This window comes from Canis lupus, chromosome 19, assembly GCF_011100685.1.
Source record: "Canis lupus familiaris isolate Mischka breed German Shepherd chromosome 19, alternate assembly UU_Cfam_GSD_1.0, whole genome shotgun sequence".
NCBI lineage: Eukaryota > Metazoa > Chordata > Mammalia > Carnivora > Canidae > Canis > Canis lupus.
In genome coordinates, this window is record NC_049240.1 from 19,001,183 (window position 1) to 19,107,142 (window position 105,960).

At 38.0% G+C, this 105,960-nt stretch overlaps 1 protein-coding gene and 1 long non-coding RNA gene across 8 annotated transcripts; one reads left to right on the top strand and one right to left on the bottom strand.

Annotated features, from left to right (window-relative positions):
- Positions 1–4,977: 4,977 nt before the first annotated feature.
- Positions 4,978–9,869, bottom strand: LOC102155243. The gene is made up of 3 exons (XR_005373769.1): positions 9,613–9,869; positions 7,347–7,478; positions 4,978–5,381 (listed from the first exon to the last, which is right to left on the bottom strand). It is a non-coding gene; the product is annotated as an uncharacterized LOC102155243 (long non-coding RNA).
- Positions 9,870–32,614: 22,745 nt separating this feature from the next.
- TRPC3 (transient receptor potential cation channel subfamily C member 3) lies at positions 32,615–97,544 on the top strand. 7 transcript variants are annotated; one of them, XM_038564748.1, is made up of 13 exons: positions 32,615–32,841; positions 50,430–51,201; positions 57,521–57,709; positions 65,747–65,911; positions 68,647–68,863; positions 70,808–71,041; positions 73,142–73,406; positions 76,215–76,410; positions 78,449–78,658; positions 80,405–80,452; positions 82,668–82,751; positions 93,764–93,839; positions 96,681–97,544. In XM_038564748.1, the coding sequence occupies exons 1-13, from the start codon at positions 32,615–32,617 to the stop codon at positions 96,821–96,823; spliced, it is 2,826 nt and encodes a 941-aa protein (XP_038420676.1). In that variant the 3' UTR covers positions 96,824–97,544. The 7 variants fall into 7 exon arrangements, with proteins under 7 accessions (XP_038420676.1, XP_038420677.1, XP_038420678.1 ...); XM_038564749.1 differs by having other exon boundaries at positions 93,767–93,839; XM_038564750.1 differs by lacking the exon at positions 80,405–80,452.
- Positions 97,545–105,960: the final 8,416 nt, after the last annotated feature.

Sequence of the window (105,960 nt, forward strand, 5' to 3'; positions counted from 1 at the left end):
ATCTACCAAAACAGTTCTAAAAGAGGTGGTCACTATTTGCGGGAGCTCATATACCAATAGGATACAAGTCTAGAGCTGCTGGCTGCCACTTTTCTCATGACTTGGTCAGGGTCTTGAAACTGAAGCTAGCTCAGGGGCAAGCATTGCTGAGAGGGTGGAGACAGACAGATTTCTAACAGCTGCTTTTGAGCACTTGGGTTCCAGTGAGCTGGAACTCTCTCCCTTACTTTCAATTATGAAGAAAACACATTCCCTTTTCGGTTTAATCCAGTTTCACCCAATCACTTTTAATCCAAAGAAATTTGGCTAATACATATCATTGCCACCACCACACATTATAAATGTGTAAGTATTTACAGCCACTTTTCAGGAAGAGATTTGTTTTCAAGGAAATTTCTCTTGCTAGCTTTCCAAATGTTTAATACCTACTTTGAAAAGTAAGAGACAGAAAGTGCAACCTGCTCTTGCAAATGTGCCCTCTGACATGCTAAGCCTAGTCAGTCCCAGTAGAATCAGCTAATCAGAACTGTGCAAGACCTGGTCCTCAGTTGCCAGGAGGGAAGGGGTAGTTTGCCTTCACAACTCACGGAAATAGGGCAGTAGAAATTGACGAGGCCTTAGGTAGATGGCATAGATCAACTGAAAAGGTGACTAAGCCCCAAATATTCAGCTAAGACGCAAGGCAGAAATGTCCTCAAGCAATAGAAAAGATGAAAAGGACAGGAATTTTTAAATCAGATTATGAAAACATATATGCATATATATCTAGATGAGGTAGTCACTCATCTGGAAAACTTCTTAGAAAACATCTTGGAAAACTTCAAGTTACTCCGCATAGGATTTTTCACATAGCCCTGAATTTCAGCTGCTCTGGAATTCTACTGACCTTATTACTTTTATTTTATTTTCTTATCTTATTAGTTAGAAATAAGGATAGTTATAAAAAGGTATTATTGTGGTTGTTAATCATCATTGGCACAAAGTCTGTTTTCTGGAAATTAAGCCCATTAGTTACAGAGACTTTTTGAGGAACAAAGATATTTGTAAATTATACCCATTATGTTAATATAACCAAACCCTCAAAAGTCAGTATTTGAAATGTATAGTGAGTCTTAAATTTAGGAAGCAAACCATCTTAGCACATACTTATTGAAACCCCTCATTCTTTTCTCTTTTTTTAAATAGATAAATTCCTCATTAGAAATTTACAGTCCACCATTTCTTCATTCTACTGCTCTGCTTCTGGCCAGCCTGATCCACCACTAGACCATAAAGGAGAATTAAGAAAGTACCACTAACCCTGTCTTCCCAGCCTCACACCTTTCATCTGTAAGCCCTTGGAACTCACCTTCTCGAGGGTTTGAAACCTGGCTTTACTTAAATGACTATAGTCTGATCCCCTTTCCCCTACTACCTTCCCTATACACACAGTCCTTTTTCTGCTTTGAGGAGAAAATTCTGCCCCTAAACTTTAGTGCTAAAGAACCTGCCTCAGACAATACAAAAAGCAGGGTGAAGTGAGTCAGGAAGTGTCTGGAGGCTCTTCTAAGTTTCTATAGAACTTCATCTCTTCTTACTCCTCCCTGTCACTCTATGCTAAAATAATTCATCTCAGATTTTTAAATAAAGACCCCTTAGACATGACCATTAATTAATTTACAAAAATAAAACATGCACACAAATGTGGGGGAGAAATATTTGTCCAAAGCTGAGTATACTATACAAATTTGTATTAACACTGAGATTTCTCTTTGTAAAGGTCTGTGTGTTCTGTAAGCAGAAAGAATATAAAATTTTTGTGTTAAGTTTAACCCTCTATGCTAACTGAAAAAAAAAACCCTAAATATTGCCTATTGGAAAGCTTCTAAAGAAAGCTAGAGGAGAAGGTCTTGAGTGGGGGTTCCTGGTGTCTCTGCAGAAGAAGTCAAGGCCAGTTCTCCCCACAGATAGTAGAGCAGAGATGACTGTGTATGAGCCAGATGATGAGCAGCATTTTTAAAGACAAACTCCGTATCCTGTCTAATATGATCCATGTCCTTCTGAGATTTAGAATTGAAAGAAGACAGAGATGACAGCGAAGTTTTCAGCTACCTAATTATAAACCAAATGGCATTTCCATCCACAAAGAGGCCCTCACATAATCAAACATATTTATAGTCCATTCTTGCCCTTTCACTGGCATGGAATAGAGTGGATAATGCAGTGGCTTTATCAAAAGTTTGTAATGTAAGAAGTTACATGCTGAACACCCTCAAACTCCTATAAATGGAGTATGGCTCCCTGGAAGAAAAGAGTCCCTAGAGTTAGGATAAATAGTGAAAAATCAAGATGTTCGACAAATGAGTACATATGTAAATTTTAAAGGATACTTGAACTAAGATTTGAAAAGAGACTTTGTTTGCCCATACAACACTTTGGTGTATATCCAAGTGATTTTGGCAATTAAATTGTAAAATTTGGTCTTATTATTCTTTCATTTTTCTTGAGTGAAGAGTTTTTAATGTACTATTTTTTAAAAAAGAATTTGCTATAAAATAGGCTTTTGATTATTTGTTCACAAAAAGTGATCTATTTTTAATTTGTGAGTTAATGGGATTGAGTCAAGGCTGATGTTTTTATAGTAAAAAACCTGAATAAACTCATTGACTCATTTACAATGACAGTGTTCAATTAATAGTGTTTAATTAATTAAACACAAAAATGTGGGGTTTACATTCTAAGGGAGGAGAAACAACAACAATAAATAATACATAATAATAATAATAATACATAATACATAATACATAAATACATAAATAAGACAATTTTTGAGAATGATTTATTCCCTAAAGGGAATAAATAAAATAATATGAAAATAAATACTAATAGTAGTTACCATTTACTGAATTCTCACCATGTGCTGGCATACTGCATTCTTTATATATAACTCTGTAATGTAAGTGCTATTATTATCCTCATTTTGCAGACAAGGAAATTAAGGCACATGGAGGTTAAATAACTTGTCCAAAGTCACACAGCTACAATATAACAGAGTGAGGAATTGAAGAGATTTCTTGTGTAATGGTGGGCTATGCTATTTGAAGCAGTTTTCTTGCTAGAAATAACCAAAAAACTTAAAAGAAACATCCTCTTAAAATCATCAAAGAAACAAGACAGTTTTTTTAAAAGGCTCAAGTGAAGAGAAAATGAGAATTTTGGAAAGCAAGTGGGCACAGAAAAGAAGTGGGCATAGAAATGCTTTTGCCTTGAAGGATTTCCCAATGTGAGTGATTAAATCAGAAACTTTATTTTGATGGCCTTATTGGATAAGAAAGATGATATGAAGTGGAGAATCCAGTAGAAGACTCTCTTTTGCATAAACTGGGAGCCCTCTCCCAAAAGGCTGCACATTCAGGATAAGCAAACCAGAGAAAAATTAAAGCCTGTGATTTAATTACTATCTTAATATACAAACTTGGTTTAAGGTGCAAGTACCCCAGAAGCTTAGTAGAAGTAAACAAAAGTTCTCTCTCAGGGTTAGTACTGTCATCTGTGGACCTTAAATTGTTTCCATGAATGATTTTCACATACAATGTCCAACACACAAAGAAAACCAGAAATAGGAGGAAATTAGACTTGATTAAGATCCAGCAGAAACAACAAGGCTTCAGAGGCAACAATAAAAGAACTATGCTGACTTTGTTGAAATAAATAAAAGATAAGCTTTAATTCATCTGCAAGAAATAGAAAACTATAAAAACTGGCAAAGTAGACTTGGAAAAGAAAAACCCACAGATCTTCTAGAAATAAAAGTGTGATAAAAAGTTGAAAAATCAGTGAATGAGTTTGACATTAGATTCAGCTGAAAAGGTGAATAAAGCATTAATTAATTGGAATACAGGTCAGAAGAAATTATCCAGAGTATTGCATGTTATATAGAGAAACAAAGGGGAGGAAAATACAGGGGAAAATGAAGATAATGAAAGGATAGAGTGAGAATGCCATGTGTCATTTATGGTCACCTGAGTAAGAAAAGGGACAAAGATGAGAAGACAGGGCACAAAACAGTATCATGTAAGAGATTTTGGAAGAATTGGGAATATTTAACATTTATGACTCAATTTTATTCCACAAACATTTGTTGAACATATCTTTGATGCCAGGGATGGTTATAGTCACTGGAGATACAAAATATACAGGACTGGTTTCCAGTCTCAAAATGTTCATAGTTTCATTACAGTGTAAATAAGAGTAGAAGATTAGGAGTAAAGAGGATAAGTGTCTTACAGTAATTTAAGGTTTATTATGAGAAAGAAGAAATGGATATAACATCTGGGTAAGTATCAGGATCTATGAATAAAACAGTTAACTTATCCCCTAAGATGTAATGGACTACTTTGTATATTAGTTATCTGTCATCTGAGCCTTTTAAACATAAGGTGGACAGGCATTTTGAGAAGATTGACATTAGACTATAAGTTTGAGGGGCACCTGGGTGGCTCATTTAGTTGAGTGTCCCACTCTAGATTTCAGCTCAGGCCATGATCTCAGGGTTATGGAATTGAGCTCCTTATTGGGCTCTGTACTCAGTGTGGAATGTGCTTGTCCTTCTATCACTGCTCCTCCTACAGCTTGCACTCTGTCTTAAATGAATGAATAAATAAAATATTTAAAAGAAAAAGAATGTGAGGTTGAACTGTGTGATTTTAAAGATTTTTAAATTTGTATTTTTATTTATTTGAAAGGGTGAGCAAGAGTGAGAGAGAGCATGCATGACCAAGGGAAGGAACAGAGGGAGAGGAAGAAGCAGGCTCCCTGCTTCTCCAATATGGGGCTCAATTCTGGGACTCCAGGATCATGACCTGAGCTGAAGACTAAACTGACTGAGCCACCCAGGTACCCCAGAACTGTGTGATTTTTAAAAGGTCCTTCTCACCCTAAGAAACTATTACTCAAAATGAATTAGTTTTCTATTACTGGTTAATATATTACCACAAGTTTAGAGGCCTAAAGCAATATACATTTATTATCTTATAGTTTCCCTAAGTCAGAGATCCAGGCATGATTTAGCAGGGTTCTTTGCTTCTGAGTCTCTTACAAGACTGCAAGTAAGGATGGCCAGGGCTGAGGTCTTATCTGAAGACTTGACTGGGGAAGGAGCTGTTGTTGGCAGAGCTTCAGTTTTTCAAAGGCTCTTGGAGTGCTGTTGGCCATAGGTCACTCTCATTTCCTTGGTGGGCTTCTCCAACACAGCAATTTGCTTCATCAAAGTGTATCAGGAAGAGAATAGGTTTCTCTATCTCACTCTCATGTAACTTAATCATAGACATGACATCCATCATATTCTACTAGTCAGAAACATGTCACAGAAGCTGCTCTCATTGAAGATGGAGAGATTATTTCTAGACATGAAATGAAGGAGGTTTAGTATCAGAAAATCAATTAAGATAATCCACCATATTATCTTAATTCAAGGGAGAAAAACTTCCAATCCATGATCATCTCTACATACAGCAAAACAACAAAACAAAACAAAACAAAAACATTTGATAAAATTCAGCATTCACTACTGAGTAAAAAGACTTAGTAAAATAGGAATAAAAAATATACTTCTCTAATAATTTTTTAAAAGTGTTAGAACAACAGTAGCTAGTATGGCAAATTAATCACTCAATGATCCAAAGTAATAGCCTCCCTGTGTTCATGCCTTTTTAATGTGAATTTGCATCTCCTCCCATCAAGAGGTAAAGTCTGTTTCCCATATCTTGAATCTGAGCTGGTCTTGTGACTTGCTTAGGCTAATAGAAAGCCAAAGAATTAAACATGTGCCAGATTTAAGCCTAGGCCTCAAGAACGCTTTCATGCTTCCACTTTCTCTCTTGGATCTTTGCCTTCACCCTGAACACAAACCCTGGCTAGCCTGCTGGAGAATGAGAAATCACATGGAGGAAAGCCAAGAGTTGCTAGCCAAGTCCTGGAAGCAGAGGTACTCGTCATCAGATGGGTGCAGGCAGACATGTAAAGGGGTGCAGGTGATACCAGCCTGAATTGCCTACTTGATGTGCAGTATCATGAACTAAGTGAGTGGTTGTTTGACACCATTAAATTTCGAGGTCATTTGTTATGCAACGATAGCTAATTGATATAGCTAGCAAGTCCATAAAAATCCTCAGCTAATTTCCTTTGTTTTGGAAATGATAGCTTCTGGCTACATACATTATCCTTTCCACTCAAAAGAATGGAAGAAAAGAAGAGAGGGAGGGAGAAGAAGGGAATTCAGGTTATATCCAATTCTGTAAATTTGTGAATGATGACAAAGGGAACAAGTCATGAAAGGATTATTCTATATAGATAAGAGCTTTTAGTATTGATTTTTATGTGAGACTCGGGATACTAATACTTTGCTACTCTTCTAATAATAAAGTTATTTCTAAGAACATCTTGATGCATTTAAAGAGTAAGTGGCTTGAAAGAATTTTAGCTAGTTTATGCCTTTTTTCCTAACTCATATCTTAAAATTTAGATTAATGATAATTAGCCAGGCTTTATATTCATTTTTTGCTTTTGCCAAGATGCTTACTATAAGCTACAACATTTTAAATCACAGTGGAGACATTAAATTTCCAGAATCATATTACCTTCATCTTTTGGTTCAAAATTCATCTACCTCCCACATGTTCTTATGGCAGTTGAGCATTTTTCTCCCTTTTTGTGCAATTAAAATAAAATCCTTAAATTTCTGTTTCCTTTTGGAAAACTCCCAGCAAATGATGGCATTGTAGGATGATTTGGGGCACACTATCTCATTACTTCTTAATGCTTTTCATTTTTATTGCATGTTGCTAATTGCTCTGCATTAAGTACTACTTTTCCTTTCCTGGTGCTATGCATGATTTGCTATAAAGTACAATATAACTCAGATATTCAAGATTGCCCTTTGAGGATTAGCTAGTCATTCTAACTATCATGTGCTATAAAAATCGGACCTCTAGTTTAGATGACACAAAGCAATATAAATCTGGGAGAAGAGTCTGTCTGTTAAACAGCCAAAATCATGATTGAGTAGTCAATGTGAGTTCTAGCTTCTTCCAATGAAGTGATGGGCCTTGAGGATCCTTTGTAAGTCCCCATGATATTCTTGAATCCAACATAATTGAAGGGGATGAGTAATTTAAAATCTGTTTAGAATCTCCAGAATGGCCATTTAGTCCCAACTAAAAAACATTAAAATAGAGAAATAAATGAATGAATAAACTTAGTCCCGACTCCTGAGTCTAATATTAAATGAGTGAACTGAATAGCTTTTAGGAGTAAATGCCTTCCCCTCTTTATTTTTCTCTCTGAAGATCTATTTATTTTTCAATCACCTGAGCATGAAACAGTCTCCCGGCACTGTAGCTTTAAAATTGCATCACTGCTGAGAATTTTTCCCATCGTAGGTCTTCTCTGTTTGCTACAACCTCTTCCTGATATTTATTTTATAGATTTTTATGGAGCAACTAATATGATCATGACAATAGAGAGATTAAAAGTTTATGGTTTTGCCTCAGGAAGAGAAGACATTTAAGTAATTGTCTTAAGAACACTCCTTTGAAAGATATGGTTACTTCTATTATCATCAAGAAAGCTTTTTGGCATCTGTTCCTTAAGAAGCACACCCACAGTTCCTCCTCTTTACTAATAAAGAGAATTATGTTTTGGAGTCAATTTCCAAGCTGGGTTTTCCTACTTAGAAATGAATGCACTCTAGCCAATAAATCAAATTCTGAAAAACTGTAAAAAAATACTTTCTCAATTTCTTGGCTCTGACTCAGTTCTGGTAGGTTCTGATAGTGAGCTGGGAGCACAGAGAAGGTGCAAAGAGCTCCAAACACTCTTCTCTTCCCATTACCATCATTGGAATGCACAATTTGGCTTGGTCAAAAGCAGTGCTACTGTTAACCCCATGAGATAAAGAAGTCTGTTTCAGGCAAATCCTTTTCACATGTACCGCTTCCCCACTTTGTTTTTTGTTTGTTTCATTTTGCTACAAATAGACTCCTAAAATAGCCTGAAAATTGGGAATCATTTCACTAGCAAGACGATTATGTGGAAAATGTAACATAGTGTGAAAAAATTATGAAGCTTTGGGACCAGGTTGTATGACAATGATCCAGTTCCTCTTAATCATGCCATCCTCACGCCCAATCAAATTCCTGTCAAACTCTCCTTTCTAAGTTTTTTTTATTTCTTTACAGTCTGTCACCATGACCCTGATTTACCTCCTTTCTTCTGTTCTATGGCTTTTGGCTTTAATTTGAGCTTCCTATTTCCTGTCTTTCCTGATTCCAGTACATTTTAATTTTAATCATTTGGAAGCCAACTTCAATCTTATCACTGATGTTTAAAATTCTTTCGTTGTTCTCCATCACCCCAGGAAAGTTGAACTGATTTACTCCTTCATTCCTATATCTGCTCTTCCCTTACTGCCCTTATGCCTCTGCACTTGTAGTTCTCTTTAACTGAAACACCCTCCCCATCACTTCAAGTATAAATACCATCTTTCCTTCACAGGTCAGATCAGATGCTGCCTTATTGACAAAGCCTCCCTGATAATCTCCATAGAAACATAGCTAATCTATCCCTCCTCCCTAGCTCTGGTGGAAGAAAGAACTATTTTCCCTTTAATTTTCAGTTCAAATCACTCTGAAGTGCTATCTTGGAGAATGTCCTTCCCATTGGAGAGTCCTCTCTCCATGGTAACTCCAATTGCCCCAGATGTGCTTTCTCAGTCCCAGTGGACAATATTAATTATTCTTATCTTGTGGAGTGGGGAGGGGGAACCGGAAAATCTGCTCCATCAGCCAAGGGGCCTATCCTTATACCACACTTCATGTTCATTACTTGAGGATCTTTGTCATCTTGGACATGTACTAACACCAAGTCTGGCACAAAGCTGTCCTTCAAAGCTGGCACAATCCCTGTCCTCCAAAGAAATTCCTTTGGAGGTCACCTAAGATTACAATACTGTTGTTCTGACCATCACATCCTTCATAGGAAGGGGAAAAGGAAAAGCCTCTTTACTTGTAGGCACAAGCAGCTGCCTTCATCCCCCACCACTCAGAATGTTACTATTCTGAGGTTACATCTTTCAAGTCTACAACAATGTTCCAACAAAGCCTTTGCCCAATGTACTGTGGCCAGTGCCAGAATAGCTCATTTGCAAGAGATTTCAATCTCGGCCCCATGCCATAATTGCAGCCCTTTATCCCATGTCACTCCATCCCTTGCTGCCTGACTCGTATCTCATTCCCAAGGCTGAGGCTTCACGTAGCCCTCCATTCAGTTCAATGCCTTCAAGGCATCCAAGTACTTAGAAGCAGATATATTGGTTAAAATGCCTTTGATTTTAAGTATTAAAGCAAATAAACAAAAATGAACCAACAAGAAAAAAAATCTCAAACTGAATCTCAAATAATGAGATTCGCTGAGTGGCATAACTGTAAACTTTGAGGTAGGATAGGTTTGAAGACAATTTAATCCAATAGACAGCCCCTTTTCCTTGTGATTCTTGGCCCTGTCTTCCTCTTAGTATTGACTTCATCCTCATGGATGGTGATGGGATAGCCTTAGAGGTCTGAGCCTCACACTCACACATGTCAAGATCCAGAAAAAGAGTTAAGAGGATCACTTCTGCAAGCATTCCTGGGCCCTGAGACTGGGCAAAACACTTTCCAGGAGCCCCAGCAAACCTCCCTTCAGGTCTCACTGGTCAATTTAAGGACTCCATTCCTCAGCCAGTCACTGGTAAGGGGGAGTAATATTACCAATCAGGTTTACCCCATCATGAATTATATGGGTTGCACAGGTGGAGGGGGCACTCAAAAATGTGGGCTCCGTTAGGAATGACAGGAAAGAATGCTGAGCAGGCATCCACTAGAAGAGAATTTCACACGTGTCATAATAGCTGCCTTCTTTCTGAACTGGTGATATGGAAAACATCTCATATACATTGATTAAAATCTTAGATACTGCTATATTACTCAGTTTTTTTTCTTTTTTTCTCTTTTTTTTCTTTTTTTTCTCAGTTTATTTAAAAAAAACGCTTTTAAGAATCTTACAAACATAATGTGGAGTGAAAGAAGACAGATACAAAAGAAAATATATTCTATATGATTCCATTTATATAAAGTTCAAAAATAGGGAAGACTATTGTGTTATAAATAAGAGGGATAATGACTAGAAAGGGCATGAAGAGGCTGCTGGAGTAATGTTCTGCTTCTTGATTTATGCTAGTTATAGCATGGGTTTAATTTGTGAAATTCATCTAGCTGTACATATATGTTTATGTAGTTTTGGAGTATATATCCTACTTCAATTAAGAAGTTAAAGATAAAAAATAAAAGAATGTGAAGTGTTGCGTAAGGTATTATAGATACTATATATATACAGTCTACTCAATAGATTCAGGGACTTTATAGCTGGGGAGAGGGTTCACATAAGTCAGTAATCCATTACTATTATACTGTTAGGATATTTTCTATAATATGGGAGATCAAATCCAAAGTTGGGAAAGGCTTCACAGAAAGGATGACTGTAAGTCATACATAACACAAGGCATAATCATGAATTTACCTGGTGGAGGCTGAAGGGGTCTTTAGTACACAGAGATAACAGACTGCCTAAGAGTAGGTTGCTATGTCTGGATCTAAGTGTTTAAGAAAGGCACACATTGAGGCTAGAGAGGTCAACAGGGGCCTTTTAGGTTATATGAAAGAGGAAGACCTCATCCTGAGGGCAAAGGAAAGTCATAGAAGAAGATGGGCACAATCCATCCTTAGCAAAGAACACATTCTACTTGTGTGTCTAAGAGATTGGAAATAACATCCTTGAAGAGGTTGATAGGCATCAGGGTTTGGCTGAGAGGAATTAGGGGAAAGCAAACTGGCCTGCAAGATGGATAATCTAAATTCTTATACTCACTTTCCTGACAACCTTGATCTGTATCCACAGACCAAGTGGAACAAAGTAGGGGAAGAACACTATTGGATAGTCCCACTACTTAGGCACTAGGGTAGGACGGGCCTATTTATTTTATCTTGGTTAATAATCTCATTTATTATATGTCCATGCCATAGCTGTTCTTAGCCTCATATTATAGAAGATGGAATTGAGCCTCAGAAGGGCACTAGTGGCAGAGGTGAGATTCAAACCCAGGACTTCCGGGGCCCTTGGTGCAGCTCTTCCTGCAGTATGCCATGGAAGAGCCACAAGTCTCATCTCCCTGGGGCCTTACTTCCCCATTTGTAGGGTGAAGGATTTGCCTTTGGTTATTTCCAAGGTCCTTTCTAGTTCCTTCCAATATTTCATGCTATAATTAGTATGCAAATCCTTAACCCAGAGGTTAAATTAAAAAGTATGTTTTAACACACTTCATTTGCAAATTCTTGGTTGTATTTTTATTATTTTTTGTCATAGATAAATAGAGGATGGGCTTTCAGACATTTCTTTATCTGAAAGCCTAAATTTTACAGAAAATACAATACTACTTTAATAGTAATTAGATATCTGGAGGCTTTGAAGAAAATATTTATTTATTTATTTTGGAGAGAGAGAGAGAGAGAGCACATACAAAAGCGTGTGAGTTGCGGGGTGGGGAAGAGGGAGAAGAAGACAAGGCGACTCCCACTGAGTATGGAGCTCCACCAAGGGGCTTGAACCTATAACCCTGAGATCATGACCTGAGCTAAAATCAAGAGTTGGACATTTAACTGACTGAGCTACCCACAAGTCCCAGAAATCTGAAGGCTTTTTAAAGCCAGGCCTCTATATGTTAAAAAGCAATAATATGATTAATTGCTGTAAAATATCAGTAGAAAAAAATCACCTCCATTTGACAGAACAATGACTTCTTATAAATACTTAAGGACGGTGTGTTGTAATTTTTTGGTCATTAAGTCCCTATTAATTACTCATTGTTTCCTAATTCCTATGAACCTCACAAATTCATTCCATAATGATTTGTCTTAATGCAAAATAAAATGCCACTGCTAATATTACCTAGTATACTAGTGTCCAGTGTATTTGGTATCTTGGGCAACTTAGCCATTTAATGACTTAGATTTTTTTTTTTTTTTTGCCATTGCTGACACCAAATGAATACTCTATGATGGCAAAACCAAGAGGCTCCATGTAATCTTACCTTTTTCTCTCTAGTAAAGGAATTAACATTGCAACCTAGTGCCTCAATATTTATACTCTTGTGTTTGATACACAGTAAAATGTTAATAGTGATGCCCATAAGAAGGAAGTGGTTCTGTGGGAAAAGGAGGATGAAAAGGAAGTATCACTTTTCCTCATTAAACTTTGATATTGTTAGAATAACTTTTTTGGTTAAAATCTTTCCATATATTACATGTATAATTTTTATTTCATTTCTTTTTTATTATTTCATTTTATTTTTCATCAAAATAAACATATTCTTTAATCCCCTTCACCTATTTTACCAGCAAAAGTGGTTCTAAAAGGGGAGTTTATAGCAATATAAGCCTAATTTAAGAAGAAAGAAAAATCTCAAATACATGTATAATTTTCAAAAATAAAAAATACCAGTTACCTAGCTTTCAGAATTCTTTTTTTTAAAGATTTATTTATTTTTAGAGAGAGAGAGAGTATGTGCATGAGCACACAAGCAGGGGATGGGGCAGAGAGAGAGGGAAAGAATCTCCAGAAGACTCCTTGCTGAGTCTAGGACCCAGGCCCTGAGATCATGACATGAGCCAAAACCTAGAGTCCATGCTTAAATAAATGAGCCACCCAGGCACCCCTAACTTTTAAAATTTTTAAGAATTGGACATCTGGGTGGTTCAGTGGTTGAGCGTCTGCCTTCTGTTCAGGGCATGACCCTGGCATCCTGGGATCGAGTCCCGCTTTGGGCTTCCTGCTGGGAGCCTGCTTCTCCCTCTCCCTCTCCCTCTGCCTATGTCTCTGCCTCTTTCTGAGTCTCTCATGAATAAATAAATAAAAATTAAAAAAATAAAATTCTTAAGAATTAAATCATTTTGAACAACTGTGCAGCCTGCTAATGACCATATCTAGCAGAATCTTAAAAATACATGTTTTACTGCCATTATTTACAATAGTGGTGTTTTATGTTGAGAACACTATTTTCAAAAAAGCGTTTAATACTATTGACAGAAAGGATATGACAAAGAAACAGTTCTATTGAATATTCTCTGTAAGTGTGAAGGGTAAATGATATAAACAAAGTTTCACATCTAAAGGCAAGAAAATCTCTGAGTAATAATAGCAGTGCCCAAGAGCAATGAATCCCTAACAGGGGTGAAATGGGGGTTGGGCAACGAACACTGGAATGTTCACTCCCACAATTAGATTTAATTCTCAAAAGATTTCTTGAGTGGCCACATTATTCACTTAGAGACACACAGATGAATAAGATACAGATTTTTAATGACAAATTGTCAGGGTGATATCTACCTAAGGCACCCCGGAACTACTACTGCAGTAATGTTATTGGTGTTCAAGGGAAGGAATAATTAATTCTGCCCTGGGAGAGGCAAGGGCTGGTGGTGATTTTCAGAGCAGGTGACTATACTGGGCTTAAAGGAGAGAGAGAATTTCTCTGGACAAAAAGAAAGTAGGCAAGTTCATTTCTTGGGAATATAGGAGGATGAGCGTGAGGAACATAGGGGAAGGGAAAGAAAAAGAAAATAAGATGAAAATTGAGAGGGAGGCAAACTATAAGAGATGCTAGACTCTAGCATACAAACTGAGGGTTGCTGGACAGGAGGTTGGTAAGGGGATGGGGTAACTGGGTGATGGGCATTAAGGAGGGCATTTAATGGAATGAGCACTGGATGTTACATGCAACTGATGAAACACTAAACTCCACCTCTGAAACTTTTTTTTTTAAAGCATGTGTTTTAAAAGAATTGCTCAGCTGACAAGAAATCAAGAGAAATAGCCTAAAGCCACTTTATTCAGGTGCTTGGGAGGATGATTAAGGAGAGAGAGAAGTACAGGGGTGGCCAGCCTAGAATGTGAGCATTACTCACACTGTCCTCACATGTGAAATGCGGGTGTCGGGCAAGGAGATCTTGAGGATCCCAGCACTAATAATTCTGTCTGACAGCAGAGTGTTTTTTCTTCCAAGCCTTTCAATACACGCTACTGCTCTGAGCTCTGTAAACAGGCAGGACCCTTCGAAAGGCCATAGACATTGCCTTTTTCTACTCTGGAAATTTAGAGCCTGAGAAATTATTCAGGAGTTTTTAATTTTCAGGTAAAACTATAACATCAAGAATATTCAGCTGGGGGATCCCTGGGTGGCGCAGCGGTTTGGCGCCTGCCTTTGGCCCAGGGCGCGATCCTGGAGACCCGAGATCGAATCCCACGTCGGGCTCCTGGTGCATGGAGCCTGCTTCTCCCTCTGACTGTGCCTCTGCCTCTCTCTCTCTCTCTCTGTGACTATCATAAGTAAAAAAAAAAAAAGAATATTCAGCTGGCCAAATGCATCAAAGAAAAAGCCACTCCCATTTCCCTTTTTAAAATCCTAGATTTACCTCGTATAAAGTGAACCATGTAAACAGTGACTCCAGGAGGAAAAAAGTCACTTACCCAGGAGAGTGTTTAACTTTATTCCATCCCATCAATCATTTTATTAGCAGAATTTCTGGCTTTAGGTACAGAAAATACTATTTTGGAAAGAAATAAATATTAATATATTCAATAAACATCATTTATGAAAATGATGTATTTATCTAAAGGAGCAATTTGTATGTTTTAATAGGCTTATGTAAGAGTGAGTGCAATGTTAGGAAGTCATCCTTTAATAAAGACTTTTATTCAGAGAAACAACTTCCTGGTATTATGGGAAACTACACAAAATACATTGTTTGAATAAAGCATTCATTTGATTATGCTTATTTTATTTCAAATAAATTATTTTTAGCTTTTTAAAAAAGATTTTATTTATTCATTCATGGGAGAGAGAGAGACAGAGAGACAGAGAGACAGAGGGAGAAGTAGGGCTCCATACAGGGAGACCGATGTGGGACCTATCTCAGGACTCCAGGATCACGCCCTGGGCTGAAGGCAGGCGCCAAACCACTGAGCCACCCAAGGATCCCCTATTTTTAGCTTTTAAATGAGCTGTTGGAAAGTTCTGTCTCAATAAAGAGGCTACTATTGTTTTTCTTTGGGTTACCATATTTGCTTTGTCCCCAGAGAAGAGAATTTATAAACTTTTGTGTTTGCAAAATCAATGAGAAAAGAAATACTCTTTGGCAGTAGCTATGGAAATCTAATTTCAAATGTGTGTGTAATTTATTGGAAGAAAATAGGAAGGGAGGGAGAAGAAATCAATAAAATATTAGAATTTCATTAGATAAATATAATTCACACATGCAATGAGGACATATTTATCCTTGCATCTTTCCCATTTATCAGACATGAAAAAATGTTATTAAAACTCTGTTATCACTTTTATTATACCACCGTTTAAATTTATAGTATGCTAAAGTTCCCTCTGAGGTAAAATACACAACCTCATACAGAGTTTTTAAAATTATTCTGGAAGGAAATCTGTGTATAATGTAAGAGAAGAATATGATTCAGTAATTATTTGTCTTACCCCATAGATAACATTCAGGAAAATTCAAACCATTATTTCCATTATTGTAACTAAGGATACTATTTTTTTTTGTTCTAAGTAATGTATTTCTTTACAGTGGCATTAACTTCTCTGAATGACGATAATTCACTCCTAGTCTTTCCCATGGGAAGAATTACCAAACTTAGATAAACAATGAGGGAGGAAAACAACCCAGGTTATGGTCCTTATTTGAAATACATTTAATTAAGTATTTCAAATAATACATTTAATTAAGTACCTCAGTTCAACTCTATTTTGCCACTCCACTGATTATCTTGCAGCACTGTGCTTTGTTACTTATACACTTCTAAATACCTGTCAAGAAATAACTGTTGACTAAACGACTGGTTAATGTGTTCTCCCTTTTGCAGCTGAGAAAATATGTCAAAAACTCCCAGAGTAAAAACATAGGACTTATTTTCCCCCATCTTTAAACCCACTTCAAGAAATAGGAAAGAAAGATTTACATGCTTTATCTAAATTGTAATCTCAGACAAAGGGTGGGGTGTGTACTGTATGCTGTAAGGTTCCTATGTGTTACTTAATGGCTTGCAGACAAGAAACTAGGAGATTCCAGAATCGTGCTCTACTGAACACCACTAGAATTGAACTCAGTAACAGGATTATACACAAATGAGAGGTCCACAGCGAAACACAACTAGCTTTCTGTATAAGTAGGAAAGAAACACATGTATGTTGGTTAGATTTCTCGTGTATCAGATTAAATATGGGAATGTTAAGCAGAGAAATTATTCTCGCCATTGTGATAACTGTCAATATAATTAATTATATGTGCTTATCACCTTATTTCTGGTGAAACATTATGTATATTTTTAAAGATTCTATTTATTTATTCATGACAGACACAGAGAGGCAGAGACATAGGCAGAGGAAGAAGGCTCCCTCTGGGGAGCCTGATGCAAAACTTGATCCCGGGACCCTGGGATCACATCCTGAGCCAAAGGCAGACGCTCAACCGCTGAGCCACCCAGGGGTCCCAAAACATTTTACATTTTTATATGCAATTCTAAAACATGGCTGGAAGTTCCTTGACTGCAGGAAAAATTGTCTTTTTAAAGTATCATCCTACAGTGTTTTACACTAGTGATGTTCAATAAATATTGGCTGATTTAGAAAATGAAAGTAAGCAAAGATCAAATTTAATTTTAGCAATTTGTTTTTAAACTTTTTTCTTTTTTTAAAAAAATATTTATTTATTTATGATAGACATAGAGAGAGAGAGGCAGAGACACAGGAGGAGGGAGAAGCAGGCTCCATGCAGGGAGCCTGACGTGGGACTCGATCCCGGGATTCCAGGATCACGCCCTGGGCCAAAGGCAGGCGCTAAACCGCTGAGCCCCCCAGGGATCCCCTAAACTTTTTTTCTATTTACAAAGGTAACACATGATTAGTGCTGAAAATGTGATAAACACAGAAATGCTGAAGGAAAAATCCAAAAGTCATCACAAATCCTAAACACCTTTCCCCACTTGCCTTTTGCTCTCCGAAATAGGTGAAAATTCTTATGGTCTTTTTACCATGTTGGTTTGTAGAAAAAAATGATATAAAGCTATATAAAAAGTTCAGTTTTTATTTTATGTAGATCATGAACTTTTGCCCATGTCAACAAATATTTTTCCACAACATGACCTTTGGGCCAGTATAGTATTCTATTGCATGGGAGCACCATAATTACTTTTTCAAAATTCTATTGTTTCTATTTTTTCCATTATAAATTGTGGAATACTGTGAATATTCATGTTCATATTATATCAAATGCACATAGCAATTAATAATTACTCAAATAATTGAGCTCCAATAAGGGAGGATGTTTAAAAAGAGACAAAGAATGGAGTTAAATGGGTTTATACAATCATGTAGTACATATTTTACATTTTCATATAGAAAAATTACTAATCTTTGGGGGCCTAGGTGGCTCAGGTGGTTAAGTGTCTGACTCTCGGTTTTGGCTGAGGTCATGATCTCAGGGTCATGGGATGGAGCCTCAAGAAGGGCTCTGCACTCAGCAGGGAGTCTGTTTGAAATTCTCTTCCTCTCCTAATGTCCCTCTCGTCTACTCTTTCTCTCTCTCTAAAGTAAACAAATAAATATTTTTTAAAAATTACTAATTTCTTGAGTTCTGAAATGTGACCAAGAAATAAGATACTAAGATTTTACAGGAAAAAAAAATATGCCTTGATAAAGAGATTAATTTCTTTTTTAAAAATAAAATGATTATAGATAATTAAAGCCTTAAATTATTTAAAATAGAGCAAACAAAAGGCTTAGCATTTGTTTTCTACATCATTTATCTTATCTCAGTGAGTTGCTAATATATATATATATATATATATAAATTCTTGCTAATTCAGGAAAGTTTAAAGAGAAGTACATTCCAGATAAATTATATAAATGCTCAATACATTGATACATAAGCATTGATCAATTCAATCTTGACTTGTGTCACATGCAAAAATCTCTATGACTTCTACAAGACTCTAAAATACTAGACTATTATTACTTACTTAATTACAAAGTATGAGAATGGGATGATCTGTCATAGGCCAACATCATTTTTCTATAATTCTATCACCAACACAGATGATGAAATAACTCAAAAACTATCTCAGAATATGTCATTTAAACAATTAGTTCATGAACTATTTATTTCTACTCTTTTCAAGCCACCCTCATAGTTGATGACCTTCTCTCCCCCTTAACCTAAAATCTTCTATGGGAGATAAAACATCAGACTGTTAATAAAAAAAAAAAAAAAGACTTTGGGGGAAAAGATTATTCCTTAGGTTAGCAGTGTCTTATCCAACTTGATTCCTTGCACCCAAAGTAGCTTTATATCTTAAGTATGGGCCAACAAGTGAAAGAGTAATAAAGGAAAGTTTTTTTTTTTAATAAAGGAAAGTTTTAAGAGAAAAAGAAACAAAATGGATTTAAGACATGACATGGATCAGAGAGATTCACAAAGAATCTAGAACTTCAGCTCTAAAGAATTCAGAATATTCTCAGAATTAAAATTTTTATTCTAGCCCTGTAAATGCATGTAGTTATAGCCTAATAAGAACATAAAGATGATCAAGATTTAGAGAGAATTCTATTTAGATAAATACATTTAAGAAGTGCCTAGGTCCACATCATCACCATCACTTCCTTCCCTCACTACCATATTTACCAGTTCACATCATTACCTATAACAAAAGAAGGTTCTGGGAAAAAATCAAATTCTCCAAGCATTTATTAAGCACTGGGTTGCTTGAACTCAAGAATGAATAAACATAGTCCTCATCCTCAAGAGTAACATCCTGAAGGGAAAACAATTTGTAAAAACAGTAGTTGTCCATAAATAACACATTCTGAAATGTATATTTTTGTCATGTTAAAGAGTTAATCTATATTGTTACCCTTTCTCCAAACAAGAAGTGACTCTTCACATGTTTCTACTTGCCTCCATTTCCCACTGCTCACCATGTTGTGATGATCAGATAGTATTAAGTGCTTTCTTGATAGTTTGGTCTTGATTTAATGTAAGGTCAGGCAGGAGGACTGCATGTTTTCCTCCAGGCACATTCCCCTGTACCAGCAGAGGCATGGCACAACAGAGTTAGTTCTGCCAGGTGAAAATGGGGAAGGAAGAGAGGGCAAGGGCATTGAGATCATTACACAGGGAATGGTAATACTGATGATCCTAAAATCTAAGTTGGGTAAGAGGGCATGTGGAATAAAGAAAAGGGTAAGATTGATGGACGGGATATTCTGAAAAGATTGGAGTATTGCTGGAATTGTGCAACTGGAGGAAGTCAACTGCCTCTATAGGAGGTGGTAAGATCAGAGAATGAGGAGTATGAGATGGAAATGCCAGAGAGATTTTAGGCACTGGTTATGACAATTTCTAGGGTGTGATCACGGAGTTCATGACTGAGGTAGAGGGCAGGACAAGATAGAGGAAAGGAGTTCAAGAAACTTGAGAGGCTAGGGTGTTGGAGATACCATCTGCATATATTGAATCTTCAGGATTAATATAGGAAAAGTGCTGGAGAGAGTAACAGTGAGTCAGGAGCTAAAATCATAGAGAAATTAGGAGTGACTCAGGCATAGGTTCATGATCCCATCCATAAGAGTTAGTTGTAAATATCATTTGATGACATTAGATTCAAGCTGGGGGTCAGGGGAGAGAATGGTCTACGCAGGAAAAAAAAAGAAGGAGCAAACACATCTGCCCTGATTTTATCCACACTGATTCTACGTCTATAAATACAAAGCGTGTAGTAGAAGAAAGAGCCCCGACTTGAGAAGACTGTAGGGGAAGAAGCATCCCCAGAAGACAGCCAGGTTCTCTTTAAAGCAAGAAGGTGAAGGAAACTCTCAGAAAAGAGGTTGAAGATGTAGCAGATTGTGCTGACCATGGTTCATGAGTTCCAGAAGGCACAATGGAAGACATTCAGGAGTTTGATGAATGATGTGTGGGAGGTGTGATCAGAAGTAGAAATGTGCAAAGGTGATGGGAAAGGAGGGTTCCCTGGAGTCTAGAGTTTCTCATGGTGAGTGACATAAACGTGTAGCTAAAAGACATAATGAAGACAGTCCCAGTAGACTCAAGGCAGACAATGTAGTTCTCGGTAAGCTGTAACTGCTGTGGGTCATAGAAAGAAGATGCCCAGAATATTCAGAGCTCCTTCGTGTCCTCAGCAGTTACAGATAAGGAGGCAAAGAAGAGCTCTCTCAGAGGCTTCTTGACAGCTGTTGATGAGGGTGCATGACCAGGGAGATATATCTTATTTAATGCTAGATTCACTGCTGCTCAGGACTGCTGATGGGAATTGAAACAACTACATTCTCCTTATAGGGTAATTTCTTAGTATCTAAAGACACAGAAAGTGTTTATATATTTTGACTCAAAAATTTTAGGAATTTTCCTCACATGCTCTCATGTGATAATCCAATTAGAAGCAAATTAAATGATGAATGGTTAAATATAGTATATCCATATTATAAAATAGGGTAGATAGGTTGTTAAACAAAAATTAAAAATTGCAGAATAGTAACTACACTGTAATTTCATTTGTATCTTTTAGAAAGCAACATAGAAACCTCTATTGGATTGCAAATGTAGCAACTACTTCAAAGAATTTACTATGTGGAGGGTACTGTTGTAGGTGTTTTATGGATTAACTTCCTTACTCAGTTATGTACTACTACTATTATTGCTATTTTATGGATAAGGAAACTGAGACCCAGCAAAGATAAGGAATTTGCCCCAAACTCCCAAAATATTAAGGACTAGAGCTTGAATTTTGGCCCAAACACCCTGACTCCAGAGTCTGTGCTTTTAAATACATTAAACTGCCTATTAGTTATATAAATATAAAGAAAAAAATCCTGAAACAATATGCCCCAAACTCTTAACCGAAGTTACTTTTGAGGAGAACAGGATTGATGGAGGTAGAAAGTGAAAATAATTGTTAGTTCTTACTTTGACTACTTCAGGTTTTCATAAACTTTTAACTACTGAAATATGTTCACCTGTAGAGTATGTTAGGTTTTTTCTTTTTTTTTTTCACTCACTTAAAAAAAAAAAAGTTGCTATACAATTCCAGTCTGCACCAGGGTTATACACGGTACAGTGGTGGCATTATTTAAAAGGGTAAAAGTATAGTGATCAACTTGCCTCAAGGAAGGAAACTTCAAGGGGGAGATTTTTGAGTCTTTTTCTTTCTTTTTTTTTTTTTTTAAGGATTTTATTTATTTGAGAGAGAGAGCATGAGAGATAGCACAAGCAGGAGGGAGGGGCAGAGGGAGAAGCAGATTCCCTGTTGAGCAGGGATCCTGATGTGAGACTCAATTCCAGGACCCTGGGATCAGGACCTGAGCCAAAAGCAGACACTTAACTGACTAAGCCACCTAGGCACCCAGAGATTTTTGAGTCTTTTTTTTTTTTTCTAGATTTTTGAGTCTTAAAGGATGAAGAGTTTGCCAGGAAGATGTTTAGGAAAGGATGTATAGTTGGTACTCTATAACTGTTTTTAATGAATGTGTTCTAGGCAGAGTGACATATATACAAAGTCTCAAAGGAAAGGTAGTAGGAGATAAGGTTGGAAGGATATAGGCAAGGGCCATATCACCAGAGGTCTTATGTGTTAAGTAAAGGACATTATCTGGCAGCAGTGAGAAGACTTTGAAGGGTTTTAGTGGTAGATATCTCACTGTTCTATGTATTTGAGTTTTAACAGGTTTCTAGCACATCATCCTACAGATGCTTAGTCCATACTAAATAAAGGGAAATGACAGAAAAAATAGCTGCTGCTGGTGGTGATTTGAGATCTTGGGATTTTGATCATGACCATCTCATATAATACCAATCTTGTATTTTCTGTATTTAAGATCATTTCACTCATGGCTACATTAATATCATGGGAGTTTTAGCTGCCTTAGGCACTCGTGATTTTTTTTCTATTTTTGTACTCAATTTTGTATTTTGCATTTTATATAAAAGTATCTTCTGAAATGGATCTAAACACCTGAATAAGATCTTCTCATATATTCTCACTAAAAGTCATTGTAATTAAAGTTTTTTTTCCCCTTAACAGTTCTAATCCTCATTATGAGCCTTTATTTTTCCTCCTGAAATCAATTCATTTGTGGATATTGGGCTTTTGCCAAATTATCTATCAAGGTGTCTTTGTTGATATTTTAATATATTTGGCTATGGTACACACAATATTTCTAAGCATGGATAAGCTGAATATTTAAAAATAAGTATTATTGGTGGCATAGATCCCTCAATGCATTTTTGGTAAAAATCCACCTGTGATTCGCTAAGCTGATTTTACATGAAAATTGAAGCCATTTATGGTTTGGGAGCCTGCCATGCTTTTCTGATGTGTGAGAAGCTTCTTTCTCCTTTTGGGATTTCAGCATTTTAAGCTGCTAGCTAAACAGTTGAGTAGGGGAAAAAATTCTCATACAACAAATAAAACATTCTAAAGAAATAGTTCCTTTTGGTTGTTCAATAGCCAATACTAATGTAAAACTTTTATGAGAGATACTTTTATGTACAGAAGTGTTTGATACAGATATTAGCCTGGGCTTTGCAGCAAGCATCACCCTCACAGGATGCTAAAAAAGTCCCCTGGACAAAGCTCCCTTTCCAGCATAAATCACATTTATGCCAAGACTTAAAGCTTCCACTTTCATATTATATTTTAGACAGTTCTGCTTTGTAGTGAAGCATAAATCTATTATATGCAAAAGTCTATAACTTGTTTTGTTTTGGAATAACAAGAATGCAAATCCTTATTAATTGCTCTCCATTCCCATTTCCAACTCATAATGATAACAGAAGTTCTGACTGGGTTATATCCAAGGCTTGAATTTAAAAAGCACAAACTTTCAATGAAGACTCAACTGTTTACTGAATTTGACTTGTATATATCCAGTTGGACTTTTCCAGTCCTTGTAAATATGTGGCATTGGACATCAAAGCTTCCCAGGAACCCTCATAGATATCACTTATTGTCCTCCTTTGAATACTTCTCACTAAGAAATATAACAATCTTCTTTACAAGGGCACTTACTTATAGACTTAAATATGACTCATTGATTAAGATGTAAGCCACATCAGGGGTGCCTGGGTGGCTTAGCCAGTTAGGGATCCAATTCTTGATCTCAGCTCAGATCTTGATCTCAGAGTTGTGAGCTCAAGTTCCACATTGGGCTCCATGTTGGGTATGGAGCCTACTTTAAAAAAAAAAAAAAAGAAGAAGAAAAGAAAAAAAAAGATGCAATCCACATCATTAATTTTTCCCCCTGCCTCTACAGTCTCTTCTAAGAAAGGATTTATTGTATTACAAAACAATCTGTAGAGGTAGGTGAATCACATTTTAAAAAAAACTATTTACGTGATAAAGATATCAATGGATATGTATGAACATTTAGCCAGGTCAATGCAGAAGGATTCAAGCATTACAAGGTGATCGATCATACCAGATGTCCTTTAAGATATGTTTCAAATCCATATGGTTCACAATTTTCTAGGCAATGTAATCCCCCCCCTTTGCTTTATCCCTAAAATCCTTAAAGATGTAATGATTATAATGCCATATCAAAAGTACTAATGCTTTATATTTGTGTGAATATCTTGTAATTTTAATTTTTAATCAAAATTTTCATTAAAATGAGAACACTGAGCATCCTCATGTATGTGAATTTCATTTTCAAGATAATTTATTCCAGATGAATATATGGAGAAGCAGAAAACTTTGCCTTTTCTCCTATTTCTCTTTCCTTTTATTTTCCCTTAATACTTTTGCCTAAGGTTAAGAGACACAAGATAGAGGAATTATATTGGAAGATTAGGGATACAAAGCTGAGGGGTGGGAAGGGAATGGCTCACAGCAGTGGCAAAACATTGTCCTTTATATATTCAAAGTGTCTAAGCAGGGCTCACTTTCCCCTTCTTAAATCCACACCTGCTCAGATTTGAAGTGTCAGCAAATCAGGTCTCCTTTCACCTATTGGTGATGAGTAGTAGATCCTTGTGCTTTCAAATACAACAAAGGACAGTAAACTGATAATATGGATACTAACAGCCTTATCCTAAGTCTACTACTGAATAATGCAGACCTTAGGATGGGATTGCATTTGCAACCTCTATGAGATGTCTGTGTATCATAGAATAAATTTGACATAGAAGGGTTATGTGAGCAGGAAAAGGAAAGAGAATTACACTTTAGTGCATATTTTTAATTTGTCCTAAGAATTCACCCTGCATAGGAATAATATAAGTAAGAAACGAATTAGCTCATTTCACTAAAGGTAAAAAATACTATGACTGGCAAGACTGAATTTCTCTATTTTTTCAAACTCCCTTTCTGACAGGTGACTTACAAGGCACATTTCTTTCAGTTTTCCATTTGTAAGTAATCAGTATGTCTTTCTTCCCTCAAGGAAGGACAAATATAACTTTGAGGAACATGTCTCTAAATAGGTTTTAGAAGGAGGTGGGCAAGGATCATAGGGATTAGGATGGAGCAGAGATGTTCTTATCCTTGCCAAAAATAGAAGTTACACAGATTTTATTTCTGTATGTATACACAGAGATGGATGAAATGAAAGGTAAGCATGTACCCCCATTTTTCCCAGATTCTAAACACAGTAGCACTCAGAGCCTTGAGGGATAGTGCTGGCATCAAACCACTCCTCAGATTGTCAATACAAAGCCATCAACATATTGAAGTCTATATCTTATTAAGTAGAGAGCATTGATTTTTCTCTGGTACTAGATTCACATAAAAATCATATTAGCAAATATGTAAAAGAATGGGCATTGAAAAATCAATTAATAATGCATTTAGTCCCATAGAAAAGTTATTACCATCCCTTGAAGAACCTAATTTACTCTTGGATTGTGGTGAGCATAACACAACATATAGACTTGCTGAATCACTGTGTTGTGCACCTGAAACTAATGTAACATAGTGTGTCAGCTATATTTCTATTGAAAAGAAAAAAAAAAAAAAAAGAACGTAATTTACTCTTGGCGATCTCTGCTGGGGTGGGGGCAGTTGTGAATTTTTCATCTGTAGATGTAACAATTGTCAAGAATTCTGAAACATCTGAGATTTTACACTGTTTGCAAGCTAGCCAGTTGACACAGTTTCATGGATGGTGGTAGAAGGCACAAAACTCCCGGACCCGAGACAAAGGATAGCAATAACAGGAGTCAGAGTGCTAGTTCCCTGAGTCCCAATTCCCACAGAGTGAAATGAAGAGCACTAGATGATCTCTGTACAGGCAGTAGGGTACATTATAAGAGAGGAACCCCAAGCTTAGGTAACTGTATCTGCCCCAGAGGGAACATTCTCCTTGTTATACTGGACAGGAAACAGAATTGTTCTTTGCTCCATAGAAGGATCCTATCTCTGTCTTCCAAGGCTGTTTTCAATACAAACACCCTTGAAAAGATATTCCAGAACAAAAGCACCTATTGCCTCTGCTTGCAAGATGTATAAACATGTGAGGCACTCATGGAGCATTGAATAATAATAAATTTCTGTCCCTATTTTCTCAAGCTTTCTCATACATAAAGTTCCTAGCTCTGCCCCTTGGCCCATTTTCCTTTCTTTTTTTTCCAATTGAGTCTTTCTTGACAATACTACGGTCACATGCTGATGAGGAGAGGGATGGGGGCAAATGTAAATCAGCTGGGTATTATAATTTTAGTAGTGGGAAGATGAAAGATGGAAGTCAAAAACTCTGTAGGAAGGTTATCCCAGAGCAGGCTTGCTATTTGGCAGCTCTCAACCATCTCCCCCATCCTCCCCCAAAGCATCTTCCTTTCATTTCACTTTAAAACTTCAAACACAACTAAATGGATAATCACTGCGGTTTTGAAAAATGTAAATCTCTTGGAGCATTAAGGACTCGGGTTTTTTTTAACCTTTTTTTTTTTTTTTTTTTAAGATGTTGTTTATTTATGAGAGACACAGGCAGAAGGAGAAGCAGGCTTCATGCAGGGAGTCTGATGTGGGACTCGATCCTGGGTCTCCAGGATCAGGCCCTGGGCTGAAGGCGGCTCTAAACCTCAACTGCTGAGTCACCCAGGCGTCCTGACTCGGGTGTTACATACATGAGCGTGAATTTGTGTAAGACACTTGTCCTTCAAAAGCTAGCTGGGAGGGATGCATGGGTGGCTCAGAGGTTGAGGATGGCTCAGCGGTTGAGCCTCTGCCGTTAGCTCAGGATGTGATCCTGAAGTCCCGGGATTGAGTCCCACATCCGGCTCCCTGAAGGGAGCCTGCCTCTCCCTCTGCCTGTGTCTCTGCCTCTCTCTCTGTCTCTCATGAATAAATAAATAAAATCTTAAAAAAAAAAAAAAAAAAAAAAAAAAAAAAAAAAAAAAACCTAGCTGGGATTGGTTGCTCCAAAGAATAACAATTTTGACTGGTAGGAGATAAAAAAGGGTAATTGTGAATTTTGGAGCAGTTTTGGGGTATAGCAGGCCAGAGAAATTACATTGTGGGAGGATTAAAACAATATGAAGTCACAGAGTCCATAGTGCAGGGAAGCTGGACACTATATGGTGGGAAAACATGTGAAATGAACGTGGACAGAGGGAAGGACTCCGGAGATGCCAAAGAAAAATTGCACCCCTTCTGATTTTACTTGAAGTTGGCACTGTGCCCAAAACAGAGGAAGAACATTCTCTTCCTTCTTTTCCTAACTTCTGGACCTTCATTCCATAAATATTTATTGAATGTCTGCTGTTGCAACTGCCACTGCTACTATTACTAGTTACCATTTATTGAACAGTTGCTATGCTTCCCGTTTTAACATCATACTGGTGTGAGAAGGTCAAATAAGACATTATAGTCCCGTGTAGGAGACAGACAAGTAAGCCAACAGTTATACAATTTAGTAAATGCATCTAAATCAGACAAGGTAGGTCCTTGCTTTAGGACCCAGACTTCACATTTCCATCAGTAGTTCTAAAGTCCACAATAGTGAATTAATAATAGCTAATTCTTACATAGCACCTATTATGTGCCAGGCAAAGTTTTAAGGACAATTAACAGTGAGCATTTTTATAACAGCCCTAGGAAATAGGTACTATGTTTATATCTTACAGATTATATATCTCTATACCCCAGTATCACAGAATTGGGAAGCAGCCAAGGTGGGGTTTGATTCCAGGCCTCTGGCTCAGTGTAGCGGGGTATACTGACGATGAAGGAAGTTTAAGCTAACTAGTCATTTGTGAGCTGCCCAGGGAATATAACCATCACTTACAACTTATTTCTGTGATAAAGTACATTTTTACTTCCAAACTTGTGACTCATGCAGACATTCTCAAGTGAGTATTTTAAGGTAGAAAAGTCCCAGAAACTTCTTGGGGTTAGAAGAGATCTGTGAGCATTAGTGACCTATGGTTAATAGGACACTGTAAATTTGGTGCAAAAGGCATTGAAGTATTAACTGCCACACTGTAAGTTCAAGGATCTTCGTTTTTTAGGTTCAATTATTCTTAGGCAGCAGTTCCCACCTAACTAGTTTATGCTGCTAAGAAAGTTAATGACTTAAGGTTACTTTAAAAAGCAAAGAATCAAAAGAATGAGAAGACAAGACATAGACTGGGGGAAAATATTTACAAAAAACACTTCCTATTAAGGAGTATTATTCAAAATACATAAAGTCTTAAAATTCAACAATAAGAAAACAAACAGATTAAAAATAGGCCAAAGATCTTAACAGACACCTCACCAAAGAAGATATACAGATGGCAAGGAAGCATATGAAAAGGTGCTCAACACCATATGTCATTAGGGAGATGCAAACTGAAACGATGAAATACCACTGAAATACCATGCCTTTGGAATGGCCAAAATCCAGCACACCGACAACACTAAATGCTGGGGAGGATGTGGAGTAATAGGAATTCTCATTCATGCAGGTGGGCATGCAAAGTAATAGAGGCATTTTGGAAGACAGCGTTTAGACCTTTCTTAGAAAAGTAAACATACTTTGATCATATGATCCAGCAATCATGCTCCTTGGTATCTACCAAAGGAGTTGAAAATGTATGTCCACACAAAAACCTGGCCATGGATGTTTATTACAGCTTTATTTGTAGTTGCCCAAACTTAGAAACAACCAAGAGTTCCTTTAGTAGGTGAGTAGACAAAGAAACTGTGGTACATCCAGACAATGGAATATTATTCAGTGCTAAAAAGAAATGAGCTCTCAAGCTATTAAAGGACAGGAAGGAAACCAAAATGCATCTTACTAAGTGAAAGAAGACAATCTTGGGATCCCTGGGTGGCGCAGCGCTTTGGCGCCTGCCTTTGGCCCAGGGCGCGATCCTGGAGACCCGGAATCGAATCCCACGTCAGGCTCCCAGTGCATGGGGCCTGCTTCTCCCTCTGCCTGTGTCTCTGCGCCTCTCTCTCTGTGACTATCATAAATAAATAAAAATTAAAAAAAAAAAGAAGACAATCTTGAAGAGGCTACATACTGTATGATTCCAATTCTATGAAATTCTGGAAAAGTCAAAACTATAGAGACAATAAAAAGATCCATGGTTGCCAAAAGTCAGGAGGGAGGAGAGATGAACAGGCAAAGCACAGTAGATTTTTAGGGCAGTGAAACTATTCCATAAGGTGGATACATGTCATTTTAAAGTTACCGAAACTCACAGAATGTACAACTCCAAAAGTGAACTCTAATGAAAACTATAGACTCTGGGTGATAATGATGTGTCAATGTAGCTTCATCAATTTTAACAAATGTGCTGCTTTGGTATGAATATCGATAATGGGGGAGGCTATGCATATATTCATATATGCAGAGGGTATATGGGAAATCTCTGTATCTTCTAAGCAATTGTTCTGCAAACCTAAACCTGCTCTAAAAAATAAAATCTATTTTTTAAAAAAGCAAAGCAAAATTCATTTATAAGAGAACTTCTACTCCTAAGGAGGAAAAAAACATGTGCACTATTTGGAACATTATTCCTGTTCCCATGCTTTTGCTCCCTTGAGAAAATTGCTAACCTTCACCCTGGGGTGCAAGAATTGCTGCTCAATAGTGTCTTCTTATTCGGTGTGTTACAGACAGCCCTGGAGAAAGGGAGAGAGAAGGAGAGGGAGAGAAAGAGGCAGAGAAGGAGAACAGGAACTTTCCACAGTATGTAAAATAGATTTTCAAGAAGACACAGAATTTTCTTAGAGATTTAGGAGGAAATCTGGAGACTATCTTCTGCTATAAGGTTAAAAAATCACTTTTATTTTATTTGGACTTATCATACAAGTTATGCTTTTCTTATTTCTCAGTGGTCATCTCTTCTTGAAAATAATCTTCCTCAGCAGTTGGATTTTCTGAATATTGAATAATGTTTTTTCTCCCAAAGGAGTAATGGATTTTGAATGTGTGTTAGGCAAACACTCTTTTCATGAATACACAGCTAACAACATGTATGAAATGATAGATCTTCTTTCACAAAAGAAGGAAATAAGATCAAGGTGGCTTCTGCCAGGCAAGGCCATATTTCTTCTCTCTTCAAGAAGCTACTTTCTTTCTGATTTCCTCTCCTCTAGGTTTTCATCAATCTCAGGGGCATACTTCTTAATAAAAATGTTAGCCGACCTGGGAAGAGCAGTTCCCTCAGACCAGGAGAGTTAATTTGTGTTATGAGTTGAACTGTGCCACCCCTTCCCCTAACAAATTTATGTGTTGAAGTCATACTCTTCAATACTTCAGGATGTCTATTCAAAGTTAGAGTCTTTAAAGAGGTAATTAAGTTAAAAATGAGGTCATTAGAGTGGGCCCTAACCCAAATGACTGATATCCTTATAAGAGATTAGGACACAGACACAGAAGGAAGACCACGTGAAGACCCAGGAGAAGGCAATCGTCTACAATCTGCCAACATCTTGATCTCAGACTTCTAGATCTCAGAATTGTCAGAAGATAAATTTCTGTTTTTCATCCAGTCTGTGATACTTTGTTACGGCAGCCCTAGCAAAACTAATATAGTATGGCCCTGGTGACTCCAGCATTCCCAAAGTGCTTCTATCCAGAGCCTAATGAGAGCAGTTCATGAGCTTGTTAACACAATTATAAAGAAGCTGTAGAAAATAATAAATCAATAAACAAATAAATAAATAAGCTGTAGACTTCAAAAATTAATTCAACAAACATTTTTTGAGCTGCTCCAACACATTGTGTACTGAGCTAAGGTGGCAAAAGTGGCAAAGTCAAAAAGACAAGCCCCTAAGTGGCTCAAAGTAAATAAGACCCCAAACCATCCCGAGGAATTCAGTCTAAAGAGGACACAGGCACAGAAAGAGTTAATTTCAATATAATGTGACCAGTGGTAAGATTACTTTATGCACAGGGTGCCATAGGTATGGATCAAGGGCTCTGAGGACTTTACTGAGATTCGGTAAGGGTATTAGATTGAAAACCACATCTAAATCTAAGTCTTAAAAAAAAAATAAATTTAAGTCTTTAGGAAAAAGTGTAAGTGTGCCAGGTAGACAAGAGAAGAGGGACATTTCAGTGACAGGAATACCAGAGACAAAGGCAGGGAAGTGGGAAAGTGTCTAGAATGTCAGGTGATGAGTGAGAAGTTCAGGGTAATTGGAGTCAGGATGTGTATGAGGGAGGATGGGAGGAGAGAGTGTGAAGAAATAGGGTCAGACCACTAAGGGCTGGGCATGCCAAATTTGGATCTTAACCTGAAAGCAGTGGAAAGCCACTAGAGATTTTTATAGAGAAAAGTCACGATCAGACTTGCTCTGAGCATGGTCTGTCTGATAGCGTGGAAAATAAAATGGTACGGGGAGAGGGAGGTAGGATGCATTAAAACAGAGAGCAGGGACGTTGATGGGAGCCTGAAGTGAGGCAGCAGTATTGGGGTGCAGAGAGCAGTCTTGCTTTAGAGATATTTCGGGGGTGGAATTGAAGGGGTCTAGAAACTTATACTGTGAAGATTTTAACACTTCTACTTCTGCATGTGCTAATACAGAAAAGATGCTTCCAACTGTAAAACACTGGACAGTATTTACTTGATTTTCTGTGTCAGATGCACAAATAAATATCCTTGTTTCCTTAAACATACAGATTTGTTATCAACTTAATAAAACTCAGTATTTTAATTACTTTTTAAGAATTACATTCAAAAGAGCTACATTTCCTTACTTGTGTTTTATTTAATTTCGGGAAGAAGTGCTCCTGGGGGGGAAAAACAGTATAATTGGATGCAATTTAAAAAAAATGAGTATCTTATTTTACCTCACCATAGCATGTCTGGTATTTCTGTGACGCTTCCAAGTTGGACTTGATTGAAACCTGCATATTTGAGGCAATAGAAAGCCTCGGAAAATATACTCCCCTCGGTCTGATCTGAGTTTTCTCACCAGCTGCCTCCCGCGACTAGTTTAGTCTTTCTAGGCCCCAGTTTCTCCTTTCTAAAACGAGGGAGAAATTCTTTGATCCTTTTAAGACTCCTTTGGCTAAAGTTCCCTGAGTCTTTTCTCCCAGAAGAAATGCGGTTTTTGACTTTTAAAATGAATTGCTTTCGTTTTATTAATTATTACTGAAGTGTTAAAGAGGAGACTTTACATTTTGCTGGAAAATATTTCTTGGAACTGTACATAAATCTTGTCAGATGGTTTTGAGATTTATTTAAAAAAAAAAAAAAAGCACCACGCACGTTCAGACATCCCCGTTGTTGGGGTCCAAAGCACTCCAGGAAATGTACCTAAAGCTCTGTAGGTTCAGCTACGTCTTAGAAGTGGCACCAGGGACAAGGGATGCTTGTGGAAACAAACGTGGAGTCCAATTGGGTAAATACGACTGCAGAAGAATGAACAGGCCGGACCAGTCTTGCCTTTTCCCTTCCTTAAGAAACTTGCATGTGTAAGTGGGAAAGGGCTCTAGGTCCTCGCGCGGAGAGATGGGGACCGCGGAGCAGGCTGCTCTCTGCCTACCTGCGGCACGCGGGTCTGACGAGGACGGCCGCGTCCCTTCCCCCCCCGCCCCCCCCGTCCCCCCCGCCCCCCCGTCCTTCCCGCCGAGTGAGGGTAGAGTCCTAGCGAGAGCTGCTGTCGGAGGCGGGAGCCGGCCCCGAGGAGGCTCCGCAGCCAACGCCGCCGCCGCCGCCGCCGCCGCCGCCGGGAGAGCGTCTCCCCGCAGCAGCGCCCCCTCGGCCTCGGCCCGGCGCCCTCCTCGCAGCCACAGCCGCGGCCGCAGCTCCCACGGTTTCATGGTGGGCGGCGGCGGCGGCGGCGGCGGCTCGGCTCCGGCTCGCGCCTCCAGCTGTCGGGCGTCGGGCCGCGCCGCCCTCTCCGCCCGCCTTCCCGCCCGGGGCCGCCGGGGGCTGCCGGAGCGGCGGGCGGCGGGGAAGGGGCGCCGCGGGCTGCGGCGGCGGCGGCGGGCGGGCGGCATCTCCGCGCTCGGACCGCGGCGGGCGCGATGTCCACCAAGGGCAGGAAGTGCAAGGAGCAGGCGAGGGTGACCTTCCCCGCGCCGGAGGAGGAGGAGGAGGAGGAGGAGGAGGAAGGCGAGGACGGAGGCTCGGAGCCGCAGCGCCGCCGGCGGGGCTGGAGGGGCGTCAACGGGGGGCTGGAGCCGCGCTCGGCGCCCTCGCAGCGCGAACCGCACGGCTGCCGCCCGCCGCCCTTCTCGCCCGGGCTGGACCCGTGAGTACCCGGGAGGGCGCCGCGGGGCGGGGGCCAGGATGGCGCGCTCCCGGCCGCCCCGCGACGGGCCGCGGACGCCGCGGCGCAGGGCCTGGCGGTTCCGTTCGGGGCGGCTCGGGGACGCGGGGCTCCGCTGGGCTCCGCTGGGCTCCGCTGTGCGGAGGGACCCGGCGGCCCCCGAGGGCGTGGCTGGGGCTCCGTCCCCGCGGCAGCGCACGCCCCAGCCCCCGCGGAGCCGTCCTGCCCCAGCCGCGCGCTGCTGCCCCCTGGGCTGGGACCCCTCGGCGGGGGACCCCCGAGCTCCCCGAGGAAGTCCAGGAATGCGGGGCTGCGCGTGGACCCAGGCGCGCGCTCAAACTCGGGGCGCCCTCCTCCCCCGCTGCCCCGCCTGGGAACGGGCGTCCCCCCCGCGCGCCCCCCACCCGAGGCCGGGGCAGGGGAGTGGGGAGCCCGGAGGGAAGGTGTGCGGCCGGGCTGTGGGCCGTGGGCCGTGGGCCGTGGGCCGTGGGCTGTGGGTGCAGGTTTGCCCCGCCGCCCCGTTTCTCGACGGTCCGTTCACAGTTGGGAGCAAACTGCAGCCGAGTCCCCAGGGGAGAGGGGGCGCCGGGCAGCCGCGGGAACCGTCCAGGGGCGCCTTCGGCTGTAGTTCCCAGGCGGCAGGAGCTGTTTTCTTTTTAAAGGAAGGTGGAGGTCGGCACCGTAGTGCGTGAGAGAGAGCGACTTTCCTCAATCCCCAGGTCTTGGGGACAGCCTTAGCAGCTACGAGATACAGAGAGGAGTGAAAGAGAGTGCTTAGTTGTGGACGGAGCGTGCTGTTTTTCTTGTCACATACCTTGGGCGTGCCACGGGGTGTACTGTCTTTTTTAGGAAAAAGCGCACAGACCTAGGTAGAGAGCTGGGGTCAGATGTGGCGGGCGGCTCTAACCGTCTGGGCGGGGTACGGGACCGAGGTTAGGCAGCGCCCCCTGCTGCCCTAGAGCGGCCACAGCCCTGGGCCCAGGCCTCTGGGGCGACCTCCAGAGGGCCCTAACCTCGCCTCGCTCTGCGGGCGCAGGGGCACGCCTGGCCCTTCCAGATTTGCTTGTAACAAAACAGAAATCAGCGGCTGAGTAGACCGCCTAGGGAAGGGTTCTGACTTAAAATGAGCGACGCATCCCGATGCGGTTCAATTATTGCCGAAGATTAGCCTGGAGTGGAAATGGCCCAGGAAATGGAAGGAAGGTATATCCTTAGGGATTAAAGCACTGCCAGCTCGCTTTCCAGCCTCCCTAAGATTTTTAAGACACTGTCTGTTTTTCCTTTTGCCAATTTGGTTTTTATAACCCAGCTCAATTTCTTGATTATTTGATTTTTTTTTGCATTTATCTTAAACCCACACTAAATGGGACACCACAGCAGTCTTCTCTGAGAAAGCAGGGTGGAGCAGAGAAAACTCACTTTGCCTTTTGGAGTTTGAGAGCAATGACACAAGATACTGAGGCAGATTCTATTGTAGACGTGTCTACCTGCTAATAGAACTTTTTTTTTCTATTTTCTGACTTAACATAATTCAACAAGTAAATGTCCTACCGTATTTACTTTGTAAAGCCGTTGAGAAGACCCAGTCCATTTTAAGGAGACAAACATTAATAAATGTTTCTTTGGGAATTAGGGCAGTAAGCTCTCCATGTTTGAGTCCTGTCATGTGCTGACGGTGGGCACTAGTTTGATATCTGTAGCAAAAATCAGCTTTTTTTCCCCCCACCTTCAAGAATATGGCCACAGTTAAACAGCTCTGAAAGTGAACACAACAACCCGAAGATGCAACCGGAGAAGGATAACCAGTCTCTGAAAGCCCCAGGGTCATTTTGGTAGGCAGAATAGAAGAGCTGAATTTAAAATTCAGCCAGGATGCTGAAGATAGAATCCCACTCTTACCAAAAAGATTCCTCAGGGTAATCCTGTTGCTCATTTCATTGCGCCATGCTCCAGTATTCCATTTGGGAATTTTAAACAGACTGACTTAGGAGAAAGAATGTCATCTGCTATATAACTAACAAGACTTTTAAAAAATACCCTTTGATGGAACTCTTGATTCAACCATTAATCCAAACCAAGACTTTCTTTATCCAATTGTTTGCAAACCTAGGACCAAGTAGTCTGTCATTGGCAAGAGTACCCCATTCTCGAAGTTCTTAGTTATTAAATATATCTGATGAAACTCCAAAAAGGCATCTGAAGGCAGTCCTCATGAGTTTGGATTCAAAGACATTTTTAAGCATTTACATGTGCCAAGTTGGTATAGCAAGCCCCAAAGATGAGTATGACAACTTTTCTGCACTCAAGGAGTTTAAAATCTCATGAGGGAGAGGTGGAAATGAAACTGGGCATGAGCTATTATGCTATAAATTAGAGTAAAATAAGTACCATAAAAACATACAAGAATGGAGCTATGAAGGATCCAGTGTAAGGGAGCGACAAACTATGTAAGGTCATGGAGAAATCAAGGAAAACTTTATGGCCCTAGACGATAGAATAGGATACAGAAACAGAGTGGGAAATTAATTGAAGCCCTTCCACCAAAATGCTAGGCATGTCTGGGGAGTATTAATTGAGTTCAGTTGGAGCATAGAGTATGTGTAGGAGAGCAATGAGATTTAGCTGGTTGCATTGGTTTGGGGCATTAATACGGAGAATCTTGCCAGAAGGAGGCAATAGGGAGCCACAGAAGGAGGCAATACAGAGCAGCAGCAATTTGATCAACACCAGTCTGAGAGCAGGATAGATTGAAGTGGCAATTGAGAGAATGAATAAATAAATTAGGGGCCTATGTAGCTATTCAGGCTGAGATTAGGATCTGTAATAGTGTTGTACTGACCGGGATAGAAAGGGGAGAGGTTGGAAGACACAATACACAGATAGGATCTATGGGAACATAAAACTAACTGCTCATGAGGGATTTAAAGAGAAAGCAGGGGATCCCTGGGTGGCGCAGCGGTTTAGCGCCTGCCTTTGGCCCAGGGCGCGATCCTGGAGACCCGGGATCGAATCCCACATCAGGCTCTGGGTGCATGGAGCCTGCTTCTCCCTCTGCCTGTGTCTCTGCCTCTCTCTCTCTCTCTGTGACTATCATAAAAAATAAATAAATAAATAAATAAATAAATAAATAAATAAATAGAAAGCAGGGTCAGAGATGATGTGGGGATTTTGACCTAGATAACTAAGCTCATTGATGTCATTGTTTAAAAGGAAAGGACAAAGAGGAGAGTTTGATTTTTCAGATAATATAATCTGATAATCAAACCCAAAATCAGATAATTCTGATTAGAGGTATCAAGCGGGAAGATGGAAATTCGAGTTTAAAGCTTGGGAGAATTTGAGAGTCTCCTGGCTGATGGGGCTAGTTGCTGAGTCATATGAGTATATGACAGTACCCAAAGAAAGAGTGTAAAGAGAAACAAAAGTGCTATAGACTCCCTTTTCCGAGGAATTTTTGTTGTTGTTTAGAGGGTAGAGAGAGCATAGCAATCAAAGGATACAGAGAAAGATGACGGAGCAGGTGGGCAACAAGGCTGCCTAGAAAGAACAGTTTCAAGAAAAGAGAAGAATTGACTCACATTTGGCAAATACTTGATAAATCAAGAGAGAAACTTATGAGTCTCCCTTTAGAAAGGAGAATCAATCCTTGTATGTAATAACATACGTGCACATAATCATTAGATTTCTCAGCAGTGTTATCTTTAAAAGAGAAAGACTTGTAGAAAAGATTCTGTTTAGTTTTTCTTCAGAGGAAGTACTGCCAGAAATGTGTCATAACAAAAGCAGTAATTTATGTTTATATAATATTTCATGCTAGAACTGGGAAGGGATCCCCTATTCTTAGCGCCTGCCCTCTCTTAGGCCTGGTATCTCCACAACCAGAGCAGAGCATCTCTATTTCTATTTCTCTGGAGATTTAATATCCTATCTTTCTTATAGGGGTAAGGGTATCAGTCAGTGGGATAGAGATCTAGGGAAAGAGTTCCTACCTACTCTTTGCACAAACTTTCAGCCAATTCCCCCGTTTTGGGCTCTTCATCTCTACTTTCTGGGATTTCTTTTGCCTTCAATTTCTGGGCATATTCTGGCATTGAGCAGGGTGGATCAACTTGCTTCTTGTTATGGGCACTCTGGCACTCTGGTTGGACCTTCCCTATCTCCACTAAATCATTTACCTTTCTTCCAACTCCTTTTCATATGTTGTGTAGTTACAGATTACAAATGTCTTCTGGTTTCATAGAAGATGAAATTTGTATTATTTTTCTTTCTTTTACTTGCTGTATGGGGAGAAGTAATTTTGGAAAGGAGAAAGGATAAGAGAAGCCTTATTCCATCATCTTAAAACCAAATATCCCTACAATTGTGTTTCAGGTGTTTATTTAAGCCCCAATGAATTATTATTATTAACAGGTCCATATATTATTAACCGGCCAAGATTGCAGAAGGAAGATCTTGATCATGACTAATCTTATGGGGCAAATAGAGTAGATAGTAATCTATATGGTGTGATAGAAGGGTCATTTGAACTCCCCCACCTAAAGTCATCCTAGTATCACACTTCCTAAATCTAACTAATATAGAATATTTTGGAAAAAAAATAGAATGTTTGAGTTGTAAAGGATTTCATCTAGTCTAGTTTTTTCTTTTACAAATCGATAAACTGAAGCTGAAGTTTGACTTCTAATTCACAGCAGCCCTAGGTCATCTGAAATCTCTAGGCTCTTAGGGCTATGCTGTTCACACCGTGGCCTCCTTTGGGTTCAGCTTTTCTCTATTCCTCAAAGAAATTTAAAAATGTGTTTACTCCTGGGAGGAACAGCACAGGACACTACTAATTAGTATTAATTCACTTATGAGGTCCAATTAATTCATCATTTCAATTTGACTGCTGATGGCTGATCAACTTGAGAAAGTTTGTAAGCTAAGTGGGAGGACTGAGAATGGAAACGGAAAGGAGAAAAGAATATCTCAAAACATAACTGACCCCCTGCCAAATATCATTTATGGTTTTCTCTTTTCTTCATATCAAAGTGGTGATACGATCGTGGAGCAGGACTGGGACATCATCTGATGATACAGTTAGAATTTTAGGGATTTTTCATCACTGGCCTGGGATAGCAAACGTCTCTCTCCCCCACTCCCTCTCCCCTCCCTTCCTCCCTTTCCTTCCTTCTCCCCTCTTCTTCCTCTCAATATTCTTAACCATCAAGCTTTGCCTTTGCCTACAATGTTCCATAAACCTCCTTACCCCCAGTTGAGAGTAAGCAATAAAACACCATGGGAAATGTAACAGGAGGAAGATACCCGTCTTTACTGGGCTCCTAGGCTCTTGACAGGAAGGAATACTTTAAACTTCCTAGCTCAGGATTGAGATTGTCCCCTCAGGGAGCATGCTTAAGTAACAGTGACTGGCCGCTGAGCAGTCTTCTGAGGAGGGAAGCTCTTATCTTGCCTAGAAGTCTTCCTTCTCAACATTGCCCTCAGCCCCACACAGTATAAGTCTGGCAGGGTTGCTAGATTAGTGGCCAGTGTAGGGTGAGCATGTAGGAGTCTGGCCCTAGATAGAGTATCTGGAGTTGTGAGCAGTGGGGTGACTAACTTCACACTTGTGGGTAAGGGGCTCAGCAGTGACTGTATGAGAATAATCAGGATTGTTACAATGTTTTGTCTTTAATTCAGCATCTAGGTCAGGGATGTTTGTCTATAGTTACCCAGTCCAAGGAATCCCCTTTTAGAAAGAAAACTTCTCTCTTTGCACTATTCAAATAATAGGTGACAGTATGGATTTGGTCTTAGACCTTTTAAAACATGAGATTTAAATATCCACAAGTATATGACCTGCTAAGGAAAGGGCATGACAATGCTAATATTCTACACCAGTTTTGCATTTCTAAATATATTTTGTCAAGTAGTACCGATGCATATGGATTCTCTGTTGAAAAGTAGGTTGCAGAGTGATGAGACAGGAGCAAGCATCTAAAAACTTCAGACTTTTGACCTAGGATATGGGTGATAGTGATAGAAAACCAGATCCCTTTGCTTCTAATAATATTAAACAAGTTTATATGTATAATATAAAATATTAACATATATAATAGCATCTAATATACTTAAATAGCCAAATATGAATTTCTCTTAGGTCATAGCAGTTTTTGATTGAGTTCATTTTATTTCATTTGACTTCTGATTTCATTGTCACTTATTGTTCTTGAAATAATAAACATTCATTTTAGAAAGTATTGTGAGTTTATTTTTGAAGATAAGCTTCATTATTAGAACTTATTAATTCTAAGATTTACTCGATGTTATCCTGACAAATGTAATTTTAATATTAAAATCAAGAAATGTGGAATGCATCAGATAATTTTTGTGGTGTAACTAAGCATTAAATGTGATTAAGGAAAAACCTGCTTTGAAAGAAGAAAAATTGTTTATATTACTTGAACTTCTGATTATTAATTTATATTATTCATGACTTTTTTTAATAGGATTATTCTAATTCCCCTCCACCACTACTTCCACACATTATCAAATGTGACCAAAAGTTTTCTTTATTTTTTATTTTATTTTTTAAGATTTTATTTATTTGTGAGAGAGTGTGTGAGTGAGAGAGAGCACAAGCAGGGGGAAAGGGTAGAGGGAGAGGGAGGAGCAGATGCCCTGCTTAGGAGAGAGCCCATGATGTGGGACTCTATTCCAGGAGCCTGGGATCATGACCTGTGTTGAAGGCAGACGCTTAACTAACTGAACCACCGAGGGACCCCCAAAAGTTTTCTTTAATCGGGAGGGGAAAATTGTCTGTTCCCTGGGTCTTCAGTCTTACGGTTTAAGCACTCATGGGTCTGTTCACTCATGGCTCCAACAGACAGATATTCATCAGTGGTGTACTAAAAGCCAGTATTTAGACATAAAGGGAGGTGGTCTCTTCTATTAAGGATGTTATAGTATCATTGAAGAGCTGGGCATGAAAGCGGACCATTAAAAAGGAATGAATGCAGCAGTTTAACAGAGTTGTATGCAAAATACAGTTCCTGGAAGCAGAAACATCTAAGTTCTAGAAGGTACATGTGTTTAAGAAGTATTATTAAGTCATGCAGGCAATGATTAGGGGTCTTCACCTCTGCTCCCAATGGAGGAAGGAACACATCATTAGGTGACCTTTTTACTTTTCTGATTTTGGCTGCTGAGGGGTCTGGCAAAGAGCTTTCACGAGAGGGATGACAGGGAAAGTGATGAAGAGAGAAACTGGAGCTTTCCTCCTTAAATATACAACAGCCTCTTTTCTCTGACTTGGCGATTAGGATATATACCCAAATTAGCATTGTCTAATAGATTTATTAAACTCATACCTAGAGGATTCTGAATATAGCACAGGCCAACAGAAACTGTCAGGAAATTAATTACTGTGGAGACCCAGATATCTCTCCAGACTTGCAAGTGCTGGAGTCTCTACCTATTACTTTTTTTTTTGGGGGGGGGGGGGGAGGCGCAGATGAAAATCTTTAGGAATGAAAGCTGTGCTTTCCTGTTTCTTTTTTCCTTTTAAAGATTTTATGTATTTATTCATGAATGACACACAGAGAGAGGCAGAGACACAGGCAGAGGGAGAAGCAGGCTCCCCCCCCTGGGAGCCTGATGCAGGACTCAATCCCTGGACCCCAGGATCATGACCTGAGCCAAAAGCAGATGCTCAACCACTGAGCCACCCAGGTGTCCCATGCTTTCCTGTTTCTTAAATGGAGCTCCTTATCTTGTTGGTTTGGTTGCTACTGTGACAACACATTATTGAGCTGCTCATGGTGTCCATAGATGTGGGCTCAGCAGTAGATGGTGTGGTACATGGGACTCCCCATAGTCCTGTACCATGTACATCAAACAGTTGGACAGATTGGGCTGCCTTCCTCTAGCCTTGCATACTGGTGCCCTTAGGGGCTACTGAAGTTCAGAGTGTCCCCCACTTCTCTTCTTCCCCTCTACAAATAAATGTGTTAAGAGATTTTTCAAAACATGTGTCTTTAATGACTCCATTGAAGCTGTTTGTGAGCACACTCACATGTAAGCCGCATCGTATAGATGTTGGGTGTTTCCAGAGGCAGCCACATTGACTGACAGCTGCCTGCTTGCCAGGGAGACTATGAGGCTTGTCTATTTTTTGACTTTTCATCTCTGACTTGCTTGTCCTTTTGTCAGTGCCTGCTGCTTCCCACCCCTATCATCACTTCCAATTATCACCACCCTCGACACTGTAACATGGCTGTTACTCTCTAATGCTCCCCTCTTCCACCCCTCCTCTGTGCTTTGCTCACTATTCATCTTCTGTGGCTCCTTCTGCTCTTCTCGCCCTTCACAGAATGACACTCTGGATCCTGGCCGGTTGGCACATTCACCTTTCTTCAGTGGGGGCGAACTGCTTCGTCAAAACAACTTGAGTGTTATTCTCATGGCTTTGGCTCACATTGATGGTGTTATTACTCTGTTTGCCAACTTGCTAGATGGATAGAGTAGTTGGCTAATTCTTCATTTCAATAAAGGATTTGACTTCTTTAATAATGTTCTTTTGTTGCTGAGTGTGAAAGAGATTGTGATTCAATCTGAAGAGCAATTTTTGTGGGTTTTTTTTTTTGAAGCTGTTTTTTATAGAACCCAAATGTTCCAAAACATAAGCTAAGCATACATTTTAATAACACTATTTTGATTTGCAACCTTTATTCATTGTTTTCTTATTCCCTGGCGATAGCATCGTAGAGTAGAGAGAGCATAGGAGAGACCTCTGAGCTCTCTTCTTCTAATTCTTTATCCTTTAATGACTTTAAGGAAGTTACTTATCATTCTGACCCAAACCCAATCTCTTTGTCTATAGGCTTAGTATCAATTGGGCAGAAATAAGAGTAGCCTAGGGATATAATAAACAAAGAACATCCCAGAGGCACATATAGCAAGATCAAGAAACCAGAACAATCTAGATGAACAGCAACATGTTGCTCCTGTAATCTGCCTGTAATAGGTCTTTCTCTTGAGCCTCCCACGTACTGACCAGGAGAGAGAGAGAGAAAAAAAAAAAATGAACCAAATGTCCATTCTGTGGTTTAAATTAGTTTTTAAAATTTTGTTTTGTATTTTGCTTGCTAAACATACTTATTCAACAAGTGAATTAAACCATAAAGCAATTAAGTTAATTAAATGATTAAGCAATTATGTGAGTTAATAGGAGGGAAGATTTGCCCTACATTATTGCAGGGATTAGGTCAACTAGGACAGTGTCTCCTTGTGCCCTGAGCTAGTATCTAAGGGATTTTTGCTTGCTGATTCCTCCATAACCCCTCCTCCCTGCTCCCACCGCCCCAATCTCTATAAGGGGTTGTAGTCTCCTTAGGGTTCATGTATACACCCCTAGTTCAGGGCACTCTGGAGAGATGCTGTGAGGCCAATTTCATTGATCCTAGTTTGATGTTATAATGTAAATTTTCCTTTTAATAAATAGCCTCTCACTTGAATAAAAGAGCTCAGGCTTTCAGAAAGCCTTTCCCTATCCACTTCCCCCTACTCTCCTCTCCCTCTGTAGCATCTGGGCACTGGGAGAAGGGTGTTTATGTATCCCCTGGAAGAAAGAAAGATTTGGTGTCCTCTGATTCTTCTGGTCTACTTAGGTGCTGCTTGTCAGCGAAAATAACTTGATCTTGGCTGACTTGCCTTTGTTCTAACCCAGATATGCTCCTTGGCATACATATATGGATGGTTTCAGCTCAGCTCCTATGAGCTACAGAGCTCAAATACAGCTTACATCACTAGCGATGTCCCTAGTCGGGGTGCAGACTCTCTGGCTCCCGGCGCAGTGTCCACAATACATGGGAACATAGCGTGGCTTGAGAAAGCCCATAACATTCTCTGCTTAACCAGGCTGGGATGTCACAGGTCTCTTGGTCTCAGCGGTTTCTCACTTTCTTGGATCTACATCTTAACTTCTCCTTCCGTTCTATTTTTTCATTCTTGTGCCAGGACAGGAAGCACAATGACTTTGCTATCAAAAGCTATCTTGTCTGCACGATAAGAGCATTCTATGATCTGGTTCCTTCAGAACTGATTAGAGAAATAAAGAACTGAGCAAATCCTTCCTCAAGATGATTTCTCTTTTTCCTACATTCTGCTTTCAAAATCCCATTTTTCCTACAAAAAAAGCTGAAAATTACCTTGTTCTTTCTCTTTGCACTCCTCTAAAATTTGTCTTCTCTACTTCTCCCCTACATGTCCCCATTGAACTCTAACTAAGCACTCATCATCCCCACCCGCCTCTCCTGCTGCCCCCACAGCAAGGTGTCCTGAGTCAACTGGGGAAAAGATATTGTATTTGGAAACACAGAAGAGAAAGCACCTTATTAGTTTTCCAAAAATACCCTTGACAGTATAGGATTACCCTTGATAGTATAGAAATAAGCAGGACAATATGTTTATAGGACAGTGAAAAATGAATCTGAGGAGCAAGGAAAACAAGGTTTTCTAGGCAGAATTCTTGAAAGTCAACCAGAGGATTCCAATTTGGTTGTTGTTGTTGCTATTTAAGAGAAGTGTGACAGTAGAAGCAGACCTTAACAAAAGCAAGATGTTGGGGATGGCCGTGGCATAGAAGGAAGAAAATTAGGAGTAGCTTGTGGCACTGGAAAGAATTTGAAGTTCAGACCCCAAGTTGAAACCCAGATCTGCATTTTGCTATATATGCTACAGTGGGCTGGTTTTTAATCTCAGTTTTCTTATCTATGAAAGGGAAATAAGACCTGCTTCATAACATTGTTATAGGAATTAAATATGATAGTGTGTGAAAAACAGACATGTGTGTTATGGCCTTCCTTCATGGCATCTCTGCTGGAAAGCTGTTGTAATAATCCAGCTATGGTTGATTAAAGATTGTGAAGATGGTGCTGGCAATGAGAATTGGAAGGGAGGCTCCAGTACAAGAAATATTCCAAAGGAAAATCTTCAGAACTTTGAGACTGAGAGCCTCAAGATGGTGAGTCATAGATGACCTTGAAATTGCTTAATCTGAATAAGGAAGGGGTGCTTGTTAAGGGAGAGGGTGAGTTGGGACATTTTTAGTGTCCAGAGGACAGATCGTTGTACATGTGGGATTTGAGGTCAAGGGAGAGAATAGAGCCTGGGAAGAGATTTGGGAGCCCGGTGGAACGGATATTTATTGAGCACTTCCCCCCTATTGGTCACCGGCTAATGAAAAATAAAGTACTACCTGACCATCAAGGAATATGTGCACATATGTGGGGATATTTATTAATACTCTATTTTTTTAAAAAAGAATTCATATAATCATAAAATAGATTTAGAGTACATGGAATATAGGATAATTGATTTTAAATCTATGTGAGAAATCATTTAGGTGGTGGGAAAAGACTACACCAGAAATCTGGAGTAGAATAGTGATGGTAACTAAGCACTTTTAGATATAAGCTAAATTTCCTAGGGGAAAAAAAAAAAAGGCAAGGGTTATATAGTTTATGTATTACTAGGTTAAAAGAAGCAAACTCATCTGGGGAGAGAGAGAAGCCTATTAATACACAGTTCTAGAATAATTTTAGTACTTGAATACATGTAAAAGGTACAATGGATATAATAATAGACAACCACTTTAACGCTTTAAATACAGTTTTGAAAAAGACATAGTAACCTTTTAAAAATATCAATTCTTGGTAAAAGCAAGGGCATGAAATTAAAGAGTCACTGGTGAAGGCATTTTGAAGGCGTCTTCTTCTTCTTTTTTTAAAAATTTTATTTATTTATTCATAGAGACCCAGAGAGAGAGAGAGAGAGAGAGAGGCAGAGACACAGGCAGAGGAAGAACGGGCTCCATGCAGGGAGCCCAACGTAGGACTCGATCTCGGGTCTCCAGGATCATGCCCCAGGCTGCAGGCGGCGCTAAACCGCTGCGCCACTGGGGCTGCCCTGCAGGTGTCTTCTTAATTGTGATTCAGGTGACTTGCTTCCTGGAGATCAGATTCTAAATGTTAATAAAACGTAGGGAACCTAAATGAATAGAAAGCTACTTGTCTCTTAGGCTGCACTGCTCACATGTGTTATTTCAACTTTACTTTTGGCAGGGCCAGTATGACAAGTGATTAAAGGCCTCATAGTCTGGGGTCATTGATTCAGCATAATTCTTAGGAGACAATATAGCTGACATTTGAGCACTTACCATGCCCAGCATAAGTGCTTTGTGTGTATTTTTTTAAAAAAGATTTTACTTATTTATTCATGAGAGACAGAGAGAGAGAGAGAGAGAGAGAGAGAGAGAGAGGCAGAGGGAGAAGCAGGCTCCACACAAGGATCCTGATGTGGGACTTGATCCCAGGACTCTGAGCCAAAGGCAGACACTCAAACGCTGAGCCACCCAGGCATCCCCAGGAAATTTTTTTTAAAAAAGCACTTCTTATGTGGATTCACCATGAAGATAAGCAGCATTTGGTCAGCTCTTTTATTTTGAAATAGCTGTATACTTTGTTCTAATTCAGAAATCTGACTTCACACTTAACTCAGTGTTAGAATCTTCTAAAGACAAAATCAAAATGACTCATGTGACTTGTGTTGTATAGTACCAAAATCCCACATTTCAGCTCAAATACACAAAATGGAGATACTAGTTCTGAAAGGGGAAAAAATACTAAGAAAAAACTTTAAAATACTAAAAAATGCAAAGAAAGATTATTTAAAGAACCATATTTCAAATAACACTGGTATTTTCAAATCATACTCTTTTGAGAGAAAAGATGGAGTTTTTATAAGTGATTTTTGTTGTAGATAGCAATCATTAGATAAATAGCCCTTTCCATTAAGATGTCACACTTTAATAATGAGTCTATTCCCTAAAGATAGTGTATCTGAGTATAGATTGGAATTCTTCAGACATACATACTCTGTAAATACATTCTGCAGTTATAGAAAATGTCAATATTTATCACTGGTAAGCACAAAATTCAACTTTTATACCATATGGAAATTCTAGCCATTTGAAGAGTTCCAGTTTGTAGCTTCATAGTAAAAAATATTAACCCAATAAAGTCAGTACCATTAGTAGTAATAAAACATACCTACCTACTACAATAACAATATTTACCAGATTTGTTTAAAACCCTGTCATGGAGTTTGGTCTTGAAACAAAGTTCTTGTCTGCACAGTTCACTGAATGCTATTTCCCAGTTCTTGTTCACCTAAAAATCATCCTCATACCAACACACAGAGACACACATAGACACACAGTATATACATATACAACACCATCCCCTGAACCAGCATTGCACCTCCTTGTCTCCCACACACACCACACACTCCACAAACTCACTCTACATGCTACCCTACACAACACACATCCATACCTACCAATAGACCATTTATTTAGCTTCAGAAAGATTATAATGCAATGGTTGCCAATAAGCACTTATATTTAAATTTTTTTCAAATAAGGGATTAAAATAAACATTAAAAACATGAATTTTATTTTCATTTATTTTTATCTTAAGATTTTTAATTATTATTAAATTAATTATTATTAATTATTATTTTAATTATATTTAATTATTTATTTATAATTATTTAATTATTTATTTGAGAGACTGTGAGCACTGAGTGAGGGTGGGAAGGGGCAGAGGCAGAGGGAGAGGGAGAAGCAGGCTCCTTGCAGGGCTCTATCCCAGGACCCTGAGATCATGACTTGAGCTGAAGGCAGACACTTAATTGACTAAGCCAGGGCAGCCCGCGTGGCTCAGCGGTTTAGCGCCACCTTCAGCCCAGGGCCTGATCCTGGAGACCTAGGATCGAGTCCCACGTCAGGCTCCCTGCATGGGGCCTGCTTCTCCCTCTGCCTGTGTCTCTGCCTCTCTCTCTCTGTCTGTCTCTCATGAATAGCTAAATAAATAAAATCTTAAAAAAAAAAGAAACTTTAAAAAAAATTGACTAAGCCAGATGCCCATGATGATTAATTTTATTTTTAATAAAAATATTCAAACTGTGGTTAAAACTATTCAAAATGTACAAAAGTGTATAACTGAAGAGCAAAAACTTCCCTTCTCCTATGGCTCCTCAGTTCCACTGCCCAGGCATAACTATAATAAAAAGCCTCTTATGCTGCTTTCTCGAAATTGCTACAAATACATAAATATGTGTGTAATACATATGTGTACATATATAATGGTATGTTTATGCATATAAGTGCTATATTTATTTCCTTTAAAAAGTTGATCACCTGACACTAGTTGAGCACTTAGAATGAGGTGCCAGTCTAGTACTGTTGCCTTTGGAGTTAACATGCCTCTCTGGACCTCTTTAGTTAATGCCTCTGTAGACTCAGGTTTGCCTGGACATGTTCCCTTGGTCTCCATATGGGAAACCTCTGCCAGTGCCTCTGTACTCCTTTCTTGGTTTGAAGCCCCAGTGGAGGTGAGAATTGAGTGGGGGCTGGTAATTGCCTCTGACTTATTCTTCTCCCACATCTCCAGGGAGAACAGTGTCTTCTCTAGCTAGTTTTCAGCCCCTGACTCTGTGAATACTGTTTTATCAATGGTGGAAAGTATTTCTGGAATATATATTATAGAAGGAGAGCATTCCTTCCCCCACCCCTGCCATTCACTTTTAACTTTTTACTGTTATTTACTTCAAAAGTTAGTAATGTGAAAAGAGCTTTATCTGGTATTTTTGGTGCAACTCATACAGAAAAAAAAGTCACAGATATTTTAAAGGAAATTATCTTAAGTATTTCAGTCAACAAGAAGGTTAGAACTGGGTAAGGGTAAAGATGTAGATGTCTACTTATAATAATAGCCATTTAAATAGTAAAAGTAATTCCAATGTTAAAAATAGTAATCACAGTGTTAAAAACTATACTGTTTATTTAGCATCCTTTTTCAGAGACTCAGTACTTCTTTTTTTTTTTTAAAGATTCTACTTATTTATTCATGAGACACACACACACAGAGAACGAGAGAGAGAGAGGCAGAGATACAGACAGAGGGAGAAGCAGGCTCCATGCAGGGAGCCTGATGTGGGACTTGATCCAGGGTCTCCAGGATCATGGGCCAAAGGCAGGAGCTAAACCGCTGAGCCACTCAGAGATCCTGAGACTCAGTACTTCTAAAAAAGCTTTTTGTCCATGTGCACATGAGGAAACTCTGGAGCACTTGGTAAATTTCCATTTTACATCTGGGGTAAGGAAGTCCAAATAAGTGAATTTACTCAGCATCACAGAAATTAAAATGTGAACCTGAAACACTATACACACCAATTAATGACATCACTTTCATAATGCAGCTAAACCTCAATGAATGTGGTTAGTGTTAGGATTTCAGTACATTGTAATGGATATATAATTAGTGTCCAATGCTTTATTCATGAAAAAATAGTAGTGATTTTATTTTTTACAGGTGGGTTTGGAGAGAGGGGGAGAGAGAGAAAGAGAGAGAGAGAGAGAGAATCTTAAGCAGTCTTTTCGCCCAGTGTGGAGCCCAATGTGGGGTTCTGGACTTGGCGTCACAACCCTAGATCATGACCTGAACCAAAGGCAGATCCTTAACTGAGCTACCCCAGTACTCCAATAGTAGTGATTTTTTTTTTAAGGATTTTATTTATTTGAGAGAGAGATAACAGAAAGCTGAGCAGAGAGGAGAGGGAAAAGCAGGTTCCCAGCCAAGCAGGGAGCCTGACATGGGACTCAATACCAGGACTCCAGGATCATGACCTGAGCCGAAGGCAGATGCTTGACTGACTGAACCACCCAGGTATCCCTGATTTCTAGACCATAAACCATACTATATCTTTTTATTTCAAAGAGGCAATTATATAGTATTGGTATTTAAATAACTCTTATTTCAAAGTCACGGTTATTTTTCAACAAAATAAGTTTATTTATTTAGTTTTTCAACAAAATAAGTTTAGATTGATGTTCTAATTTTATAATTGCTAAATCTTGTGTCCTTGAACAAAATGAATCTTGTTTTGAGGGGGATGGGGGTGGACAAGATACCCTTAAGAGAAAAAGATAGCAAAGGTAAGATCCTGAATGATCCGTGGCTTAAATCCTAAGCCTTCCCCCACCCAGCCCCTGTCAATTAATTAATTTATTTAAAAATATGCAGTGACTTGAGAGGATTCTTCTGGCCTAATGCTTGAAAAATTTTTTTTTCTTTAGCCTTCAATCCTAGTGCTTTGGTACCAAGAACCTGCTAAACCTCTATTTTCTTTTTTTTTTCTTTTTAATTTTTTTAATTGGAGTTCAATTTGCCAACATACTGTATAACACCCAGTCCTCATCCTGCCAGGTGCCCCCCTGAGTGCCCATCACCCAGTCATCCCAACCCCCTGCCCACTTCCCCTTCCACTACCCCTTTTTCATTTCCCAGAGTTAGGTGGTTCTCATGTATTGTCACCCTCACTGAGATTTTCACTCATTTTCTCTCCTTTCCCTTTATTCCTTTGCACTAATTTTTGTATCCCCCAAATGAATGAGACCATATAATGTTTGTCCTTCTCCGATTGACTTACTTCACTCAGCATAATACCCTCCTGCAAATGGTGGGTATTTGTCGTTTCTAATGGCTGAGTAATATTCCATTGTATACATAGACCACATCTTCTTTATCCATTCATCTTTCCATCGACATCAAGGCTCCTTCCACAGTTTGGCTATTGTGGCCATTGCTGCTAGAAACATCGGGGTGCAGGTGTCCTGGTGTTTCACTGCATCTGTATCTTTGGGGTAAATCCCCAACAGTGCAATTGCTGGGTCATAGGGCAGGTCTATTTTTAACTCTTTGAGGAACCTCCACACAGTTTTCCAGAGTGGCTGCACCAGTTCACATTCCCCCCAACAGTGCAAGAAGGTTCCCTTTCTCCGCATCCTCTCCAACATTTGTTGTTTCCTGCCTTGTTAATTTTCCCCATTCTCACTGGTGTGAGGTTGGATCTCATTGTGGTTTTGATTTGTATTTCCCTGATGGCCAGTGATGCGGAGCATTTTCTCATGTGCTTGTTGGCCATGTCTATGTCTTCCTCTGTGAGATTTCTGTTCATGTCTTTTGCCCATTTCAGGATTGGATTGTTTGTTTCTTTGCTGTTGAGTTTAATAAGTTCTTTATAGATCTTGGATACTAGCCCTTTATTTGATAGGTCATTTGCAAATGGCTTCTCCCATTCTGTAGGTTGTCTTTTAGACCTCTATTTTCAAGACTTTTAAGAGTAGTTCGGTTGGTCATACAAGGTCCAGGGAGTTCCATCTTTACCAGGGCCACAAGGGGGGCATGGATGTCTGGGGATTGTTTATATTATTGTTTCTTCTGAATGCCATTTTCTTTTGCACAGGAACCCGTGTTCTGTAGGGCTACCAGCCCCTCTCCGGGTTCAAGCAGCCCATATTAGGTAACAGGTGTAAATTTCAGGTGCGTTGCTTAGCAACTGACCCAGCTGCCCACCGGCCCGCAGGTCAGGTCGGCTGCAGGTGCTGTGTACTTGGAAAGGGCTGGATAGGGAGGGAGGAAGCGCGAGGCCCTACCAGTCTACAGCTGTTCCTCTTTGCTGCTCATTAGGTCCATGGAGGGAAGCCCATCCCTGAGGCGCAAGACGGTGATGCGGGAGAAGGGCCGGCGCCAGGCCGTCCGGGGCCCGGCTTTCATGTTCAATGACCGGGGCACGAGCCTCACGGCCGAGGAGGAGCGCTTCCTTGACGCCGCAGAGTATGGGAACATCCCTGTGGTGCGCAAGATGCTGGAGGAGTCCAAGACGCTGAACGTCAACTGCGTGGACTACATGGGCCAGAACGCGCTGCAGCTGGCCGTGGGCAACGAGCACCTGGAGGTGACCGAGCTGCTGCTCAAGAAGGAGAACCTGGCGCGGATCGGCGACGCCCTGCTGCTGGCCATCAGCAAGGGCTACGTGCGCATCGTGGAAGCCATCCTCAACCACCCCGGCTTCGCGGCCAGCAAGCGCCTGACCCTGAGCCCCTGTGAGCAGGAGCTGCAGGACGACGACTTCTACGCCTACGACGAGGACGGCACGCGCTTCTCGCCCGACATCACTCCCATCATCCTGGCGGCGCACTGCCAGAAGTACGAGGTGGTGCACATGCTGCTGATGAAGGGCGCCCGCATCGAGCGGCCGCACGACTATTTCTGCAAGTGCGGAGACTGCATGGAGAAGCAGAGGCACGACTCTTTCAGCCACTCCCGCTCCAGGATCAATGCCTACAAGGGGCTGGCCAGCCCGGCCTACCTGTCCTTGTCCAGCGAGGACCCCGTGCTCACCGCCCTGGAGCTCAGCAACGAGCTGGCCAAGCTGGCCAACATAGAGAAGGAGTTCAAGGTAAGCTCCTCGCTCCACCCCGGCCACCCTTGCAAGCTCACCCACTTCCCGGCTGCCGCCTGGTGCCTTCCAAAGTTTGCTCTGGAATCTGTTTTGTCCAGTGGATTTAAAATCACGAGGCACTGGAAATGTTCGGAAATGATCTGATGGCTTCCCCTCTCAGCATGGTGGTGTGATAAATGCTCTTTGGGGTTGGGTATATACCGGATCAGAGAGCTATAGTTATGGTACTGTTCTATGTGGATGAGTAGTAAGTGAACGCAAGACTACCCCCCTCCCCACCTTTTGTTTAAAGGAGGGATTTGGTATGAGTTTTTGCCTCCCAAATTCTTCTTCCTCTTCTGTAAGTAAGTAGTGGTATAGTGGCACACGACACAGACGTGGTATTTACTTTTGCATGCCCTGTTTATCAGCCCAAACAACTGTATATCCCTTTAGACAGAAAGTCAAGAAACTAATATGAAATATAATTAAAACCATTTTATTAATATGACAGAAATGCTTCTCCCTGAAATCCACAAATGTATATTCAGAGTGGTGAACCACAGACATTAGATCAACCCAGAAATACCAGGATAGCAAAGTGTTTTTGCTTTAGCGGAGTTTTAAAAAAATGAATGAACTCTTTTCTGAACATCATCTCTAGTCAGTTTATTCAATGCTACATCCTCTTGTGTGTTTTGGATGGTTCTATCTATTAAATCTGGGGCAAAAGGAGATTTCATGGTTCTGGTGAAAGCCAGACTGTTTTTCAGCAGGTTCTTGTCTCCTGTTGTCCACATAAGAAGATTATTGTAGACCTCAATTCCTTAAATTATTTTCTAGATGCCGAGTTAATCTGCTTTTTGGTGTTGTGATGTCAGATCACAGAAAGAGTGATTATTCTGTCTTTCAGATCTTATTACAGTTTTTCATACCTAACTGAGATTTGTGTAAATGCAACTAGCAATGCAATTCAGATTAAGGGGTTGCAAGAAAATGGTATGAAACCAGGAAATGAGTTAGTAAGCCATGGAAAGGGATGGAGGAACCTTAAATACACATTACTAAGTGAAAGAAGCCAATCTGAAAAGGCTGCATACTATATCATTCCAAATACATAACATTCTGGGAAAAGCAAAACTGTGGAGACAGTAACAAAATCAGTATTGCTAGGGGTGAGTGGGGAGGGAGGAATAAATCAGTGGAGCACAGAGGAATTTTAGGGCAGTAAGAATACTCTGTATGATACTATGCCATTATACATTTATCCAAACCTATAGGGTGTATAACACCAAGAGAGGACCCTAATGTGAACGATGGACTTTGGATGATTCAGTGAAGGTCCATCAATTGTAAGAAATGTACCACTGAGAGATGGTGGTGATGATGAAAGCTGAGCATGTGTTGGGGCAGCGCATATATGGAAACTCCTAATTTTATGTGAACCTAAACCTGTTTTTAAAAAATGATCTTTTAAAAAAATAGTAAAAAAGTAGGAAAGTTTAGCATATTTTTTGTTTCCCTTTCCATACATACCAGATCACCTGGATATTCGTCAACCCTCATCTTGTCCTAATAGAGATCTGGCCTTAGTATGATTCTTTCATTCCATTAAATTTTTTTCTGATACAAAAGCCGCACATATTTATTGTGAAAATGTGAAAAATAATAAAAAACAAACATTACCTTATATTTACTCTCTTTGAAGAGATTCATTATATGATATCTGAAAAGATGTATTTCCTTGGACTCAAAAGGAATTATTATATATTTTTAGACAGAACTCAGAGCAAATTGAAAACTTCAAATTCTGTTTAGAGAGAATAGAAAAGCATTGAGATCAAATAGTTCTAAATATCACTATTTTGGCATATTAATAAAAAATGTCATTCTAAATTTATTTGCCACTATTTCAAATGTCATTCAAACCTTGTTTCTTTGCATTTTGCTTGATATATATTAAAAATCTGTACAAGAGATTCTACAAAAGGGAATATTATCTAACATTGTGCTTTAATCATTTACAAAAGATGGTGATGTTTGCAATTCTGCCCATAGAAGTCAGCAAAGCAATTGTTTAAGAATTTGTTATTCGTAGTTTACCCCTGAAGCTGGCTAAATCTGTATTGATAATACTTAGGATCTCCTTTACCCTGACTTGAAGAGTCACCTCCGATAATCTTTCAAATGTGGGAAAATACTACAAGAGGCAAAAGAGAAGAAAAGATAACTGAGTTTAAGGGGGAGTCCATAAAGCTACCAAGTAGCTTTTTTTTTTTTTTCAAATCCTTCAATTCTAAGGATATGCAAAAATCATCTAAATCTCACAGTTCCTTTTTCTGAACTATGTAGAAGACTCTTGTGTAGCATAACCTTCTCTGAGCCAATTGAATACAGATGGTTCTTCAGAAGTTACAGTCTCTAAGGACAAGTCTCTCTCCCCTGACTAATTGTTTCTTTTCTTTCCTGTTCTTGCCTGTCCTTATTATTCCTTTCATATCTGCCTTCCTTTCATCTCTTTGCCCTCTTGTCCCACACTCCTGTCCATCTGTCAAGGCTTTAGACAGACGGAGAAAATAATGCTTTCATGACATGGACCCAGAGACTCTGAGCTTGGAAAGGGCAGTGGAAGTGAAGCTCATTTCTGAGGCAAGCAGATAACCTAATTTGCCCTATTCCACGTGTTCACTGTATTCTTTCCATAGAGACTGTGAGCTCAAAATACTAGCCTGGAAATGAAAACATAATGTGTTCCCTAGTGAAAAAGAGGTGATTTTTTCCCCCTTTTTAGACACCTGTACCTATTTTATCTTATCAGTGGCCTGTAGGATCTTAGGCTCACCCCCCTCAAATAGCTATCATTTGGGTGTATCTGAGAAGGTTCTCAGGCAGCATGCAGTTTTCAAAGTTCCTTGAAGAATACAAGAGGCATGGTGCCGAAAACATATGAAGGTCATTACCCCAAGAAGTTGAACATTCTAGGATATAGAATTAGATAAATTAATGGAGGAGAGCTTGGTGACAGGTTATTAAAGAAATAGTTTGGATGTGCAAATGATGTCTGAAGCTATTCTGAGAGACAAAATATTGGACAGGATGGACTCTAGGTCTAATCCTCCAAATGTCAGTGGCAAGAAAGCAAGTCATTTATTAAGCTGCAAGAATGCAAAGTGAAATTTCTTAATTCTCAGTCAATGATGCACTTTTTTTTTTTTTGAAAAAAAGAGGGAAACATTCGCCCTCCCTATGTCTCAGTAGTCTTCTCTTTAAATTAGAAGAGCAATTTTAACTTACACTAGGGCTGTCAGAAAGAGGTAAAGATATATAATCCAAAAGCAAGACGGTGTTTTATAAAGCTAGAAGATACTCTAGGAGTCATCTGGCTGTACAGACCTCTTATTTTAAAAATGAGAAAACAAAACCTATTAGCCAAGGACTCATCTGCTAAGCCTAGATTTACGTGTCTTGGATCCCAGGCCCAGATATTCTAATGAGCCATACCTGATATCATTGAGGTATATCTGTAGTACTTGTTGTGTACTGTGAGCATATAATCCTCCTAGCAGTAATATTAGGTAGGCTTATTCTCATCAAGAGGCTAAGTAAATTCTATAGGATCATATGGTAAGTAGGTGGTAGAAGCAGTGTTTGAACCCAGGAAGTCTGGCTTCAGATTTATGCTTTTAACCACTATACTATCCTGCCCCTTTTGTTATCAGGGAAAGGATCTGCTTAGAGTTGAATTTCAATTTTTCTCATGAAGATAAAAGGGATTCGAATGATAATCAAACCAATAACATTAAAATAAGTGTGCTACAACCTGTAGACAGGTTGTGACAAGGACCCCGTGTCATTGTTCTTTCCCTGGCTTGAGAGGTCTTCAGGGTTTTGAGTTCCTGCTCTATAAAGAAGGTAGCAGGTCCTTCTGGTAACTTTGTGGAGAGCCATGGTATTGGAAGAATGGCACGATGAAGTTGATTAAGCAAAACTAAGAGAAAATTACGAGAAAATGCAGACCAGACAAATGGCCTAGGTTATGAAGTAACATAAGGCAAGGCTTTATGAGAGAACTGATATGGTTGTTTCATGGTGCAATGCAGACTTTTGCAGCCAAGAAAAGGCTGTCTTTAGCTGGTGCTCTCCCCTCTTTCCCTGGGAGTACCACATATATTGGTAAAGTGGCATCCCATGACCACAATAAAAGAAATTGCCATTATCTCCACCTCTGATTATTTTCTGCACTGGGGCAACAGTCTTATTTCAGCAAGAAATATTTACAGTGTTACAAAGACAAAGTGTTATTTTTGTAACTTGTATGACTACCAGTTTTTGTTTCTTGATTGATGTTTCTGAGGGTGTGAACAAACCACACAGCTTTCTTTAAGATGAGACAATTTACTGATTGATTTCTTGAATCATAGAGTTATTTGGGTGTTACTGCAGAGGTCGCTACTACTCAAGCATTGAAATAGTCTCTCTTTTTTCTGATCAATGGAGAAATGCTCATCCTATGTTGCACCAAATCTTATAGAACAGTCTGAACTGAGGAATAGCATGAGGAAATCTCATCTTAAAAAAATTGTATTAAAAGGAGAGCTTTATATGGAAACAGGCATGAATTTAATTCTTCTGGATGCTATAATAAAATATTTCATTAGTCTTTCAGGAGTGGAAGGCAGATGGATATTTAACTGACACTCTGCATAGAAGCCAGAGACTGAACATTTTATTAATTTTATCAGTTGCATAGTACCAAACTTGAAACCAAAGATTGAAGTTTTTATTCATTTTATCTATTCTCTTATGAGGGGAAAAGGATTAACTGTAACTGTTCCTTATCTGAATTTCTGATGTCTGAAATGGAAACTATTCTAGTCCGTGTAGCCTTTAAATAGTTTTTCTTTATTTTAGTCTGTGACGTGATTTTTTTTCCCCATCAAATCAATTCTTTATTTAAGGGAAAACATTCAAATTCTTCATGTCTTTTTTTTTTTTTTTTTTTTTAAGTAGGATTTTTGAAGGCCTAGAAATTCTTCTGTGTTAAGTAGTACTTACCTCAGGACATATTGAAATACTTACCTCAGGACATTCTATTTTCCCCAAGTGTGCCAAATTAGAATATCATCTGGTTAATTTTCTTAATGGGCTAAAATTTTAGTGAAAGCCATAGAAATGGAACTGGGGTTTCTGAAAGTAAGAGAGTTTCCCAAGGGATGGTTATTGATACCTTGACTGGAACCAAAGCTAGAAATAGAACTCCATTGAGAAGGTAATAGGGAGTGCTGCCAAGTGACTTCCTTAAACCAGTCCATGGCACTATATAAATATGCTAATGAAATTAAAGATTCACAGATTATTTTTAGCAAGGTGTTAGTTCCAGTGGCCTGGAAATTTTCTCTCAGGTATTGATATTCTGCAACCCATGAGAATTCAATTACATATAATCAGACATTTTTCTCCTTCCAGCTCTGCGGGACATGATAACATGCCCTTCAGACAAACAAGGAAAAATACCTCCTCTCTGTGGGTACCCGTCCATCTCTTTACATTCACTATAAACCAATCATTCTCAAACATAAAGGTGTATCAAAAACACATGGAAAGTGTGTATACACAGACTGCCGAGCCCTATCTTTAGTTTCTAAATAAGAACCACTGAGATGGGGTCTGAGAATGTACATTTCTAATACATGTCTAGGTACTGTTGATGCTGCTGGTTTGGGGACTACATTTTTTTAAAAAGATTTTATTTATTTATTCATAAGAGAGACACACAGAGAGAGAGAGAGGCAGAGACACAGGCAGAGGGAAAAGCAGGCTCCATGCAGGGAGCCCGACGTGGTGGTTTGGGGACTACATTTTGAGAAGCTATGTCCCCAACAGGGCAAGGGACAGTATAAACCAAATAAATTATTTTCATGTATAGTCAATCTTCTATGTCAGATTGTCACTTTAGAAAAAATTACCATTTCAACAAATTTTCACTGCCGGAAAGGTTTTGTTTTGGCCTTAAGGAAACTATTGTTTATATAAGAGAGAGACAGCTCTTTTTGATCCTTTGGTCTGTCAGCATTAGCATTTAGCCAATAGCTCTTAATACAAACCAGTGACAAATGTGCATACCATTTTCAGAGCTGTCTCATACAGGTGGGCAGATTGCAAAAGATACTGGCTAAGGGTGAGTGGGGCCAAACCCTGCTTGTATCTAACTCCGCAAGCCTTGCATCCAACAGTAAGCTTCCTAACCCAGAATTTTTGTGATTCGCAAAAAGCCTAAATACTTTCCATTGAATTAAAGCAAATTCCTTGAATTAAACTTTAAACCTCTTGTTCTTAGAATGACTATCGGAAGCTCTCCATGCAATGCAAAGACTTTGTAGTGGGTGTGTTGGATCTTTGCCGAGATTCAGAAGAAGTAGAAGCTATTCTGAATGGAGATTTGGAATCCGCAGAGCCTCTAGAGGTACACAGGCATAAAGCTTCACTGAGTCGTGTCAAACTCGCTATTAAGTATGAAGTAAAAAAGGTGAGTGACCTGTTTTTATCCAGCAGCATAGTGGAATAAACGTGTAATATCAACTTTGCCATAATTCCAGGAAATTTTTTTAAATAATATAGATGTTATTGATAAGTTTTTTTTTCTCTGTGAAAGAAATTAAGTGAAATATGGTAAAGTTGTGAGTCAAATATCTACCTTCTGTGACCCCCTCCACTTTTTGTCTGTTGTGAGACCTTGGATAAGTCATAAAACTTCTCTAAACTTCTCTAAACTTCAGTTTCCTCACATAAAAGGAGGAAACTCTTATATCTATGTGCGATCTCAGTGGATTAAGATATGCAAAAGAATTTTGAACTGCTTATTACAATGCAATTAAAAATAATAAAATGTTATTTTTATATATTTTTGTAAGTCACTATTATAACTGTCTCATTAATCCTTGTAACAACTCTATGTTATTATCTGTTTCACCTATAAAATAGGTTAAATAGACGATGACATTTCTATTTTACAGGGAAACTGCGGTTTGCCAAGCTTAAATAATATGTCTGAGGTAACAGAGCTGTGAATACCAGAAATAAAATTTATGATTACTTTTTACTCCGTTTATTGCAGATAAACTATTAAGTGTATGTATTTGCTGCTTGTATGGGGCTTTTAAATAATTCATGAAAACTGTAGTTATGTTTTACTATAATAAAAATCTCAGTTATTTATAATCTAGCAGCTTTTATACATTAGATAACTGATCGGTGTTTTTTTGTTTTTTGTTTTTGTTTTGTTTTGTTTTGTTTTTGTACTCTAAGAGAAACTGATAAATCACTAGGAAGTAAACTGTTATCAGGAACAGATCTAGTTTCATGAACTGGTTAATCTCCATATAGCTGAGTTTCCTCTCCTCCCTGCATAGTGCTTAAGAGGGCAGCCCTGAGCCAGTCTGCAAGGGTTCAAGTTCTGAGTTAATCATATATTCCCTGTGTGACCACAGGCAAGTCACCCAACCAGGTCACGCCTCCGTCTGCTTAGGTAGTAAAGTAGTGACCACAAAGGCCACTGCTTTTTCAGTTGTTTGAAGGTTATAAGAGCTAATGCATGCAAAGTAATTAACACAGCTATAGTACATGGTGATTGTTCAACGTGGATGAGCTGATAACATTTCTACATTATGAAAATTCATTTTCGGAATGACTCTTAAACAAGTTCAGCTTTTAGTCATCAAACACAGGTTTCATGTTCACTGTGCTGGCTCCAAGCCCCAGTGATAGACTCTAGACAATTTAAGCAGAAAGGAATTTAGTAAGGGATATGAGGAGACATACAAAATCATTAGGAGAGATAGAAGGATAGAAGAACAAGCATATCTAAGTTGTGCCTCCAGAAAACTTGCTCAGAGCCAGGCCCAGAATGGAAGCCTGCACATATCCTTCTGAACCATGAAACTGAGGCAAGTGTGGGCATCCTCGCAGCAAGTGAGCCTGAGAAAAACTTCCTCTCTTTCCTTTTCTCTCCTTGAATGCATGTGTGTATGCGCACGCACACACACATACACAAATTCTACCACAATGTAGAGAACTTCCACATACAGTGTTCATGGGGTTTTAGCCAACTATTATTCACAGATCTCCCCTCAACTTAATAAGACAGGGAAATGTGAAGATTCTTAGTAACTACTGATGTAAAATAACTTTTCAAGGAATTATCAGTTAAAAGCAAATTGGCTCAACTGCCTTCCTCTCAGAGCATTCTTTTTTTAATTTAAATTTTTATTTTTAATTCCAGTTAGTTAGCATATAGTGCAATATTAGTTCAGGTGTACAATTTAGTGATTCACCACTTCCATACAACACCCAGTGCTCATCACAGCAAGTACACTCCTTAATCATCCATCACCTGTTTAATCCATTCCCACCCCCCTCAATTTACCCATCTCCCCTCTGGTCACCATCAGTGTGTTCTCTCTAATAAAGAGTGTTTCTTGGTTAGCCTCCCTCTCTCTTTCTTTTTCCCTGTGCTTGATTGTTTCTTAAATTCCACATATGAGTGAAATCCTATGGTATTTGTCTTTCTCTAGAGCATTCTTGCTAGCTGAGTTTTTGCTATATTGAAGGAAAGATAATTTTGAATAAGATTCATATTAAACCATTTTTAGAAAGCTGTCTGGACATTTATTCACAGATCTTGTAATACACATGTCTTTTCTTTGGCACCTGAGAGGAGAGAATTGATTTCAGTTGTCACTGGTACTTTATCATTACTTTGAAAGTGTCATATTAGCAGAGACAGCTCATCCATAGTTGTGCTTCTGTTAACCAAAGTGTCTTGAGACAGTGAATGTCTTCCTGGCATGTTAATTTTAAATAAATTGATGTATAGTTTACAATGTGTGAGGCGTCATTAATAATAAATTTGCTATCAGTCAACAAACTATCAGGAAACAACAAAAAAAAAATATATGAAACTGAAAGGAGATTTAGGGCTTTGCAAGTATTTCTGGGTTTGTTTGTTTAATGCTGTAAAAGGATATTAGTTAAAGTAGTTGCTTTGGAAGCTTCACTCAGTTAATGTATATAAAAACTTTCTTCTTAGGATGCCCAAAAAAAGCCCCAAAGACTTCCTTCGTTCTTCACTCAACACTTACATGTCTCCATCTAGCAAGGAGGAAAAATGCCCCATCCCTTCTTGTACTTCCTTTCCCTTCATCTCATTTCTAGTCCTGAAGTGAAATCGCTTCTTGGGTTACAGTGACGTGTGAACCCTACCCACTGTGGCACTGAGGTAGTCTAAGGCCTACATGCAAGGCATTGGGATTTCAAAATATATGTTATGGAATTTTTCCTCCTGATAATAAACATATTTATTCAAATCAACTCATAATTCCACCAAGGAAACCAGCTTTATGTAAGAGTAAGCCATTTCCCACAGAAGACTCAAAGTTTCTTCTGCTATGTGCCCGAGATATACCTTCAGCTGTGGTTCTGAGACTACGGCCTTATAGTACCCATAGCTCAGGTCTTCCCTTGGAATCAACCATGAGTTCTAACCAGGCCTTACAGAGCTCAGTGGCAGTTAGTGAAGAAAATGAAAATCTAAAAGACCTGAATAGGAGAGATCTGAACATGATTTTCTTTTTCTTTCTTTCTTTCTTTTTTTTAGACAGAGGAATGAGAGAGTGCTGGTATATACACATGGGGGAGGGTCAGAGAGTGAGGAAGAGGGAGGGAGAAAGAATCCTAAGCAAGCTCCACGCTCAACATGGAGCCCGATGTGGGGCTCCATCTCACAACCTTGAGATCATGACCTGAGCTAAAATCAAGAGTCAGAGCCTAACTGACCCACCCAGGCACCGTGATTTGAATACAAATTTAATGTTTATATGAGAAAGGACTTTCTAATATAAAAGTAGTCAAAGTAATAACAAAGTAAAAATGTAAATAATCTGACCACATGCAACTTAAAACCTCTGTACACAGATCATAAAAAAGTGAAGGGCAAAGTGAGAAAGATATAATTTCTCAATTCTAACACACCAAGGATTGATATTCTTAATATCCAAGGAGTTCAAAGAAAATTTTTAAAAGATATATATATATATTTTTTTTTGACACAGAGAGAGAGAGAGAGAGCATGTGCAAAAGTGCTAGAGCAGGCACATGCAGAGGGAGCAGCAGGCAGAGGGAGAAGGAGAAGCAGGCTCCCTACTCAGGCTCATCTCAGGACCCTGGGATCATGACCTGAGCCAAAGGCAGACACTTAACTGACTGGGCCACCCAGGCATCCTCAAATTTTAAGAAAAATTTCTAGAATCCTGTAGAAAAATAAGCCAAAGGCTTGAATAGGCAACTCACAGAAAATTCAGGTGGCTAACAAACATATTTAAAATTTTCAAACCCTTTAGTACTAAAATAAATGCATCCTAGTATGCAAATACCATTTCCTGTCTCTCAAATTTTTAAAGAACAAAAAATATTCTCAATGCTGTTGATGAAATGAGCAATCTTATGCTGTTGGTAAGGAACAAACAGTAATGTGTTCTCTATCAGGGAGTGGATGTTTCAGATTATCCCAGAATCATTTCTGAGGAGTCTCTAAGATAAATAATAAAACTGGAAGGATAGTAAATTTTATTACTGTTTGTAGAATTACCCATGTTACTCTACAGAAGAAAATGGAATAGGGTGAAAGATGAAATTTGATTTTTTGAGTGCAAAATATTAACTGTTAGGCAAAAACATCAATTATTTTCCACTTAGAATAATACTTCTCCCCCAAAGCTCTGAGTTTTAATTCTATCTGTTCCTCTGTCTTCTCTGTGACTTGAGGATGAACATTAATCCCTTCTCCCCCAGAGAAATAATGAGAGCTTTACCTGCTTCTAGTAAGCTGTGTCTATTCTACGAAAGTCCTTGACAAAGATAAAAGATACTAAGAAGTTGATAGACTATCGAATGTGGAAAACTGGGCTGTTAACTTGTTAAAATATAACAAGTGAAATGCAAATCTCACAATTTGGACTAATATTTAACATTTTAAGTGTTTACACTGTATTGTACAAATCATAGTGGGTTGAAGATCATTATATAATGCATATGGAAAGCACTGATTTCCATCAAAAGTACACCTTCAAATTTGAAGATTACCTAGAGGAGGAGGAGCGAGAAGAGGGAGCCATACTGGAACATTAATATTTCTGTCCTCAAGAGTTTAAAACCTAAGAAAGAAAGGCTGGACACTTACAAAAGCGAAATTAATCCATCAATTCTATGTGGACCCACGTCCACCAGTTTCTTAACTTCATCGGGATTTTCTGTCTTGCAGAAACCTTGGCCTATAAAAAAAGTGCATGTTAACACCCCATGTGGTAATCTGATTTGATGGCATTGTCTACTCCATCTATAGATTTCTCTGAATGCACCATTCCCCAGTCTAAACTAAGCCAGCTGGAGTCACAGGACTACTTTTTATTTGCATCTGTCAAGCTTCTCACAAATGCAGATCCTTCAAACAGCAAGACATTCAGACCAACATTCAAATTAATACTATTATAAATGTTGATTATTTACCTTGGCAAGCATAAGGAGACTGTCTCCATTAAAAAAAAAAAAAAAGGTTTATTTAAGAGAGAGAGAGTGAGTTAGTGAGCAAGCCTGGGTGGGGGAGGGACTGAGGGAGAGAGAGAAAGAATCTCAAGCCGACTCTGCACCGAGTGCAGAGCCCAGTGGGGCTGCATCCCAGGACAACCCTGACATCATGGCTTGAGCCTAAATCAAGACTCAGATGCTTAACTCGCTGAGTCACCCAGGTGTCCCTCCATTTTTTTTCACATTTATTGAGAGCCTACTGTGTCCTAGAGCAGGGACTGCTTATCACTTAATGCACACTGATGCTTCCATTTTCACCTTATTCTACCAAATGCCTAGCACAGTGCCTGGCTCATAGAAAGAGCTTACAACATTTTGAACAGTGAATGAATAAATGAATGAATAAGACAAATGTTTAGGAACTCAGAGAGGATGAGGATTTTTAACACAGAAGGAGGTGTAAAACAGGAAGGAAGTGTTCCAGTAGAGGATAGGGGCAAAAGAGGAAGTTTGGCCAAATTCTCAACAAGAATCCTAGAAAGTTGTTGCAATGACCTCAGGGCTTTCAGCCTTGATCATATTTTATCATGAGTTGTTGTATAATGACTGTGTTGATCAAAAATCAGAACTTTGGAAGAGTGACAGGATCTTGAGTCTGGAGAGATCTAATGTACACCTAGCAGCTAGCACTGACCAGTGAATGAGCTTTAGGACCTGGGATTTTTATAATTGAATTGAAAGAAACTTATGAAATAAAATATACTGTTTCGCATTGAACTCATTAAATGAGAAAAGATAGTATCTTCTTTATAGTACTTTGAATCTCCCAAACCCTACTAGTTTGTATTATTGAAATAAATTCAGTTGTATTTCAAATCTATTATTTGTAAACACATCCTTACCACTTCTTCCAGTGGGTGTCAAGACCCCCATGTGCCTAGTGGCACAGCCATCACCACAGTAGTTATCACTAGAGTTCCCAGAGGGCAGGTGCACTAGGGGTAAAAATGGGGATTTGAGGAAATTGCGTCTCTACTGCCTACCTTGGGGGATGAGGCTTTGTTTTTTAGTTTTATTATTATTTTTTTAATTAGAAGAGCTAATGAGAAACTATACACCAGTAAGTAGAAACCTGTTCATTTCATTGTAGGCGTGTTATTGCTAAATAGCCAAATAACTTGAGGAATTGCCTAGAGTTGCTAAGAATCATTAGGATCATTAACTAGAACTTGATTAAAGATGAGCACTTCACCTGCTGGAGACTGTATCTGTTTTCTTTGCCTCCAAGAATTTGCAAAAACACGAGTACTTCCTAACAGGTTCATTGTTATTTTTTACTGTTTTTCAGAAGATAGTGATACCTTGATTTTTATGTTGCTAAACACACTTAAAAAATATATTGGCACTCATAGTTAATTTGTGAATGACCCTGAATAATTTCCAAGCTTGGGCAAAGTATATCTGGTCACTCAAAGACAGGCATATCCAGTCACAAATGGGCATCTGTTGATATAGGGACCTTTTTTTTTTTTAAATTTTTTATTTATTTATCATAGTCACACAGAGAAAGAGAGAGAGAGAGAGAAAGGCAGAGACACAGGCAGAGGGAGAAGCAGGCTCCATGCCCTGGGAGCCCGACGTGGGATTCGATCCCGGGTCTCCAGGATCGCGCCCTGGGCCAAAGGCAGGTGCTAAACCGCTGCGCCACCCAGGGATCCCTGATATAGGGACCTTTTCATGTGAGCCTGACTATACGTACGTTCTGCTATCTGTATAAGGACAGGTCTTTTTTTTTTTTTTTTTTTTTTATGATAGTCACAGAGAGAGAGAGAGGCAGAGACACAGTCAGAGGGAGAAGCAGGCTCCATGTACCGGGAGCCCGACGTGGGATTCGATCCCGGGTCGCCAGGATCGCGCCCTGGGCCAAAGGCAGGCGCCAAACCGCTGCGCCACCCAGGGATCCCTAAGGACAGGTCTTTAATGAATTCCCAGTCCCTCTAAATAGATGCTGGCAGATAACTTAGCAAAATCAGATAGCAAAATAAAATAAAATGTCAGGGCTGAAATAAGTATAATTTGCTTAGTTTTCCCTGGTTATAATTATAGTTACAAAAGAACTGTTGGAGACAAATGTTTGAGGTTTCTGACCTGTAATAGAGAAAGCAACAAAAAAAGGACAGATTACTGAAATAGGAAGGACAGGACATTTGATGCCAGCTCCTAGAAGCAGTGGAACTGTGGACCAAGCATAATTCTTGCAGGTTTATTGGCTTCTTTTTTTTTTTTTTAAAGATTTTATTTATTCATGAGAGACACAGAGAGAGAGAGAGGCAGAGACACAGGCAGAGGGAGAAGCAGGCTCCATGCAGGGAGCCTGACGCGAGACTTGATCCCGGGTCTCCAGGATCATGCCCTGGGCTGAAGGCGATGCTAAACTGCTGAGCCACTGGGGCTGCACGGTTCATTGGCTTTTTGAAGATCTTTGCAGAGCTGCAGTGGTAGTACACATGTATTCATAGGGAGTATTATGAATGTATTTTTCATATATGTAGCATTTTAGGAATTGCTTATGAGACTTGACACATTTCTCTTTTAGCTATAGTCTACAATAAACCAAATGACTACTCTTCTTCTATCTTGAACCAAATGCAAGTAAACTGGCAGACAGCCAGATGGGACACATTTCCACAAAGGAAAGCATATGTCACCCCAGATTCTGGAGAGGAATTTGTGAATTATGGAGAATTTCAATCAGGAAGAACTGTAATTAAGGACAGCATTAACTTTACCCTCTTGTTTCCACTTTAATTCTAGTTCTAAAGCTATTTTGGAAAATGGAGGGAAGCTAAAGGAAGGTATATTCCAGAACCTTATATTCCAGGAAAATAGGTATTAATATCTTTAGGATGCACATGCACTCAGTAGCTGAAGTGTCCCTAATGGCACAGTAACCTCCCTCTCCCTCTGCCTCTCTTTCTGCCAACAGTTTGTGGCTCATCCCAACTGCCAGCAGCAGCTCCTGACAATCTGGTATGAGAACCTCTCAGGCCTACGGGAACAGACCATAGCTATCAAGTGTCTGGTTGTGCTGGTTGTGGCCTTGGGCCTTCCATTTCTTGCCATCGGCTACTGGATCGCACCTTGCAGCAGGGTACATGTTTTTCTCCATCCATTTCCTCTATGGTTGGTGTGCTATGTGCTTTTAGGACAAAAAAGGAAAAAACTCCCTACTTAAGGCTCTTATCGGTTTTACCCTGAATGTTAACTGACTCAGAAACACAAATTCTGCTTTTTAATGACTGGCTCAATTCAAATAAGGGATGAGAAAGGATCTTGTACTAGTGGGGTAGATCACATTTGAAGGCATATAATACTTAGCCTTTTAAGATAAAATCCCTGGGGTAGTCAAGAGGAAAAGCTGCTTGAGTGAAGTAGCACTTTGCTGATTCTATTGATAGCTTAACTGAGTCAACTGAGTTGGCCTGTGTTAAGAGAACAACCCTACTGCAGTGGTACCAAGGAATAGTTAACCTGGGAACTGGAAGGACAACTCACTGGAATCTGTCAAGAGATCTGAGGCTGAGTGTATTAAGTACAGTCACAAACAGTGGTGTTAATTTAAAGAATTCAAGAAAAGTGCATGCTAGCTTCTCTCAGCCCTTTGTTCCTTCAGAAGATTCAAAAAAAGGGGGGGGGGTTTGGGGGCTTTGGATTTTGTAGATTGTTTATTTAGTTTTGATTGAATCATTTTGTTCCCTACCTTTATTCCTCTCTCAACTTGCCAGCATAGACTCAATTGAATTGTGCCTAAGAGATCCTCTGAACAAGATATGGGAAGGAATACTAGTCATGCTAACAGAATCTGTATTAGGTTAGTAAAGGGCACTGCCAGGGAGAAGAAGCCATTGTGAGATCCTTTAATCCTGTTTTTATATTCCAAAATCTGGTTTGTTTAAGTCAGAGGCAGTTTCAGGAAAAATGAGTCAAGGCCACTTGCAAATGGTCCTGGAAATCCGCCATCTCTTTGGTTCAAAGGTCTTTCTGGCAGAGTGAGTCCTGCTCTACAGGCACCATACACATGTGAGAATATTCATCCGCCTCATTCCATTGTTGAGCTGCCCCTGTAATTTAAGGCAGAAAGTTTGTCATTCTGATCGGTTTTGATGACTCGACTAAGTTCCTTTATTATGTGTCATAGGAAAGTACCTTATGATTCCTCAAATAATCAACACTGAAGACTAAAATCTATAAATGATGAAAGAGCATGCATTAAAACAAAAATCATTTCCCATGCAAATAATTTCTCTTTCTGAGGGAAATGACTTGGAAATTTCAGATTTCTGAGCGTTTGTCTCTTAGGATGGCTGTATCAGTTAAAACATTGAAGTCCGCACCTTTTTTCTCTTCACTTATAAAAGTTCAGCTCTTAGAAATGGTGTGGTGACCTCTCTGCCCATGGAGAGGGCTAAAGGAACCCACGTTTATACCTGCCCTATACCACCTAGCCTGTGGCGAAAAGATGACATAGCAAGAATTCCCCACATGTATCCCATTTTTAAGACTGCTATGCTACTTTATTTTCATGTTAATGTAAAGTTTTAAAAGATCAGCCTTGATGAGAATCAGACTTGGCAATTCCCAAGAAATCACTGTGTACTATGGATGAGCTCCCCCAAATGTGCCTCTTTGCAGCTGCAGAGTAGCATGGCGATATGTAGATGTGTTGTTTATTTTTCTATGTCTAATATGGAAAATGTGACATTTGTTAGTCTGCATTCATGTTTAACTCCAGAAATGCTTAACATTCTTCGGTTATTTGTTGACATCAAATTAAGGTTCCAGACATACAAAAACATTTGTTTGAAGTTGCAGTCTCTTAAATATGAACCTTGGTACTTCCTAAGGTCATAGACTGAGTTTGAAAGTTGGTTCTGGGTATGTGACCTAGAAAACTTACTTGATAAATCTACCAAATGTATCTAATTCTTGAGCTACAGAAGCCCTTGGGATAGGCAGAGCTGTTTTTCATTTCTACTAGAACTTGGACTTTTAAGGACATCATATCACATGGGATTTTAAAGGAGTTACCTTAAAATAATTATGTACTGAACTTTAGAAATGCTTTTGTACTATTTATGTGATTTTCCAAACTCAGGGCTGACTTAATTAAGCTGACCTACTTAGAGGCTTTAGTTATTATATATCTCCTTTTTATTGAGGTAATAACATAAAATATTTACCCTTTCTAATATCTTCTGCCTTTTTAAATATCTTACAAAGTACAACTTGATTTCAGAATATTTAGAAGTGAGAACTAAAATTGACTTCTGTAGTAAGAAAGTTTTTAATGTTCAAAGGCCTTGTTAGGTACTACAAACACATCATAACATTTCAGTTACAAATGAATGAGTCTCCAAACTCATAACATTTTAATTATAATGCAATAAAGAATACACACTACACATTTCGAGTTTCTTTTCCTAGATGCTCAAAACCTAGATGTTGATTGCCTAGTCTTTCATGTAAAAATAAGAATAACCAGCATATGACTTGTGATTTTCAGAAATGCATCTGCGAATGCAGTCTACCCTAAGACAAATTGGATACTTAAAAAAATGAAGTTTGAAGACTTCTTAAAATTATTCTTGGAGGAAGCATCTCCTAAAAGGAGTAATTTTCATAATTTATAACTCTTCACAAACAGAGGCAGAATTTTGAATGCATTCTCATTTCATCTCTTTTTTTTAAAATCCTGTATAGTAGTTTTCAAAAGCAGAAGCCAAGTTTTCCAAAGTAAAAGTTGTTTCTTCTTCTTCTTCTTCTTCTTCTTCTTCTTCTTCTTCTTCTTCTTCTTCTTCGTGTTCTTCTTTTTTTGTTGTACTACAGCTGGGGAAAATTCTGCGAAGCCCTTTTATGAAGTTTGTGGCACATGCTGCTTCTTTCATCATATTCCTGGGCCTGCTTGTATTCAATGCCTCAGACAGATTTGAAGGCATTACCACGCTGCCAAATATCACTGTTATTGACTATCCCAAGCAGATCTTCAGGGTGAAAACCACCCAGTTCACGTGGACTGAGATGCTAATTATGGTCTGGGTTCTTGGTGAGCTTTCTATTTTAGTGTTCTAATTTCTATCAAAAATAGTTTCATAATGATTGCCTTTTATATTTGAAATGTTATTGTGTGTTGCATGGTGAAATCATCATTGTAAGATAAGCAGGAGAGTAAAATAATTGAATAATTTGGCAGCTTAATAATACTAAAAGGTATCCCTTAACACTAAATAAAAACTTTTATGAGTAACATGAGCCTAATTATAAATATAACATGTTTCTAACTTCTATTATTGAATAAATGTAAATTTTTTAAAAATGTGACTCGCTGTTATGATCAAATATTTAATTGAAATCCTTGTGAAATAACCCAGCCATTAACTGATGATTAAAGAACATTTTTTGCTTTCATTTCAGAAGGGTTTTTTGTTGTTGTTGTTTTTCTGTTTGTTTTGTTTTAGGAGAGTTTCTGTTTTCAGAATATTTGTTACTTCACCTCACAATAGTCCACTTTTTTGTTGTTTTTTTTTAAATATTTCATTAGCAAAGTGTAGTTGACATGCAATGTTATATAGTTTCAGGTGTACAACATAATGATTTGACAAGTCTATATATTACTCAGTGCACACTGCTGTAAGTGTAGTCGCCATACAATGTTATTACAGTATTAATTACTATATTCCTTGTGCTATGCTTTTTATCTCCATGACTTATTTATTTTATAAATTAGAAGTTTGAACCTCTTAATGTCCTTTATTTCTCCTATTCCACCCCCCCACCCCATTGGCCTCCCCTCTGGCAGCCACCACTTTGTTCTCTGTATTGAAGAGTCTGTTGTTCATTTGTTTTGATTTTTAGATTACACATGTAAGTGAAACCACATGGTATTTCTCTGACTTACTTCGCTTAGAATATACCCTCTAAGTCCAACCATGTTGTTGCAAATCTAAGATTTCATTCATTTTTATGGCCGAGTAATATTCCAGCGCACCACATCTTTGTCCATTCATTGACCAGTGGGCACTTAGGTTGCTTTCATATCTTGGCTCACAAGAGCCCATTTTGAATAGCTGTGTTAAAGTTAAAACCTTTAAACAATGAGAGAAAAAAATGGAGGTAGGAGCAGTTTATCTATCCATCACTAACCCAGAGTCACTTTTATCTATTCTCTCTGCTTTACCCAGAGTGTTTTTGGTGTCTTCTCAATTCCTGAATTAATAGGTTGGTTAGTCCTCTCATTAACTCCTGTGGCCTCTACCTAGGTCATATAATTATTTTATGAATTTTATTTTGAGCTATTACATTTTTAAAAATTCTGCAATATTGTCCCCTTACATGGTCAGGACATGTTGTTAAGTTGGAAATTTTGCCCTCTTCTCCAAGAATGGCATTTTCTGCTTTCAGTTTCTTCACAGTGTCCTAGGGCCCCAGCTTAAGGGGTCCTTCTTTTTCCAGTGATATGCCTCTCCTCCCTGGCATGATACTAGAAAGAGGAGAAAAGGTAGGGGAATGGTGTAAGTGTTCCTGCATGACTGAAAAACTGATCTTGTAAAACGTCTGCAGGAAGTTTCTCATGTAAGGGTTTATTTCACCAATAATTGTTATGATGTGGGAACTGTTGGGATTCACAAAGGTGAATTTTCTCCTCTCCCCAAAAGTTTCCTAGAGAAAAATAATTTGACTTGAAGAATCTTCTTTGCTTATTCTCCTTCCTTCTTTTCTGACCACCCCTCTGCAGAAGTAGCACCATTTCAGGGTACCAAATGTAGAACTATGTTTCTTTGAAATCTAACGCCGACTTAGTTGAAGATTTTTCCTCACTTATTTAACTCTGTTAAGGGCCTTAGGGAGCTGAACAATAGTTGGTGCTTTGTGGTGCCTGGTGTGGTGCTTTATATGTTGGGTATTTTATAGGTGGGGACCGATATGGACAGAATAACAGCTTCTCAGTCTAAGCTGTAAGATGTAATCTGTACCTTCCCATGTGTGACAGGGATGATGTGGTCTGAGTGTAAGGAGCTCTGGCTGGAAGGACCTAGGGAATATATTTTGCAGTTGTGGAATGTACTGGACTTTGGGATGCTCTCCATCTTCATTGCTGCTTTCACGGCCAGATTCCTAGCTTTCCTTCAGGCGACAAAAGCACAGCAGTACGTGGACAGTTATGTCCAAGAGAGTGACCTCAGTGAAGTTACACTTCCACCAGAGATCCAGTACTTCACTTATGGTAAGTTATTAGCTGCAGGATCCCTTTATATGTCAGAAAAGGAATTGAAACCACATGTGGGAAAGAAATGTCAATTTTAATAGGAGATATGTGTTGAATGTATATGAACAAAAGAGAGAGCATGCACATTGGAACTATACGAAATTAAATTCATAGCAAGACCATGACTCTTCCCTTCTTTGTTTGAGTTAATTTACTTCTCTGTGCCTCAGTTTTCAAATCTATAAAAACAAGATGTTGCAGGGTAGGAGAAAATTTCTCTTTAAACCTAACAACATAATTATTTTTTGCATATTCTTAGGGTATGAAACTAAATTAGGAGGAAAAAGTAGCTTGATATACTGATTAGGTGGAAGATGAGTCCCTGAGAGCATGGTTCAGAGGAGATAAAATAGTAAAAGGTGCTGAACTGCTATACGGGTAGTGAACAAAAATTCAGCAGAGCCAGGAAGTAGGAGCTAAAGTGACATGAGAATGTAAGCTCTGGGGAACAGGCAGAGATACTGGGGCAGATGTCCTGCCCTTCAACACAGTGTGGAAGGGAATTCATGCCTAACTTCTCTGTATCATGAAGAGCAGGGAGGCCCCAGCCGACAACCAGCGTGCAAGGATATTGACACCTCCCTTGCCCAGCACAAACCAATGGTAAGAGATATGAGCCTCCCCTCCCTTGAGGCCAGACTGGGGAGGTGAGACTAGCAAATTTTCACGTAGTTGCACAATCTTAAATCTAGAAAGGACTTTAGAATTTTATTGCCTGCCCCTTATTTTGATGATAAGGATACTCAGGCACAGAGTTCAAATGTGTTCTGATTGTGAAGAATACTTCTTTATAAGTGTAATTCAGGCTTATATTTTTGTGATAAGTACAAGTGGCATGTTAACATTATTGAAGAAGACTGGGTGCCTGCTCCAAAATATAAAATGTACGTTTCACACATTGTGAAATTTAAACACATTATCTCTTACTGTCAGCAAGCAAAGATTTTTATATGCCAAGGAGACCAGATCAAATGAGTAAATGATTACCATTTATAATTAAAGAATTAGCTTAAATTGTATTTTTGTGTAATATCTATCTTGACTATTTCAATAACCCATTTATTTAAACTTATTCATGTATATCTAATGACTGTCATCTGGAGGGAAATTTGTGAGTTCAGAATTTGCCTCTTATTGTGTGTATGATTTTGATCAAGTATTTAAGCTTTATAAGTCTTGGCTTTTGTGTCTCTAAGGAGAGAATAATAGTAACATCAAATCCATAGAGTTATAGGAAAGCACTGTGTCTGGTATACATTACACACCGAATAATTGTTAATTTTTGTTGTTGCAAGTGTCTACAATGCATCCATTCTTCTGGGAGTGACTCGGTTGGCGCAAAATTAGCCATATAGTCTTTCACTGACCTTCCAGGGAAACCAGTATCCAGTAGTCTGCTGTGAAATTACTAAGTGACCTTGAAAGGGGTAGGGTCCTCATTTAGAATTTATACCCCCAATTTTTGCATCTCCGTAGCATTTCACATTTTCCAGGAACAAGTTATATTGCTCAGATCTCACACCGACAGCACCATTGTGATTCAGTGACATTCTTACTTCTCATGATACAACATTTTACTTGCAAAAGCCGTGAGATGAACTAATTTCCCCCATGAAATATGGAAAAGAAGCTTTGTGCCAATTGAGCCTATAAAATGACAAAAGAGCTGGTCAATAAATCTAATGACTGAGGGGACAAATTAGTCAAGTCTGTTGTTTTGTCATTCTGAAGGCACCGTTTGTGTCTATTGAAGGGTTTTAACCTCTTTCTTTATCTTTTGTACTTGATTCCATTTCTACTCAATGTGAAACGGGCTTAGTATCTTTATCAGTGTTTCCTCCATTAAAAGATTCCATGTGAAGGTGGAATTCAGTTTAACATGAAAAACAGTGCCTGGCCAGTTAATTAAATCTAGAATAGTTTCAACCGAGATCAAAACCACCAACCTGAAAAATAGATATTATTTAATAAGGTATTTATTTTGCATAGCTAGCAATGAGTAGAAAGTTCCATTTCTAATCTCTCTCTCTCTCTCTCTCTCTCTCTCTCTTTTCCTAGCCAGAGATAAATGGCTCCCTTCTGACCCTCAGATCATATCTGAAGGCCTCTATGCTATAGCTGTTGTGCTCAGCTTCTCTCGGATCGCATATATCCTTCCTGCAAATGAGAGCTTTGGTCCCTTGCAGATCTCTCTTGGAAGGACTGTGAAGGACATTTTCAAGTTCATGGTCCTCTTTATTATGGTGTTTCTTGCCTTTATGATTGGCATGTTCATACTGTATTCTTACTATCTTGGAGCTAAAGTAAATGCTGCTTTTACCACGTAAGTAAAACATCTTATAAAAAAAAAAGTGTGATGAGAAAATTTTTAACAAACCTAGATGAAGCATACACACACACATACACACACAGTTCAGTAATGGTAATAACAATGTTTTTAAAGGAAAAAGAAAAACCATTGAAAACAATGCTTATGTGTGATTACGTTGCTCTAAAGGCTCATTTCTTTGAGCTTGGTAAATGTTGGACCACAGAACAGAATCAGACTTTAGAAAAAATTCTAGACAAACTGGCTATGTTAAGAGAATTGGGTGGCACATTTTTCATACTGGATGTCTCTTACATTATGTATGACATTAAATTTAGTTTCATCATTTTATAGCTATTACTATTAAAAAAAGAAGCATTGACCTTTATTTTAACGTATCATTAAGCAGTACAGGAGTTGAGTAAAAAGAAATTATAGGTAAATGTTGTATAGCTCACTGTAACACTAAAACCACTTCCTTCCTGTGATCACACTGGTTTCTGCACTGGAGACTCACCTTGCCTGTGATGTCTTCCTTGATTAAACTTCCGTAGGCATTGTCCCTTGAAGTTCCCTCAGCATGGAGACTTTCATTTGTGAGATCTGGTGTTTAAATGGTCAGGACGTGGGCCCTCCTTTTGTACTGTAATCATTCCAGGTAGGGAGACCATAAGCCCTCCCTGCCTCCCTTTGTACCCTGTAATGCCACAACTGGAAAGAATGTAGACCTTCAATAAGTTCCCTGTAGACTAAAATAGAATATTAAGCCCTTTCAGGCATCTGAATTGTTTTGAAATGATTTTTTTTTCTCAAATAGTTATAAAGAGCAAGTCTTAGGGGGTAAAAGAGATCTGAAACTTGCTTTATTGTAATGAAAAAAAAACTCTGTTAGAACCCACTAGGGGAGGGACAGAGAGATCCTACACACAATGCCACCCCTTTGAACTCTGGGAGAACTTATTTTATACAACACATTGTCTTCATTGTTTTGTGTGAGAATGTGGCCACTGATATGGTGAAAGAATATAGGCTGGAAAACCAGACAGACCTGGACATAGATGCAGCATCTCTGCGGATTTCTAGCTGTGGCTTTTGGCCGAGTTACTCAACAGTGTTAGTTTCCTTATTTTTAAAATAAACACAATAAGGTTGGAATCAGGTTGTTGTGAGGATTATATAAGGTCGTGTATAGAAAGTCTCTTGCCCACATTAATTGCTCAGGAACTGCCAGTGTCTTCTCCTTTTTCGCTGTCTGCCTCTTCCCACACATAGAGATTCTCAGGAATCTATATTCTTGAAGTTAGAGGTAAGAAAGTTTACAAAAGAGCAGGAGAAAGGAGTCAGAATTTGGGGATACTGTTAAACTAATGGCAGGGAACAAAGAAGTTATAGCTTCTTTTAGTTTCCTGCTACTATCTATACTATAACATCACACAATGAAATGTTTTGTAATAGAGAGTTAACTGTATAGAAGTAGGAACCTTTCTATCCTCAGGGTCTAGCACAATTTCTAGAACATAATAGGTATTCCATCAATATTTGTTGAATGATGGAATGAATAAATAAACTAGTGCTAAAACCTGTAAATCTATAGAACTGTTATTTAGAATATGTTATTTAAAAAAACACTGTTTCCATAAAGGTTTCTCTGGAAAAAGGACTGACTTTTGAACCTTCTTTGTAATGGAATTCTACATGCATAGTTATTTAATTTAAGGATTATTTTTGTGGTTCACAAATTGGTGATTACAACTTGGTTATATGCCAAAAACAGCCAAATTCAGTTGGCAAAGTTCACTCAAGGGCTAAAAGTAGGCGATCAGTTTGGTGAGGGTCTAAGTGTTCATTGCTGTGATGGAAGACTCAGTAGATTATATAAATTAAAGGAAAAGAAGAGGCATCTTTCAATCTGTTGCCTCCACTGCATTTCCAGTTCAGTATAACTTTCAGGTAGGTAATATATTTTTGTGGCAAAAAATTGATAGAGTGGAATCTACAGTGAAAATCATGTCCCCTTCTTCACCGCTAGACCCCATGCACTTATTTCTTCTTAGTTCCCAGAGACAATTGTTTCTTTTGGATACTTTCAGAGATATTTTATCCATAAACAAGAATGTGGTGTTTGTAAACCCCTCTTTTCTAGTCAAATAGTAGAGTATTTCACATTTGCTGTCTCTTATTTTTTTCACTTAATATATCTCAGGTATCATTTTTTATAAACACATGTAGATAGAGCTGTCTCATTTTCCCAGTGGCTGCATACCATTCATATATAAATGTCAGAATTACTTACACACGCCTTTATTAGTGGATATTTAGGTGTTTTTCATTCTTCCCTACTGGTGCCATGCAGGGAATATGTTTGTACATACTTTTTTTTTTTGAAGTGAGTATGTAATTTTAATTTTAATCCTGGCCTTGTTCTACTCCAAAAAGCTTACTTAAATATCTAAACCACCTATAAAATCAACCCCCAAATTTCCATCTTTCTAGGAGAAAGGAATGGGTATTGTGGCATGATTTCAGCTTTCCTCTACTGAGTTCAGAGAATTTTGGCTTGATGATAACTTCCAGAAAAGCTAGGCATTAGCACTATTATTTAATCACATACTCCTGAAAATCTGAGAGAATGATTTCTATAAATACTGTAATAAAATAATTATACTCTTGGGGTTTGTCATGATGATCTTTAATGATGGCATTTTACATCTGCACAGAATTCAGAACCTAACTTGTTTCTTTTGACAACCTAACTTGTTTCTTTTGACTTTTTCATACTGAAAACTGTCAATTTATTTACAGTGTACCTTATTCTCTCAACAGTGTAGAAGAAAGTTTCAAGACTTTGTTTTGGTCAATATTTGGGTTGTCTGAAGTCACTTCCGTTGTGCTCAAATACGATCACAAATTCATAGAAAATATTGGATATGTTCTTTACGGAATATACAATGTAACTATGGTGGTTGTTTTACTCAACATGTTAATTGCCATGATTAATAGCTCATATCAAGAAATTGAGGTAAACTTGCTTTCTATCCATGGTGTCTATTCTTGCCATCTCATTCTAATAGCATGCTGCATCTGTTTTTGTGGCTTGTGGTGGATTTCCAGCCCTTCTAAATAAAGAGTCTTATACCCAAACAAAGGAAGCTAGGACCTTTCTCTGTGTTTTCCTCCTGGATAGATAGGCTCACAGCCTCCAGGGTTTTCTAGGAGCACAGTAGGGGCCCCATAAATTTACCATCACACCGCCTCCTCTCAGAGCATATTTCAGAAGTTTTGAAATTGAGGGCTAGAAGAAGTATTGGCTATAGGGAAATTATTCTGTCCTAGGTTGTCAGTCAACCATCTGAAAGATCCCCATAGAGGAATTACTACATGTCTGGCAGACATTGATGATGTTCTGTATCCAGTCAGAATTTTTAGTATTCTAGAAGTCACTTTACTTCGTGTTTTGAATTGGGCTTGGTTTGGTACTTTCCTTCATCATTGTATATATGTTTTGCCATGTCCTCCAGGTTAGTGTTCAGTATCTCTTTAGTGCTTTGCTGTTTGTTAAATCTGCTGAGTCTCTGTGTGTGTTTTAGAAACATATAAAATAGTTTCTCAAAGCAGAAGTTAGGTCCCCCAGAAATGAAAACTCTGGTACTCTGAATACGTGCTTAAGTGTCGAAATGGCAGTGTGGGCAGTGTGAAACAAGCAAGCCAGCTTCTTCCACCTCTGGACCCCCTTCTTTTTATTTCTTCTCTTCATCACCATGGGCCAGAACTGAGAATAAGTGTTACGGGATTTTTTTCTCTTTTGTGGGTGCCCAACCATTCTTGGTCACACCACTTCGAAGAATGAAGAGGTAGACCAGACAGAGTGGTGGGCAGCAAAGCAAGGTTCATTGAGTGATAGCAAAGTGACAGTACAAAACTCCCAAGGAGGAGGGGACCCAAGAGGGTTGCCACTGGAGTTTCTAAATCTAGGGGTTTTTATGGGCTTGCTGATTAATGCTCCCTGCAGCTGTCATCCAATCAGGTTTTTGTCACCGATCACATGGGAAAGGGTGGAGGGCTCTTTCCAGAGAGGTATAAAATCCTTTTAAGGGTGGTTTCCTTTGGGGTGGGGGGTGGGGGCTTGTCTGCTATTTTTTTTCTTTTGTTCTTGAAGTATATTATGATCTATCTACAGCCTGCCTTGGATGGGTCTAGATGAGGAGGAGACACGTAAAGAATGGGGAAGTACTCTTGAATATGTAGAATTGGCTTCTTTTCATCTTTTCTTGACCTTGAATTTTTCTTGCACTTTTGCTTTGTTTTGGCTGGTGAACAGGGCATTCTGGTTAAATTTTCAGTGGGTAGAAACAGAGGCATATGGAAGAGAAAAATTTTTGAAAATGAGTATCATAAAAGTGCTACTAAGAATATATGTAGGCCAATAGAGGTTATATGCAAATAAATGTATATAAATCTCTTATCTATTTCAAAAGCATATTTTAGGTTTGTTGTATGATCCTACTGGAATCAGTTGCTGGAATATTTCGTTTTTAAAATTTAAGTGAGAAAGTGAGGTTCTTGTCTCATAGAATCAAAGAATGAATCTTGCCCAAAAAGGAGAGTGAGTAAAGTGATGGAATTTTATTAAGCAGGAATACAGAAAAAGCTCTCAGGAGCAAAAAAGGTGAAGAAAGAGTTGCCACTGAGGGCTTTTAGGGTTGGTCTTTTATTAAGGCTAACCAGGGAACCTAAATCCTCTATTGATAGTGCCACTGAGTAAGGATTAGTGATAACACTTTTAATGGCTTACTTTATCTTTCGGTCTGGTCATTCTTTGTTGGTCCCAAGTGGCTAAGTAGCTGTTATTACAAGACTCCACTTCTGACACCTAGGACAGGGTGGTGTGGTTTGTTCCCTTCTTTCTGGTTTCCTTATATCTCCATATTTTTGGGATTTCTGTGCACCTGATCCCATTGCCTGCCCCCCCCACACACACACCCCATCTCTCCCTACCTAGCCCCACCTGTCCCTTACTCAAAATGAGTCATTATTTCTTTTCTATTTTTGTGACACAGGATGACAGTGATGTAGAATGGAAGTTTGCCCGTTCAAAACTTTGGTTATCTTATTTTGATGATGGAAAAACATTACCTCCACCCTTCAGTCTAGTTCCTAGTCCGAAGTCATTTGTTTATTTCGTCATGCGAATCATTAACTTCTCCAAATGCAGGAGGAGCCGGCTGCAGAAGGATATAGAAATGGGAATGGGTAACTCCAAGTCCAGGGTAGGTATCCAAAACTCACCAACATCTGAAGATGAATGTTCTGTCTTTCTCCTTGTCTTTGATGTTTGTTCAGTAATTTTTACGTGTGAACTTAGAAGATGTTGAAAGTTACTGTCCATTTCGTAGTCTTTCACAGACAAATACTTAATATCTTCACAATGTTTCAAGAAGTCACTTAGTCTATACCTTGCTTCTGGTCAGAATTTCATACACAGTACCAGTTAAAAAATAAAAACATTTTTTTTAACTTGTTAAAAGTAAACATAAAAGTTACTGTTAGAAAACACTTTGGGTTTTTTTTTTTTGTGTGTGTGTGTGTGTGTTCCATGCTTCTCAGCTGTTATTTTGACATTAGTTTTAATCTCACATTTTCCTCTTGGCTATATGCATAGTTTACTGCCATCGTATTCTTATTTGTAGAAACTCTTGATTGAGCTAAGTAATCTTTTTTCTTTACTATCATAAAATTGACACAGACCTAAGAGCATCCTCAGATATTAAACATAATATCTTTATTTTTATACATAATCAAGAACGGTTTGTCCCAAAGTTGCCCCAGTGAAGTCATACTTAGATTTTAGTTTGAGTCATACCCTGAATTTAACAAAGATGAGTTTTATGATAGTCTTTATAATCATGAACTTAATTTTCAGAGATACAATTGGTAGAGAAGGTAGAAGGATATGAGCAGGACCTCAGGTAACTGGAGCAAGACATAAAGGAGCAAACGTGTGGAATTAAGGACAAACATTATATGTTCTCATTCATTTGGGGAATATAAATAATAGTGAAAGGGAATATAAGGGAAGGGAGAAGAAATGTGTGGGAAATATCAGAAAGGGAGACAGAACGTAAAGACTGCTAACTCTGGGAAACGAACTAGGGGTGGTAGAAGGGGAGGAGGGCGGGTGGTGGGAGTGAATGGGTGACGGGCACTGGGGGTTATTCTGTATGTTGGTAAATTGAACACCAATAAAAAACAAATGAAAAAAAAATAAAATAAAATACCATTTTTAAAAATGATCTGTAGTTGTAATACCCTGAGGGCCCACCTGATGGCGGTGTTACCTCCATAAAGTACTGGCTTGTTGAGCAGAGGTAGGTGTTTTTTCTCATTTGAAGCTGAGGAAAAAGACTGAATCACTGCAATTTAATTTATCACTTTAAAAAATAGATGTGCATTTTCAAGATTTGTAACACCCTGGCAATCTTAATCTTTACGTCTTTTAAACCTTTTTAAATTGACCTGGATGTGGGCTCTTTTTTTTTTTTTTTTTTTTTTATATATTTTATTTATTCATGAGAGACAGAGGCAGAGACATAGGCAGAGGGAGAAGCAGGCTCCCCGCAAGAAGCCTGATGCAGCACTTGATCCCAGGATCCTGGGATCACAACCTGAGCCAAAGGCAGATGCTCAACCATTGAGCCATCCAAGCGCCCCCGGATGTGGGCTCTTAAGGCTGTTATGTTCCAAGATAATGATTTGGCTGTGTCATCCTATGATTTCAAGTAATAGCTCATATGTACACAGTGAGAAGCAGTACAATGTAAGGAAGGGAGCCTCTGTGTGAGACTCGGATACAAATTTTGGCACTTAGGGCTTACTAGCAAGTAAGTCATTTCATCACTCTGAGTCTTAGTTGTCTCATCTGAAGGAGAGGACGCTTTGTAGGGTTAATGTGAGAATGATATGAGACGTACGCAGTTCCAGCCTCAACAAATATCAGTGCCCTTCCTCATTCACAGTTTACAGAGTGCTTTGCTGTCCATTTGAACCTCATGCAACACTGTGAGGTAGGTATTATTATTCTTCCCATGTTATGGATAGGACCACTGAAACCATTAAAGGAATGCACTTACACAAGGTCAGGGAGCTAGCCAGTTGTGGAGTAGGTGTGGAATCCCAAGTCTTCCAGCATCGGATGTCTAGCTCTTTCTACTGCACAGGGCTACTTACACTCAGCACCTGTTGCTCTGGCTTGGTTTCTGTCCCATTTCCTCTCCCTGGGCTCTACCTTCAGCTGCAAGTCTCTTAAAGAGGCCAGGCTCTATTTGCCTTCCTGGGTGATTGCTGCCGCTACTGAAATTGACTGTTTTCAAGGCTCTTTGTTTCTCTGGGGATTTATTAACTGAGGCTTTATTTTTTTTTTTTAAGATTTTATCTATTTATTCATGAGAGACACAGAGAGAGAGAGAGAGAGACAGAGACACAGGCAGAGGGAGAAGCAGGCTCCCTGCGGGGCGCCTGAAGTGGGACCTGTTCCCAGGATCCAGGGATCAGCACTGAGCCAAAGGCAGATGCTCAACCACTGAGCCACCCAGGAGTCCCAACTGAGGCTTTATTATTTAAAACCAGAATGCGGGATCCCTGGGTGGCGCAGCGGTTTAGCGCCTGCCTTTGGCCCAGGGTGTGATCCTGGAGACCCGAGATCGAATCCCACGTCGGGCTCCCGGTGCATGGAGCCTGCTTCTCCCTCTGCCTATGTCTCTGCCTCTCTCTTTTTCTCTCTCTCTGTGACTATCATAAATAAGTAAAAATTAAAAAAATAAAAATAAAAAATAAAACCAGAATGCTTTCAGGCATTGGAAATCACAACTCTTGCACTTCACACCTTAGAGTTTTCTTTCTGTAGAAAACTGACTTCACTGACTTCATTGCTGATAGTGTCACAGGGTAGAAGGGCAGAAATACTGTAAGGTGGAGAAGAGTTCTTTCAGGTGGCTTGTGGCTACCTAGGCCCCTGTAAGGGAAATGCAGCTTGCTGGAATGTGGGGAGCAGATGTGCTTCATTTAGGGTGTCCTCTCCTGCCTGTAGTGCACCATTGGCAGAAGGAATCACTTTTTTTTCAGAGAAACTGCTGGAAATAGAAAAGTTGAGCATTGATCTCTTAGGTGTCATGAGCCTTGGCTTCCCAGTCTCCCCGTATGAGGTTTAAAACTGCCATTTTGATTTTTTTTAATTGTGCATGGAGATGTTTAAATCACTTTAATATTATTAATATTAATTTATACTCTCTGTGTACTGACTTTAGTAAAAATTTGGAGAAATTATATGTCTTTTTTTTTTCTTTTTTAGAAGAGAGGAAGGAGCCTCAAGAACTCTTGTGCTAGCCTGTAAAATTAACCTCAGTCAGCAGTCAGATACTGACCTCCAGTGGCAAATAGGAGAATTAATTTTATTAGCCAAGATTTTCTAGGCATGATTTTGCCACTTCGTCTTAGCATCCTGTACATTCCTGAGTTATGATGCTGGGAAGTCAGGTGGTGGGGTGAATACATATTTTTGCATAGGGGGCCCTGTGTTTGAATCATACCTTATCAGTGGCAGTTTGCCCAAGAGAAGTTAGAGGCAGGCCCTGCTCACCTACATAAAGAGTAGCCAGTAAGAGTGTGCTCCTCTTTAGAGAGCTTCAGAGTGAGTAGAAAGCTACTCACTCTGAAGTAAAACCCTAAAAAAAAAGAGCAAGAAAAGAAAACAAAAATTTGTTAAGCTTATTCTATTCAAGGTTGTGGATCTGGATCAGTATAGGGCCACGATATCTAGGAAGACATTTATTTGGTTCATACTTTAGGGTTACAAAATACCAGTGAAACCATTTGAACTTGGAGTGTGTTTCCAGTCAAGTGTAGGATAGGAATATATGCTCAGGAGCAGACAGTTGCTTCCAGGCACCTTTGCGTCCTAGATGCCATGAATATATTTTGATAAGGCATACAAGTCCCCAGGAACATTTATGTTTAATATGAGCCAGATTTTAAAAATATGTTTTCATTTAAACAATTCTATTGCAGTACACTTTGTGAACATTTTGATAAACATGAGCTTTTTGCTCATGTTACATTTTGCCTTTGGAAATATATTAAATCACTTATAAAATTCAACTTCCAGAAAGTGTTCCTTAGAAATGTTGACTCCAGAAATGTTATCAAGGAGAATATAGTAGATTATATGTTTGATTTCCCAATGAATGTATTCTGATTTACTAGGTTAATTGTATTTTTTCCTAGTTAAACCTCTTCACTCAGTCTAACTCAAGAGTTTTTGAATCACACAGTTTTAACAGCATTCTCAACCAGCCAACACGTTATCAGGTAAGCATTTAGAAGACATATCTCTTTATCTGTATGTAATTCCGTGTGTGTGTGTGTGTGTGTGTGTGTGTGTGTAGTGAGTAGAATTATGTTCTCATGTAGCATGAGGATAGAACAAAACGGAGAAAAAATAGTCTAAGTCCTCATTCTTTTGGTTGAGGAAGAAGAGTTCTTTGTGTTATTAAAAGCAAAATGTTGCCACAATTTCCAAAGAATAACTTCAAATACCTTGACCTGGGGAAGCAATGGAATATATGGTATATTAGGGTATATTAGGAAAATAATGCTCTCACAGTATGGGAACCTGATATATTTCTCTACATAATCCATTTTCCAATGGATTCTTAGGCTATATTGTTTCATCAGTACTACTTTAAAATATCTTTTGCATTTTGATATTAGTTGTGACATTTGAACACTAAATTCCAACTCAGAAGAGGTTGTGCTTTTTTACTTTACACCACGTGATCATTTTGATTATCAAATCTATATATTTCTGATGTGTACAAGATCACTAGAATGAAGATCCAGGAATTTATAATGTATGTGATATCAGTGGGTACAGTTTTGTACAGTTTTCATGGAAGTAGCAAATTCTGCAAAATTGCTTGGCACACTGATTATCAGAGCCTTTTAAAAGGTTAGATTATATTCCATTATACAGTTATATTTAACATGTCCTCTATACGTGGAAATAGAGGATATTGTCAATATTTAGATATTACAAGCAATACTGCAGTAAGTAACCTTGTATATATGACATTTGAAACATGTAAATCTATGAAATTGGGTACTTATTATCAAACTGATTTTGATGGAACTTGTGCCAATTTACATTCTTACAATAAATGTATGAGAGAGCCCATTTCTTCCTTAACATACTAACAGTGTGTTACCAAAGGCTTTTTATCTTTGCCAACTAGATAGGTGAGTATGGTATCACAGTGTAGTTTTATTTTGCATTCTTTGTAATGAACGAACTTGACCATCCTTTTATGTTTAGTGTTCTATTTGTCTGAGATCCTGTATATTTACTTTTCATGATGGGCTTTTTGTTTTAAATCAAGAGAATTCCTCTTTTCAGAATTCATTATTTTCAGAAAATCAACGCTTTACCTTTGATATGAGTTGAAAATTGTTTTTTTTTTGTTGTTGTTGTTGTTGTGTATCTTTTTAACATTTTCTCCTAACTTTTTGATTTTTGTATAGCCAACTCCATAAACTTTTTATGGCTTTAGATTTTGTATCCTGTTTAGAAAGATCTTCTCCCACATAATACTTAAAATTTTTTTTACACATATTTTCTTTAGTACTTTTATGGTTTCATTTTTTATATGAGAATTTTTGATCCATGTAGAATATATTTTGATGCAATGTGTAGGATGGGGATCCAAATTAATTTTTTCCACATGATTATATGTATGTATAGATGTGTTGAATAATTAACTTTTTATTGATTTGAAATATCACCTTTATCATTTACTAAATTTATTTATCTCCTTAGATTTATTTCCAGGTTTTCTTTATGTGATAGAATCACATTATTTAAACTATTATAGTATAGAACAAAAGTCAAACAAACAAAATATATAGACACAGACCCCACATAAACATATCCTTACTTTAAGACTTATTTTATATAATGTTTTGGTTATTCTTTCCTGTTTATATTTCTATTTGAACTTTAAAGTCAGCTTGTGTAGTTTGCAAAATATTCTATTGGTATTTTTTATTGTGATTGTATTAATTTAAATAAAATTGACTTCTTTATAATGTTCTATCTTCCTTTTCAAGTACGTGATATACTTTTCCATTTATTTATATCTTAATTTGTGCACTCACTATCATTATAAGGTAGTCCTTCTATTGTTCATATTAATTAGGATTAAGTTTGGTTTTATTTTTTTTTCTTCCTCTTGAGATTTTCAAGTTTATATATCACTTTTTTGGCTCACCATATTGTCTTTGGCCATTTTTGTGCTCTTAAAGACATGATTGGCCTTTTTAAAAATGTTTAAATGATGGCATTATGTATCTTCATCTCTTCATCTTTTCTTAAATATTTTTCTGGTGAGTTTCTTTATTTGCTATTTGTTTTTCCTTTTTTTCCTTGGACTATCTTAATATAGATCTTGTATAGATTGCTTACTGATTATCACTCAGTTTTGAATGAATAAGTTCTTGAGCCAGCTGCTTCAGGAGGTTGGAGTGCCTTTGGAGAGTTCCACAACTCCTTCTTGGCTAATAGAATTTTCCTTTAGGCACAGGATTGTATATGTGAGTTCACTTTTTCTTTATGTTTCCTTATCAGAAAATAACACTACAGGACTAGTCAGATACTTCCCCTCAACCTCACTGAATACTTTAGCAAATATGGCTTTCCATGATGATTTCTCCTTTTCTATTCTAAGCTTTTCTAGATTTTGTATTAAAAATTCAAGAGAAGTTTTCAGCCTTGGATGTCTGCTCTTGGCATTTCCTCACATCACCATTTGATCTTTTCATATAACCTTTCTAAAAAAGGGTATGGATGCCTCTGAGTTTCATCGAAGGAGTTTGTGTTTCTGTTTCTTATTCTACTTGTTGCTTTTGAATGATTTAGAAGTGGGGATATTCTCAAGTTTATTGTCAAATTCAGCTTCTTGTCTCTGAAATTGTTATACTTCTATAAACTTTGACAAATAAAATTTTAACTATCAAATTTCACATGCCAATCAAACTTTATACAAATGTCTTCATTATATTTAGATAAAATCTCTTTGTTATGCAATCCATGAGTGATAACAATTGGTTTAGTTGTTATGGATTTTTGTTTCATGCAGTGTGATTATAATATAATATTCTCTAGAGGAAGCAATATGAGACATTCACATTAAGCTTCATTCACACTGAACTTGAGGGCACATTCAGGACTCCCACTATAATGAATGGTCCTTCGTTCTAAGGTTATAAAGATACAGTCCTTGCCTTCAAGAATCTCTCCTCTGCAGTGGAAGGGTGGGGTTGAGTGGGAGGGAAGGAAAAAAAAGTAGATGAACTTTCACACTCTGGTGTGGCTATGTGGTATAGGTAAAACATAAATAAAATGGTATGGGAACCTAGGGAAACCCAGAAGAGGGGAATATTTGAAAACTGGTCAAGTAGAAGAAGCAATTTTATTCTATTCTCTTAAGAACAGAATTTGGGCCAGTGGTTGGTTAGAAGGTACAACGAAGCAGATTTAGTGCAATACAAACAAATTGTTTTTTAACTGCTATAGTTGTCTAAAAATAGATTAAATCAGCTGTCTGGAAAGAATAATAGGCTCTGAATCATAGATGTTTATTCAGAGGCTGTACAATGGTGATGGGTCAGGGTGTCTCACAAGTGAATGGTCTGAAAATATGAAAAACACATGACTTCCAGCGTTCCTTCCCTTTTTAAAATTCTACTCTACTTCTGAGTTCTTTTTTTAAATCAGTCTACCATATAATCATGCTTTAAAGAATGCTAATATTCAGATTATGGAACTACTGATGAGAGTCAAATTTGGCTTCTCTGGTATTAAATGAGAAAATGAATGTAACAGTACGTGAGAGAGTGCTTCACAATTGTTAGTTGAATTTGAATCAGTGAAAAATAAGCAAGTGAGAAAAAAAGCATTGATGCCTTTTAGGCATGAAGGGCATGCCCATATATCCACCCACCCATATTTCATTACTTCTCCCAGTCTTAATGGAGAGTTGAGAAAGGAAATCAGATTTGTTTGCAAGAGATAGTGTTCAAGGTAACTACTATCTAGGCTTTCCATACCCTAGACAGAGAAAATCCATAGTCTACTACAGAAGTTGCAGTGTCTTCATTAAAGAGTGATTCACAGGATCATACCAAGAGATTTTGATAGTTCCTGGAGGTTTGTGAACTGAGGAAATTATTCAATAGACTGCTATTCCGTTAGTTAGTAACTTGATCAAGAGGGGAAAATGATGAATCTGTTATTGGTCAATTTAGTTTTTGGGTACTGGCTTCTATTAAGGAATCAGTTGAAAAGCTAAAGATAATATTTATAATGGTAATTTTACATGTCACGTGTGAGTTTTACAATCCTTGCCTATACAACCATCATTATTAAGATTAGTTAATCAAGATTTGCTTTATAAAACCATACATGATAATGAGAGCATAATAGTTATATTAATTGAACACCTATGTAATTTACCTATATATCTCTTTAACAATGTAGATTACAACATTTCCATTATACAGATTAAGTTGCCAAGGCTCCGCAGCTTGTAAATAATGGAGTCACAACTCAAATCCAGGCAGTTTGCTCTTGCAGCCCACTTTTTTATTTTATTTTTATTTTTATTTTTATTTTTCTTTTTTTTTTGCAGCCCACTTTTTTAACTGCTTATACAATATACTGGCTTGGGTTCATGAGACAAGCTACCTAGTAGAATGGAAATAGCTAACATTCACCCCTTCTCTGAACTGCCCGTAATTTTGGAATTCATATGAATCATCTTTCCAACATAAACTAAAGGATGGATTATTACCAGGTAGTGTCATGTGTGAAATCATTGAAAGTAATTTCAATCCAACATTAGGGGTCTTCTTGCCCTATAGAGAAGCTCAAACTTAGTACAGTGGTAGATATAAATATATTTAAGCTGTAAATATTAAGATGAAATTTCTTTAAAAAGTGAGAATTTTTATGGGATACATGGAAAACTTAAAACACCCAATTTTAAAGGGAAAAATGTAAACCTGTAACCATAATTTTTCCCATAGGCTAAAGATGAATGTATCTACCTATTTTCCCTTCAGAATTTAATCTGAGTGATGCTGTGCGGTGTTTCTAGGGAACCTGTACTCTATTTGAATTTTTAAAATATTTTATTTTCCTATCATCTTCCTTTCTGTCAGTAAATATAACTTTTCATAGATTTTTTTTTCTAAGCACAGTTTTAGATAATGTTAAATATTTTAGGGTGTATTATACTAGAGCATGTGGGTAGCAATAATGTTAGTCTTAAAATTTTATCTTTATAAATAATACTAGCAAGAACTAACCTCTTCTAAGCAGAAATTCTGCTTTTATGGGCATTTGTTGATTTAATCTGTACAACCTCTGAGTTTTTATTACCCCCATTTTTTATATGGGAAAATGGAAGCTTAGAGAGTTAAGCACCTTAGGTTCACTCAGCTAAGAAAGACCTATTCATATTCAGAGATATTTTTTTTTTACTCTGAACTCATTCTGCCTCATTTTAATTTTTAAGCAGTTTCATTTTTTGTAGGGATAGATTTCCAAATAACACATTTCTGAATGGTTCTCAACAAGACTCTTACAAGCTCTGAATTACTCTCAGTTTATGTATTAATTACAGTTTTATTTGTAAAAGTGAAAAGTATTTGTCTGTTTATTATAATGGAAGGGCTGTTGCTGCTGGAGATGGAATAATGCTCAGGCCCAGGCTGGTGAGGCCCATCAGTTTGCTAGGCAGCATCAAAAACCTACTCAGAAGAATGTTTTATATTTTAAATTTTCAAGCACAGGATGGCACCACAAATATCTTGTTAGATATCTCTGCCACTACCACCCTTACTTACTTATTACTTATTTATTAAAAAGATTTTATTTATTTATTGCTGAGAGACACAGAGAGAGGCAGAGACATAATCAGAGGGAGAAGCAGGCTCCCTGTGGGGAGCCCAATGCGGAATTAGATCCTAGGACCCAAGGATCATGACCTGAGCCAAAGGCAGACACTCAACCACTGAGTCACTCAGGTGCCCCTACCATCTTGATTTAATAAATGTTAACATTTATTTTGCCATATTCTTTTTGGATCTTTTTTGTAAGGATTTTTTGATTCAACAAATGCCCCTACCCTATCACATTAGCCTTCATCTTTCCCCAGCTACCTTCACGATCTTGAAGTTCTACTGTGTTCCTTCCTTGTATGCTTCTATATATTTACTACTTATATAAGTATATTCATACCTTTATGTACTAGTTTTACGTGTTTTTAAAATATGCGTAAATGAATATGAATAGTATACTACATATTCTACTCTTTTTCCATTTATCTTTATGCTTTTGAGAATTACCTATATTGATACATGTGTATCTTGTTTTTCATTCTCACTGCCATAGTATAATATTCCATTTTATGAATAAACTATTTTTGTTTATTCATTCTTCTATTGATGAACATTTCACTTATTTTCCTTCTTTGACTATGATAAATAATACTATAATGAGCATCTTAGTAAATATCTCCCTTGGCACATTTTTAAGTATTTTTATCTGGATGACATACCTGGGAGTAGTTATATCAGTTTACATTTCCAGCAATATGGTACAGGAGTTTCTCACTGTTCTCAGAAGTACTTGGTATTAACAGGTTTTTAAAATTTTGCCTGCTAAAAGATGACTGCTCTGTACATCTTCAAAAATGTTGGTATCATGGAAGACAAAGGCCAAAGAATTGTTCCAGATTAAAGGAGACTAAAGATAAGTAACATCGGAAAGCAAAATTGTTCCTCAGTTAGAAAAACGAGACCAAATATGGACTATGTATTTAACAGTTCTTGACCCCATGTTAATTTTTCTAAAGTTTGATCACTGTAGCATGGTTATATAAGAGAATATTCTTGTTCTTTGGAAACACAAGTATTTAGGGATAAAGGGACATGATGTCTGAAAATTACTTTCAAATGCCTTTGCAATATAACAATAATATAGACAGTGAGATAAAGCAATTACAGCAACTTTTTCACACTGGTGAATCTAGGTGAAGAGTATATGTAAATTCATTTTACTTTCAATTCATCTGTAGATTTGAAATTTTTTCAGAAGAAAAAACTCATAGGTGTACAAGTATTCATTATTGTAATTTACTCTTCTCTGATTACTAGTGAGATTGAACATCTTTTTATATGTTTGTCATTCAGATTTCCTTTTTTGGTGAATTTAAATTCCTTTTCCTAATTCTACTTAGCCATATGTCTTCCTTATTGACTTTTCAAAATTCTATAATATTCTTCATCCCAATTCTTTGTTGGTATGTTTCGCAAACAACTTCTCTCACTCTTTGGCTTGTCTTTTAACTTTGGGTAATGGGTTCATTAAGGAGTCTCAGTCTATGAATGTACAAAACGACTTTTTTTTTCAATATTTTTCCACTAACTGCCCTACTTTGGATTGTTCTTTTCTATTGGGTGGAGGATCCCTTTATAAATCTTGTCAAGACTCCATAACTTTAAAAAGTATCTTTTTTTGCAAATAACGAGGCAGTTTTTTTAAAAACCATGAATCTCCAAATCAAATCTAAAGCTCTTCTCCTTACTCCTAGAACAAGCTAAACCTTTCCACGTCTTTAGTGGAAAAAGGTTGTGGTCTGCTTTGTATGTACCTCCCCCTGCTAACTCATCAAGGTGCTAATTCTTCACTTATATATGTGGAGGGGGAAGGAGAAAGAAGCCAAAGAGTTAGCATCTTTTCACTTGACTTAGCTGTGAGTGCAGCTTCTTCCTGTCACTACTGCTCTAACAATGATCAAGTTTAAATATCCTCACTGTGGCTAGGACTCATGTGCTGCTTCTGTAACTGGGTTGGGGGCATGTTTAAGGGTTTGAAAAGACCATGTTGGCTGCTTCCCCTTTGCACAGTTCCTGAAGCAGAGATCTGGTTCTGATTTAAGGTTCACATCCATCATCCCAGCCCCATTTATTGAGTAGACTCTCCTTTCCCACTGATGTGTATTACTGCCTTCCACCCAATATAGTGGAAATATATGTTTGCCAAATAATGGAAGTACAGGTTGACCCCATGGCTGGTCACTCTTAACTGAGTTCTTTTTTCTTCCTGACTTAATTGCCAGGAGCAGGTCAGCAAGTTTGCTGGAATCGGCATTTAACTGGGAGCAGGATGGTAGGCCTTTTGTTTAGGCAACTCTAATCTTTATGAGGGATTACCCTGGCTTTCCTCTTTCCTTTAGCTTCTGGAGAATGGAGGTGCACCATCTCCTTTCCTCCCAGAAAGAGTGAGAATAACCTCTCCACCCCAGAAGCTCATGATCCCTCCCAGGTCTTAGTCCTTTTCCTTATGTGGAGTAAGGAGAGAAGAGAATTGGTGGTAAGTACTGGTCTAGTGAATCTCAGTAAGCCTCAAGGGGAGGTGGCTGACTTCAACTGCTAGTGACACCTTAGTCTTAGGCCATAGAATGCTTAGCATCCTTTCTTATCAATTTTGGATTTATCAACAATTTCAGGACAACCAGAAAAATCCCACTTGACATAAGGTTACATTTCATTGGTATTCTTTCCTGTATAAAAGTTTCAAAATGTCTCAGTATAGTCAGATGTATTCATCTTTTCCTTATCCTTTCCTTTAGCTTTTTCAAGAAATATTTCTCTGTTCCTTTCAAAATGTTGCTTTTCACATTTAGATCTTTGGTCTATTTGACTCTTTAAAAATTTGTTTTATTTGTGGTATAAGGTAGAGATCTGATTTTAACTTTCCCATAAGGATAGTTCTTGTCTCAGTAGTTGAATAGTTTTTTCCTTCCCATGATTAGTATTACTGCCTTTCAAGTTGCTTTAGCTGATATCCATTTCTTTGTATTTTCTTTCTACAGGAATCACCTTCACTGTTCTCTAAAGTCAATTAGACCCCTGACATGTCTACTCATCATAGTGAATTGTTCCAAGGATGTTTTATTAGAGAAGGAGCTGTGTTTACTAATGCATTCCTAGCATTTAGTATAGTACCTGGCACAGAGTAGGCTCTCAACAAATACTTATTGAATGAATGAGCAAGTCCAGGCCAAGATCCACTCAGCTGTGAGTCTGCCCTAAAGTCTAGATTCCACAGAATTCGATAGGTTTTATATTTTACTGTGATTGGTAAAATGGGCTTTTCCTTTCCAGTAGCATAGTCTTTCTCGATCTGTTATTCTTTGAGATAGACATTTTGAATATTCCTAGATTTCTCCCTTTTCTTGAGCTTGGCACCTAATGGGTCATTTAGCTTCACAATTTCTAATTCCTTAAAATTAAGGTATATTTTCTGTCTTCATTTTAGCTCAGGCTTTTCCCCCACCCCTTTCCTTTATTTTCTTAATGTGATATTTGGTATATGCACAAGAATGTGCATAATAATAAATTTTAATTCGATGTATACCTATGGAAACCATGACTTGCCTAAGAATGGTAACATTATCTGTCCATTGCCTCTACGTAGGTACTCCTCCCTGGCCCACCCCTTGCCTCCACCAAAGAGGTAATCACTAAGGTAGAAGTCTGGGTATCTCATCCTCTTGCTTTGGTTTTCTTTTCAAATATAGACTTATGATATATAAAAATATTCCTAACAATGCATTATGTAGATTCATTTGCTATTGAGCTTTATAAGAATAGTTTCATACTTTGTGACGTCTGCAAAGTAAAATTTTCATTCAACATTTATGCTTCTAAGATTCATCCATACTGTTGTGTGTGGCTATGGCTCACTAATTTCATTATTTAATTTCATTAGTGGACACAATGACCTTACATTGTGTAACATACCATGGTTTCTCTATTCTCCTGTTGATATTTGTTTAGACTGTTTCCAGATTTGTATTTGCTACTTTGGACAAGATTACTATAAACACTGTTGTTTATGTCTCTTGGTCCACATATGTAGTTTTTCCAGGCTCTGTATCAAGGAGTGGACTTTCTGGGTGAAAGGATATGCAAGTGTTCAACTGTAACAGATAATGCCAAATTGCTTTTCAAAGTGATCTGTTTATACTCATACCAGTAAAGTGTTAAACTCCTCATTGACTCATTCTTTCCACATTTGGCATTATGAGATTGATTTTTTCCCTTTTTAGATGTGAAATTGTGTCTCCTTTTAATTGTAATTTGTATTTCCCCAAGAAAAGAATTTGAGATTGTTTTATATGCCTACTGACCATTCATGTTTCCATTTCTGTGTAAAATGGCTGTTTGTCTTTGCCCTTTTTTTCTATTGGGTTATTTGAGTTTTTCTTATTGAATTAAAGTTCTTCATATATCTTGGATCCAAACTTAATTCCTTATCAGTTGTAAGTATTGCCAATATTTTCTTCCAGTTAGTGGCTTGCTTTTTTACTTTCTTTATAGTAGCTCTGTAGACAGAAGTTTTCATGAAGTTTTAATAGTAATAAAGTTGAATTTATGAATCTTTTCTATTGTAATTGGAATTTTTTTATCTTGTTTGAAAAATATCCAGCTCTACACTGAATTTATAAATACATTCTCCTGTGCTTTCTCTTAAAGGATTTAGAAGTTTTATCTTTCACATTTAAGATGCATGTGGAATTAATTTTTGTGTATATGTTATGAAGTAAAGCTCCAATTTTATTTTTCCTTGTGGATAAACAATTATCCTGTAAGAGCATTTATTTAGATTGAAATATATTCACAATACATATTGCTATGAGAAGAAGGCATATAACAGAATATATGGTATTTTGAAAGCATAAAATATGCATATAGTAATTAGTATATATATAAAATTAAAGAGACACACACCAAAATAACTATCCAAAATGATTATCTTTGGATAGTGGGACAATTGATGATCTTTATTTTTTCTTTTCTGTATTTTCCAACTTTTCTCTGATGAGCGTATATTCATGGTTTTTTAGCAGTGAGAAATAAGGTAGTATTTATAGATGATAATATAGTGTCAGTACATCTTAAAGAGAAATCATTAGTTGAAAGAGAAACCATTAATTAAAATCCTCCAACTTAACTTTTTTATAGTTTCCTTCCATTCTAAACCAGGAAAATGTTTGTAGATTATGTAGTACATCTCAATAGAAGGTAAAAAAATGGTTAAGTTCTGAAATCTGGGTGAATCTTCTGTAAATAGTTATATAAAAGTTCTCTCTCTCGAGCTGTGTTTACTTTACAGGTATGTGAGACTCTTTGGAGAATAGGACCCAGGTTACTTATGTGTATCATTGGTGATATAATTATTTCTTTTTGATCAACAGCAGATAATGAAAAGACTTATAAAACGATATGTTCTGAAAGCACAAGTGGACAAAGAAAATGATGAAGTTAATGAAGGTAAGCATCTCCAACTCGAGAAACATCCTTTTGCAACTAACTTAATGATCTCAGGATACTTTAAAAATCCAATCGAAGGGATCCCTGGGTGGCGCAGCGGTTTGGCGATCCTGGAGACCCAGGATCGAATCCCACTTCGGGCTCCCGGTGCATGGAACCTGCTTCTCCCTCTGCCTGTGTCTCTGCCTCTCTCTCTCTCACTGTGTGCCTATCATAAATTAAAAAAAAAATCCAATCGAAGATTGATAGGAGAATCTTAGGTTACATTTCTAAACCTCTTTTAAAAGAAAAAGTTATTAAAAATGTCAATCAGAAACAGTTTATCTCTGATAAGAATGTCCTGATTCTTAGAATGTAAAACCTGCCATCTTTCTGGGAGCCTTTAAATTACATAAAAAGTATTCAGCAGTTTTAATTCCGTTGCAGTGAGTTCACGTGAGTGTTAACATTTTTCCAATGTTAACATTTTCCAATAGGATACTTGGGTGGTTGGTTCAAATAGAACCCATATTTCTTCAGAAAAATCTTTACTTTTTTTGTACAGAAAGAAATCTGTAACCCATTTTTCTCATCTGGTGTTTCTCTTTTGCCTTTCACTTTTCTCCTTGGCTCCTTATGTAAAGGTGCCTATTTTTCCAGGCATATCCTAGGCAGGGCATCTGTCTGTACTATAAAAATGTTTCACCAAAGGCTAGGCCGAAAAACAGGCCCAGAATTGGAAAGAAATCAACCTGGGAAAAATAAGTTGCCTTAAAAGTGGAAACTAGCTTCCAACAGTAATGAGATGCCACTAGATATATCTATGCTGATAAAGAGTAGAAAGGGCTAAACTAAATAAAACTGGTGATGGGCATCAAAGCCATTACCTGATGAATGCAAGGAATCTCTTAAAAATCTGGGTCAGACCACTGATTTGTGTTTGTAGAAAAGAAGTCAATGAACATCTGATTGAGGACCAGCAAAAATCCAATCATTATGCCCTAGAAACTGTCTCAGGGAGACAGGATGGAAGGGGATTGTAGTTTAGAAAGCGGAAATCTGATTATTTGTACAATAACCTCTCTGATGGGTGCCAATGGGGAGAAGAAAAAAGTGATAATGGGGGAATTGGATGGCTGACAGCAACAAACACAAATGAGCATCTTACATGTCCTTGTACCCAAGAGGAAAATGAGTTAATGAGAATTTGGAGCTTTGAACAAAGCTCTCACTAAACTATCATACAATTTAGCATTCTTATTTAATAAATAAACTGAAGTCCAAGAGATTGAATAGTTTGTGCTTCCTGTATCACATATACACCATATAACACTTCATAGTCTCCTCATAAGTCAAAAACAAAAGAGGAGGATATGGCAGTAGGAAGGTGAAAGGAGATCTAGTGAGTTTGTAGTCCAGATGTGATACTGAGTGGTATGAGAATCTATTTCCTTCAGCAATGACTGGCCTTGTGATTTCAAATTAGATCATATTGCCAGATGGGAAAGGAAGAAGCACTTTCTTTTTTTGCATAAAAAAGGAATCTGCAAATGCTTTATATGTATTCTTGTGGAATAATTAGAATTCCTATATATATATATAACATATAAATTGTTATATATATATATATATATATATATATATATATATATATATATATATAACATAGAATTATACTCTAAAACATCATAAAGGTGCCAGGGAATAATATAGAAGGTATGTTTTACGTGTGATTCTTTAAAAAAAAAAGCTGTAGAAATACCAGTAGTTTGAAGAATCATTTCTTAGATTCAAGATAAATCTCTGCCCAAAGTTTACCTTTTAATGTCAATGGCTTATCTACATTACAATCATTTGCAAAAGAATCAGGTTGTTTTTTTTTTTTTTTAACATTTCGTTTATTAATTTGAGAGAGAAAATCAGTGAGAGACAGAGACAGAGGAGCAGGGGGAGAGGCCGAAGGAGAGGGAGAAGCAGACTCCCTGCTGAGTAGGGAGCCCAATGTGGGACTCAATCCCAGGAGCCCAGGATCATGACTTGAGCCAAAGACAGGTGCTTAACTGACCGAGCCACCCAGGCACCCCGAGAATTCAGTTTTTAATAGCAAACTACATACATTCAAAACACTGCCAAGCTGAATTATGGGAAGAATTGATTTTTAATAGCCAAAAGTCTCCTATGGAGATTCTTATGTGTATACACATTGCCGGTGGTATCACATCTAAATTTAATTTCACATTGTTTGTTACTTCCTAATACTTTGGTTTTCTGTGTCCCACAAAATGTTCCTTGGCCCCAAGTTCACTACCATTCCCTTCCTTAATAATCACTCCTACTTCTTTTTCTTCCCTTCTCTTACCTCAAACCTGACTTAAAATTTACTCGTTCCATGTGAGTATTTGCCTATTAAACAGATTGAATCATCTTTAGTAAAGTTTCATTTTTCTAGGAGTTTCTTCCACCCTAGCAAAGGGAGATGAGCCATTTAGGTTTCAACCCTATGTCTGAGGGAACCAAAGGGGAACTCCCTATAGACAGGATGGTGATACCCTGGCTGTAGATCAGTTCGCCAAGAAATTGCCCTATGTTAAGAGGTGACTGAGCCACAGAATAATACTTCAGCTGAGTTTTACTGTTGAAAACATGGCTGGACTATTTTTATAGCTTTTGTCAAAAATCAGCATATTTATAAAGACTAATACTTCTTAAATATCTCGAAGGAAAAAGTTTGAAAAAACTACCTTGGACTTTATGAAGCAAATGTGTTCGTATTATATGAATTTGTGTGAATTTCACTCTTTGTTCTTTTCTAAATCCAAAGAGCAAATTACCAATGATATTTTTTAAATACAAATACTGTAGGTGAATTGAAAGAAATTAAGCAAGATATCTCCAGCCTTCGTTATGAACTTTTGGAAGACAAGAGCCAAGCGACTGAGGAATTAGCTGTTCTGATTCATAAACTCAGTGAGAAACTGAATCCTAGCATGCCAAGATGTGAATGATTCAGTAACCTGGAATAATGGCTTTGACTATAGCACAAATGTGGGCAATAATATTTCTAAGTATAAAATACTTGAAATGGTGTAAATTTTTAGTATTAACTACCTTTATCATGTGAATCTTTAAAACTTAGGTCTTAATGATTTTACTGTTTTATCACATGAAAATTGTCTTCATTTTAATTGTCTGCCTTGACATTATAAACAATGACATGCCAATGTATTTAAAGGCCCAGTACTATTACATTACTGACATTTTTGTCCACTTTAGAATAAACTCTATGTCTTTGTACTTACCTGTTTGCCTCCAAGAGACTGTAAGCTTCTGGGAGACAGGGACCATGTCTTATTCATCTTTGTGTCTCCAGCATCTAGTACAGTGCCTGGTACATAGTAGGTGCTCAATAAATGTTGAAACCAACTGAACGGAACTGCCAACAAAATACAAATAAAAATAAAAAGGCCATCACTATGTAGCATTCCTTCCCTTGTCCAAGTGCTGAAGAGATTTTTTTTTTAAAATAGAAACTAAAGAAATTTTATAACCGGCTATGACTTGGTAAGATTTTCTTAGAATTTTTGGCATCACTCATAAATCCTAGGACCTTTGAGCTCTGAATGAAGAATTTAACAATGAAATAGGTAAATAGAAAGTATACTTACAGTACATATCTAAGTTTCATGGAATTGTTCAAAACAACACATTAAAGATTTTTCTAAAGTATATACATTTTGCTTTCTGTCTTACATTTTCATTACATGTCAATAATGTGAATTTGTTTGGTGGAGTGGTAAGTTCTTTTAAAGTTAGGGGCTATGCAGGGTTGCTATTTTGTTATAACCTTCTAATTTCTGCCTCTGGTGCTTTAATGCTAAGTAAGATATCAACAGCTGACTTCTATCTTGCCCATTAGCTTCATTCTGAGTTTTAGAGGGTATGTGTATGGGAAGAACCAGGAAAGAGCAATGGCTGGCTACCTGGAAACACATATCCAAGCATCACCAGGTATGTTTCATTTCCCTTTGAGGCATCTCTTGCTATCATTGCTTACGATGATTGTCATCCTTTTTCTTATGAAAGCATTTCAATTACACTTTCTATACAAAATAAATGGTGATGAATCTGTAATTGATTTACTTTATAACTAAGCTGAATGTTGGTAATATCCATACCACCTCATGACTTTAATAAGAAAGGGGATACAGGCCAGGAACTTCCCTCCTCTCTTCTCAGACCATAAAACAAAGTATTTTTTTAAAAAACCAGCTAGGTTTTAATCTCTTGTAGAGTTCTACTTATCATCCAGATTCACTTCACTCTGTTTTTGTCAAGTCTTACAGGAATACAATTTATGATCATGGCTCAAGGATAGTTTTATGGGTTCTAAAAACCAATTAAATACATGATACTTTAAAAATTATTAATACCATATAGGAGGCTTTCTAGACGTGAAAACAAAAATTAACATTAAATGGTACTACATAAAGCTCTTTAAAGATAATTTCTTATTTTCTACTTTTGAAGAGTTAAAACAGTTAAGGTAAGAAAAGAACTTTATATGCTTTTGCTACCATTGTAGAATATTTCATTAACTTTTGTGCTATGCTGATGGTATTTTGTCTTAAACATTTTTCAGACTTTATGTATTTTATATTATACCTCAGAACTGAATAAAATATTGATTATTTTATTGTTACATGTTACTATAGTTTATATTGAAACAGTTAAGATGTAGAGTTTCCATAATAGACAATACTTTGAGTCTTCTCATGTTGTCTGTGATTCCAAGAGTAAAATATTTTATCTACAGCTATAGACCAGCATATTTAGTAATATTCCTAACTGGGATTGGAAACATGTTGAATGAAAAAGTGTCAGATACCTCCAAGGACATCCAGTCTAGGATCCTTTGAGTATTGAATGAAGATAAGCTCATGGCATCTATACCCTGTGAGAAAAAAAATATATATATTATATACATATAATATATATATTAGTCTATGCCTCCTACAACTATAGAGATATCAACATAGTTGTTTTTCCTTTATTTACTATGCTTTCATAAAACTGGTATGTTTCTGTTATTTCATTTTTTTTTCCTTCATAGTTTCTAGGTGGTAGCCAAGAAGGAAGATGTGATGCCAAGGTGTGGTGGATACTGTTGATACTGTTGATGTCCTGCCCAGATCATTTTTAGTGGGCCAGTGTATAGGCATCTCCCATATTCTGTGAGGGTTGGCTCCTTAGCAGTTCCCAAGTATCCCCTTCCCCAGGGAATTGCTCTCAAGTGAAAGGAAGCAGCCTTGCCCTGGATGTTATGCTTCCCCTTCTTCATGCCAATGACCAACTGACTGGGGTGGAAACAAAACGGCTGGGCCCTTGTTTCAAGGTAGGGCCAACTTTTTGGTGTAGTTCATGTTCTAGAGCTCCAGGAAGGGTTAGGCTCAGCCAGACTCCATTTGAGACCAAATCTGTGTGTTTAGCCTTTTTCTCTGTCTTACCCTGTTTCCCTTTCTCCCTTTCTGCTGAGAACATACCTTCAATAAATCACCACAACCAAATCTTGTTAGGCTTTGTCCCCAGTGAGCCCATTCTAAGACATGGGTATTACTGTGGCAATATAGGGACAAAGTAAGGGTTACTCTAGGTGATTACTGTCAAAATAATGTTTCTTTGAGGTTAATGATAGCTCTGGGCCAGCAAGTCCTTGTCCTACCCACTGTTCTAAAGGTTACATTGGGCTTGGTGGGGCACCTGGGAGAAGGGAACATTTTAACAGGACCAAAAACAATTTATTTAGCAAAAGACTAGGTATTTATGATTAATTAGAAAAGTATCAAAGTCCTATATCTCTTTTCAATTTCTCTGCTGTTCTTAGTTTTTTCCTCAGTTACAGATGAAGGAAAGGAGGCAACTCTCGAATTGCTTCTTAAGCTTACTGTTTAAAAATTTTGACACTTTGTGTTTCTGTATTAAATTGACTGAAGACCCTTGACTTAATGGACTTCACAATATGTTGAGAAGCTTATATTCATAGACTTGAAATAAAAGAGGAAAAAAAGCACAATAGTATCCAGTGTTTTCAGTTCTTTGCACTGTAAAAACTTGAAAATGACTTATGTTTTGTGATTATTAAAAGCAAATTTAGTACAACTTAGGATAAGTCTTTAACCCTATCATGTCCAATATGTTTCAATTTCAAATGTGTTAAGCCAACTGAAAGAAGCTTTTGTAAATAGGAAAGTGTCTTAGAAACGACATCTAAAGAGAACTGGAGCCGCATTGCTTGTTTAATAATGTGCCCTGGGACAAATCTCGTTTTATACCTTGTTCAGTCAAACAGGGTTATGCTACAAGCAGGTTCTTAGTCTTTGGGTGTCACAGAGCTGCTTCAGGGGTTGATCTCATCATCCAAGGCGGTAATGATATCTCTCCCCATGTTTCATTTTTTAAATCAATCTAATAGAGTTATTTATTACTTTAAAAAAAATTTTAAATATTTCATTTATTCATAAGAGACACAGAGAGGCAGAGACTTAAGCAGAAGGAGAGGCAGGCTTCTCATGGGGAGCCTGATGTGGGACTTCATCCCAGGACCCCAGGGATCATGATCGGAACTGGAGACCCTCAACCACTGAGCCACCCAGGTGCCCTATTGCTTTTTTATAAAATGAGAGTTTGAGAGTTTCCAAATTGGTCCATGTTAGTGGAGACCAATGTATGTACTCATGAGTCACTCAGTCAACCACCGCTAGCTGTGTGATGGTTTTAACTTTAATGCAGTTTTAAATTGTTTTTTATTCTTAGTCATAAGTTGCTTAATTTATACTCATAATGATTGCTTTAAGACCACAACATAAGGTTTATAAGTTACTGAAGTATATGATACTTCTGTAAATTTGTCTCAAGGCAATATTTATCACATCTGAAATAGAATCTTTTTTTGTTGTTTTTATTTTGGATTTTTTAATGTAACCCACCAAGATATCTCTAGTACCCTAAAATATCTTTAAAAAGAGAAATTATAGTGGCAATTTTGTCTAACTTGGCTTTTCATTTTTGTGAATAAAAACTGCCCACCCTGTTAATTATATAAGAAGTATTTAAAGTTAGTACTCTGAAACCTTTGCCATTTAGAAACAAAACACAGCACTTAAAAAAAATCACTTGCCTTTTCTAGATGCAAAAGGAAAGAATTCCAAACATCATATTATGCAAGGTTTTTGTCTATTTTTGATTCTATATCATAGCCTCATTTCAATGTTTTAAAATAAATTTGATCTTCAAAATGAACTCTTTTCTTTTACACAATTAGCTTAAAGTAAAATAAACAGTGGGGCATCACTTGTTAAATGGAAAATAAGCATTGCCAGTATATGTTTTTATTACAAATATTGTAAAGATTGCATGAAGATGAATTTTATAATGCCTCCTTAAATAATTATAGCAACCTAACATAAAATGCCTTTTCTTTAAAGTTACATTTCTACACATTTTCTTTCTGTACAGAATTACAAAATTGCACAATAAAAAATGAAATAATTATTAAGATTCCTAAGCACTTTGAAAGATTATATACTACTATGAAAGTGGTTTGTGGATCCAAAAATGAGAACATTGGATTAATGGTTTCTAAGATTTTGCCCAGACCTGGAATACTTATTGAATTTCCCAGAGTAATTTTTAAAAAGATAATTCCTGCCCACTTCATCACATTTTCAATATTTTTATTTGTTTGTAATAATGCAAAAACATAGCAATAATAGTATCAGTATCATTTTCCTTAAGTTGTTAACATGCAATGCCAGGACTTGAAAAGGGAAGTAAGAAAATAGTGGGAAAATTTGGTACTTACTATTTTGGATAACCCTGTATCAGAACCTTGCAATCATAGAGATAGAAGAATGCCCACTTTGGAAACCATGCAGAGTGGAACAAGGATTCTGAGAATCTTTTGGTTTTTAACTTTATTTTATAACAATTTTATTTTTAAATTGCAAAATTTTATTAAAAATAATGCAAAAATCTTATGGAAAACACAAAACAAGAGAAAGTTTATAATCTTTTAATCTATAACAAAATTTTTTGATTCATTTCATAACAAGTTCTTTACTATAATTGTAATCATTGTATATACACTATTTTATATTCTCCTTTTATTATTATCCTGAATACTTCCCACATGGCTATACAGCCTTCATTATTTTCACTTTCAGTCGCTGTGTAGTAGTCTATAACGTGGATGCACCATTTTATTGGATAGGTAGGTCCTTATTTTTAATGGATCCTCAATTATGCTTTGTTACTTTCATATTTTTGTAGGCTAAATATCCATAATTGGAGTTATGAGTTAAAAATGTGATCACATATTTATAGGTTTGGACACATATTGCTACATTGCTTTTGAAAGGGTTTTATTACCAGTTAAAAGCATCACAGTTGATGAGCGCATACTCTCTCTCCAACATAGAGTGTTAAATCTTTTTCTAAATCTGAAAGGCAAAATAAAAAAGGTATCTTGCTTTAATTGTATTGATTGCAAATGAAGGTAATAGATTTCTATAAGTTTGTTCAGTTTTGTAAGTTTGTTCAGTAGCCACTTTGTGAAATGTCTGTTCATATTTTCAACTCTTTACTTACTGCAATCTTATGTTTTTATGAATTTGTATGAACTGTTTATAAAGGTGTTAAGTTTGTACATTATCTCAAATTTTTGTTTACATGTAAATTTTTGTCACATATTGAAATGTTTCATCTATATTTAGTATTTTTTTTCTTTGTGGTTTCTTCTATTCCTCTTAAGATTAGACAGTTCCTTTCTATTATGGGCTGAATTGTGTCCCACTTAAATTCATGTGTTGAAGTCCTAATCCCCAGTACCTCAGAATGCAACTATATTTGGAGATGGGACCTCTAAAAGAGGTAATTAAGTTAAAATCAATTCATTAGGGTGGGCCTTAATCCAATTTGACTGGTTTCCTGATCAGAAGAGATTAGGATAGGACACAGACTTACAAAGAGGAAAGACCTTGTGAAGATACAAGGAAAAGATGACCATCTATAAGCTAAGGTGAGATGCCTCAGAAGATTGGTTTGGTTTCCTGTTGATACTTTGATGTTATACTCCTAGCCTGTGAGACCTGTCAGAAAATAAAATTCTGTTGTTTAACGTCATCCAGTTTGTGGTACTTTGTTATTGGGCCCTAGCTAACTAATATGTCTTCCAATTCCCTAAATTCTATTAAATTCTATACAACTCTATGTTCTCATATCTCTTCTATGGCTTTATTTTTCAATTTACTTCTGAAATTTATCTGTATTTTTGTTGAGTCTAAATTGATGTGTATTTTTCCCAAATTGCTACACAGTTACTTTATCTCCAGGCACTGTTGTCTGTTTTCAATGTGGAGTTATTTTAGCCTCAGAAAAAAGAATTGTCTGGAACATTCTGGTACCAAGTAAAAACCTTCCCAGATCCCTTGCAGGAAATCATTTTTCTACCTAAAAAGCACCTCTTCTCAGGGTTTCAATTCTTGTTCCACAATCACTTGTGAACTCTCCCCTAGTAGACCTAAGAAATCAGGAAAGAGGCTGTATCTTACTCATCCATCTATAGTATTTTTGTAGGCAGAGCACTGTGTGAATTAAGGAAGGGCTGACGGAAGAATCAGGGAATGTCAGCTCTAAGTCTATAGGCCAACGATAGTCTGCAGATCCCTGAGGCCTTTTCAGGGGGTCTGTGATTTTGAACTTATTTTCATTACTCTAAGACATTATCTGCCTTTTCCACAGTGTTGACATTTGCACTGGTGGTACAAAAACAATGGTGGTTAACGGTGCTGTTACTTAAACATGAATCAAAGCAGTGGCTTCAAACTGTAGTAATAGTCATGTGTTCTTCATGACACATATTGTCAGGAAACAAAATTCTATATAGAAATGCCTTTTGTGGGGATCCCTGGGTGGCTCAGCGGTTTAGCGCCTGCCTTTGGCCCAGGGCGCGATCCTGGCGCGATCCTGGGATCCTGGGATCGAGTCCCACATCGGGCTCCTGGCATGGAGCCTGCTTCTCCCTCTGTCTGTGTCTCTGCCTCACTCTCTCTCTCTCTCTCTCCCTCTATCATGAATAAATAAATAAATAAGTAAATAAATAAATCTTAAAAAAAATAGAATGCCTTTTGTGTTGGGGCACCTGGCTCAGTTAAGTGTCTGCCTTCCACTCTCGGATCATGATCCCAGGATCCTAGGATCAAGCTCCAGTTGGGCTCCCTGTTCAGTAGAATGTCTGTTTGTCCCTGCCACTCTGGCTACTTGTGCTTTCTCTGTCTCTGTCAAATGAATAAATAAAGTCCTTTTAAAAAATGCCTTTTGTGAAGCAATAAAATTTGTTAATTTTAAGTCTCTTGAATACATTTCATTTTAAATATATGTGTGATAAAATGGGAAGTAAACATAAAGCATTTTTGCTCAATATAGAAGGGTATTGTCTCAAGGAAAAGCATTTGTGTGATTACTTGAATTGCTAGCTGCTTTTTAAAAGCACAAATGACAGAAATTATGATTATTCAGAGTTGGATATTTGGTGTACACTTTCTTGTGAATCCAAGCAGGGTGGGCAGCCCGGGTGGCTCAGCGGTTTAGCGTCACCTTTGGCCCAGGGTGTGATCCTAGAGACCGAGATCGAGTCCCACGTCGGGCTCCCTGCATGGAGCCTGCTTCTCCCTCTGCCTGTGTCTCTGCCTCTCTCTCTGTGTCTCTCATAAATAAATAAAATCTTAAAAAAAAAAAAAAAAGAAAATCCAAGCAGGGAACATACCGTTTTAAGGAAAACAATTGACATTTGTTGTCGGTGCTTAAAATTTTAAGCACAAATTAGAATATTGCAAAATTTGTATGTCTCAGGTTGATAGCTTTCCAATACTTCAAAACTTTTCCGATGAAATCCATGGTGACATTAACATAGGATTTCTTGGATGTTGTATAATGAAGACACATTCCAGTTTGCAATTAGCTTTTCAGAAACTACTGCTTGTTGATTTTGGACCAGATTTTCTTCATGTACTTAAAAAAAAAAAAAAAAAAAAGGCCAAATACCAACAGATTGAATGCAGTATTAAATCTGAGACTTGCCTGTCTACTATTCAGGTGGACAGTAAATAGATTTGCAAATAACACCAGTCTTTTTACCTCTTTTTTCAGTCGAAAACAGTTATTTTCACTAAATATTTATGTAACAGGTTTTTAAAATGTATTTAACAATTTCAGTTCTAATTTCTAATATGGTAAATATCGACAGATAACTCCTAAACAAAAGGTCTTTGGGGGTTCTCCAAAATGGTTTGTAAGAGTTATGTGAAGGAGTCGTAAGGCCAAAAGTTTGTAGAACCCAATTCTTTGAAGGACCCTTTCCAGGGACCGTAAAATAGACACAGGCTTCATTCCCATCAGGAGTCTACACGGACTTCTGGGCATTGATTTTGTATCCTGCCACGCTACCGAATTGCTGTATGAGTTCTAGCAATCTTGGGGTGGAGACTTTTGGGTTTTCTATGTAGAGTATCATGTCATCGGCGAAGAGGGAGAGTTTGACTTCTTCTTTGCCAATTTGAATGCCTTTAATGTCTTTTTGTTGTCTGATTGCTGAGGCTAGGACTTCCAGTACTATGTTGAACAGCAGTGGTGAGAGTGGACATCCCTGTCTTGTTCCTGATCTTAGGGGAAAGGCTCCCAGTGCTTCCCCATTGAGAATGATATTTGCTGTGGGCTTTTCATAGATGAATGGATAAAGAAGATGTGGTTTATGTATACAATGGAATATTACTCAGCTATTAGAAGTGACAAATACCCACCATTTGCTTCAACGTGGATGGAACTGGAGGGTATTATGCTGAGTGAAGTAAGTCAGTCGGAGAAGGACAAACATTATATGTTCTCATTCATTTGGGGAATATAAATAATAGTGAAAGGGAAAATAAGGGAAGGGGGAAGAAATGTGTGGGAAATATCAGAAAGGGAGACAGAACGTAAAGACTGCTAACTCTGGGAAACGAACTAGGGGTGGTAGAAGGGGAGGAGGGCGGGGGGTGGGAGTGAATGGGTGACGGGCACTGGGTGTTATTCTGTATGTTAGTAAATTGAA

Excerpts from the sequence above, each read along its gene's own strand:
- TRPC3 (XM_038564748.1), top strand. The coding sequence starts at position 32,615 with ATGTCCACCAAGGGCAGGAAGTGCAAGGAGCAGGCGAGGGTGACCTTC. Across the intron at positions 57,710-65,746 it reads TTAAGTATGAAGTAAAAAAG|TTTGTGGCTCATCCCAACTG; the intron begins GTGAGTGACCTG and ends TTCTGCCAACAG. Across the intron at positions 78,659-80,404 it reads TGGGTAACTCCAAGTCCAGG|TTTACAGAGTGCTTTGCTGT; the intron begins GTAGGTATCCAA and ends CCTCATTCACAG.